At 31.6% G+C, this 144,179-nt stretch overlaps 4 protein-coding genes across 5 annotated transcripts in view; 2 read left to right on the top strand and 2 right to left on the bottom strand.

Moving 5' to 3' along the window:
- Positions 1-10,953, top strand: part of LOC108910905 (MATH and LRR domain-containing protein PFE0570w-like) — a 16,330-nt gene extending 5,377 nt beyond the window's left edge. Inside the window, exons 6-8 of the mRNA XM_018715654.1 lie at positions 5,579-5,945; positions 6,368-6,475; positions 10,663-10,953. Of these exons, the coding sequence (XP_018571170.1) occupies positions 5,579-5,945; positions 6,368-6,475; positions 10,663-10,924 (737 nt within the window). The 3' untranslated portion in view covers positions 10,925-10,953. The remainder of the gene's footprint in view (positions 1-5,578; positions 5,946-6,367; positions 6,476-10,662) is intronic.
- Positions 10,954-35,859: 24,906 nt separating this feature from the next.
- On the top strand, positions 35,860-76,465 carry LOC108910908 (transforming growth factor-beta-induced protein ig-h3). The gene is made up of 11 exons (XM_018715658.1): positions 35,860-35,981; positions 54,596-54,979; positions 65,574-65,759; positions 66,677-66,938; positions 69,551-69,681; positions 69,738-69,946; positions 70,005-70,142; positions 70,295-70,510; positions 70,566-70,876; positions 71,171-71,516; positions 76,045-76,465. Exons 1-11 carry the CDS (start codon positions 35,917-35,919, stop codon positions 76,290-76,292), a joined length of 2,496 nt encoding a protein of 831 aa, XP_018571174.1. The 5' UTR covers positions 35,860-35,916; the 3' UTR covers positions 76,293-76,465.
- Positions 76,466-77,652: 1,187 nt separating this feature from the next.
- LOC108910903 (sodium-coupled neutral amino acid transporter 5-like) lies at positions 77,653-88,057 on the bottom strand. The gene is made up of 6 exons (XM_018715651.1): positions 87,907-88,057; positions 87,614-87,847; positions 86,727-86,859; positions 80,924-81,198; positions 78,741-78,947; positions 77,653-78,155 (listed from the first exon to the last, which is right to left on the bottom strand). Exons 1-6 carry the CDS (start codon positions 88,055-88,057, stop codon positions 77,653-77,655), a joined length of 1,503 nt encoding a protein of 500 aa, XP_018571167.1.
- Positions 88,058-94,075: 6,018 nt separating this feature from the next.
- LOC108910904 (mitochondrial glutamate carrier 1-like) lies at positions 94,076-135,187 on the bottom strand. 2 transcript variants are annotated; one of them, XM_018715653.1, is made up of 8 exons: positions 135,014-135,187; positions 124,187-124,229; positions 113,314-113,448; positions 111,261-111,410; positions 104,807-104,940; positions 100,426-100,611; positions 100,144-100,300; positions 94,076-94,987 (listed from the first exon to the last, which is right to left on the bottom strand). In XM_018715653.1, the coding sequence occupies exons 2-8, from the start codon at positions 124,210-124,212 to the stop codon at positions 94,843-94,845; spliced, it is 933 nt and encodes a 310-aa protein (XP_018571169.1). In that variant the 5' UTR covers positions 124,213-124,229; positions 135,014-135,187; the 3' UTR covers positions 94,076-94,842. The 2 variants fall into 2 exon arrangements, with proteins under 2 accessions (XP_018571169.1, XP_018571168.1); XM_018715652.1 differs by having other exon boundaries at positions 135,058-135,187.
- Between the last annotated feature and the right edge of the window lie 8,992 nt (positions 135,188-144,179).

Genomic DNA, 144,179 nt, shown 5'->3' with positions numbered 1-144,179 from the left:
TAAAAATAAAAAACAATCCAATCGAGAAAGGTTCCGACTCGCATAAAAGGATTTCCCCGAGACTGCCGGGGAATTACGTCTTTAGCGGTTACTTTCTATTATGTAGTCTGACTCTATAATTCGAATTATATATGTTAAACCGAATTTTTAAATCATTGAATCATTCATTGATCATTGAAACGGGCATTCGTCGGGCCGGATTAGTAGATATTCGGCGTGAGTTTGGATTAAAGAGTCTATACCGGGGTCGGCAACCTTTTTTGGCTGCAGGTTAAAATCAACCACAGTGTGAATATTAAATGAATGAAGAAAATAATTACGATACACTTTTAAACTTTAATTATTATTATAAAAACCAATAAAATTCTAATTATTATAAAAATAAACATTTAGCAGTTACCTAAGTGAAATAATTATTATTATTTAAAAAAATATATTGCCAGGAACAAACAAAAAGCAAAAAGAGGTTATTTCAAGATTGACGTGCGCGCAAAAACAAAGCATCTATTTTCAATTTTTTTTATTCTCAAAATATTCGTTTCATGTTTATTTTATAATTTATTTTTATATATTATACTTTTTTAGGAAATAAAGTGGGTCACTTGAAATTATTAAATGGGTCACTCGGTGACCCGCAGGTCTAAGGTTGCCGACCCCTGGTCTATACTGTATAATTAATTTGAAAAGATTTGCTTAATGTACTTAATACGTACTTACTTCATTTTTGATTTTTAATCATTTTGTGAAAAAAAAAAAAATACAAAATATATGATAATGTACATTTCAATAAAACTACATTTCTGTAGTAACTGTAACAAATACACAGTTCTACAGGGTGGGCCACCAGTAACGCCTCGGTCGCTAGTGACCAAACGGCAAATGTTACAGAAACCTGTATAGGTGGGTATGTGTAGGTTGATTACGGCTACATTTTAAAAATATTTTGAAATATACAGGGTGTCCAGGAAAAGCGTACCATATCAAAGTTATGTTTTTTTAAATGGAACACCCTGTATTTTACTGCATTTTTGAAAGCACCGTAAAAAAATAGGTGAACTTTATTAAAGGTTCTGCATACCTAGGACTTACAGTTTGTGAGATATTTCAATTTTAGTGAAAATGCAGGCATAGCGTAGAAATTTAATATTAGCAATAAAAAAATAATTTTAAGGAAGCAGCTTTGGAGGGTCTATTTTAGATCCTTGAAGTTATAAATTGTTATATTTGTCGTCACTTAGTATTATACAGGGTGTTCAAAAAACTGCTGAATACTTCTCTCAACTTTAAACAGCAATAACTTGGTTATTTTAAATGGAACACCCAGTATATTTTTACTTTGAGAGTTAGGAAATTTAAAACTCTTTCAAACTGTATATAGGTTTCCTATACCTATCTCCAACGGTATTGGAGATATTTGTGCCGTTTCGTTTTTTATCGATTTTTTTTGTAAGATGTATCCACGTGTCTCTATCGAGGTCTTTACTGAATTGGTTTGGGTTCTTCTTGATGACGTCTCTGTAAATATAAGGAGAAAAATGTGAATGCAAATACATGGCACACCTGCACATTTTTCATATTCAGTGAGAAATTATATAAATCGATAATTAAGTAATAAATGAGTAGGTAAGAATGGTTCATGTCAGTGGCTACCACAGGTGTCCAAACCTCTCGTAATGGACTTCTTTGTTTCGGGCTGTATAAAAATATATCTTGTACACAGTGTTCCACCTACTACTTGCGATGATATGAAGGAAAGGATTAGATATGCATTTGCCACAATCACCCCAAATATTCTAAGGAATGTGAGAATATCATTTGAAGATAGAATAAGATGCTGTATTCAAGAGAATGGTTATCAATTCGAACATCTATTAAAATTTTTCTTTGTTTCTTCTAAAAGTAAAATTTTCTTTAATAAATATTTTTCATGTTCATAAATAATTCAGTTACTTACTACAAACATATTTATACAAAATTAATAACTTTTTATAATTATTCTGCTTATAAAATAATATTTTTTATTAGAAAACTTTTTTGAATATTTTCATGATAATGATAAAAGGAACTTTTACTTTTAGAAAAAACAAAGAAAAATTTTAATTGATGTTCGAATTGATAACCATTCTCCTGAATACAGCATCTTATTCTATCTTCAAATGATATTCTCACGCAAATGCATCTCTAATCCTTCCCTCCAATATCATCGCAAGTAATAGGTGGAACATTGTATACAAGATTTTTTATATAGCTCGCAACAAAGAAGTCCATTACGGTGAGGTCTGGACACCTACGTGGCCACTGACATGCACCATTCCTACTTATCCATTTATTACTAAATTTCCGATTTAAATAATTTCTCACTGAATATGAAAAATTTGCAGGTGCGCCATCTAATTGCATCCTCATTTTTCTCAATATATTTAAAGAGACGTCATCAAGAAGAACCCAAACCAATTCAGTAAAGACCTCGATAAAGACACGTGGATACATCTTAAAAAAAAAATCGATAAAAAACGAAACGGCACAAATATCTCCAATACCGTTAGAGATAGGTATAGGGAACCTATACACAGTTTGAAAGAGTTTTAAATTTCCCAACTCCCAAAGTAAAAATATACTGGGTGTTCCATTTAAAATAACCAAGTTATTGCTGTTTAAAGTTGAGAGAAGTATTCAGCAGTTTTTTGAACACCCTGTATAATACTAAGTGACGACAAATATAACAATTTATAACTTCAAGGATCTAAAATAGACCCTCCAAAGCTGCTTTCTTAAAATTATATTTTTATTGTTAATATTAAATTTCTATGCTAAGCCTGCATTTTCACTAAAATTGAAATATCTCACAAACAATAAGGCCTAGGTATGCAGAACCTTTAATAAAATTCACCTATTTTTTTACGGTGCTTTCAAAAATGCATTAAAATACAGTGTGTTCCATTTAAAAAAACATAACTTTGATATGGTACTTTTCCTGAGCACCCTGTATATTTCAAAATATTTTTAAAATGTAGCCGTAATCAACCTACACATACTCACCTAAACAGGTTTCTATAACAATTGCCGTTTGGTCACTAGCGACCGAGGCGTTACTGGTGGCCCACCCTGTATACGTACATATGAGAACTATTTTCTGGATAGGCGAGGGGCCACTGGAGGAATTTTGACGACCTACAACATTTTTAGGATGAACTACTTGAATATTGTACAGATCACTTTAATTTTATCATTTTTGATGTCTGTTTAGTAGGCATATGTATATAATTCACTCTTCTCTTTCAATTCGCTATTTCTTCCGGTTTGAAATTTTTTATTGTTGTAAATACACTCAAAATTATAGTATACTTTGATCTCTTCCAGTTAACGATTTGTAGATAAGTAAACATAAATATATTCATCAAGTCGATAAAGCGCTAACATTAACTATCAAACAGGTTAAAACTATACCCCCCCCCAAACATGTAGAAAGTTTAGTTCATTCTAAAAATATTTCGTCACTGCAATCCTTTGATTTAAGGGGTAACACCACTTTAAAATTAAAAATGTTTCTTTCAAATTTTTTTATTGGAAGGAAAAGTAAGAGGATAATAATATTCAGGAATGTTATTAACCATATCTTTAAGAGTCCAAAAAAAATGTTTATTCATAAATAGTACAAAATGGCGACGCTGGGATCATTCTCACGAAGCATATTGAATCGGAGGCACTCTGCGGCACGTAGTAACTGACATAAATTTTAATATGGGAAAAAACAAAAAAAATTTTCTTAATCCACATGAGTATGGTTAGAGAAATACGTAGGGGTTTTGAAAACATTAATTTTTGTGTGATTGGCGACCATTTGAAGTAAAGTTCATTTTTTGACAAAAAAAAGAAGGGCAATCGTTTGTCAATAAATAATGTTAAAATCAACTTATTGAAAATCCCATATGTACTTTTCTTCAAATGTTATTTTAAAGATATGGTCAAAATTTGCACTGAATAAAATGAAAATTGATGGAGTTATGCTGCATGCCGATTTAAAAAATCATATTTCGAAAAAGATGCCTTTAAAGTTTTGAGATGTACGCTATACTAATGTACTTTTGTTTGAAAATGCTTCTAATTGAACACAAACTCCTTCTAACAACATCTGTTAGTAGTATTATTAGAGAAGTTATAGAAATCAAAAGATAAGTCATTAGGCTGTACTCTTCTAACAGATATCTATGTGCCCCAGGTCGTTGTTTCGGAGCAGACCAACGCTTTCGAGAAAGAGCTCGGAATTAAAAAAAAAAATTAAATTGTACAGGCCTAAAATTTTTTCCCTTATTCTAGAATGTTCAAGGCATCTTTTAAATCAATAAAGAAAATAGATTTTCGGAAAATTATAGAGTGGTCTTACCCTTTAAGTGTACACTTCTTGATATTCCAGTATACTAGTTTTCTTGTGCACAGTTCTAAGCACACATACAATTTTAGTTTACATTTGCATTGGTATTTTCTTGTAGTTGAATCCAGTGTATTGCATATAAATCAGTAGCCAATACTGCTGACTAAAGTCTATATTGATAAAGTACTGTAACTTTAAAATATAGGATTGAATATTCAATATATTTTTATGATATAAAAAAATATAATTTAATGCTTACGTGGCTAACATTTTTTCATATCGGTCAATATATGAAACCATTTTAAACAGTTTATTTTCCGCTCTTTTGATTGCCGACGTCACATGATATTTTCAGTACAAAAAATGACCTTGAAATGACCTCGAAGGACACCAAGAAGGCCGAGATTGAGGTCACTACTAATTGCAATTTATCAACTGCGTCCTTCGGAGATATCCAGCCCTCAAATTTAAATAACCTTTGAATGACCTTCAGGATCAAACCCTGATTTAGGACCTGAGTTTTTGGATGTAAAATTTCCCGGTTTTTCGATTGCCGACGTCGAAAAAGGGGGTTTCCATTATAAAAAATTGAGGTGACCTTGAAATAACCTTCAAGGTCATCGTCAAGGAAGATCCAAGGTCACCATTGAATTTCTCATCAAAAGTTACTACTACAATGACCTTAACAATTTTCAAAAATAATTTACCTGGGAAATTATTCAGGTGTTTCCAGACGTTTTGGACATCCTTTATAAGAGTTTATATAGAAATGATCTCGGTGAAAAGACGAAATTATAACTGCAGAGTCTTCATAAATGATTACATGTCACGTGACGTGACCAGTATTTTGTTTTGAGCAGTAATTTTATTTCCTTTATATTTTGCAATTAAATTTTGATAAAATTAAAAATTATTATTACAAATAATACAATACAATAAGTTCAAGATTACATTAAAACGCAACATTCCGTTTCACCGACAACCAATCAGTGATCGCATTATCTCGATCATAGAAATAACTCTTTGTTACTGTTCCTTGTAAATGAGTCATTAATATTGCTGGCGCCAAGGTTTAGGGATTTTTCATTACCAGTCGTGCAATGTTGAGTTGCCTAAGTTCAAGGGTCTCGTGGCTTGTAAACATTTACGAAGGCTTTGTATTAAGCGCTCGTAATTAAAGTTATTTTTATTTTAATTTAATTTTAGCAAATATACCAATCCTTCAGTGTGACATGTCAGCACGAATCTACAGAAATAATTTTAAATTGTACAAGGAGCAGTTGCTTACAAAATTATTTACGCTGTACAATGAAAAGATTTTTGAAAATGCTATTCCCCAGGATACAGTTCTAGAGTGGAACGATCGAATGAGGGGTACTGCTGGATTTTGCTATTGTAAGAAAATAACTAGGAGGACGGGGACTGTTGAGAGAGCAGTCAGAATTGTGTTGTCCACCAAAGTTATAGACGCAGCTTATAGGCTGAGAGATACTTTGATTCATGAAATGTGCCATGCTGCTACTTGGCTAGTTAATTGTGTTTCAGATGGACATGGTCGTTACTGGAAATCATGGTAAACATTTCACTTAAAAGTTTTATAACAAAGGAAATTTTGTTATTATTTAGGAAAATATGTCGTGTTTAAGATAACCCCTGTGATAACCTTTGTCATGGGGGATATTGAAAATAATAAAAGGAATGATTAATTAAAAGACTAAATTCTCTCAGATGATTTTTTTGGTTATTTTCAAAAAGTTTTCAAATTATTAATATTTTTTTTATAATTCTCTAACATTGAAATAATTTTACATAAGCAAGATATAGGCAGTACAGTTATATCAATATTATCGTGGTGTAGTATTTAATAGCAATTATAAGTTTCGTCATGACAATATTTTATTTAAACTGATTTTATGATCTCTGGTACGAATACATTATGTTTGGGCTCGTATTACAATCAAGTTAAATATAAAATAACATTTTTAACATTTGTAGGGCATGCAAGGCTATGAAAACATTTCCTGAATTACCTCCAATAAAGACATGTCATGATTATGTAATAAATACCAAATATACATATAAGTGTACAGGTTGCGGATACAGGTAAGTGCAAAATATATGATTGGAAAAGTTTGTACAAAATTTAAGGAGGTGAAAGTAGAGCCAAAAATAGTTAAAAAAGTTCCTATAAACAATGGTCCGGAGCACCGTTACTGAGATATGGTCCTCCAAAGGGGCCTTATTCTTTGGATATTTTTTAAAATAACTTTCTTTCTGATTAAGATAGTGGAATGAAAATTGTAGGTAATAATCATACCATAAGGGTCTTTAACTATCATAAGTTTCATCGAAATTGGTTATAAATAAGGATAGTTTTCTAACTACCCTTAACAGAAATTTTTCAAATTTTTTTATTTTGAATTATCAAGCAAATAATACTATTTTAATTTTTTTGAATTCTGCGTAGTTTAGTCAGAAATAATTATTTTTTAAATCATGTATGGCTCAGAACAGTCACTTTTTTTAACATTTTCACATAGTAGGCATCTTTCATGGTGACAGTTTCGTTGTAATGATACTAATGATTGTCACTTTCACGTGCTATCGTTTAAATTCTTATGTTTCTTTATTTTCTTAGTTGTGATCTTTGTGCTTGACTTTGCATTTCATTTGATATTTTTACAACCATGAACCATCATGAGCAAACGCTCTTCTTACACTCGCAGTAGGATTACGTTAAAAAAATCCTATAATTACTTCGTCTAAATCATGCCTACGCCTCCTTGGACAGCCAAATTCACAATATCTTGTAGTTAGGGCTCCTGATTCCATCATTCTTGCATGAATTTTACCAAACAATCTTGCAGAAGGTTGCCTTCTATCAGGGAAACGTTGCCAATACTCTTTTTGAGCCGCCAGACTATTTCCATTACAGAAACCATAAATAAAATGCATATCGGCATATTAATAGTAAAAGCATGATGGTTCATGGTTGTAAAAAAATAGAATGAAATGCAAAGTCAAGCACAAAGATCACAACTAAGAAACGTAAGAATTTAAATGATAGCACGCGAAAGTGACAATCTTTAGTATCATTACAACGAAACTGTCACCATGGAAGATGCCTAGTATGTGAAAATGTTAAAAAAAGTGGCTGTTCTGAGTCATACATTATTTAAAAAATAATTATTTCCGACTAAACTATGCAGAATTCGAAAAAAAAGAAGACATTTTTTCTTCAAAAACGTCAAATTCATTAAAAAATAATATGCTTGATAATTCAAAAGAATAAAAAAAAATTTGAAAAATTTCTGTTAAGGGTAGTTAGAAAACTATCCTTATTTATAACCGATTTTAACTTATGATAGTTAAAGACCCTTATGGTATGATTATTACCTACAATTTTCATTCCATTATCTTAATTAGAAAGAAAGTTAATTTTAAAAAATATCCAAAGGATAAGTCTCCTTTGAAGGGCCATACCGCAGTTACGGTGCTCCGGAGGACCAATGTTTATGGAAACTTTTTTTACTATTTTTGGAGCTACTTTCACCTCCTTAAATTTTGTACCAACTTTTCCAAACATCCTGTATAATTTTATGTATTATTTTAAGTCGTTACTCATAAAAATTAAAGTGGTAATATTTTGTTAATGAAATGTGGGACCTGGGACTCATGCTGTTTCTAATGATTGATGATTTTTAGATTCACACAGAGAAAAAATTAGATTGAAGGTGTCTAATCCTGAGAAAGGATTGTGCATCAGGTTGTAACTTCTAATATTATAGTTACAGGATGGCTATCGTAGAAACTAATTTTTTTTTCAAAATTTTTATAGAGCACCACTGTTGTCAAATCTCATCTTCCTTGATTCTTATATTTGTTTTCTTATAATATCACACAAAAATTTAACAATGAAGACATACAAACACCCTACCGTCTCTAAATAAATAAGTTTTATTTTCAAAACTATTACTTCACCCAAAAAGTCAGACTATTCTCGTAAACAAAAAACTAAAATAAAAATAATTAAAAGAGGCAGTGACATATTGGGATGCTTTGTCAAATTAACATTGGTCATTTGTTTATACCTGCACAATGAGTTGTTGTCATATCACATCAGATGGATTGAATTTATGTATAGTAGTTCATGTAAAGTAAATCAATGCCAGAAATCACAGAAATTCACAAAGCACAGTACTTTAAAAAAATTATAAATAGTTTTTATTAAATACTTGAAATAATTTTATAAAATGTTTTAAATCTATTAGCAAATAGCAAAATAATTATTTTGAAACATAAGTCTTACTTATTGTAGTATATTTGTAAATATTTTGACCATGTAGGTCAAAGGAATAAATAATCTTTTGTGTGGCCCAAGTACCGATATTAGTTAATATCAGTGGTGGAGTGGTGGCTCCTGACTTCCATACAATGGAAGGCAGAAAATTTTAGATACAAAGTATTGAAAAAAAAAATAATATATAATTGATTAATTTTAAGTACAATTGAATAATATAAGAAAAATGCACTCAACATTACTTTTTATAGTGAAAGTCAATTCTTCTGCTTTTGTTTCAAATAAACTTTTCAATTATTTTTTCATTAAAGTTTGGTATTTTTCGTACCATTGATTTTTCAATAGCAATTGCTATAATCAATTTAAACTTTTTGCTTTTTACAATCTTTAAGGAAAACACACAAGAAACAAAATTTAATACCACATCTGAAAAAATTAAGTTTATTAAGAAAAAAAAAACAGAGAAAAACAGAGACCAAACTGCATAGTAAATATGCGGTACTCCCACTCCGTTTTTCAATCATGACCACTGCAGTAAACACTACCAATGTAGAGGTGAGCTATTAGGAGTTCACATATTCAATGTTTTGCAAACGAATTTTGCAAGTCGAGTTAAATTGTCTGCATATTACAAATTTAACACTTCCTTTTTAATGTGTTTCATACGACTAATCTATTTAATTATTTGACAAATGCATTGGTAATCTGAATAATACCTATAGATTAACTCTCACTTAAAGTTACACTTATATACTTGCAAATAACATGTTTTCTGATAAATATAAACAGGTGTTTTCTTATTTTTTTTTGTTTTTATTTTTCTTAAAGTTACAGTAATTATATAAAGTTTGTTTATTTTTTTAATTCCATTCATATTTTTTTTTACGAAACTAATCTATGTGGGTCTAGAAATCATCCTTTAAAAACGGTATACAGGGTCGGAAAGTCCCCATGGTTCATCGGCCGTTACGTGAGAGCGATAAAGTAAGTCATAGAAATCCGTGCGATAGAGAAAGATGCCTATAATGAAGGCGTCTAATAGTCACCTCCCATTTCGCCCTTCCACAAATAAGAAGTGGATCTTATTTGTGGAAGGGCGAAATGGGCGGTGATTATTAGACGCCTTCATTATAGCCATCTTTCTCTATCCCACGGATTTCTATGACTTTATCGCTCTCACGTAACGGCCGATGAACCATGGGGACTTTCCGATCCTATAGATCCCAGGCTTAATATCAAAATATGACCAATATAATTTTCAAGAGCCGTCACTGATTGCATTTTCAAACAATACATACGATTGTGTTATATTCTATCAATAAAATTGTACAATTTTCTGACCAAAAATAAGAACAAAAGTTCATGTGAATGAGATGGGCAAATACTTTCTTTTACGGTATAAGGTGGTAAAGATTTATTTAGTTATTCTCATTTCTTTTACATGATAGTAGATCATATTGCAGTTTTCCTTAAAATAAAACAAGCTATCATACAACGTAAAGCATATTTTAAAGTCACATCTTGCTGAACACCATCCATGTAATTGATAAAGAAAAATTCACGAGATCAAAAAGTTAAAAAAATTGAACAGAAAAAAATTCAGGGATACTAGTGGTCATGATTCCAAGAAAGTATCACACTGTAGCTTATTTCGAACAGTAATTTATGCATTACATCAATTCTTAAAAAAAATATTAAATGCACCAAATTGTATTGGATTATTTCAAAAAATGTGTTGAATAATTTAGATGAAAAAAAAGTATGCAATAAAACTTTATTAACTGTATCAAAAATGAAACATATACATACCTACCACCATATGAACTTTTCTTTAATATTTTCAGTTAGAGAATCATTTGTACAATTTTATTGATAAAATATTGTAACACCCTATACAAGAGAAAGTATTTTTTAATTTAATTTCTGTGTATGAAAATATGTTTTATAAAATGAAATTTCTTGATTAGCTGATTTACATGAATATTTTCAGTATTGGTCGGCACTCGAAATCTTTGGACATAGAAAGAAAAAGGTGCGGGTATTGCTTGGGAAAATTTGAAATTTTACTAAACAAAGTTAGTAAGAAAGGTGAAACCAAGTCAGTACCTGCCACACCAAAAAAGGAAGCAACAGGTTTTGCTTTATTTGTAAAAGAAAATTATGGTGTTTACAAGCAAACAAATCTTAAACATGGAGAGGTTATGAAATTACTGGGACAGAAATTTCAGGAGATGAAATTGAAAACAAATTAAAACTTTCTACTTTACTGTAGAATTGTAATTTTAAGCATATTTTATTATACTTATATTTTATTTTCTAAGAATTTGTTGACTTTGAATGTGTGTTACCTTATTTTTCCTTTATCTCACTAGCTTGCTTTTCTTATTTTTAAGTTTTTATAATATATAGGGTGTTTACAAGTTTGGTGGGGATTTTTAGCATTTTCAACAAGTAAAACAGGTGAAACTGCAAAATGGTGCTTAAAATTAATAATAATGTTAAAAATTTATTGAGAATCTTTGGAATCCTCTGGTAAGTACCATCAACTGGGGTGATGTTGGACAGCAGGGGTGAAGGTGGACAAACGGTAGTGTTAAAAAAAAATTCCTACCTGGTAGGTGGGGGGTGAATGTTTAACTGATTTGGCGGCAGAAATCGTGAAACATGTTCTGTTTCTCTTGGAACGCAGTGTGGGTATGAAGGACGCAGGTAAGTGAGTCTGTGATTTACGAAAGTGTTGTATGAAATTTGGACATTTTCATAAACTTGTTCTTATAACTACTGTATCTACGATGTGGCTGGCGGAATATCAACCTTTTTGTCTGAGGAGTTGCACTATTGTTTGAGTATTAGTCATGGAAATTTTCAATCATATTTTTGTAAAAATAGTGGAGTGGGGGAATCTTGTTTACACTGTTGTGTTATTCCAGGGTGAAGTTGGTCACCCAAAATATGCCCCGAAAATATCGAAAATCGCTTGACATAAAGCCAAATTGTAGTTACCCCACCAGAAATTTGGAAATGCCAGTAAAAGAAGTGAAAAATAAGATTTTAAGTGTCAGGGCTGCAGCTGAAAAGTGGAATGTTCCAAAATCAACACTTCACAACAACAAATAGTTTTAAATAAGTTTTTAAATAATGTTAAATATTTTTTGTTATATTGTTATAAGAAATTTAAATTTTGTTAATAATAGTTTTAATAAAGGTTTAATACACATTTTTCAAACTCTATAAATTTATTTTAGAGTAAAACTGAAAGATTTCCTTTTTAAAAAACAATTTTTATGTACAACTCGGGTAATAGACCGTTCCGTAGCTGGATTTCCATTGATTTAAAGCTATGTCCAACTTCACCCTTTTCTGCCAGGTGAAGTTGGACAACCCTTATCAAAAAATATATAAAAAACTAAAAACAAAATACAAATTTTAATTATACTACACAATAGAATACACCTTAGCCTAACTACATGATTTTTTTCAGAATTTTTGAATTATCAGACCCAGAAATAGAGTAAAATAATTGAAAAATTCGTCCAATATCACCCCCGTTGACGGTACGTAAAAAGAGATGAGTGTTCGTTTCTTTTTCATTTCTATTTATACAAAACGTTTGATTTTATTGAGAAAATTTTTAGTAACAAACGTTTAAGTGAAGTTCTTTATTTTGTTGGATTTTTATTTTTAACTGTGTTTCTTTTTGTGAAAGAAGAAAGTGAATTAATAATTACCAATATACAGTGCAATTTTTTGAAAACCTGACATAGGCCAACTTTTTTATTTGAAGTGATAGACTAGTACCTCCAAGTGCAAAGTTGTAGGAAATAACTAGACTATGAAAAATTTACTAATATTTTTCCCGGTGTTGCCAGATTTCTTCAGTAGCTACTAAAACAATACTTCTTTAAATGGCAACACTGTATTTTTTTTAACAAAATTTGATAAATTCTAAATAAAAAATGTATGTTTTATTTAGTCGGCAGGAATTAAGAAAAGCTAACATAGCAATAGTCAGAGCCGGACTAAGGGCTGTAGACCGGGACCTCAGAGATCGGGGGGCCTCGGCAAGATCTGGCAAAATGAATTTTAGCTTTCTTTTCCGAATCAAACAAAATCTTGTTTAGGTTTTGAAATTTAATATCATTTTTTAGAGCTTGTAGCCCTAGGTCTTATCATAGGTTAATCCGGCCCTGGCAATAGTAGGCCTTGGAAATTAAACAAAAATTGTGTTGTTTGAAAGGAGCCATTATTGTTGTGCTGTCATTGTGTTATTTGACAGCTGTTGTATCTGAATGTTTAGAAAAATAACGTTTTAATTCAGTTGCTAAAATGAATAAGTTATTTCATCCAAAAGAGGAAATTGAATTAATTTTTCTTCATGTTGGTGGCCACGCAATACATCCCGATAAGCCTTTGCCAAATCCGGAGCTTTTAGGAAATAACTTAGTAAAACTAGAAACAACTGGTAGTGTATGCCCAAGGATTTGCAAAAGGCTGAAAATCATATTAGCAATTGAATTAAAATGTTATTTTTATACACATTCAAATACAACAGCTTTAAATAATACAATGACAGCACAATAATGACGGCTTCTTCAAACAACACAATTTTTGTTTAATATCCAAGGCCTACTATTGCTTTGTTAGCTTATTTTACTTCCTGCCGACTGCAGATTATTTTCGTTGTTTTTGCTGATTGTTCTAAAACGTCTACTTCAATAAAAAAATGTGACATAACATTTTCTATTTAGAATTTGAAGATTTGTCACATTGTGTTGAAAAAAATACGGTGTTGCTATTTAAAAAACTGTTGTTTTAGTAGCTACCAAAGAAATCTGGCAACTCCGGAAAGCATTATTTGTAAATTTTTCTTAGTCATGTTATTCCCTACAACTTTGCTTTTAGAAGTACTAGTCTGTCACTTCAAACAAAAATGTTGGTCTATGGCAGATTTAAAAAAAATTACGTTGCATTTACTGAAATGGCTCATCAGGGACATTAACAATATGTCAGTGGACATGGTGATAAGTATGAAGACACTGATGAAAACTGCGACTTAGCTGCACATATTTACGTGCAGTGATTTTCAAATAGGTATGCATCAGCACTTGTAAACAGAGGCAGATCAATCGTTGGTGTCAGCAGTTCCAAAAAAGTTTTCATCATATCAATGTGGTAAGTTAATAAATATTCAAAAAAAATATATATTCTATTTGTAAAAAAATGTTTTTACCAATCAAGTTTTGCTTTCCATTTTTAATGTATAGGGCGTCCCAGAAATAAGTGACAAAATTTTAACCATCCATTTAAGTCATCTAAAGCAACTACCTATTTTTTTTTGTATACTTACGGGACATTCCATATAAAAAATAATATTTACAAAAAATTGTATTTCCAAATTATTAGTCACAAGTATTTCATACCATTTTCTTATTTTTCTTATTTTTTTTTTTGGAACTCATGTTGTATGAAGCTGTGCTTAGTACTCTTATAGTTATTAAAACTATTATAAAAAAATTGTGATGTCTTTATTATACAGGGTGTCTGCAAATTTCACTGACAACGTTTGACTGCATATTCACGACAATAAAATGGAGTGACTGAAAAAAATATATGTATATTTTACCTATATTAGTAACAGGAACTGGAGGAGATGGTTTATTGGAATTTGGTTTTGTAGTAGTTTCTAGAAAGTCTCATTTTTGACTTATTAAAAATCTTTTTTTTTAAGTTTCTAAGTTACAACGCCTTGTAACTTAGAAACTGGGCCACTTTACTACATATATTTATAGGACCTTTTTTTTAATTATCAGAATGCAGTTAAGGCCCACCCTGTATACCGATGTTTTTAATAGCATATTTTTGCATAATTTATCACGTTTTTTATGCAATTTTTTTTCATTTTCGTTTACTTATTTTTCTACCCGGTTTTAATTTAATTCATCATAATCTGCTAAAAAAATTCTATTTTGGACCGCCAGGAAATTGAGATCAAAGAACTTATTATTTATATTTTTGCAGTTAATATCAAAGTTACAAGGTTAATAGTTTATCACTTATTAATGTAATATTAAATAAAGTAATTAGGTATAATATTATAGATCTATAAAATAACTATACCTACTTCCTCAATAAGTAAAATTACAAATATTGAACAAACATGGCACATAATGATATACATATAATAATTATTCTTATTGGCCATTGTAGGTAATGTTAGTTTTTCTAGAACTTCTACTCTACTATCTTTTAGAATTAAATAAAAATAAATAAACTTCTTAAACACTTAAGAGCGTAGGCTAAATAGATTTCAGCACCTGCGTATATTCCGTGACGATTAGGTACCTACTGTTACAAAATATATAATAATATATAATAGCCTACTGTCACTGTCACTAAAGGCGGAAATACACATGCCTCTTGCTTGCACAATAGCATGCAAGTAGCTTGCAGCAGATAGCTCCTGGTGTGTGTATCTATTAAAAGGCATGCCTGTAGAAGGCGCGCAAGTAAATTGCACATCATTTGATTTTTTGGCATGCAATGTGAGGCGGGGGGTTTCGGGGGAGTTCAAGTGGCATGTCGGAACGTGTCTACTTGCTACCTACTGATATACCAATAAGCCATAATACTAACGAGGCATTCCATTTTACTTGCAAATGTGTCAGCAGTGTGCCATCCGCCGGCATATGCCATTTCTTAGCATGCAAGTTACTTACCTATTTTACTGGTATGTGTATTTCCGCCTTAACGTCATGGAAAAAGCACCTGTATGTATACATATAAGAGAACTATTAGGTCCTCTTGTGTATGCTTGTATAATACTTTTAATAGTTAACTTAATTTTAATAAATACTCGTTGTATCATGGATTATAGTGGAAAACTATAGTACGATCATATTCGATGCAAAGTAATAAATCATTGCCTGTCAAGGGAACCAATGAAGTACGCCTTTAAGGGTTTTACAAATTGAATAATTTCTTTATACATTATGAAGGGACGAGGGAATCCGTTCAGGTCTGGCACCCTTGTTGCTACAAAAATTCCTTTATTCTCATAAACTATTTATTTTAAATGTAATTTATTATAAATCCAATTTGTTAAAATTCCACAAATGTACTACATTTTACCTCTGTACGCGCCACTGTTGTTTACTTGTTTTTTGGAAGCGCTCTCTAATTGACGGCAAAGCTCGCCAGGTTAGTATTTGACGTATAACCGACCAGTTCGTACACTCGATGCACCTGGGCGAATATAGCTACTACCAGAACACAGTGCGTATGCAGCGGTATTTCAGATTTTACATTGAATTTCATTTTAAATTTGAAATGATTTATCTTACGCCTCCTAAAAATGATGACACGATTTTCCTTTGAAAAAAGGCCGACTATTTTTTGCTCTACTTTGCATCGTATACGATCCTACTATAGTTACTAAAGGTGTTTTATAAAAAAATTAAAAGATGCTCTAAATCCCATTATGACATTTTGCCGTATATTTTGAAAACTGCAGAATTCAGCAATTTGCAGCAGAAATATTGTTCTAAATCCTTTGGTGTTCCATTTTAATAAATGGTCCCTACAATTTTACAAAAATTTCAAGAAAAAAATACGAAATACACTTACGGCCAATATTATTGATTAATCTGATGTATAGAACAACCAATAATATAGAAGGCTTACGCGCGCGCGCCAATATCCTTGGCAGGAAAAATGACTTCGGATGGAGCGGGGTCGAGCGGGATTATCGCTTTTTACCCACTTCATCGCTGTAGGCCCGGACGCCTCGTAGAGGTAGGCCCTTTCCCCGTCATTCCGGGCCGCCAACGCGGCCGGATTCGATCGGTTCATGGGGCCTCCTCCTGTCTTGGCTTAAGTCACAGCATATAAAAATTATATGCTGTGGTTAAGTGCCGTGTATACCGCCATCTCTTGTTGACAAAAAACTAAATCGGGCGATAAATTAAGTAGGTACATACTTCTTATTTTTTACAAAAACTATTTTTTTTTGTTTTTACTATTTTTAAAAATTGCAAATTTATTAGCATAAATAATAAATACACAGCCGTAAAGATAGTAAGTAAAAATTAAATAAGTTAAATCAAACTCAAAACTTTTTTCTCTTTATCAAATAAACTCAAACAACCTTCTTCGATACCAGAAATGTAGGTATGCAAAAGATATCTAAAAAACACAAAGGTGATATATTAAAATTGTTAAACAATGTAATGATCCAAAATATTTTATATTCTATCATTAACTTTGACAAAAATGAACAAGAGAAAACGGCTACTACCAAAAGATCTTCTTGTTTCTAAATTTTACTTGGGATTGTTAATAGAATATGTTTTTTAAAAAGAAATGGGTATAATGTAACCTTACAATATTTCAGATCAAAAAGTTACGTAATATTTATTGGACAAGGAAAGTGCAGAAAAGCTTGCCACGTATTTATTTGAATTTATAGAGGGTGTCCCAAAATATGTGGGCAATTTCTCGGATTTATACAGGAGACGTTAAAATAACATGACAAGTTTCTATAAAAGCGCCCCCTCAACAGGCCCTCAAAGGACGCCCCTGAAAATCGATTTTTCTAATAACTTAAAATACTTTACGTAATTTCATTATTTTTTTAATACGATGGACAAGACATCAAACTCCTTAAAAATTGACCCATGAAAACAATTTAGCTTATTTGGTTTGCCAGGGACAGACTAGCTGTAGCACAATAATTGCAATTTTAAGACAAAGGTATAAAAATAATATTTTTAAAATTTTATTTTAAAATACTTTGTGAAATTAATTATTTTTTAATACGATGGACAAGAAAGGATCCAACAATTTTCAATTCGCAGAGCTATGGAATGCATAACATTATGAGTTTATGTTGAACTGCCACGAAATTAAAAATACTTTGTGTAATTTAATTATTTTTTAATACGATGGACAACCAAGGATCCAACAATTTTCAATATGCAGAACTAGCGAATGCATAACATTAGAAGTTACAAATGTAGCTTCCAGTTCTTGTGTTTAGTGTATGTCCTTGTTACTGGTTGTTTAATAAAAAGTCAATTTTGCAGTCAATAAGAAAAAAGTTCTCTTTTTTCAGATGCATATTTCTATATGCGGTTTAACCACCTTAACTTTGTTAATGTCTTTGCAAGCAAAATTATTTCCTGTAATATTGGCAGCTTTCTATGTTTATACTTTGCCATCTATCGTTGACATATTTATTAAATTTGTTGTAGTTCGTTTCGGCCTATATCTACCAACTGATACCCCTGATCTAACGTTTCTGTATACTCTCTGCTGCGCGAGATTGAGAACGCGTTATTATCATTATAGCAGGCGTAGGACGTAGAAATGAACTTGACTTGAAGCGAGGGGCCACACGACTATTATTTAGATAAACGAACAAAACAACAAGAACCGCGTCTTGACACTTTTTGAAACGTCTTCTGAGAGTTTGACACCCCTGGACCATTGTCCCATTGGTCCTGTGATAATCCGGTCCTGGTTCTAATTTCACGATTATAATAAATTCACATTTAACATCTGTTTACAGTAGCATGAATTTGAATTTAGCTTTCTCCAAACCTTTTTGAGTGCGTCACTGACTGTAATCAAATCAGTTACAGACTGAAAAACTATGGAAACTAAAAATTAAACTTTGAAAATACAGTTTTAAAAGATAGAGATACATTTCATTAAAAGATTTATTAAGAATTTCTCTAAATGTTTTATAGTATACAACTGATAAGACTCTCCTTACTGGTGTGGTGACTGGTGAATATCATCAATAATTTTGGAATAGTTCTAGAAAACCGCAGCTAAATAAAAAATAGGAAAGGAAAATCCTAGTGAATAGATTATTAATATGTATGAAATATTATTAAGAGAAAGTAGCATAAATATATTAAGTAGTGTATTCATTTCGATATCTTTCGGACGGTACTGAAATGATGAATCTAGAACGTATTACCTTATAAATTTGTAGCGCAATTTTTTAATTCAGCTTGTTTATAGACGACGGGCAAGAATATTCCCGAAGTCATGATAATTTTTAATGAGACACATCTCGATTCAACATTGGTAGATTTCCATACATGCATAATATTCGTGAATCATGGTAATGATTATAGAAAATTTCTTCTCGTACAGTTGTATTTTTTAACATAATATTATAGTATAGCATATCAGGTGTCCACGAAAGTAATTGCCAGTCAAATACCAGCAATACGAAATACGCCTTTCCTTCTGACGCCCATGTAATTTACCCACCTTATACTTTTCTATAACGTGATATATCTTTCATTAGCTGGAAATTAAAATCAGTCTTCTGACTAATTAGGATTTTTTAAAACATTTTTTGAATATACTTTTCTTCTGATATTGCAGAAAAACTTTATTTTTTTAATAATAATATCGACATTTCGACAATTTTTTGGATAATTGTTTTCTCATTTTTGATACGTTAAAAATTGATTTTAATTAAAAATTTAAATTGTGTTGGGGTCCAATCCATTTCATGGTACTTTGTAAAATATCCGTTTTAATATCAAATCATGGAACCTCAAATTAATACACTATGAGAAAATATGGGAAGTTCTAATTAATTTTAACCTCTATCCGCTTCCAAGAGGTAAAACCGATACTTACCGGACACCCATGTTCATGTAAGGCCTACACTCTAACAAATTTCCTGTGGACGCCCACACCAGGCTCGAAGCAACGATAGGTTGCTTGAAAATGACGATAAATCGGCCAACGCCATCGTATTTGATATTGATTATACATTAAAAAAATACTTGCTTTAAAATCCTAGCTGATCCTGTTTTGAAGATATCGATATTTTTCATTTTTCAACCATGCTGTAAAATTTTATTTAGCATAATTTAAATAAAAAGTCATTGATACATAAAAATATTTGTTATTTGTGTGGATATATATATATAACATATATATTATATGTACATATATATTTTTTGTTCAACTACTCTCTTGGAGATCAGATACCATTTCAACACCATCAATGAGAGATATTACGGCGCGTTTTTTTTAAAGTGGTTTCTCCTGTAGACCTAATCCACTACCTGAAACAAGAATAAGTTATCTTTTTTTATTTTATATGTGTTGAGAAGAAAATGTGACTACCGCTTTCTTTAATCGGCTCGAATACGTTTCGTTATCAATCGCGTTTATTTTGAATATTTCCCAATATTTGAGAAATTCTCTATGGGCCGATTCTCCAGCCTGTTCAGACCACAATCCTAAACCATGGCAATTCAAATGTATAAGGCCCTGTTTTAAATGATCGAGGATCACATGTATTTTTAAAGATTGAGAAACTCCGGTACTTTGAAAAGCTTTGCGAAGTTCAGTCACCTTTTCGTCTATATCATTAAGGTCCACAAAACAACAAGTTCAGTCACCTTTTCGTCTATATCATTAAGGTCCACTTGTTTTGTAAAAAAATAAGATTTTATTTTTCTACAAAACAAGTGAACCTTAATGATATAGACGAAAAGGTGACTGAACTTCGCAAAGGTTTTCAAAGTACCGGAGTTTCTCAATCTTTAAAAATACATGTGATCCTCGATCATTTAAAACAGGGCCTTATACATTTGAATTGCGATTGTTTAGGATTGTGGTCTGAACAGGCTGGAGAATCGGGCCATAAAGAATTTCTCAAATATTGGGAAAGATTCAAAATAAACGCGATTGATAACGAAACGTATCCGAGCCGATTAAAGAAAGCGGTAGTCACATTTTCTTCTCACACATATAAAATAAAAAAAGATAACTTATTCTTGTTTCAGCTAGTGGATTAGGTCTACAGGAGAAACCACTTTAAAAAAAAACGCGCCGTAATATCTATCTCATTGATGGTGTTGAAATGGTATCTGATCTCCAAGAGAGTAGTTGAACAAAAAATATATATGTACATATAATACAGGGTGTAACGTAAAGGTTGGGAATAAATTAAACGGTGGATTCTTTAGTATAAAAAATAAATTTTTGTCATATGAAGTTATGCTCTACGGGTTTTCTTTTTCAAGCTACAGGGCATTAAAAAATTTCAAAAGATTTAGTTTTTCTCCAATAACTTTCGAACATTAGAAGATAATGGAATGAAATTTTATCCATAGCTTAATTTGATAATCGCCTAGTAACAGGAAAAATATTGGCTTTGTAAGTTACTCAGTGGCGTGCGTACGTATTACACCGTAAGGTTTTTCGAAGAAAATTGTGGTACGCCACTGGTAAAAAATTTTTTTTAATATTTTTGTGTAATCTACATTTTATTTTAAACAAAATTACCCTCTTGTGTTTTATTCCTAGCTCTTGTCATTTTTCCGTAAATAAAACTTTTGCAAATACCATTTTTCCCGCTGCTAACATAGGAAAATGAAAATAACAAAAACATTATGATGTATGCTTTGACTCAGCTACCGAAAATGGTCAAACACGCATTAAAAAAGACTTGTTTGTTTTGAAAATGATATTAAAATATCACATTATTTTAACAATAATAAAAAAAACACTAGTGACTTGGAATTTAAAGAATTTATTGAGTAGGTAATAAGAAGTAATGAACAAGATTACAAAAGGTGCTGAAAATATTGCCCCCCCAACTTACAATACATTTTTCAATGCATTTTCTCATAAATTCTCTTACTCGTCCAAAAATACCAGGCATATCTCGAATTTGCTGACAGCCAATTTCAACTCTTTGACGAAGAATCTGTACATCAGAAATGGGAACGGAATAAACTATGTTTTTTAAGTGCCCCCTACACATAATAGTCTAATGGATTAAGTCCGGGAGAACGAGCAGGCCACGCTTTTGGCCCTCCACGACCTATCTATTTATTGGGGAACGTTTCATTGAGGGCGCCGTCATGCATAAACCACATGTTCTGGCGTGTTTCAATTGGAACTTCTTCTAATAAAGGTTGTAATCTGTTTGAAGGAAATCCAGATACGATAAACCGCCTAGTCTGTTTGGTAGTACTATGGGGCCAATAAAAAAAATCGCCAATTATTCCGGCCCAAATATTAATTGAAAATCGTTGCTGGTGCCGGGATTGTATTATTCCATGCGGATTTTCATCAGCCCACATATGACTATTGTGGAAATTAATTATACCATCCCTTGTAAATCCAGCTTCGTCGGTAAATAAAATGGATGGGTGGAATAACAAGTTCCGATTGCACTTATTTAAAAACCAGGTACAAAATCTAAGACGTGGTGCATAATCTTCGACAGAAAGCGCCTGAACTCTTTGCAGATTATCATGCAGGATTCGTTGGACAGTCATATGACTTACTCTCTCCATTCTTCCAATTCTTCTAGTACCTACTTGATTTACGATTCACCTCGATCATCTGAAGGATGTGGTACTTCAAGTTGTACTGTCCTTACATTTCGAGATCTTCCGCCGGAGGTGCAAGGTTTTAACGAGCCGGTTTCACGTAAGCGCACATGAATTCTCGAAAAAGTCTTCCTATTTGGAATACACCGAGCTGGAAAACGTTCAACATAAAGACGCACAGCTAACATAGTATTCCCCTTGGCAAGGCTGTAAATAAAATGCATATCTGCTAATTCTGGAAATGAGTATTCCATTTCTAACAGATCTAAACCAAAGTACAACCGCTTAAGGAAAGCTAGATGTCATGACTGACAATGATGTTTTGTCTGAAAACATCTGAAAACAAATTTTGGTGGCTTGGTCAAAGCATACTTATAATGTTTTTATTTTCATTTTCCTATGTTAGCAATAGGAAAAAATGGTATTTACAAAACGTTTATTTACGGAAAAGTGACAAGAGCTAGGAATAAAACGCAAGAGGGTAATTTTGTTTAAAATAAAATGTAGATTACACAAAAATATTAAAAAAATGTTTTTACCAGTGGCGTACCACAATTTTCTTCGAAAAACTTTACGGTGTAATACGTACGCACGCCACTGAGTAACTTACAAAGCCAATATTTTTCCTGTTACTAGGGGATTATCAAATTAAGCTATGGATAAAATTTCATTCCATTATCTTCTAATGTTCGAAAGTTATTGGAGAAAAACTAAATTTTTTGAATTTTTTTAGCGCCCTGTAGCTTGGAAAAGAAAACCCGTAGAGCATAAGTTCATATGACAAAAAAATATTTTTTAAACTAAAGAATCCACTGTTTAATTTATTCCCAACCTTTAAGTTACACCCTGTATATGTGTTATATATATATCCACACAAATAACAAATATTTTTATGTATCAATGACTTTTTATTTAAATTATGCTAAATAAAATTTTACAGCATGGTTGAAAAATGAAAAATATCGATATCTTCAAAACAGGATCAGCTAGGATTTTAAAGCAAGTATTTTTTTAATGTATAATCAATATCAAATACGATGGCGTTGGCCGATTTTATCGTCATTTTCAAGCAACCTATCGTTGCTTCAAGCCTGGTGTGCGCCCATTACATTACATTCTTGAATGTCTTTTATTTTTAATATAGGTATGTAGTTTCCAAGTAATTTTTTTTCCGGGGGTAACATAAAATGGATTATTGCAGCAGGCGGTCTAACAATTAAGCGGAAACAAAGAGTAATATTTGAATGGTGACTTCATCTTATGGGCTTACGAACACAATGGTGTATTCAAACATTGTGAAATAAGTTATTATTTGGTTTATGAAATATATTTTCATAGGATTTCATAGGAATTTCGGAACAAATGTAGATTAATAAACCACTTTTATGTCTTTTTAGTCTCACATCTGTGTACTTCTTATTCTCAAAATTTAAACATAAGAACATACGATTGATACAAAACACCTTATACAGGGTGTTACAAATTAGTAGGTCAACCCGTTCACTACATATTCTTTGTATTAAAATAATGGGACTTTTCTTATTTCACTTTTCAAGTCGCAGCCCCATTTTCAAAATACAGGGTGTCAAAATTAACATTTAAAAAATTGATAACTCCGATGATTGAAGATATTTATTTGAAATTTAGCACATAAATTGATCTTGAGTCGGCACATTTTTTGATGTAATTTTTGTTTGAAATATCAAAGCGCGAACGGAGGGGAGGGGGTTGCAGTACACATGGCTTCCCTATTTTTTTTGAGTACGCTTATGCTTTCTGAATTTTTTTTAGATAACGTCGACAAAATTGATGTCGCGTATCCAAAAAAGTTACAAATCTCGTAAACGGGGCCTCAAATAAAAATCTTCAAGAATGAAAAAAATAGTATAAAACGCCGCTTTATCTAAAAAAAATATACAATCCCCCTCCCCTCCGTTTGTGCTTTGATATTTTAAATCAATCAACACAAAAGTTGTGCCGGCTTAATATGAAAATATGTGCCAAATTTAAAATAAATATCTCTACTATCACCGGAGTTATCAATAAAAATCATTTTTTAATTTTGACACCTTGTATTTTGAAAATGGGTCTCCCAAATGAAAAGTGTCATAAGAAAAGTCCCATTATTTTAATCCAAAGAACATGTGGTTTGACCTACTAATATGTAACACCCTGTATAATAAAATAAATAAGTTCAACTTAGTTATGGATATAATTTCGGGGGTATTTATAGTTCTAGAAAATAATATTCTCGAAATAAGGAAGATATTAGGTATATGCGAAAATTTTATTATCATACAATTATTTTTGAAAAAAAATGTACCCAACTCTTAAATAGATACTGGCAGCGTCACATATTGGATATGTTATTACATATATTTAACATTTACCTACTAAGAATTGTTTTTAGAAAGTTTTAAGTATACTACACTACGTAAACAAAAGTAAATATTAAACTAATAACAAAGTATCCAATTAGGTGCATATGTCATATGGAAAAATTATGTTTGTGAAAATCAGTAGTAACTGTTATAGTACAGGGCCGTTTCGCGGTATTCTGGTGTCCAGTCAGCATAAAGTTTATGATTACCTACTTAATTTGCTATATAAAGATTGCTAATATTACTTTCACTTATATTTTCTCCGTTATTTTTTTAATTAAAAAAAGTATGTTCACACAGAAGTTGCAAATCTTTTTGGTTACAGGGTGTTAAAGTTTGACTGCCTTAATTTCAACAGACGATAGAATACATTAAAATAAACAAAAAAAAACTATTATGACATGGTCCTAATCTCAACCATTTCTGAGAAAAAAATTATCAAAATCTCCAACTTGATGTACAAAAATTCGATTAATTAAGGAATATTGACATACCTGCGTGCACAGATACCATAAAATACAATGTTTATCACTTATTTGTTCTTTATGCTTAATTCTGAAATATAATTAGCGTTGTAATAAATTTAAAATTCGATAAAATTTATATCGAGCAATGTGACAACGGCGCGGCGGATAACACTACTACTGTCTAGCAATAAACAATTCAGTTGGTATCTGGAATTGGACTGTGTATGAGTGTTTTTTGAGTACCACTATTTCCTTTTCTTGGTGTGTTTTCCAGCTAGTGCGCGAAAATTGGATTCGAAGGTGTCGTCCGTGCATCGAAAATGGTGGTGAACGTTTAGAGCATATGTTGTACTTTGCGTTTAAAAATTACTGAATTTTGCTTTTTGGTAAGTAGGTACCTAAATTATTTTTACTACGTATGATTATTTGGACATCGTGAATCTTTGGGTAGGTACTTTAATTACATATTTTTCAAATTCATAGTTTGATTAAAAGTTAAGTTCCTCTTTTAAGAGATTCATAATTACTAAAATTCGAGCTAAAATTTAAGCACAATACTATCTTCGAACTACAAAATCAATACATTTTATTTTATTTATTTAAAAATTGGAAAACGATTGTCTTGAAATTTACTAAATGTTTCACAATAATAGTTATCTACGTTTTTTCCGTAGGACAAATCTACCGCGTGCACATGTGGTATGCATCAGATGTCTAGCGTTAGGTTAAGCGCTGTTGTCACGTTGTGATGAAACTCCCCAATATTAATACTCGCTGTATTTTGAAAATTGTTAATTTTACGCCCCTGTAATATACAACTATTTTGTTCATTTATGATTATTCTCTCATGCTGAAGTAATGGCAATCAAACTTCTTACACCCTGTATAGTTGCACCTAAATTATAATAACTGAGCGTCGAATCTGCGGAGCTCACTATCCTAGTTTTCAATTGTTTATAGACGTTGTTTCGACCGCCCCATGTTTTTGTTATCCACTGGACGATTAGAAAGATGCATACAGGTTGTTTTGGGAAAAGTTACTACAAATTCAGGACCTGATATTGAATATAAAAAAATTTGATTTTTTTTCCAAGGATCATAGGCATATCGTCTTTTGTTTTTTAATTAGCTCAGATAAAGTTTTGAAGGTATTAAAAATATGTTAGTGAGTGTGTTTTTACTGGTTACTTTAATCTTTAAGATCCATAAGAAAAATCGCCTTATATTTATGTTCTATCAACTCTTGAATTAATGATACTTTTTAGAAAAATGTGGATATTGTGCTTAAATGCAGAGTGTTAGGAACAAGGTTAGAAAATATTCTGAACACATATTGGAAAATATAGGGTGTTCCGCCTAAGAGGAATAAATTCTGTATCTCTGCAACTGTAAAATTTATAAAAAATGGTTTTTATAAAAGTTGTCTGGAATCATGTGGGCCATGCAAATATTTTTAGCTTTACAGGGTGTTCCATTTCGCGCAGGTGGTACATAACTTTGTTATTTTAAATGGAACACCCTGTATATTGTTACATTTTTGAATTACTTGGTTAATATTAGATAAGGTTTATTAAATGTATGTACATGGTGGTTAAAACTTACCGTTTTCGAGATAATCAATTGTTTTTGAAAAAAATTACAATTTCAGCTCTCTAAATGAGGCTAGGTAGAGTCTAAATGGGAAGAGTTAGAAACGTACTATTTTCACATATCGTTTTGGCATAAATTATCTTGTCTCTATCTTGTCATTTGTGAGCAAAACGTGTAGGTTATTTAGACTCGGAAATACTGAGACCTACATTTAATAATTTTACGAGTTGAATTTTTTCATATTAATTATCATGGGTGAATGCAAAATTGAATGCCCTTTCGACTGATATAAGGTTGTCCATACCTACTTATCTTTAACAGTTTTCCAAAAAAATCAGGCTTGACGTTGTTACAAAGCTATTTTTTTGGACTTTATAGAAAAGCACCTGATTTTTCTGGAAAACGTTAGAAATAAGTATGGACCACCTTATATCAGTCGAAAGGGCATACAATTTTGCATTCACCCATAACAATTAATATGAGTCATTCATTTTAAAAAAAATGTTTTTCAACTCGTAAGATTATTAAATATAGGTCTCAGTATTTCCGAGTCTGAATAACGTACACGTTTTGCTCACAGATGACAAGATAGCGTAATTTATGTCAAAATGAACTGTGAAACTGCAGGTTTTCTAACTCTTACGGTTTAGACGTTATCTACCCTCATTTAGAGAGCTGAAATCGTGATTTTTTTCAAAAACAATTGATTATCCTGCAAACGGTAAGTTTTAAACACCAAGTACATTTAATAAACTCTACATAATATTAACCAAAAATGCAATAATATACAGAGTGTTCCATTTAAAATAACAAAGTTATGTAGCGCTCACACGAAATGGAACACCCTGTAAAGCTAAAAATATTTTCTTTGATTCGTGATTCCAGACAATTTTTATTAAAACCATTTTTTTTATAAATTTTACAGTTACAGAGTTACAGAAGAATCCCCCTTAGGTGGAACACTCTGTATATGGAAAGTCGTCCACATATGATTTTTACCGAGATTCGAAAGACATCACGAATTTTGAAATGATATGTGTATGGATTGTTTCCAAAAATGTAAAAGTCTCATACAACTTGTATTCTTACATTTTTTTCATATCTAATTATCGCTGCAAATTAATCTAACTAGGTACTTATTTATTTTACTAGAAATAAACACAAATAAATTAGATACCCGTAATTTATTTTTCTCTACTTGTCACTTTTTAATGGATTTTCCTACAAAAGATATACTGGTTTTCTTTATAATACTATACTTTTGTGTTCGTTCTTTTCTATTAACCTGTTTTCTTTCTGTAATACTTTTGTACAAAGTGTAACTAACGTTTCTTGAAGTCATAGTGGTTTTCCTTAGCAATTTTATTTTGAATTAATGATTCAACAAAAACGATAATTCATAGGACGAAACATAGTGATTCAGAGTTAAGGCAGGATATTTCTTTGTTAAGAAATTTATGGTACTGTATTTCAATGAAATTGTCATACCGGAAACTTAGATTCGAAAGATAAGTGAATTAATAAGCCATTTAAATAAATACGTCTTTATCAACAATAAAATAATTAGAAACTATACAATATGTTTGTATTAGTTATGTAAATATTAAAAGTTAAAAGTAGTAACATCTAATATGTAAAAACATAATGGTGTACAGTCTTCAATTCTATTTTGGCGCGTATAGATACTACTTTAGTATACCAAAGAATTGGAAAGTCATTGTTCAGCAAATATATATATACATATATATATAAGATGCTCCATTAAAAAAATTAATGCCGACATATTTTCTACACTTTTTGACATTCATTTATTTATTTGAGTTAGTTTAAAAGATAGTATGACAAAAGTATTTTTTCTAATTCTACCTGTCGAAATATAAATGAAAAACTCTGTAGGTGTTTTAAAATTTTGTCTAAAACAATTATGATGTCTTGGGATAGTATATCTACAGATACCCCTTTACGAGTTTTCTTACTAGTTTTATTCGCACGTTATTCTACAGAAGAGTGAATAATAAAGTTTTATCTTGACATTTACGAATTATTATCGGTAACAATAATAACAACATTTTTAATATGTTTATTCTTTAAAGTTCACTTTTAGAGTTTCTTTCTTCGTATAACATTGTTTATCTTTATTATTAATGCTATTTTCGATAAGATACAGCTTAAGCAATATATTTTTCAAAACAATTAAGTACTTCTTGATCTAGAAAACGCTCGGATGGGCCGTAGAACGAAATTATGTTACGAAATTGCTAATTGCCATTAAGGTCGCAAGACACTCTAATCACGTAAACACCGGAAAAATTATGTTTCATTGTTTTGCACACCAGTGAATTGAGCAATCCAGAAAAGTCAAACATTAGTACGGGAGTTCGGGGTAAAATAGCGGAGCTTAGGAAAAAAATACAAAGGTTAAAAAAATCAAAAATCTAATACTTTGGGACAACTGTACACAGGGTGTTTAAAAATATAGGGGGTAATGGGCATTAAAAAATAAGATAAATATTTTCTTATGAACTGGGAATTAATATCGTTATTTTTCTTTAAAGTTAACTTCTTAAAATGATTTTTTCCAGTATCTCCAAAAATAATTAATATATCCCGTTTGTGCAGAGACTTTGTTGTGCTGAAATGTTATAACTTTTTTGTGCTCAGGTTTTTGGCTTTATTCTACTTAAAAAATGTACTCTTACTAATTCTCTAAACCGCGTTGTTTTCGAGAAAATTGCAAAATCCAAAAGTAGATTGTCAATTCATTAGATAGAAGTTTTATTATTTGTTTTGTGCAAGTAGGCATGCTTAAAAGCAAGTCTTTGTTATTCAGTAAATGCAGAAAGTATAAAAACAAATATTTTGCCGTTTACCAGTAAACAAAAAATGCAACTGTTAAAGCAGATCCAAAATGATTTTCGTGAACAAAACTTACGGGAGAAATGCATTGTCATTATAAATGATTACAAGCCACATGATCGGTAATTTTGTTTTGAACAGCAATTTTATTTCCAATTAAATTTCGGTAAAATTAAAAATTATTAAAATAATAAGATCAATATTAGGTACATTAAAAAATAACATTTTATTCAAGCAATCAGCAATCGCATTATCTCGAGCGTAGACGTAAGGGTTTGTCATTGTTCATTGTAAACGAATCATTAATATTGGTGACACTAATATTTAGGGAATTTTCGTTGCCAGTACCAGCCTTGTGATGTTAGTTGCCTAAGCACGGGCGGTCACCTGGCTTGTAAACATTTATCAAGCCTCTGTATCTGGAAAACCCACTCCAAGTTTTGCATTTTTCCTTGAAAACGGAAATTAAAGATAAAAAGAAAATTGAACTAAGAATCACAAAATACTAATATAAATTATAACCTAAAATAATCTAAGTTTGCAGCTTAACAAACGCCCTGTATAACTTATTTAAATTATACTGTGTAAGGTCTCTTATCCAGTGCGTTCATGATGAAAGGAACAAATTCGTTTAAAATTCAGATAATTATTTTGTGGAAAAATGCTCGGACACGTCGATTAGTATTTTTAGTTGCGAATTTTTTGACATAAGAAAATTGTACAGGGTGTCTCAAGAAGAACATACGCAATCATTAATTTAATTTTAATGCAACAGCCTGTATATTATGTCATTTTTTGAATTGTACGGTAAATTCTGAACACTTTTTGTATAACGTACCATATCTCTTTTTTTGGACTCTTGATATTGAACACAAACGACGATAGACCCACATGCAGGGTGGTCCGAATTTTAAGCAGGAAACTTCGAGGGCAGATAGATCTCTTTAAAATAATATGTGCTTGCCTTATAAACATTGGTCTGGAACTGATTTTTTGTTTATATCACCGGAATATATTACCCGATCTCAATAAAATTTGGTACAAATAATCTGACAGTAGGCCTTACATTCCTTAAAATATGAGCTCTGAAGGTATAACCAGTGGTGTACAACTGGGCAGGGGTCATCTTTTTTATAAAAAACCTAGGCCACTGCATTTTTTGCAAGTTATTGTAACGGATTTATATTTTAATGCAAAAAATACGTAAAAAAGGTAACTTGAACTTTTTCCCTAAGATTCGCCGTTTTCAAGTTATTCATACCAATACAATCCCCTTGTGCAGACATTTCTATAACCATAATATTACAATTATTATATTTATGTTTATGCTTAAAAGTAAGTGGAATTTGTAAGCACATCAACAAAATTCTTTACACTCGTTTCCACACCACCTGTAAGGTAGAGTTCCTTACGCGTTTTAGTTGCCCCTGGAAGCCTAACCCATTATCTTTATAAATAAGAACAACTTAAATCAAAATAATAATAAATGTACATTTACCAAAGGCGAGGGGGTGGCGAATTTTCACAATCTGCATATTTGGTCACCAGAAAACCCTCATGAAATTCGGACAAGATCTTTTCAACACGAATTTTCTGTGAACGTGTGGCTCGGAATTATTCGCAATAAAGTTTGTGTACCTTTCTTCTTGCCAACTCGTCTAAATTCCCAGTCATTTCTAAACTTTCTAGAAAACCATATATTTGAATTATTAGAGGATGTTCCATGTATGTACGACAAAGTAGTTGGATACAATGGATGGTGCTCCTGCGCATTCTGGGAGAATAATATAAGAATGGCTTAATGAAAATTATATGGGGCGATGGATATAGGTAGAAGACCAAATGCCAATGTCAACCATAATGATGCAGAGGGTCCAGTATCTTGGCCAGCCAGATTGCCATATCTAAACCCCCTGGACTTTTATGTTTGGGGTTATCTGAAAAGTAAAGTTTATTCTACTCCAACAGATACAAGACCACAACTACTGCAACAAATAGAAGAACGGGTATAATGAATTAAAAGAAAACCACCACATGATATTAGCTTCAATTAATTCCATTCCAGAAATGTATGGATGTGGGTGGTTCGCATTTTGAACAATTGTTGTAAATATTTAACGTTAATTTTGCTTCTTGTTTAGTTGCTGTTGCTTGGTAAATATATATTTATTATTATTTTGATTTAAATTGTTCTTATTTGTAAAGAGTATTAGCCCTCCAGGGAAAACTGAAACACGCCAGGAACAGTACCTCACAGGTGGTGTAGAAAGGAGTGTAAATAATTTTGTTGATGTGCTTACAAATTGCACTCACTTTTAAGCAATATTCTTGTAATATTATGCTTAGAAGTATCCGCCACAAGAGGATTGTATTGGTACGAATAACTTGAGAACGATGAACCTTAGGGAAAAAATTGAAGTTATCCTTTTTACGTATTTTGTGCATTAGAATATAAATCAGTTACAATGACTTGTAAAAAATGCAGTGGCGTAGGTTTTTTTGTAAAGGGGTGACCCCTGTCCAGTTGTACACCACTAGTTGAACCTTTAAAGCTAATATTTTATGGAATGTAAGGCCTACTATCATAGATTATGTGTACTAAATTTTATTGAGATCGGTTAATAGATTCCGGAGATATAAACAAAAAATCATTTTTTTTAACAACTTCAACACCCTGTATCTCTAAAACGGGGCTATTCCAATAAGGCAAACACATTATTTTAAAGAGATCTGTCTGCCCTTGAAGTTTCCTCTATAAAATTCGAACCACACTGTATATAAAAATATCATGTTTTTTCATATTTTATTATCTCTAGAATGGTACATGTTTTTCTGAAACATCCCGTATGAATAATATAACATTAAAAAAAATATGAAGAAATTATTCTTCTTTACTCCGGTCTTCCCTGCCCTCAATTACGCATGAACTATGGACCTGACATTGCAATATTATTATTTCACCCACTTTGAGAGTAATAACGGTTCAATTTTTAAATCAGAATCATTTATTTGGAATTTGTTAATTAATTAATTAGTTATTTATTTTCACCGTACCTACCTACTTTTATAAAGGATATGTCATTGCAAAAAATAATTAACTTAATTTTATTCTATACAGACACAGCTGATTCTGCTATCTCTTCTCTAGATTGTATGATATTTGCAGATTTGTGCAGAATTCAGTGAATCATCGACTTTCCTCTCTCCGGTTCTTGATCTCATATTGAGATGAGACCGGTGTTGTTTCCATGGCCAGTACACGGTGAGGCAAAATGCAAGATGCAAGTTGGCAAGCTGATACAGTCGTTAGATAATAATAATTTAATATACGGAACATTCATAAATGATTTCAAGTCACATGACCAGTAATTTCGTTTGTAACAATAATTTTATTTCCTTATTCAGTGAAATAAAACAATAAGATCAAGATTACATTAAAACAGAACATTCTGTTTCACCGACTGAGATTAGTATATTTTTTACGAGATTCTATTCGCTTTGTTACTGCTTCGCTTAAAATTTCGAGTGCAATAGGTGTACGTACCAACAATGGTAATGCAAAATTTCGGACACTTAGAAAAGGTGCTGTAAAATATTATCTAAAATCGGCAAGGCTATTTTGACTATGAATCTATTATATTGATTTAACATAAAACACTATATGTAGATGCAGTTTCAGATTATTTCACTTAATAACCTTGAGTTAATTAATTATCCGAAACAGTCGGGAAAGATAATTTTTTCAGTTCTATTTTGACATGAAGTTGATCATTGCCTGACTGGTACTGTAATATCTATGTTTACCTGACTTCATTAATATAATGTTATTGATATGACTTGGCGGCAAAATAGATACAGACTTCGATGTTTTTTAACAGACCTGATTTTATTATTTTACGAAACGGTCAAGGAAATTCAATTTTCAAGGCTATTTTTATGTTGTATAAAAGTTGATTATTTCCTGACCGATAATAAGTTTACGTTACATAGTACAGTGTAATATTATTGATTTGACAGCATTCAAGATACAGATTTCGATGTTCACTAACTTAATAGACGTGATTTTATTTTATTTACCGCAAATGATCAAGAAAGTTAAATTTTAAAGGCTATTTTGTTGATTATTACCTGATTAGTACTGCAATATGTTTACCTGAATACATTAAACTGCTCAATAGTACTGTAGGTAATGTAATTTCAGCGTTTTTCATTTTTTTTAATTTCATTTTTTTTTAATAGATCTGATTTTATAATATAACAGTTACATTTTCAAGATTTTTTTGATGTTGTAAGTTGATTATTATGTGCCTAGACTAGATACATTTATAGTAGATTGTTATTATAACATGTTGCAGACTTTGATGTTCGTTAATTTAAAAGACCTTATTTATTTTTTTACCTTAAATGGCCTATAAAATAATGTTTTTGGCATTGTACATACTACTGTAAATGTTTACCAGACTGTACCTCAGTGCTATATAGTACTAATTTAACCAAAGAGTTAAGAAATGTTAATGTAAAGTTGATCATTACCTCATTCATTAATAGTCTAATTCGTTTACCTGTCTACATTACAATCCTGTATAGTACTGTATGTTTGACAAGACCGTTGATGAAGATTTTGATGCTCTTTACACGAAGTGGTAAAAAAATGGTTATTTTGACATTGAGTTGGTTCACTAGGTTCTGTAATACGTTCACAAGACTGCATTATAGTGCTATATAGAGTGTGTCTTATTTTATTGTTTTTTATGTAAATATTTTATTATATGTATATACAGTGTGTCCCGTTCATGTTTAAAAAAAAATTGTGGGCAAGTTCCTCATGGAAAAATAATAGGGGTAGTTCATGTAAAGGTTTTTTTTGACGCTCTGTTTTCGAGGTACAGTGTGTTGAAGTTGTTACTTTCCAAATGGTTTTCCTTAATTATCTAAAAATCGGCTAAAGATAAAAATATCAAAATTTGTACACGAGTAAACATCAACTGTGCGTTAAGAATAATGTGCAAACGGTTTATTTCTGTAAAGCAGTGTCGCCGATACAGGTAATTGGAGGGGTATAATCGAAAAAAAATATGTTAAAAGTTAAAATTTATTACATTTCTAAACAGTTCTGTAAACTCTAAAGCATACTACAAAAAAAGGTATACTTGTCGAAATTCAATAGCATGTACCATTTTCGAGAAAAATTAAGTTGCATAGAAGGAAGTGGGGGACAATTTCAGTATCTACTGCAGTATTTCGCGTTTGCACATTTATTTAATTGTCCAGCTGTTTTGTTCTATATGTCTTCGAGTCTGTTTCCTAATATTTTTCTGTTTTATCACTTTTTTTAATCATTCATGTCCATCGACAATTCAGTCCATTCAACAATCACTGTTTATTTTAGTAATTGTAGTGTAGTAGTTTACAAAATCTAAAATTAGTTAATAATAGATAATTAATAACCATAATCTGTTTATTTTGATTTACTTTTTTAAATGTTAGTTTACAACAATATGAAAATTAAAATAAATTTTAATTTGTTTTTAGTTAATAAAATGTTTTACAATTTAACTGTTTCATGTGATAGGTAAGAAATTAAAATTATAGTCTTAAATGCTAATACTGTTGGTAGCTAAATGTCTTCAACTCATTCAATGGTAAGGTCCTCTTTCAATTTAATATTTTGTTAATGTATGTATTTGTGCCGCTTTATGTGAGCAAAAAACATTACTTAACTTAATTTTTCTCGAAATTGGTACATGCTACCGGATTTCGACAAGTATACCTTTTTTTTATAGTATCCTTTAGAGTTTAGAAATGTAATAAATTTTGACTTTTAACATATTTTTTCTTCGATTGTACCCCTTCAATTACTTGCATCGGCGACACTGCTGTTCAGAAAGAAACCGTTTTTCTTAACGCACAGTTGATGTTTACTCGTGTACAAATTTTGACATTTTTATCTTTAACCGAATTAAAGATATTTAAGGAAAACCATTTGGAAAGTAACAACTTCAACACACTGTGTTTCGAAAACAGGTCTCGAAAAAAAAACTTTACTTGAACTACCCCTATCATTTTCCCATAAGAAACTTGCAAACAAGTTTTTTTAAACATGAACGGGACACGCTGTATATTAAAATAAATTACTAAAATCATATGTATCATTTGATAAGATTTTAGAATTTTGTTTAAATATATTTGAACTAGCTTAGTACCCTTAAAATATATATTTCTATGCTTTCTGTAGTACATAAATTTAGTAATTTTTGGTCTTTCTTGTAAAATTTGGGTAGATAATTTTGAAAATTAACATCCATTCTGAGCTATTTGATATACTAAAGGAGAAATATGTAGGTAAATTTGAGGCAGTGGGTTTTTGGATCCACCCTATAAACATCCAGAGGATAAACAAAGCAGACGGCGCTGACCTAACGGTTTTATCTTCAGCCGTGTTTAGAAGCAAGCCCCACCAGACCTGGTGTTTATATATTGAGGCAGCTCGAAGAATGGTAGAGTAGTTCAGCAAAAAAGTTGACAGCGAGTAACACAGTGATAATCGAGTGCACTGCGAAAAATCCGTACAACGATGCTTCTCAGAGCATTTCTACTGGGTGGTTTCCTAATTTTGGGAGCTCACTGCGACATATACAGGTAGGAGGCATCTTCCTTTATGGCAGTAGGATTACTGGAGAATTTTCTGGAAGGCCAAGGTTATGTGGTTGTTGAGTAGAATAGTACCGAAAAAATTAAATAATGATTTCAAATAAATTTTGAATTGAAAATATAAACCCTAAAAAAATATACTTTTAATTAATAAAATCATTACAAACCAATTTTAGTAAGAATAATTGATAAAATAGAATGTTTTTATTTGACAACATAAAAATTGATAGAAAATACACGTATAATAAATATATTTCTTGTATTGAAAAATGCATAATAATTTTTGTAGAATGTTACATTGTTGCCTTTTTATTTCAATTATTTATATGTCTAACATAAAAAATCTACCTTAGAATTTTTTTCATTAAAAATCTGACTACGAAGTCTTAATCAGCATAACTTAAAACCTTATCTCAAATTTCATTATGTTATTATAACGCATTACATTTTTTATACTGGTTGAAAGTTTTAAACATATTAAGTTTCTGTTTGAGTCAAAAAGAGGCGTATGAAATGGCTGAAGATGATGAAAATTAGTTACCGACGTTTCTAATTATAGTTAGTAAAAATGGAGTATGTGTATATGCATTTGACAATTTTTTGTTATCTTCAAACATTTCCGATGATTGTTAAATTAAAACATAAGCTTAATAAATTTAGAAATTTATGTCTGTATAAAATAATGTACCTACTACAAGTTGATGAAATTTGATAAATTGGCCTTTTAAGTGGTGTGATTAAGGCTCTACATAGCCAGATTTTTAATAAAAAAATTATGAAAGCGGTTCTCAAAGAAGAGGAAAACGTTATTAGTTACCAAGTGGATCTTTTGTAGTTGAACAAATAGCTCTATATAATGACTAGTTTCTAAAAGTGTTTATCTAGTTAAGGCATTCTTGTCAGATAATATAAAAATGTGTTCACGCAGTTAATAGAAAAATACTATTTTGATTATAAATTGTGCCAATAAAGAAGAAAACAACTTTTTATCATTATAAAACTTTTGTTTAAAAAATCCAAGATTTAATATTATTTATGGAAGTTTTTTTCTCGGAATCAAGTATACCTTTGAAAATATTTTGACCGTTTTCTAGACCACAGCTAACTATGATTTTAAGAAAAAAATGACGCCGTTTGATTCTACCCTTAAAGAAATAGCTGAAACATGGTTGTCCTTAAATTCATTCATTTTATTTAACATCTGAGGTACTAATTGTTCGAAAGTGGTACGAAAATAAGTAGCACCCTGTAAGTATAAATCAAATGAATACGAGATCAGTTTTTTCTCTTTCTGTACTTTCCGATAATATAGATTCCCACAGACAATGGGAAGTCAGTATAGTTAATTATACTATTCTCACACTATTTCCCACAAATTCGAATAACCAATCCCTATTTTGACATATTGTAATCAGAAATGAATAAGTTAAAAAGATTTAAATCTATAAAAAAGTAACAGATACATAACACTATTAAATTTAATCTTGCAGCTTTGTAAAGAAAGAAAATTAAACAGTCACCTTGATTCTAGATTAAGTGAAGTAGGTAATTACATTCCGCTGAACATTTATAAACAAATAAAAAGGTTAGTCATGGAACGGAACATTGTTTAACTTAGGTTCTACCGTTTAAGTTGTAGGTACTTTTTATGACCGAATTTTACACGTCCATGTTAGTAAACATTGTGTATAAAAGCAAACATTTTACAGTAGACACATATGTTTATATTCCTTGATAACTAGTGGGATAGTTGTTTTAATTAGGGCTACAGATGATACTCATTTGATAGATTAACAAATATTTTATTATATAACTATCCTGATTGAGTTGTGTACTTAAAAACAATTAATTGAAGACTTACACCTACTATAGGTCGGTGCAAGAACGGGATAAGTTACATACAAATTATTCAGTTCTTGCACCAGTTTTGTATACGGAAAAAACGTTCTATAGTCTGTTTAGAAATGAAAGAGAGTAATAAAAGCTTATTACGTATGCAAATCGTAAATAAATGTAGTACTGCTGTTTATATTTAATATTTGTATATTATGTATTATCGGTATAGGATGAGGTGTACTTTTAAAAAAACTTTGTGCGATCGGACTGTACTAAATTGTAGCAGGTAGCTAAAATTTAATCCCCGACAATCCGTCTTTGTCTATGCCGCTTCAATTTCTCGGTCCATTTCTCTTATAAGTAAACAATATAAAAACAGCATTTCAAAACATGAGGCTACTTTAAGCATCATAACCGGGTTAAGAGGGTTTTTAGTAATTCAAATACAATTATTCAATATTATCAAAATATTTATTTAAATTTAATGAATAGACTTTTATTCCACACAAAAATATATGTATTTTGAAAATTCAAATTATGGTGAGTAAATGTAGTGTTGTATAAATGTACAATAAAGAAAATAAAAAAGTAGGTATATTAAAATTCATCCTCTGAATATTCTGATGAATTATCTTCGTCTCCTAGATTGATAACGATAGGTTCCACAGTAACGTCAATTAAATTATCGAGTTCCTCCATTTTCTCCTCTTCTTTTTGTACATGATGTATACATCTTTGCCAGTTATCTGCAGTTACTCGTTCCAAGGAATTTTTTAACAAAATTTTCACGTCACTTAATTTAAACGTCGTATTATTTCGCGCTACATCTCCTTTTACCTGCGCCCAGACTAATTCGATTGGGTTAAGTTCACAGTGATAAGGTGGTAACCGTAGTACCGTTATTTGGCGATTTGTTGCCATTTCATCGATAACATATTTTTTCTGATCTTTATTAAGATTGACAAGTGTCAAAAGTTCCTGTTTCACCATATTTGTTTCAAAAGAAATGTTTTTTCCGGATAACCATTGAATTATATCAGCTTTCCTCCAAGCAGTCGTAGGCGTCCGCTCCGTCTGCCGTGAATGGTAACTGGCATTATCCATGATAATTACAGACCCCGGAGGAATAAGATCCAACATCTGTGTAAAATATTCTTCGAAAACATCTGCGTTCATGTCTTCGTGATAGTCACCTGTATTTTTAGATTCAAATAAAAGTAAACCGCCATCTACAAAACCACTGGCATGTGTCACTATTAATCTTCGCCCTTTACCTGAAGGTGCCTTGAACCCTGTTGAAAGTCCATCCAAAAATGCTTGTCGAAAACTTTTTACATTTTTATCTTGCCATACTTTTGTTACAGTATATCCCCCGTTGACCCAAGTTTCGTCTAGATAATAAATATTCCTCCCTTCGTCACGGAATTTTCTAATTGATCTTAAGTAGGATCTTCGCCAACAAATAATTTCATCTTTATCGATAAGAACTGACTTCCTGTTCTGCTTTTCCCAGCAAAAATTCAACTCGGCCCATAATTTATAAGAACATTATTTTGACTCAGATGTAACAATTAAATAAAAAATTTCCTTATTGGCGCCTATTCCTTTCTTGCATCAGAGTTTACAATTAAAGGCTTCAGTATATAGATCGCAGGTTTTCACGATGGCACAGAAGATCCTAACTACAAGGATATTCTGTGGCAATGGTCAGAGATCTAGTAATGAAACGCCCTGTGGGGTATTAAGCCTTCCGCACACATAACGTGGTTTGTCACGTTGGCAGTCATTTATTATATTTTTTTTTCAACAAGAAACTAGTTAATGTAAGGGTTTTTTTGTTGAACCACTTGCGAAGTCGCTGCGCTTTGTGTGGCGTTACTAGATCGCGTCAGATCGCGTTTCATGTGCCGAAGTCTTTAGAATTAATATTTGAATAAGTTTACGTTGATGATTAACATTTGTGATATGCACAAGGTGTCAGAAATTTGACTGCATTAATTTTAACAAACGATAGAATACATTAAAATAAACAAAAAACAGCTTATATGCCATGAGTCCCAAATTTAACCATTTCCGAGAAAAAAATTATTAAAATCTCCAACTTGATGTACAAAAATTAATTAAGGAATATTGACATAACTGCGTGCATAGAATATCATAAAATATAATGTTTGAACACATTTTTTGAACTTCTTTATGCTTAATTCTGAAAAATAATTAGCGTTGTAATATTTAAAATTCGATAAAATTTATAATGATCAATGTGACAACGGCGCGGCCGTTTATTAACACAATTCAGTTCGTATCTGGATTCGACCCTGTCGGAGTGTTTATTGCAAACCACTATTTCCTTTTCTTGAGGTGCATCGAAATTGGTGGTGGACATTTTGAGCACATGTAGTTTGTTTTGTACTTGTCCGTTTAAAAATTACTAAATTTTACTTTTTGGTAAGTAGGTAACCTAAATTATTTTTAATACGTATGATTATTTGGACGACGTGAATCTTTGGGTACTTTAATTATATATTTTTAAAATACATAATTTGATTAAAAGTTAAGTTCTTGTTTTAAGAGATTCATAGTTACTAAAATTCGAGATAAGATTTAAGCACAACACTACATTCGTAGTACAAAATCGATACGTTTTATTTATTTAAAAACTGGAAAACAATTGTCTTGAAATTTACTAAATGTTTCACAATAGTAGTTGTTTACATTTTTTCCATAGTACAAATTTGCCGCGTGCACACGTGGTATGCATCAGCAGGTTAAGCGCTGTTGTCACGTTGTGATGAAACTCCCCAATATTAATACTCGCTGTATTTTGAAAACTGTTAATCTTACGTCCCTGTAATATACAACTTATTTGTTCATTTATGATTACTCTATCTCATGCTGAAGTAATGTCAGTCAAACTTCTTACACCCTCATTGGATGATATTTTACATAATATGTAAAATATCATCCTGCTGCAGTCCTGCTCTCTTGTGTGTCAATGAGATGAGACAGATCAATGAATTCTTCGAATGAAATCAGGGTGTAAGAAGTGTGACTGCCATTACTTCAGCATGAGATAGAGTAATCATAAATGGTAATAAAATACCTAAAAATAAGGAAGCGAAAATTAATCTGAATAACCAGGGTCATTGTAAAACGGGTGAAATACTAGACTAAGTAAAATTTTGCTCCATTTTCTGTTTCATTTACTGAATAACGGAACTTCAAAATTTGGACCTTTTCTTATACAAAAAATGTTTTGCGCTTTATTTATTTCGAATTATTGTGTTAGTTATTTAGATAAAGCAAACAAACTTGAGCTGTCCTATTTTTTATTATACAAAAATTAAAAAATTTGGTCAGAGAGGTTGAATAGACACTTGAAAAAATGTTATTATTCCGGATCATGCCGACATTTTGTCTTAAAAGATAAAAACCGAACTACCGTCGTAAATTTTCATCTTTTTTCCTTACACGTTTGAATACATTTGAATTTTAATACATGCAAAATCCGTTTTTAAAAGATTTCAGTTTGAACACCCTCTCGGAAACTAAACATTTACCAACCTATGTTTATGGGACTTTTCGTCTTATTTTGGGCAGTTCTGTTACTCGACCAAATTCACTTGATCTGCTAGTATCAGTTGAGAACTGGCAACGTTACCAGACTAGTTAATTTTCTTCCTGAACTTACTGCCCTACTACTAATGACATTATGCCTTTGTCACTTCTATTGCGGACCCTCTTCTTGATCTGCGCATCTCGCGGGGAAGACGAGTTTGATCAGGCTATAGTTTGGAATACCCTGTATAAGTAGGAACTTCTTTTATTTGGGTTTTGTTTAAAATTAAACATAAGAAAATTAAGGTAAATTGACATTTGTAACCAATAATCCGGTACATGCTATAACTAGGAATTTTAAAATTATTACAAAGGGGCGGTTCTATATGCCTATTTTTTTTGCTTCCCAATAAGTACTCTAAAGTTAGTTTTTTAAAAATAAATTATAGTAATTGTCATAAAAATTCTGCCGTAAGGTTATAATATTATAATTTTATTATCTTAAGCAGTTTTTCTTTTTTTGAGAGATTTTTCTAAACTGTAAAAAATTGTTTTTCCAATATGATTATGAATATGATTAATGTAAATTCAATTAACATCATAGATAAAGATTTTGAACATTATGAAGACAGAGCAATTCGGTAGATCTGCACCTGAACTGGTGAGTGGTTGGCCCTGACAAGGGTCGGTAAGAAAAAAACATACCTGGGCAGCAAGTACTCGTCCATTGTCTTTTTTTATGCGAACGATAACCTTTTGAGTTTGCATATTCACATCTTGTATGAGTCTTAAAAATAATATTCGGAAGCTAAAGAGTGCAAAAAACTCTTTGTTAATAAGTTTGATTAATGAAATTAAATATGCCATAGCCATGACATAAAAATCATAATAAACTTGTCTAATGAGAAAGTGTTAAATATACAGTTTATTACAAATCCATCACAGTTAATGACAATGCTTTTGTAATTTTCAAAAATTCTAGTTCCCCTTTTGAATAATTAATATTTCTTTGTTGAATGCCTATCATATATCTAGGTAAAGCCTATGATTGATGTGCTATAAGCATGTCATCTTAATGTCTGTGACTAACAAACAACAACAAATGGAAATTTGCGGTTATACATTTACATAACAAAGAAATTTGAGCAAATTTTCTGTAGAACGTAATACCACAATGTCAAGGGAACGAACGGTAAGAGATGACTCATTATGTTTACCTCTAATAATTTATCAAGGAATTGTCTACAATGACTTACATGACGTTTGCATTGATCTATATTCATAACAAAGTTTCCATGAGTTATGTAATTTTATGTAAAGTAGTTTTCTATAAACTAACATAAAGAAGGAAACAATATATTAGTAGTAGGCAACGGTTTCTAGAAAGATAATGTGGTTTTAAGCTCAAACTACCAAGCAATTCACAAATAATCTTTTAAGTGCTACCTACATACAGGGTGATTTAATAAAGGATGCTCGCAATGAAAATTCTGGTACTGTAAATATCTGTACTGAAATACAGAAAATTAAAATAATTTATTTTATATTCAAATGCTAAGAAAACGTCTACTTACTAAAGAGCTTAGAAAAAAATAAGAGGCAGAGTAGACAAATACTTGGGTTGTGCCATATGTCTTCCAAGTGTTGAAAGTGAAAATTCTTGGGTTAGTGTGTTACAAACCCTCTACGAGAGTATTTGGAAAAATTGAAAATTGTCGTGTATCTAAATCCTAAAAAAGTTTGCAAACTGGTTTTCCTTTCTATTTTATCTTCTAATTTACTGTTACCCGGTATACAATAGGTACAGAACAATGTATAAATACATCAACATATCTCAATTAAATATGCAAGTTAGAATTTTATTCCGATGCAGTAATGTTCTTAACCAAGTCAAAATTTTGGATCGAAGACAGTTTGACCATAAAGATATGTAGAATAAATTCTGGATGAAATATTTATCATCATGGTCGGCAATCTAGTAATAACTTTAAGTAAATTGCTGTTTTAATATCATGGAAAAGCGGAGTACTTGATAATCGCATATGATATATGATTATATTTCTAAAAGGATCATACTAATACCAGGATCATTTCAAAACAAGAGGTTATAAAGAGAGTGCAGAAGCCACGAATGCATCTAATTATTATTATTAATTATAAGTTATTCCAACTTCCCCATTATGTGTTATTTCTATTCTATTCTATTTAAAATTCACGTCAATAACAAAAAGAATTGAAAATTAATATACGAGCAACTGTATTTTTAAAAATGCTATATATATTTTTTGGACGACTCACAATTAACAGAAATAGCAGTAAGTTAAATATTCTGTTTTCAACTCCTTAATTAAACGTATTATTTGTAAATGGTTCCAAAGAAAAATTGGTAAAATCAACCCCATATCTCCCCTAAAAACTGATAAAAAATAAAAAAGACTATCCGAAAATGTGAATATTGAATATGTTATCCACAAGAAAGATTTATAAAAATTCTAATAAACTAGTTGATACATCTTATCATTTCCGATATTTTTACAGTGAAAATTCTCAAGTTATTCACCCTGTATAAATATCTTCATGTAGGTATTACACAAGTTTGTCCCTTTCTACAAGGAAACAAGCTTTCAAGATTCTTTACCGTTTTCAGGTAAACATTACGACTTTACTTTAACGAAAGAAGTATTTCATCTCGACCATGGAATGTTATTTTTATTTTTCTACCCATATATAATTTTATTTGTTCATTTTAGTTCTTTTTAGTCGCTTCCTTAGTAACATACGTTGTTCAAAATTATAGCTTCACTTATAAGGCATTTGTCAAGTGAGATATTTTAGGTTTCTTATAATATTTCTAGGTATGTGCGTATAATAAATGTTCCCTAGAAATTAAATTGGTTGGTTAGAAGATTTAGTGTTTTAGTTAAGCAAATAATAAATTTCACATTTCTATTTTTGCCTCTATGAACAAAAGAGAGAAAAAATGCTGCTTTTGTATCGACTATGGCGAAGTAATATTTATGTCGTCGCAAAATGTAGTTGCTGTTCTAGAATAAATAGTTATTAGATTAGATTTTATTAGGTAGACCGAAAATTTCTCTCCTAAATTTAATTACGTGTCATATACAGGGATGGCCAGAAGTACGGAATAAAATTCATATATTTTGAATGAGATAATTTTTTTAAAACGCCGAAACACGTTAACTGATGTTGATTTTTTCCCATCTTTCGGTTATATAATAATTAATTTTTCTTCAACCCCCTAACCTCCAGCTACCCCTACTTTTTTTTTCAAATGGAAACATAAGGCATTAGGGGGCTCGTTGAAAAGCTTATAGAAAACCGAATCCAGCCATACCAAATAAACAAGTTTTATTTTTTCAATAGCAAGGTTTTTAGGGTTGTATAAAACACCTACTTAAAATATATCTAAATAACATTTAATTATCTTCAGTGTTATCCTCCATGAATTTACAAAGAATAAAATAAAGAATTTGAAACTGTACCTATCACAGCTAACCCAAAAATATATATTTTTATGTTGCGTTTTTTTGATACCACTTAGAGTTTGAAATGTTACTATTGTGTCAAAATTAAGTTATTTACTGAATTGCAAAGGTATTTCGTAAAGGCAACGCATCGAAATCTTGATATTGCTTGGATGTGGAGACAAAATAAGAAGTCAGGCTGAAGTGCGCGATTTATTTAATGCGAAATATCCCGAAAACCAAATCTCGCAAGGGACAGTTAGTAAAATATTTCACAAATTTGAGGAACACGGTACAGTACAGACTTTGCCCAAAACTGGACGGGCACGTGCTTTGAATGAAGAAAAGAAATTAGACATTGCATTAGAACTTGTTGAAAATCCTCATACTTCAACTGTTTCATTGGCCCGCAATCACGATGCTTCTCGAACTGCAATTCGAATGTTTCTGAAACAAGAGAAATACCACCCCTATAAGGTATGTCTTGTCCAAGAGCTTTTGGAAGACGATTATGATAGGCGATTACAATTTTGTGAGGAAATGATGAGACGGTGTGACGACAATAATGGTTTTCAACGAGACGTACTTTTTTCGGATGAAGCTACGTTTTATTTAAATGGAGTGGTTAACAGGCACAACTATCGCTTTTGGTCCCAGGAAAATCCACACTGGACATGCGAATCGCATACGCAGCATCCACAAAAAGTTAATGTATGGGCAGGTATCATCAACAACAGAATCTTGGGCCCATTCTTTTTTGAAGAAAATCTTACTGCCGCACGCTACCTGGATTTCCTAACATTTGACCTGATACCTGCTCTAGCTGTGATTTTCCCTCATGAAATTGATCCAGATATACCGAATGAAAGAATTTGGTTCCAACAAGATGGCGCTCCCCCACATTTTGGTATTGATGTTCGAAGATACTTAGATGAAATGTTTCCAAATCGCTGGATTGGTAGACGGGGTACAGTTGAATGGCCGCCAAGATCCCCCGACTTAACACCCCTGGATTATTTTCTTTGGGGATATTTGAAAGAAAGAGTCTACCAGGACAGACCGGATAATATTGAGAATTTAAAGAACAAGATTAGGGCGGAGATGCATAATTTACCAGCTGAAGTCATTCAGAATGCTGTGGACGGCTTTTACTATCGTCTTGGAGAATGCCAAATAGTGAATGAAGGACATTTTCAGCATTTGCGACATTAAGTTTATTTTTGTAAATTATTATAGTTGTTTCACTTTCTAAATGAAAAAAAACTTGCTATTGAAAAAATAAAACTTGTTTATTTGGTATGGCTGGATTCAGTTTTCTATAAGCTTTTATCTTTCCATTTGAAAAAAAAAGTAGGGGTAGCTGGGGGTTAGGGGGTTGAAGAAAAATTAATTATTATATAACCGAAAGATGGGAAAAAATCAAAATTAGTCAACGTGTTTTGGTGTTTTAAAAAAAAATTAACTCATTCAAAAGATATAAATTTTTTCCGTACTTCTGGCCATCCCTGTATTTGCTTTGACAGTCTGCACAATATTTTGCTATTATATTTACTGAACATGTATTGAAATATTTTCGGGTGTCCCAAATTTCCCGCAAGATTTGAATTTTCCGCCATTTGTGTGATAAAGTGTTGTCAACTAAAAAGACAGCGTGACAGCTAACACATCAGGGTTATTAAAAATGGAGAGCTCCACGAAAGAATAGCACGATTTCATTGTTGAGTAATATTTTTAAAATAATGAAGCTGGCAGATACAGTTCGCAGTTTTCGTTCAAAATATGGTCGGATTAGTGATTTAACTTCATCAACTGTGAAGTGATTAATTTAGAAATCCAGGGAAACTGGATCAGTTAGTGATCTTAAACACTCTGGCCGTCCTTCAACAAGTTGTTAGTCCAGGAACATCAATTCGGCATCGTGGTCAAGAATTGAACATTTTGAGAGCCCTTACGAAAGATTTGCATATTCATGTTTACAAAATTCAATTGACTTAAGAACTGACCATTCAGAGCGAAGAGAGTTCGTTGAATGGATTATGGAACAAAAAATGAATGCTGATTTTGTATTTCGTAATTGACAAAATTGTCCCATTCGAGGTTCAGAAAATCCACGGGATGCATCTACAACGTGTCACTGTTTGGTGCGGATTTGGATTAAAGGCATCATCGGACCATTGTTGTTCGTAAATGTAGCTGATCAGGCAATAACAGTTAATGATGCTCGCTATCGCGACATGATAATTCAGTTTTTTTGAGCTTAAATTGCAAGATATGAATGTAGAAATGTTGTTTCAACAAGATGGTGCCACATGGCATACAACCTGAGAAACAATTCAATTACTGCACGAGTCATTTTCTGGTCGAGTAATTTTCGATTTGGTGATCAGAACTGATGAACATTTCCTTTGGTGGAGTTTTTTTGAAGTCTAAGGTTTATGCCAATAAATCCACGATCTCCCTTGCCTTGAAGGAGGAAATTGAGGCTGTATCAACGAAATTCAGCCGCATTTATGCAAAACGATCATGGACAATTTCTACAAAAGAATGCAACCAGCAAAGTCGTAGAGGCCATTGACCCGATATGCTATTCCATATATAACCTAGTACTGTATACTTTATGAATTAATAAAATAATTGCAATTTGTAATTAAAAACTTGTGTTTTCTATCAAAATTACTTCTTACGTGAATTTTGGGACATTCTTTGAAACGTCGTGTTCCGGACAAAAAATATTTCTTTAAATAATTTTTTTCGTGTGAAAGAATAATTTGATAATCCGGAAGAAGTTCCATTTTTATCTCCAAGTACTTCTTTCTCTAGGAGATTCTGAAATACTCTAAATAATTCATTGTAGTCAGAAAAAAAAGAAGAAATCTAAAAATTACAAATTTTGGTTAACTTTGAATAAACAAAATTTTGGCTTATACTCGTATACTCTTAAATACAACATTTAATTGTTTTTCCTATGTATTTCTTTGAGATGAGAATAAAATTTACTAAAACTTGTCTTTACTATGTTGTCTTTATAATGATCTATATTTCAAAAATAGTCTTATTACAAATTTCTTCTAATTAATTGAAAAATGTCATCTTTAAGTAAATCTAAAAGCACAAGGTTTGTTTCCATTAGTTGATAGAAACTGGTTCTAAGGCATCCAAGGATTTGAAAGAATAATCTAGATTAGTTACAATATAATGAACTCTAACTGTTTTATTGAAAGCGTGTCAGCAAATAATGCTAAAAGAAAGGATATATAGATATTTGCATCTTTCGAAAACGTTCTTCGAGTTCATTAAATAACTGTTCTTAGCTAGGAAGTAACATTAATCTTTTTCATATGATTAGCTAAAGATATCTAACTAGGCCATTATGTGTAGAATAGGTAGGTACTTATGTTATTTAAAATACTGAGTAACTATATGAATCAGGGTGGTAATAGCATTAGGTTAAAGTGTATAGGCTTAGCTATCTAATTGTCTAAATGTTTCTAGACTTAATTGTGAGTAATTAATTTGTTCTTTAATTGAATAAGGTTTGTTTTTTTTATTAGAATTTTAAACTGTTTCATATTGGACGTTTCCAAGGTTACAGATATAATTCATCAGAAAAATGATTGCAAGGAATTATTCAAATTCAATTGTCCTTTTGAGTAATTAATGCAGTTTGTAAAAATAGAAGTATTGTTCGAATGATTCAGATCGTTTAATGGCACTGAGGTTGTACCTAATTATCTCCATGGAACACTTAATTTTCAATGGAAATTTTACTAGGTGGAACTAACTAAACGCCACGGTATGTTTAACACGTGTAGCTTGGGACAACCTTCACCCGAAATTTTCAGTTCGTCTACAATTTATTATACACATGGTGTCTCAGAAATAAGTGTAAAAATTTTATTCGTGCTTTTAATGCGTCATTAGCAACAACTTTCGTCTAATATTTTGTTGGTTTCTAAGACAATGTAATTTTTTGAAATTTTAATTTTTTTCCCTGCTATTGGAGCATATGTCGAAGCGCTTAGTTGAGTAAATAACAAACAAAAATAAACAAAAAATGAAAACTAACTAGGTTTAGTATTTGCAATGATAGTGAATCATTCCATAAAACAATCGCATACTTGATATATTTTCAATCCATAGGCAACTCGTAAGCGTTATTTGAAAAGGTCTAAAGTACCTTAAAAAAATGTGTTTTCGAAAAAAAAATGAATTAGTAAATGTTGTTGCTTTTGACGAGTTTAATAAGTGGTTAAAATTACAATATTTATTTCTGGGATACCCCGTATAGGTATACAAATAACGTTTAGACTTTTCAATTTAAATAAAAGTTATACTTTTATATTATTTTGCAATTTATTTCTGTTTCCTTTTAGAGAAAAAACTCAAGCAAATCCGTTAAAAACAAACATACTTATTTATCATTTTTGCAGTTTGGATTTTTTATGGTTTAAACTTTCCTATATTCATGAGTTTTTTATTTCTGTACAAGTATTATACTGCTGACTTATGCCCCACCCCCACTCTAATAAAACACATAATGATTTTTTTTTAAATTATTTTTCATATAGTTCAAAAGCAAACTACGTATCAGAAAAATCATTTTAATCATTTTTGAAAACCTATGTTAGAAAGAGATCTGATATCAAAACGAAAATTATCTCACGTAAAATGAGCGCTAATTTTTGGTATTATACTAATTTATAAAATTTCGGCTAGTTTACATTTTTAACAGTTTTTATTGCATTTTATTGTATTAAATTCAGTAACAATAAGCACAGGCGTCTTTTTTAATATGAAATATTTTGGACTAAATTAGAATTAGAACCACAATGTTATAGAACAAAATAACCTTTGTCTACTAAACTGTATTGATGCGTGACATAACGGACATAAAACTACAATCGTTGGATTAATCTGCACATATGCTGTCAAACGTAACTGTAGCACAATCAAATTGAAATAGATCTTTAGGGTACTGGAATGAATACAATAAGTACTTAGTGGTGTTATATATATAATATATAAGTAGTACTTTAGGGTTTACATAAGAACAAAAGTGCTTCCTCTCCGAGAAATAAAATAATAAAGTTTAAAAAAGCTGCTATTTTTAACATTTTTTCAGCTAACGGAAATTTGAAAAAGAAGTGACTGAAACAAGATCTAGTCTGATATTTTCCACCAAATATTTTCCAAGACATTTTTCATTAAAAATTGTTGAAAACTTCTGTTGAAAATGTGTCATTTTTATTTCGTACAGGGTACCTACAAGACCCTATTACATTTTTATTAAATTGATTTAAGTATTTGTCCATATATCTGCAACTGGTGTTGAGGGGACTTATTTTACCACTTATTAAGGAGGCAATATATCCAGGTAAGGTGTATACTCAAACATTAATTTGAATATCACCTTTAGTTTGAAAAATATAAAAAATTGTAAATTTTTTGTTAGACTTCATTACCCTGCAACCCGAAGTGAGATTATTTAAAAAAAAATCATATTCATTAAACCCATCTACATAATGGTTTGATAACCATGTTTGGTAGTATTTGATAATATTATTTTTTTATTAAATGATAATGTTTCATTTAATTTTTTATTTTTTTCTTGTATATTATTCTTATAGTGATCTCTCTATATCATTCCTGAACGCTCTGATTTTTGGCCGAATTTTTTCACACCAAAAACTGTACTTTTGAATAAAACGTCAAATATTTTATTCAAGAAACCTATTTACGATTTTTATTATATAAAATTTGAATACTCCTCTGTACTCAGTTCCTTCTTAAATGGATATAAATTAAATTGGTAGAAATCGAAAAAATACAAATTTTATCAGGGTGTTCATTTGAAATGCACATTTCAAAATTAGGTACACATCACCCAATATTCTACTAATCTGTATTCTCAGTTTTAAATAGGTTTGACAAAATTGTAATGTCGGGCTTTTTTGCTTAACATTTAAATATAAAATTAGGTATGTTTATTTTCTGAACGTTATTGGCATAAAATTCATAGAAAAAAAATACATTCGATTCTATAAGATTAATGGATATATTGTGACTATCCTTAGCTGATAAGAACAACAACAATTAAATAAATCTGACCTCTGGTTCATAATATTCTATCGCGGATCTGACCTCAAGATTATTATAAATAAATATTTTAATTAGAACAAACACTTCAATTTCAGACGTTTATCGTCTTTATTGTTGACATTTATTTTAATTACAACAACATTTTTATTAGAATTAGGAAACACTACGTGACCTAATAAATAAGGAGTTTTCCTTCATCTATCAATTGAAGGGATCCATGGCCTGCTGAGATTTTTTAGAAGCGATTTTTGTAAAATAACTATTAAGGATTTTTTAAATAACATTATTACTACGTAACAATAACCAGCTTCACCTAAAAGCGCCTGCATCTCATATTCAATCGATTTATAATGAGAATAAATCTAGGAGGTTTTGAAAGTGCCTGAAAATAAAAAAATTAACTGATTACTGATACTGCTGGTTATAACTGGTAAATAGAAGAGACTGTATGTGTAATTATTTTCATTATTTTAGGTAGAACCTTATATTTTCATAATTTTAGATCCAAAAGTAAACATTATTTGCCAATAATTGTAATCGCCAATTTGATAAATTTTCATCTTAAATGCCTTTGAGATATTACAACTGAAATAAAAACTATACCTATGTTGAAACTGAAATAAAATTTGTAATCTGTACAAAAAAAATATTTTACGTTACTGGTCTATGAAATTTGAAACATAGGGGTTTTAAGAGATGTTGATTACGACTTCATAACAAGGATTTTAATGGAAAATCCCTAGAGTAGTTTTCTCAAACATTGCGTGCTCGTGTACGTGGTTCATCAAATATTTACATCTAGTGGCCATAAAAAGTGTGAGTCAAAAAAAAAAATAGAGGGGTGTCTTGGTTCTTTGTGGGTCACAGTGTATGAACAATGAACTGTACAAGAAAAAACAGCTATATATAGTTAAAATAAATGTTCACTGTCCTAAATTTATACCAACAACTTTTAAAAAACAAAAAAAGTGAAAATGAGGTCACACTGCTTGCAGTAAGGATACTGTAAATACGTTCACATATAAACTTTATGTACGACAGCAGATTAATAATGTTTAACAGAATGGACAGGCGCCTTTCCTATTTTATTCTTTCATTGGAAAAATTATTATTTAAAGAAAAGCCAAAGAAATTTGCATGTTAGTGTGTATAAAATTTTTATTAAAATCTTAGCTGAGCGCTTTCGACTACATAGTCATCATCGGAGCTATTCCTAAAATATCAACAAGAGGCTGAAATGACGTTATATAAAGCAAAAAATTTTTACTTACGTTAAATTTTAGATACCAAAAAAATATTTAGGAAACGTTGAAAATCTTAATAAGTTCGACATAATAATATACAACATTATATATAACATCAATTACTGGTAAATAACAAGAGAAAGAAACAAAAATTGACTAACAATGTCGAACACGTGGAGTGAAATAAAGTGAAGTTAAATGTTAAATGAAATTGAAAATTGACATTCTACAATTCTAAGGATTACCAACTAAGTGAAAACAAAAATTTTTAAAGTTAAACTACCAATATACTAATAAAATTTCAGCTGTGAATTAATGAGATTCCCAAAGATACTTGAATAAAGGTTTAAAATTACAATTTAAATTGACTTGAGTATTAACACAGTTATTAGGATTTCTTTTAATTTCTCTTAGAATTTCTAAGTCTTCCAATAAATTAATTTTATGAAAATCAAAATTATTATGAATATTATGAAGAATTTTGCTATTGTTTAAAGGTGAAAATGAATGGTTAGTAAAATTAATATGATGCCCAAAAGCTGACTTTTAAGTTCTTTTTAAATGTTCATTAATACGAATATTTAATGATCTAATGGTTCTACCAACATAGGTGACGGGACAATCATTACAAGATAACAAATATATACCGCTATTTGACAATTTATCCATTTTGAAATATTATCCAAAATACTATCTAAATAAGATAAATATCTAAAATTGTAATTATTATCAATGTTAACATTTTGTGAACGAAAAGCTAAATTTCTATTTTTCTGAAATAAAATTCTATTAATAGTTCTCTGTACAATATCAGGAGAAAAATCATTATTAATACATAATTGTTGCAATATCTGCACTTCCTTATTGAAATTTAAATTTGATATTGGTATATTTAACAATCTATGAACGTAGCAGCGAATGACTGCCATTTTATGTTGAAAAGGATGATTGAAATGCCTTGAAATGAAATGATCAGTTTGAGTTGGTTTTCTATATATGGAAAATTATAAAGAGCAATTATGTTTGAAAATTTTTAAATCTAAGAAATTTAATTCATTATTATGTTCAATTTCTAATGTAAAACTAATAGAGGAATGAAATTTATTAAGATCAGTAAGAATATTATCAAGAATTAGCAAATTTAGAAATTAAAGAAAAAGGAGTATTTGTAAAACTAACTACCGGTCTAATAGGAAAATTGATTTTATGGATTTTTGGTAAACCGTATAATCTAGGGAGAGAAGGGTTAGATAATAATTTTTTTTTAAAATTAATGTCACCAAAGGAGGACTTGTGAACAGACAAAAATTTTTTCAAATCTAATATCAATTTATTTAATGGGTTTCTATCCAAAATTGTGAAGTTATTATCAATTAAAAAATGTTCTGTTTTACTAATATAATCGTTTCTATACATAATAATCAAACAATTACCCTTGTCAGCCTTGACAATAACAAGATTGTTCACTTTAACATTATTCAAAATCTTATTACCAATTGACTTTTGTTTATAATAATTAATCTTACAATTATTTTTATTTTGTTTAAATTTTAAGATATCTTTTTTGAGAGACACAAAACAACTATTCTTAATAACAATTTTAACATCATCATTAAGTCTTACACTTTCCAGAATAGAATCAACCTCGACTGTAAGTTCATCTAACAATTTATTATCCAAATTAGCTTTCAAACCAAACTTCAAGCCATTACCCAAAAAGTCCAATTCCTCCTTGGAAAACACACAATTAGTTAAATTTTTAAAACTATCATGAAATTTAAAACAATTTTTAGAAAAGGATCGCCCACCTACCTCGTTGGCACCCCCATCAGAACACTTATTTAATAAATTTGTAAGTTTGTTTTTAACTCTGTCAAATTTGTTTCTTTTAATAACTATTAAATCATCTCTATGTTGATTAATTGTATCTTGGAAAATCTCATATGGGACAGACTGTATAATACTATTAAATAAAATCTTAAGTTCAATATTAATAGAAGCTAGACGAGAGTGATGTAAACATAATTCTTTCTTCAATAATTTCCTTTCCATCTCCATTTTGAATGAAATTGGTACATTTTTTGAAGTTTTACAAGTTGCAAAAACTGGAATAATATTCTTTAAACATTGATGTATAAACCAAATATCAATGTTGATTAATTCCCTCTGTGTATTATTTTTTAAATTATTATTTGTTTTTTATGTGGAAAATTAATGTAAAATGTACGATTTGTATAATTTCTATTCTTTGACATTTTATTTAATTTATAAGACCATCACAGCTTGTGCAAGTATTTAAAAGGTTTAAATGTATGAATTTTGAACAAAACAAAAATTCGAAAGTAAGGTGAAAAACAAATGTGTTATATTTTTGTTTCAGTGATCTCTTCAATAACCATGATCCATTTTCGCACGCGTGGACATGGGCAAATCCACACTACCATTCCAAAAACTCCCTAGGATCCAAATCAACGAAGGATCGCGAGCCTCTGTCTCCGGACTATAAAGATCCCGTCACTTCGAGTTCAGATCAGAAACCTGTTCTCCAGCCGAAACCTAATAATCCTTCGACTACGACAAAAAGTCCCGTAAATCCTGTTATCCCCGGTGGAGTTATTGACGTAGACGCAAATGGAGGCTTTCCCACTTTGACAAGTTCCTTCGGACCTGAATTTGACTTTTCCTCGTCGTTTGGGCTGAATTCCAAACCTTTTGGGATCGGCGATCTTTTTGGGGGATTTGCAAGATCACAGTGGTGGAAAGGGTAAGTGCCTTATTTGTAGAAACAGGCGTAGTATTTGAAAGTTGAATAATATTGCAATATTAAAATTTTCTGTAGAGAGTAATATAGGTATACGCTTTTTCCTTGAGTGAAATCATTGTTAGGTTTCACTTACAACAAAAATAATAATAAAAATAATAATAAATCGTGTTATTACTATTATGGATGTGTAAACATACTGCTTGGTCAAACTTTAATGGTTGATTCTACACCACAATTGGACAAAAAATTGTTCTTGTAATTTGTCCCACGAGTGAAGCAATTTAATTCATTTGGCGTTTCTCATTATCTTCAAAGTATAACTTTTTTGTATGCAAGGACATAGTTTGGATGATGCCCTTAATAATTTTCACTTCAAATTTGATTTTCTTGAAGATATTGGATTACTACGATAGAACATTCAAAGCTTTATTATTATTATTATTTATCAGAAAATAATATAATTTGTCTTACTAAGGTAGCATAATAATTATCAATATATTGGTGGCAGAAATTTTGTTTTCCTAACTTTTTCGAAAATTACAGTAATTGATATTACGAGTAATTCCAGAATATGAGAAATAGTTTAAATAGTACTAGGTAGTTTAAGAAGTGCTTGATTAGAAATTCTACATGTGTCTTAAGTCCATGTTGTAACTTCAGAAGGTTATTTCTTCGATAATTTTAGATCATAAATAAAATTTAAAAAGTAGATAGGTACAGTTTGACATAACTTGATGTAACTTCATATAATTACTTAAAAGCAAAATTTTTCTGAACTGGTATACAAATCTGTCATTAGTGGCGAAAATACTAGACACTGTCCTAAAAACCCTAGAATTTCGACGTCACCGAATGTTGTCGAAATTATATTAGAGTAGATAAGTAGATATTTAATTTGTAATGTTATTTTTAAGGAAAAAGATTTACTTTTAAGAGTTACTACTTTTTTAAATTTAAAATGACTATAACTAGTGGTTGATTTAATCGAAATTAATTACGTTTCGTTTATCACAAAAAAATATTGAAACATTGTTTGTTGCAAAATATTTTTCACTACCATGTAATCATCAAAAGTCCAAAAAAATCGTAGAAATTTTTAATTATTTGAAAAATATCGAGAAGGCATAGTCATTTCTAGGTCAACGATTTTTTTTATTTAAAATTATATTTCGAACATAATATTCTATACGTTTTTTTTTGGGAAACGAATAATTTAAAAGATGTTTTATTTTTTCAACAAGCTTATGTGTTATAAACTTTTTATAACTAACATTACAAGTTATTTATCTAATTTTAAAAATATAGATATTCAATGCATTTAATTTTCTTTTACTACAGTTTTGGAGTATCTCACGATTCACTAGTCACTAGATGGATTTGTATATTAAATCAGTGAATTTTTGCCCTTAATAATACTATATGTTGGGATATATTTGAGTAAACATGATATTCTTTAAAATTCTATATCCTGTAATTCTAACAAAAGGCTTTGGAAAGAAGTACCCACAGAGAACGAATGTTTTTTACTTCAAAACTTTTCCAATATGCGCTTTTTTATTGATACTAAAAAAATAATCTTATAAGTTAGGTTTTTTACGTAGTACATACGAAAAAAAGTAAATCGTAAAAATGGTCCAATTAAAGTTATCTCCGGTCAAGTAAAATTCATTCGCTGCCTCTAGACTTTATACACTATCTTAATTAAGACTTTTTGGTTTAAACGACCCAATCAAAAAAATGGAACAGTTTTTGCAGGCATTTTTTATATACATTAAATATTATTTTCTCAAAATCACGTTCTCCTGCAACCCATTCAATAACTGTAATTTATCAGAGACACTCTGTATCTGTATCATCTCCCGTTGCGTACTAATTTACTAGTTCAGAGAACGGTTGCTACGGACGATGATTTAGCATCTTTTGTGACAAACCAATTTGCCGTTTCATTCATTTTTTAGTATTTTTACGCCCTGATACCCACATCATTAAGGTAACCTCTTTTTTAATATGCAAAAGTAGGTTGAGCCTGCACAACTTAATTGCTGAATAACTAACTGTCTAAATATAATATAGACAGGAGCTACTAATTTTATACCCGTATTTTCGTCTGCCTCCTAATTTTGCATAGTAATAATCTGTATAACATGCTTTCTAAATATTATACTTTTATTTACTAGACTTGCTACGTTCTTATAATTATAAACAAACACTATAATTCTCTAATTAAAGATATATTATTATACACTGCTTTGAACTCAGAAATAATACCTTAGAAGTAAGTATACAAAGTTTGTACTACTAATATAGCTCATTTTATACACTTTTTTAATAAACACTCTTTCGTCACGTTCTGGTTAACTAGTGTATGGAATAGGTACTTCCTACGGTAGATGATTTAGCATTTTTGCACAATCTATTTGTCAAATCCGTCCTTTTTGCACCTTTCATACTCCAAGACAAGGAAACTAATAAATTGATAAACACATACAAAAAAGTAGGTTGAGCCTGTATAATTTCATTGCTATAACCATGGTCCTCATATAATGATTACCTATATTTTTCTGTACAATATCCTGCTTTCAAAACCGTTGTTGTTTTCAAATGGCTATTGCCTCTTCACAAGGTCAAATCATTAAACAATCTACTACGGCAATAATCGATTTCGATTAAAAATCGTTGCATTGTTCTTTTAAATCTTAAAAGAAGAAATGATGATCTATGTTTAAACTGACTTAATCTTTTTCTGAGAGAATAAAAACTCCTTTATACATCTTTTAAGTTTCACCAAGAGCTAGAAAGGTAGTCTGTCAACTATACCAAACATTGAGAAAACTGGGCAATCCTTTTGTAATCACGAGTACAACTGTTAAAATCAGGTCATTATTTACAATGTACGTCCCTGCAAAATGTATAGCATTTCAAAATAACGGAAATTGTTTTATTTATTCACTTCCCTTCACAGTGAATATGAAGAATGTAGTTTTTATGTATAGGTGCAATATTAATTTCATTCCATTGTAAACCATAACAAAGAAATGAGTATTTCGAAATATAGGAAAAAATAAATATTTCAATTTACATTTTGCATTACTATTTGATTGTATCGACATAATGTTGGCAGAACTGAGGATTTGAGAAATCAGTAGTAATGAATGAAATTATAAGTATGTAGGTATCACAGTATATTGATTAGTATACTGTGGTAGGTATGTAGAGAAAGTACGAGCGGATTTATAGCAGAATTGGTAAAAAATGTAGAACGTGTTTGTAAGCAATAAATAATTACAGGTGGTTAATATGTGGTTCGAATTGAGCAATCGCTTTGGTCAGCAATCTAGATCACAATAGACAGGCAACGTTGGTTCCACGTTCTTCTAGAATCTCATTAATATTATAAATTAATTCAAGTGATTCATCCGCTTGGAAACATTTTGTTGTTATGATTTATTTATAGCAGTTTGCCGGTTGTTTATATGCTACAGTGGCGTAGAGTTTCAGGAAAATTTGAATTGTAGTTTATTATTTTTCTGGATGAATTATTGAATATAATTATTTTGAAATCAGTCAATATGAACAGATGAAGAAAGAAAAATAAGCTTAATAAGGCTATAACCAAAAAATTAGAAATGGACAATGGAAAATTACGGCCGCACACAAAATTTTCAAAAATAGACGGCTAAGGATACCGCAAAATAACTTTAATATATGTATGTAGGCTATGGTTATAGGGTTGTTTTTTTTTTGTTTTCAATAGGGATTTTGGTATTTTACCGAAGTCTTCATTGTCAAGACTTTGTACCTACATATTTTGTCTGTGTTTTGTTCTGATTATTTTTCGTTTGCTTTCTATCGGCTTCTGATATGCAGCTATATCTAATAACCCGTTGCCAAAAAAATTAATTTGATTTCAAATTATCTGTAACACAAGACTATTGTGCACTAGTGCAGGTTTTCTATAATATATTAGGTGTATATTTATGCATTCTATTGCTCTCGATTAAGAAATTTTCGATATATGTACACACACGACACTGCACAAACGGTTTATATTCTAGAAAGTACTAGTAATATTGTCAGGACAAAACCGTGTTAAGTTCAAACCGTAGAAACTTGACCTCATATTAATAACAACCTATAAATAATTGATTTTTATATATCTACAGCACTTTAACTCATTTGAAATTAGAAAGCCACTAATTCTCGCCAAGCTGTTTTTTTTTTGAGTCCGAAAATATCTCTTCGTACTTTCTTTTAAATTTTAACTAGTTTCACTAAAGTAGGAAAAACTACATATATTTATACTAGTGTAGCGGTACGCTACAATTACATTTAGTACCTGCCCCAATAAATATATTTTGCTTTCTGGGAATTTATGAGCCATATAAATTATACTTTGAATTATCCGAGATTATCCCAAATAAATGTATTTAGCAAATGAGATTAGAATAAGTAGGCTGTAAACATAAATTAGTTGTTGTTTATATATTGTACTTAAGCACAAACCGAGTAGGCAATGACCCGGATAAGTGTTAATTAGGATAGGGTAACAAAAGTAGGTACCTGGGGACAAGGTTAAAACCGAAAACATTTCGAGGCACGAACCAGAAGTCTTGAAGCCTAGTTCCTGCTCGGTTGTGTCTCGTGTTACCAGCGAAATTAGTAGAATAAAGTTTTCCATGCTACTTAGAGTTTTTCTCCTCACTTGAAGACCAAACCACTATACTAGATATGTTTAAAATCATATCGATCGTCAGTACCTATACCTTATGTGATACTTAACCGGGAAAATCTTTTATCTATCGAAATTGTTTCTAAGTGAGAGTTAAATCAAAAGAAATTGTCAGAAAAAAATCATATTCTATTCTTACATTATTCCCCAAATGCGACAATTTTGTCGATTAATGAAGCTATCAATATGAAAATGAGCATCATCGCTGAAGATGATTTTGTTCGAAAAATCAGCATCCATTTGTTGTTGTTCCATAATCCATTCAACGAACTCTATGCACTCTGCGTGGTCAGTAGGCTTCAGTTATTGAGTCAATTGAACTTTGTAAGCATGAAGATGCAAATCTTTCGTGAGAATACGCTGTAGGCAGTTTCTCGAAATATCCAATTCTTGACCACGGTTCCGAATTGATGTTGCTTGCCAACACTTTCATGAACTGCTTCGATTTTTTGTGTTGAACGACTAGTTGAAGGACGTCTAGAGTGTTTAAGATCAATAATTAACCCAGTCTCCCAGAATTTTTCGAATAATTTCTTGACAGTTGGTGAAGTTAAATTATTACTTTTCCGACCTTTTTGTGTGATAAAACTGTAGCTGTCAACCTTCATTATTTTAAAAATATTGCTTAACAATGAAAACGCGTTCTCCTGGCTGGCAACTGTCGCGCTGTCTTTTTTTTTTCGTTGGCAACACTTTACCGCACAAATAGCGCAAAATTCAAATCTTGCGTGAATTTTGGGACACCTGATATAATTAATACAAAAACAGAGATTGAAAGAAGTATTTTGTATTTTTGTTACCTCTTCTACAAAGATGAATACGCAAAAAACAGCTACTCTACAAATAGACCTTTTCGTTTCCAAATTTTACTTATGATTGTTTCCCATGTATGAAATCATTAAATATTAATATAATAAAATTTTATAAATATAAACATTAAACTTTTAGAAAAAAAGACAGTTTGAAACGATAGCGTCAAAAGCGCTGAATATGACTACATATGAATTGTTTTTTTTTAACAAAGCAATATTTGCCCGTTTTAATAATAAAAATATTATATACATTTGTGACGTTTGTAGAGGATCTACCTACATGTATTCCAGAGATTACCCATTATTTTCTGAATACTCTGGTATTCATTAAGCTTCTTAGCAAACAATAGGGTTTTACCGTATGACGAGTTGTACATTTTGGTGTACTGTTTGTCCTAACAATATAATCATTTTTCACACTTAGGAACTTCTTGTAAAAGTTCTTGTAAATAAAGATAATTGGCACAGTTTGCGGGTTCAACGAACTTGAGCGTGTACCTGCACGAAGAAAGTTAATATTGCACTAGTGAGTAGCTTCAAAGACGTTCCAAAATCTTTCTAATAATTTACATTAAAAAGTAGTCGTTTGTATTATTTTCAAGAAATTATTTTATATTGTTAAATTGGGCCAAAAATCAAATATTATGTATGTTGCTTCCGTGCAATAGTTTATATATTAAAGCTAGATTTTACAATTTACGGTTTCTGAAAAATAATTGAAGGTTTCTCAAAAGATTGTCCGGGTTAGAATTGTTTTTTTTAATATATACAGGGTGTATCTAAATAACACCGAAAAAATGAAGGGACGAGTCTCTGATGAAAATTCGAAACCCTGGTGGTTCGACATTCTAGTTTAGCCGATGTTGTTTATTATATTATACATAATTTTATCAGATATGTGCCTAGTAAATAAGTAAAAACAATGATTTAATTAAATAAAATAATATTTGCAGTCATCTAAAATATTTAATAGATATAGTCTCAATTTCTCAATTGTACTAATTTCTGTTAATATACAGGGTGTATCTAAATAACACCGAAAAAATGTAAGGGGTGATTCTCTGATGAAAATTAATAAGGGTCTCTGGTATAATATTTTTGGAAAAAACTCTCCCCTGAAGAGTTACGACCTTACAAAAATTTAACAAAAAAAATGGTTTTTCTATTTCATTTTTCATGTATATCAAGCTAAAGAAACCAAAGAGTAAGAAACAGTAACGATAAATGACATTGACATTTGTTTCTATGGATTCCATTGTAAAGAACAGGCCACTAGATCTTTCGGCAAAATACACTCGCGTTAAACAGCTCTTAAAAAATGCATTGCAATAAATTTATTTTTCTCATAAATCCTTAACTTTTCGAAATCACTTGTAGAGATCAAAAAGTTAGACATTTTTTATCAAAAAAAAAAAATTATAGGAAAAAATGTCGTAGGGGTAAATTATTTGAACCCCTTACAAAAATATTTCAGGGTTGAAAAAATTTCAAAGAGTGTAGTCTTTTTGACAGATATGGGAGACAAAAAAGAAAAACAATTTATTTTTTAAGTTTTGGAGGGGCGTAACTTTTCAGGGGAGAGTTTTTTCAAAAAATTTTATACCAAAGCCACTATTAATTTTTCATCAGAGAATCACACCTTTTTCGGTGTTATACACCCTGTATACATATAGACAGAAATTAGTACAATTGAGAAATTGAGACTATATCTATTAAATATTTTAGATTTAGAAATATTATTTTATTTAATTAAATTATTGTTTCGACGTATTTACTAGGTACATATCTGATAAAATTATGTATAAAATAATAAACAACAACGGCTAAACTAGAATGTTTCATTGCTTCCTAAAATAAACGCTTATTTGCAAACCACCAGGGTTTCGAAACTTTAATTCCATTCTTTTTAATAATTAAGAAATGACAGTAACAAGTATCTGACATTGAAAACTGTACAAACAAGGAAACATAAGATAATTCTTAACATTTTTATTAACTATTACATTAAACATTTCATTGCATTGTTTTTCAAATCTGTTATATAAAATAAAGCAATCTAAATCCATAAAAATAAACTCCCCGCAATATTTTATTATAAAGTTTATAATTTTTGTCATTAAATATTAAATTAATTTTTTAATTCCCCTAATAGGTGTACAAGTAATTTTTTTAAATACTGGGTGTTCCGACGTGAACGTACAAAAAATTATTAAGTTGTATATCCGGCTAAAATACGATTAAACTCGAATATATTTTTTTTCAATTGCTTCCGTTAATAATTATAAATATTATTTTATTTCATTTTTATTTTACACCTTCATATGATTATTACCGAATTTCGGCCTTCTTCAGACCTATAACAAAAATTGAAAATTTAAAAAATTACGATTTAGAGAAAACTGTACCAAGAAGTTGGAGGCATTATTTCGAAATGCGTCATTCTACAAACTAAAATACCTACCAAGACATGTGTTTTTTTTTCATATACAGGGTGTAACTTTGAATGGGGGTCATATTTATACAGAGGCTTCCTTTGATATTTAGGTACACGTATCAATAATTTATTTTTTCAAATTCCGTCGTAAAAACTTATTTTATTTCGTACCCCGCCGCTGGAGAAGCTAGTTTAACCTCAAATAACGGTGCGCTTTAGTCGCAGCGCATGCACAATTCTACACCAATCGCCGTGAGTAGATTCTGTAGAGTGGGGGTTTGCCACACAAACAGTACTTAATAGCTGTTTTACATTGACAATTTATTGATGAATAAATTGACGAAATTCTCCATGAATTAATTCACGAATTTATTGGTAAACAGTGTGGTTTTAGACTGCTACATACTGCAAGTTTTTGACGCTTGAATCAGTTCTACCAACGAATCAAAGAAGCAAATAAATTTCAAAAATGTCATCTTTCCACTCATAATTGTAGTGATACAACAGCGGTACCGTTTTGACACATATTATATAAATATTAGTGTTTGTAAGTAACAAATCAGAAAAAACAATGCAAAACTAGTACGACGCCACACAATTATTTACATATTCCAATAACATAACCTCATTACTGATCTGAGGCTGGAAATCTGTTGGATTGGTACTTCCGAACTTCACGAAGAACATGCTCTAATTCGTCAAGAACTTGATGAATAAAGTGATGAAGTTATTTGATAGCAGATTTGGTGCATTATACTTGTCCAATTTCTTGATGAAGCGACTTCATGAATTAATTCATCAATAAATTGTCAATGTAAAACAGCTATACCAAGTAATCTAACAAAAAACTCAAACAGTAATCAATAATGATAAATGAAATACACAAAAATAAAAATAGTCTGTTGATGGCTTCCAGAGATGAAAAAAATTCAAATTCAAAGTTAGATGGCGCCCTTCGCTTCCTCACCGTTGACCCGCACTATCTCCCTTCACATGCACTGCAGATTGCCTACAATTCATGTATTTGTAATACATGAATATTACAGTGGCGGCGTACACAAGAATTAAAGTGCATTTTAAAAAACTAATTATAGCTCGACTATTTATTGGCTTAAAAAAAAAAAGAATTTCAGATTCGTAATCAGGGGAACACGTACTATTACCCCTAAAAAACCGACCCCCTCTTAAAGTTACGCCCTGCATAAGAAATACGAAGGAGAATTGTCAACTAGACTTGACTAAATTATTATTACGTATCATCTGTAACTGGTTAAAATGTTATGATCAATTTTTGTTCAAGTTTTTACAATCTGAATTTAAGTTGATAAAAATAATCTTTTTTCAAATCATTTTTCCTTGTTCAAATTTTTTATGGCATCAAAATTAAAATGACGTAATTATTTTTGAAGTGGTGTAAATTTAAGGCTTTTGTTTTCTGGTTTATCGATATTGGTAATGTTATATTTATGACTATTTCCTCTTTTATGCATACAGTAGTTTTTTAATTTTTTTAGTAACCTCAAACGAATTTTTTATGTTAAAAATAAATGTAATTCATACACGAAACTATGTACCTAAGTGGCTTATCTTCTTTATGGATATTTGGTAAACCATATCATTTTGGGCGATCATTACTGTATTATGAAAAAATTCCAGGCATTTGGCAGACATCGATCTTTTAAGTATACACTTCTGTTTTGCAAAAATCTTGTGTTTTTTTAGAATAAATTTATTATTATTACTGAGAATGCTGATAGTTGGTATACCGAATTATTTACTCCATTTCTTTTTAAAGCTGCTTAATAAATTCTCTCTTAATTCGGAGATACTCTTTACATAAAAAAGGATTCACTAAACTCATAGTTTTCGGTAAATGGAAAAATAAAACAGAAAACAAAATAGATTTTTCAATATTTTAGGGAAATAAAAAGTTTCAGACACATTGTTTTATATCTAGAAAAAATAACCGAACAAATATAATTTTACCACTGTATTTAAACGATATATGAAGTGAAATTTATATACATAAATAACAAATAGTTTTGTTTTTGATGGAATGAAAAAGACTACAAAATTTTAATATAGTAGAGTAAATTTATCTCATTCAGAATAAATTCAGTTTAACGCAATTTCCACAATTCTAGAATACCATGACTTGTAATGGAGTACTAGTAAGTGTGGAGGTCACTTTTTGCATCTTTGACTCTCCTTCAGTTGAGGAAAACCACAATTAAAATATAATTACTTTCTGTCAGTGCATTTACATTTCTGCAATTATAAATTAATAATAAAATCGTGTCCCCTTTTTAAGTTACTACCTTGCAGTTTGTATAGTCGTACGTTTGTTGATAAAAGTAAATACTAATAAAGTTCCTTTGTTTCTTGAATCATTTTATACCAAAAACTTAATAAACCAACAGTCTCTAAAGCCCCTGATTTTCGAAATATAAATCTTGGAAATTTGATAGGTGCACATGTAAAAAAACAATGTAATTTCAAGTTACATTTTTTAAAATTTAAAATAAATAAAACTGTGTTTTATCAAGCATCTAAATCCGATGGATTTAGATCCTTGAACCACCTTTTACAATAATTATTAATTTTTCTTTTTCTTTTCAGAGACAATGTGTGTATTGAGAGGGAAGAAAGTACAGATGATGATGATGATGACGATCAGGAGGAAGAAGCAGATGACAAGAAAAATGAGACTGAACAAGTGGGGCGACAAATCCCTGATCTTTTTTCGACATCTATCAGGTTATCCAACTGTTTCGAGACTTCTAATAAATATGAGTGTGTCACAAAGTAAGTTTAAGTTTTAAGTATATATTCCAGTATTCCTATGAATCATATCTAAGGCAAAGTTTTATAAAATAAAAAAAAATCCAGAAGTGCTAAAGTTGGTATAAATAGTGTTGTCATTTAAAGGGTATCAAAAAACACTAAAAATAAAAATTTCTTGTATAGTTATTGGGTTGTATTTATATTTTATAAACGTAATTTTATCTAAACTGAAATGAACCACATTGAAAAAGTGAATTGTTCTGATTCCACTGAAACGCTGTAGCAAATCACAAAATACCTAATGTTTCGAACATTTAATCAGTTTTCCCTTTAAAAATTTGTATTTAAAGCTAATAACATTTTTGAAAAGTTAATTAGTGATGTGATACAGTGTTTTGAGAGAAATTAATTAAATAATTATCTACTTTCCAAAGGTATATAATGTCCTAGTATCCTTTATTTAATAGATCACTTTTTTTTGTTTTTTAATTACAGTTACTTGAGAGGACCATTGACCTAGAAACCATGTCATACTTTTATGACACCCGAAGCAGTCAATTAAAAAAAATATCTTAGATATAGTCTAATAATTTTATAGATCTATTTGTTTTTCTTTTAATACGGATTACTACAATTTAGAAGAAAAACGCCTTAACAAAAGACTTTTATAAATGATACACAATTGACACTTATTCAATTAATTACATGTAATTAATTTAATTAACAAAACAATGCCAGTCCTTCAAAAGCCTTCATAGTAAATTGCAGCATTAAAAGGCCTTTAAGAATTAATTCAGGATGTTGGTTAATTAAAGTCATTCTTTTGTTTTTTTTATCGGAGTTTTTCTAGAAGAATATTTCAATTATCGTATGGTTAGCATGATAAAATTATTTTAACAATGGAGTTGCATCACATGAAAAATAATTGTCTATTTCAGGATAAACAATCACGGCATCGTGAAGACTTTTACTGTTCGTTACAAGTGCTGTTACGGGTACAAACGAACTTCTGGCAAGGGCTGTGAAAAGCAGGGAGACCTCAAGCCGATCATGGACACTTTGACTGATATGAAAGCGGATGAATTCAAAAACTTGATCAAGTCGACTGGCCTTGAATCAAAGTTTACCGAAGGGAACTTTTCTTTGATCGTTCCCACGGACGATGCTTTGAACCTGTACAACGAGAAACTGAACGATATGGTAGGTTTGCGTTAAATATCTTTTGTATCTGTTTTTAAATGTTTATCTCACGAAATAGAAGTTTGCACAAAATAATATTTGCAAGGTAAATGTAGCAGATGACCTTGACCTCATCGTCAAAGGGTTAAGGTCTTTTTGATTGTGGTAGGGTGTAGATCCTAAGTATATATAACGGATACATAACTTCTGTCTTTTCTCTTATGAATAGTCGTAGTATGAGTCTTTAACTTTCAGTTCTACTAATCAGTTCAGTTATCCTTATTGATATATAACTTTGGTTCAATGCATTGGTTTTCACCGAAGAAGATCGTTTTGAGCACTTAGTTAGCATCTGTCAAGAAGTTGCTTGCTATATTTTTGAGCCTTATTCTTCACCCTTTTCTGTGTCTTAATCGTTTTGATCATGGTGCGACTTGTGGTTGATTTCATGTTCTCCTTAATTTTATAATATAATGCAGAGTAGATTATCATTAGTTGTAAATTTATATTAAAACTTCTTATAGATCTGAAATATTAAGCAAAACATGTTATAGTTTAGTTACTTTATAGAAAAAATCTTCTGTAGAATTTCCTTGCTTATTTTTCCACTGACGTCATTTTTACAAGAAAGGGGGGAAAGAAATTGAAGGGCTTGTAAATTATGTCTAGTTTCTTCGTTCGACACCAGCATATATCTCTTTAGTCCAGGCGGTATCTGTTTCGGGTTGGGTAAAACGCATATGATCGGAGATTTTTGCTTTAACGACTTCTAAATAACATCAGAAATGATAATTTTTCTCTGCAATTAAAAAAAACGTAGGCTTAATTGTTATTGCAAAAAAGTATAAAAAAATAGCAAATAAATTCATTTTTTCTTGGATTCTCGTCGAAAACTTAGCAACTATTCATTTTAGACAAAAATGGAAGAGGAAAAAAAGTTTTGTAATTAACTTTTGAACAAGAGTTAGTTACAATTCGAAAAAATAATTATTGTTATTGCAAAAATCGGAAAAATCATTTAAAAAATTGCAAAAAATACTAGTTTATTTGTCAATTTTTTTCAGACACTTGAATAATAACTAGGATCTTCATGCTTTTCCCAATTAAACTTCTTAGTGCATATAATCATCACACCAAATTTTATCCAATTCAGTTCGATAGTTTTTACATAATAATTGTTTAAATTTTTTTATTTTTTTAAATTAAAAAATTTTCAAAATCAAATTTCTAAAAATCTAAAGCTTTTGAATACTTGAAAATTTCACCACAAACAGAAGAGCTCTCAGGCTTTAAAATGCTTTTTGAAAAATTCAAATCGGACTATTAGGTGAGCCGTGGTGATTGTTTAAACATTTTCGCAATTTTCACGCTTAAAAACAATTGCAATAATTTAATGTTTTTTTCAAATTTTTTCTGATGTTATTTAGAAGCCGTTAAAGCAAAAATCTCCGATCATATGCGTTTTACCCAAGTATACCTTTTTTAAAACAGATACCGCCTGGACTACTAGTAAGATAAATTGTGAGGATATGTACTAAGTATACGGCATCTGTCATGTACATTTTTAAAGGTGGGACAAAGTACATTCTCAAACCCAGTTGATGTTGAGAAATAGTTGATATATTTACCATTATAAAATAAATCAAATAATAAAGGTTATAAAAATAAATGCCTTAAAATCATCGCCACCAAATAAATATAATTGAAAATATATTAATATTCATTTGAAATTGTATAAAAAAAAATAGGATACTGAATTTAGTTTACGGGTAGACGTTTCAGATATAAAAAGACATCAGAATCTATTCCTGCACATTTTTCGTACACGAATTGCATATTACCATTTCTCATCTGCCAGGAAAAAAGATTTTGATGCATCATCATTTGAAACCACAGACCACGTTTGATTTTTAGTTCAAAACTTTACAGAAATCGAGATCCAAGTATTATAACTTTTGGTCTATTTCAAATGGAGGCTATTAGGTATTAACTTAATAATAAAACAATGAATTCAGTTGTATTATTTACATATAATGGACATGCTGTTACTAAATGATGAATGTTTTAAATTGGATATACGAGTATTACTGAATTTGGTATATTTTAGAATTTTTGTAATTAACCAGAAACTTCCTCCAAACTTGTTAAAAGATATACACTACTCCAAATGTGGTTTCTAATTTGACATTCAAGTTATATGTCAGTTGATTCTATTTATTGTATTTATATGAAGAATAGATTATTCGTTGTGATGATCTTATCACTTTTACAATCTTTTTTGTTAGTATGGGTCAAATCTTGTAACTGAATTTGAAAGCAGTTATCCCCAACCGATTGAGTTGAAATATTGCATACACATATGTTTGGATGACAATGCATGGTGAGCTAAGTCACGTAATTCTAAATCCAATATGGCGGACTCCCAAAGATGGCGGACCATTTATTTTTTATGCACCCCCATGATATGGGTATCAAATAAAAGGGTTTGTTGAGAAGAATACGAAAATAAAATGTTGTCACTAAAATCTTGTTTTTATACATGAACTTATTTTGGTCCACTTTCAAACTCATCGCAACAGAATCAAAGCTCAAAGTAGGCAATAATAAATATAAACGTATGTAATCTTTTTCAGAACAACGTCGATCTATCACGTCGACGACGTGCAATCAAAAATGCACTTTCAAACAAAGATCTAGTCCTCAGTCACACCATCGAAGGCTTCATTGATTTACAAGACATCGGCAACGAAGAGATTCTAAGAAGGTATACCTTAATCAGCAGTAATATGTTTTGTTTTATTAAACTCAGAATATTTGCAGCGAGAACAACAATAGTTCCATTAGATTCAATATGTATCCCACCCAGTCTGACGAAAGGTTAGTGACAGCAAACTGCGCCAGGATTAAGACTCCTAATGTTTTGTCCAAATCTGGAATTGTTCACATGGCTGAAGGTGTTGTTATTCCTGCAACTGAAGACATCGAGAGTGTTATCCGCCAACATCCGAGACTGACCAGTTTTCGAAAAGGTGAGGACGAAAATAGTTAAATAAAAATCTGGCATTTAATATTTTTATTGTATTTCAGCACTGGAGTATACCGACATCTCAACCCACATCAAACCCGATGGTCATTACACCGTTTTTGCACCAACCGATGAAGCTTTCAACAAACTAGAAGAAGGCCAAAAACAAAAGATCTTGAATGGTGGAGGATGTGTAGACAGTAAGTTCATTTTGTAAATAATATACATTTCTAATATTTTAGCTGTTTTTTTTGTTTTTCTTTTATTTCATAGTGAGTCCAAAAATTTTACAGTAATATTAGATATTATATTATTGCAAATAGGTATTATTATTCTTTTGTTTTTTTTTCAGGTATTCTGAAATTTCACTTCACCCCCCACACAGTTTGTTCGTCAGCTATTATTGGCAATGCCACTACGCACAACGTAGAAGGTGACATTTTGAACTTAGAGCGCACTGCTGATGACGAGCTCATCTTTGAAGGAAAGGCTAAAATCAGTGAAGCTGACATCATGGGAACTAATGGCGTAATTCATTTGCTCGATGACATTATTATACCACCTTCAGGTATTGAATCAAATAAAACACTTTTAGACAATTATAACCATGTAAATTATTCCAGGATTGTACATTGGAAGCGTGTTGAGGAATCATAACTTCAGCAAATTCCAAGACATTATTGAAAAAGCCGGTATGAGAGAAGAAATAAATAGTTTAAATAACGCCACCGTGTTCGTCCCTGTCGATAAGGCATTTGAAACTCCTGAAGCTAAGAAATTATTGGAAGCAACACAGGACAGTCCTGATAAATTAAAGGAAATAGTTAGATACCATATTGTTCAAGGGCAGTTGCAATCCGGTGACATGAACAATAACCTCTTGTTGACTACCAACGACTACGGAAAAGAGTTGAGGGTCAATCTATATTCAACGGTATGTATATTTCAACCATTTCAATTTTGAATTAAAACAAAAGTAACTAATGTTTCTGCTTATAGCATCAAACAGATAAAGGTAAGGTATCTGTACCAAATAAAATTTGAGGCCGCCGTTACTTTCTATTGTTGAATATCAACTTTTCTTGATATATTGTCAAATCTCCAAATCGTCATAGGTATATTGAATTATTTTACATACAAGACGTGAACTTACGCCTGATTGACTTCGGCAGTACCTCAACATTTTCTAAATAGGGTAGGATAATGACGCAACTGCATTTCTTTCCAGTTACCATTGTTTACAAACGTCGTCAATCGAGCTACCGTTAACTGCGCCCGACTGATTGGATTCGACGATAAGGCCTGTGGTTCCGTCATCCATGAAGTGAACAAAGTGTTGGTGCCTCCCTCGCAGAACATCTTGGAGATAATCGAGACAACCGAGAAGTACTCCACGTTGCGCAGCATTCTTAAAGACACGGAAGTGGAAGCTATTCTGCAGCAGAGCAATCAGTCGCTGACTTTCTTGGCGCCTACGGACGAGACTTTCGCCGCCATGGATGAAAAGGATAGGAAAGTTCTGCTGGAAGACAAAGAAAAGGCCAATGTCGTTTTAAGGAACCACGTTCTAACAGGTATGTGACAATTTGATTTGGATAAAGATGGAACATTTCTATACCACTTATGAATAAATGAATACTTGAATATGAATTGTATTATATATAAACATAAATACGTTAATAAACAATATGAAGTTATTAATTACGACAGAAACTTATTAAACAAGAAGAATTATTTGTATTGTGGTATGAGTGTTTATAGAAATTCTTCCTTTGTCCATGTTTTTTACAATAAAGATTTTTCAGTGCAACTTTTAACATATAAGATATTAAATTGTTACAAACTTTTTTACGCGGTTTACGTTGATAATATAATTCACCGTTTTGGAGTCAGAATTCTTATACTTTTGAAATAAACGGTGTTATAGTTGTTACGATCTCAGTTGGAACCGCATAAAAACACTTTAATCATATATTCTATGGAATCCATACGCGTCCAGAAAAATTTTGGCCTGTGGTCTAGATATACTATATTCCGAGCTATATTCCTATTTAGTTGCCGATATTCTCTAATTTTTTGTAAATAATCTTCCTGAAGTTCAACTATACTTCGTGATTCCATAATTACCATACGATTGTCAAGTTTTTTATGTTTAAAACCGCATTGTAATAAAACATGTCGTAAAGTATCTAAAGATTTATAATTATAATCAGGATAATCGCTTAATTTATCTCTAACCATGTTTAAGGTAGGAACTTTATTTTCTTTATACATATTATAAATTGTGCGCCGAATTACATCTCTGGTAAAATCGTCAATATTCTTTAATTTTGTATTTTTCCGTTTCCTCTTTGTACCGTGATTAATAACGTCTCCTTGTTTAATTACGCGATAAATTGTCGTTTTTGCTATCTTAGTTAATTCGCTAATCCGTTTCCTAATTTCCATCCGTTCACTATTTTCTCTTTTCAAGCAATCATATATTTATTTCAAATAATACGTTGACTTTGTACGTGTAAATCTTTGTTTTTAAACTTCGAGTTTGTTTCGACGCTTTCGACAAAAACAAGCTCGACTATTTGGGGATTTTTCCGGGTTATTTCGTTATCTTCCGTTTCAAAGGGTTTCCAGAAAGCCATACTAAATTATTAGATAATTACATATAATATTTATTTTAATAACTATTACCCTTTACTGGTTACGATATGACCAAATGATAATACTAATTAATAATTAATAATATCTATAATAATTATAGAATACCATGCAAAAAATTATTTACGACCTGGTGGACTAATACAGGTTTCCTTTGACGACCAGCGAGCCGCCGTCGATTATACATCAGGCGGACTGGTCTACCAATACCGAACTCGCCCAATGGCTATTCGAGTATAAATTACGAGACAGATCATGGCTAAAGCATAAGAAGAAATTTCAAGACAAGTGCAGACGATCTTGTGCTTTAAGATACACAGGTTCCAATTGATATCGTAACAACTATACTTAGAATCCAGTAAATTCATTCGCAAGATATCAAAGCGTCACAAACTGTTTTTGAGTGATTTATGTAGATGTTAGTTAATTTTGAATACACATCCAAAAATATCACCGCAGAATGTCTGTTTAATACAGACTGACAGTCTGTTAAACGAAGACGTATTTTCGGTTCTTGTTGAATTTATCGATTTCGAAATTGGATGACAAAAAGGACCAGCGTTTGTAAAATTTTGTTTTAAAATGGAAAATCAGCTTCGGAGACTAACCGATCAAATGTTTTTATCTAGTTTAATACATTTCAAAATGGTTTCGAACCAGTCGATGATGATTCCTGGTATGGCAGACCTTCAACTTCAATAACCAATGAAAACATGGCGAAAATTCGTGATTTAGCGCTCTAACCGTCGATCTACAATTAGGAAAATGGCCAATGAACTGAAGTTTTTACACGGTTCAGTCAATTTTAACTGAAGATTTGAACATGCGTCGAGTATTCGCAAAACTTATTTCGAAATTATTGGCACACGAGCAGGAAGAACACCAGCTTCAAGTATTTAATTATATACGAGTGGGTTATTACAGATGATGATTCATGGATGTATGGGTATGATCCAGAAACAACCATCGCAGTGGAAGAGTCCAAGTTTGCGACAGAAAAAAAAACTCGTCAAAGTTGGTGGAATGTGAAAAAATACTATTAATTTCTTTCAATTCTACGGATATTGTGATATCGTGAATCCCTAGGAGACAGTTAATCAGGCGAGACAAGAAATGGATTTTCCACTACGATAACCCACCGGAATTTTGGCAAAATTTTAAATTCCTGTGCTTCCGCAACCTCCCTATTCTCCTGATCTTGATTTCTAGATTGAAAATTTCGCTGAAAGGGAAGCGATTTACATCTATTGAAGAGATCCAGGCAGGTACGGAGAAGGTTCTTAATATCATCAAGATCAAGAAAGAAAATTATCGAGAATGCATCCAAAAATGGAAACACAATTGGAGTCGGTGTGTTCAGTCAGGAAGATTCAATAGTATGTATTGCCATTTAGAAATTACAAGTGACGTCTCAAAACTTTCCAATCACACCTCGTTCTAGAGTAGTTTTTATTTATTAATTTGATTGGATAAATTGCTTCACTTATTTTTGGAAATTTATAAATTTTTTTGTTTGGAAATTGCAAATTGAGGTTTCCAATGTTATAGTGGATCGACACGTGGAAACAAGGTGATCCTAAAACCATATTTTCCTCTAAACCTCCAATTATGGTACAAACATTATTTTTCGTTGGATTATAGACGCTGACATATCAACTGAATTAGAAATTTCAACCACATTCGAGGAAATTCTATTTGAATCTTGAAATGTTATTCTTAATTAGAGCCTTCAATGTACGTTTCCGTTACTGAACCCCCATGTCTTGATGGAGGTAATTTCTGTAGTCATTCAGTTGCGACAACTTCAAATATGCAGCGATTTCTCTAGAAATATTTCTTATTTACTAATCACTTGATTGGCACATTTTCAATTAGCATATCTAATTTTTATACATATTAGTTGATGAGTGATCTGTAAAATATGGATAATTAAAATACAAGAAGGGATGTCGAGCAACTCGGATTCGACTCACCTGAGATTGTCTTCATCCTTCTGCACTTAATTTATTAGCGAAAGTTTTATATCCCAAAGCGGAATTAAAGACGCGCAAACGCGTGGCTCGATAGATTCGAAGGCGTCCTTGTGGAACCATGGAGCTCTCGACATGTATGGGGTAGGGAGCGAATGTAAAAAACAATGGAGGGGGTATTAAGTGGAAAATTAAAGGAAAAAACTTATAAAATAAAAAAAACTTAAGAAACCGTAATACTAATGTAAAATCAATTTTATTTTAAATTGATAGTCATATTTAGTAGTGCTTTTCGTCTCTTCTTTTCTAAAAGCCCCGTGAATGCCTGTTATTAGGTCTGTTCCAACGGGAGTCAGGAATTGGTTCCGAACCGTTCGAAATGTGCATCCAACTAATTCTTGCGATATATTCACTGAAGACACATTTAGAACTTCGCTGGACAAACATTTCAAACGGTTCGGAACCAATCCTTGACTCTTGTTGGGACAGACCTATTAAAATAATTTGAAAAAAAAAACGCATAATAAGAGAAAGTAATACGTTTTCATAGAGTAACGTAAATAACCTTGATTAATAAAAGTAGCCCACCAGTTTTGAAAATTTTCTTAATTTAATATTTTCTTTAATATTCAATGTACTTTTCAACGATCAACAGAAAATTGATCATAATATGGAAGTTTTTATCACAGCACAAGTCATTATAAGCTGTTTCATATTATCTTCCAAATTTTTGTGGAATAAGTTACGATACTGCATTTTCTGTAGCTTTCGATATTTCAACGGGGAAATATTCTCCATCAATTGAAAAACCCATTTCGCTTTCCACTTTCCATTCATACACTTCATTCGGTAATATTTTAACCCTATTTTTTTTCTTGATATTTAAGCATTATTATAAGCCAGAATAATATTTACGAAAATTTCTCAACACGGCAGGAATACACATATGGCGACCAGAACAAATTATTATTGATATTTGGTATGTTTGGTTTCTATGATTATGGCATATGACACTATGGCATACCAAAATCTCATCGACACATATTTCTACTATAAGCGTCAAATTAATTTATCGTATATTTTTGGAGCAGTATTCGAAAAAATATTGGTACAGTTGCCACGTCACTTTTATATTTTCAAATAGTTTCTTCTTCCTTGAATACAAAAGGGATATTCCGCAACCTACTCAAATTAATGTTTTATGCCTTATCAACTACGTGAATCAGACTAAACTAACTTACTTTACTTTATTACTAAATAATTTTTAATTATGAACAAACGAAAACACAAATTTTTGAAAATGCAGATTAAGAAATAATTTGGGATATAAATATATATCATATATTTAAACTGGTCTAATTTTTCACCATTTTTACGGTTAACGGTAATTTTGAAACGAACCTTCTTACAGTCAGAAACATTAAAGAAATTTAATTGTTTTTTCATCCTCAATTTATTCCTTGTCTTTAATTTTCAGAGGTGCTTTGCTGCGCTGGCGTAGGACCACAGTCCTGGGGCTTCAGCAGCTTCGTCTCTACTCTAGGCAGCAGCCACGTCGAAATCGGAAGATCCGGCAGTCAGATCCGCATCAACAAGGGGGTGGTGACAAGTTGTGATACTCTAGCTACGAATGGCGTCATCCACACTATCAACAAAGTATTACTCCCACGTCGGCAACCGGTGAGCCCCACTATCGGCGGAGGTTTCTTCCTCTTCGACATCTGAATGTAGTGAGATAGACGTGAGAGACGCTAGTGATATTTTTATATTATGACTGAAGAAAGTACTTTTTACGAAATCTTGCGTGTAGCTCTTTAAGATATATTATTATTATTATTTATTGATTTTATCTGTAGAAGGTTTTGTAACGTATGAATAAAAATATAATATTTACATATGCTCGGCGTTTTATTCAGCATTTTCCTTAAGAAAAATTTTCAGTATGAATTACGAAACACTACCTTTTGAATTCATCTGATTGATGTGCTTTGTTTCTGAGTTGGGTGGTGATGAAATTCGACGATATCTATCCCTGCGAGTTGGTTTTCTGCAAACATTATGCCTTAGGGTGCCTGGTTTTCTCTCGACAAGAATCTTTAGGAAGGCCAGAGTACTATTTTCTTCCATCTCCATGGGAAGATACCTAATGTTGGGATGTATTCCATTGATGTGGTTTAGGAATTATTCTATGTTGTTACATCCATGGGGCTAGATAATAAATGTATCGATAACATATCTGAATCAACACTTTGGCTTTAGAGTTGCTGACTCCAGAGCTATCTTCTAGAAGGCTTCCATGTAAATATTTGTTATAACCGGATGACAAGCCTGAACCTATAGTTGCTTCTTCAGTTTGTTTATAAAATTGGTCCTTAAAGCAGAAGAAGATCAATCTGGTGCACATCTTTGCTAAGTCTGTGATGAGCCTTTGATGAAATTCTTCCAAAGTTTGTTTAGTTCGCAGTTGTCAATAACGATGTTACGTTAAAACTCAGTTCCGGCGAAATAGAGAGAGAGAGATAGAGAAAGAGAAGATTTCTTTCTTTCTATAGAGAAGCACAAAAAATCCAGCAAAATTAAGATAATTTCAATCAAACCGAAGAGTTAGAGTTACATGGAATTTAGAAATAACTCATCCGTAAAAATCAAAGACCAGTACGCTTGTCAATGACAGTGGCGGCGTTAGAGTTGGGCGCGATTGGGTGAGAAAAACATGATAAACTTGTTTTAAAAAAGTTACATATGTGTCGGTTCGTATGCGAAACACCCTGTGTATTTAGGGTACACGGGTGACTTTGGATGATCTCCGTGGGTGAATTATTCAAAATGTACCTACTAATCGAAGGTTCATCTCAGAAGTAAAGCAAGAACAGATTCTACCTGCATTCGTCGTTCATTTCAGATGATCACTTTTGATCATTTACTATTTACATGTTCACTTTTTGTTGACGATGGGTGATTCATCTGCGATGATCATCCAAAGGGATCAGTGTAAAGGAGCCTTAATGCATGCTTTCTTTCTGCTAAAAAGTAAATGAGACATAGTATATATTTCACAATAATTTATTTATCCCATAAAAAACGATTATAAGTATAGTAATGCTGTAGATATATTATAAATACAAGGTTTCGTGTAGTTACTATACGACAAAGTTGCACTCTTAAAATTTAAATAAGTGGTAACAGTAGTAACAATGGAATAAACAATTATTATCAGCAGACACACACCTCTTACAAAATATTTGTTGAAAAGTTGTTTGGAGTTAGTCTGAGCTAATTTTAATGAAAGATTAATATCTTTTTTAAAGGGGTGTTCTCTGTATTCTTGCAAACTTTTTGAATTAGTATCCTTGTCATATACTATGTTTGTAAGAGGTTCCAAAGATTCCATGGTGAGTTCCTGTTCGTGATCAGTTTGTAAGGATAACATTTTTAAGTAAAATAGTGGTGGTAAAATGAATACAAGAGGTCCAATTAGGGTTCCACCTATGGTCGACATAACCAAATCAAAACTTGGAACAGCTTGGGCTATAACTACTGCTAATATTAGCAAAATGGTTCTTAGAGCACACCTTTTAGGGTTGAAATCTGAAAAAAATCGACCTACTTACTTTATTGATTTGAATGACATGTTCCTTAATTTGACTGCTAAACTTCCCTTGATCAAAAGGTTCAAAAAGACTATGGATCAATTATGATTTCTTACAATACTATAATAGCTTGAAGATGATCTGTGTATTCCGAGATAAATTAAAAAAAAATGTACCTTCATATAACAATTATAACCAAGAAAAATACATAAAAGAAAGCTGTGATATTCCTCAGATATAAATAAATACTTCTGAAAAACTTAATAATAACATTTTCTTAAAGTAGCACTTTCACTTAGATCTTTTTTTGAGTTTTAACCTTTCAAGAAGCATAATTTTTTCAATTGCCAGTACTTCTTCATGCTAGATAATCTTCATTTTACAAAAAATATGTTTACTGATTTACAAGATGCATAATACAAAAAAACCGTTGTCAAAATATCTTCAAGTTAGTATATTGTAAAGGAACTTTTTATATTAATTTTTGACGAGGGTTTAGAAATTTGACGTCGAATTAAGGAATAAGATTTGTTTGCACTAATGCACTAATCAATGGTTTAAAGATATAAAAAAAATCATATACCTCTGGAAATGCTGAGGCAGTCTTCCAAATGCTGATAAAGAGCATTGTTGCTAACTACTGATGTCAGATATAATTGAAGGGCTGTCAAACCTGCAGTGATTTCTAATGGGATTGTTGTTGGTAATGTCTCCAAAATACTTGATTCTGTATTGGTTCCATATTTTATGGAAGATAATATGGTGGTTATACCACACATGCATAAGCTTGCTGAAATACAGATGCAGTAAGAAAAAATTGATTACTAGGTACTAAAAATAGTTCATTTTTATATAACAATAAAATGGTAATTTATGGAAGACAAGAGGGAAGTACCATCACAAGCGATGACATCGCGCAATTATTATACATTGTCAATAATTACATTTTTCCCGTCTTGTATAAAATTCTGTTTTTTTTATATAGCACCTAAAAAACGAATTACGTACGAAATTATTATTAAGGACAGTTTAAAATTTTGATAGTATGGGTTATGGAATTTGCAAAAAGTTTATGCAGATATATCTGAAAACGAATTTGAATAAGAAAAATTTTCCTCAGATGTAAAAGAAGAGGCGTCAGAGGCAGTAGATGAGTTACTACTAAATTGTGGAAAATATACGAAAAATAATGGAAATGTTCTTTTACAAAATTAATAGCGTGGAAAGGTGTTTTTGGTACAATCAGAGTCAATGAAAGTGAAACCATCAACATTATAGATCTATTGTTAATAAAACCAGTTCCTAAATGCACTCTCAAAGATATTTCATTCGTGCATCAATAAAAAATATGGTAAAGGCTAAAACATTTTACATATAGTCAAAATTAACAACAATATGCGTTAACTAATGTAATAATGCAATCGATGCAATTGATTAATGTAATTGCAGTTGAAAATTCACCCATGTTTCCAAAAATTTCATCAATCTTTCAAAAAGATCCCCACAAATCATCGCAGACCTATTACGCAGCTCGGAGGACGCAGGTTGCGCTATACCTTCGCTACCATGGAGGAAGGCGTCAGCGATTTTCACCACACTTTCCAAAAATTCCCGCCAAACCGCTAAGATACCCTGATTGCCGCCAAAAGTCATCAACCGCATCAGATAACGACGATGCATAGTCATCATCGCACAGAAACCGCCAGCATCTCAGAATGGCGCCAAAATTGTTACCACACCTTCCAAAAATTACGAAAATTACGAAGCCCCAGAAACTTCAAATTTGCACCTCAAAACGACTTCAGAATCAGTACTAATCTAATCAAAATCATTTTCAGCACCAAAACCCTTTAGAGACGCTCTCAATTCACAAAGAGACGGTTTTTCAAAATGCACGCAAATGTTCCAGACGGACCACACTCCAGGCCGCCCAGCGGAACCAACGTCGACAGCGTTCGAACGTCAGCCCGAGGACGATGCTGTTTAATAAATAGTGATCAGAACCTGGCCAGTACTCAAAGTACGCTCACAATGTTCCTGTGCTTTATATATGCAAATAGTTGCTTTTATTTATTTACAGCTTTTACTCAATAAACCCCAAATTTTTAAAATACAAATTCGAGTTATATTTTTCTCACAATTACCAAAAGCAGCTCACGACACGAGCAGTACAAAAGGCAGTGATAAAATATATAAGAATATCATACTCGACCCTGGTCCTCAATAAAAGATAATGCAAAATAAAAAATATACAAGGTTAAGGTCAAAACTTTCCAAAACAAAACAAACTCATAACTTAAGCATATTGCAAGTGTCACGTGTGTCTTTAGGTAACAAAATAGAGCGTAGACTATTATTCCAAGGCCAAGCAATCTCGTCATCAATGGTGGAAGAGCGACACCATCGACGTCATCTCGCCCAAGCGTCTGTTTTGGTTGGCGGGAAGGGGAAGACTCCCGAACATCCTGGAAATCCCCTTGCAAGCAAGTAGGCGACTAACCTCCCGGTACCGTAGAGAACAATGGAGCCTCCAGGGTCCGTCGCTCAATTCGATTCCACAATGAGAGAGCATGACTCCCTCGACATGCTAAGGGATAATGATAGGCCAATTTTGATTGGCGACCAATCAAAATTCACGACAATATTACTTTATCGCCGTTAAAATACTACTTAGAGGGTACAAATAATATCTACTGCAGGAATATTTTACAATTACTTAATTTAGATAACAATTTTCTAAAGACTAGTATCCATCGATTTTCTTACCTGCAAAAGCGCCAATAACAGCTCTAGGCAGTTTCATTTTATCATTCATGTCCATTTGTATTGTTAAAATCGTCGGATGGATATCAAACTGAAATGCTATAATGCCATAACCCGTTAGCATGGATTTCCAGAGTGGAATTTCTTTTGGTATAATGTCTTCTAGGTTTTGATCTGTGCCAGTTGCAGTTCTGTTTGAGTTAGTACTAAATAATAAGCAACCAGTTACCAGAATAAATACACTTATAACCATGAAAACGGATAATGAACATACACATCTGAAAAGAGGCAGTGTAGCAATAAACGGGATGGGCTCTTGAAAACGAAACTCAGGAAAATTATATTTCCGAAAATATCGATTTTTTATCGAAGGGGGGCATCTTTTCACATACATTTCTTCTTGTATCAGACTCCCCCCTCTCTTTCCTTAGGGAAATAGCAGGGCAACCGAAAATCTTAATTGGGAAGGAGAGTTAAGTGACGCATCATTCGAAATGTATTCTAATTCTCTACACGACCGTGTTTTAGTTTAGGAGATTCAGGATTTTAATAAAAAAATCTACTTTTTACAAATTTATTTCCAAACTTTTGTTTCTCCATCAGTTGCGATAAAACTGTTAATCAATTTTTAAAACTATTACAAATGTTGAACCTACGTCGCCGTCGTACGTCGCATTTATATGGACCACAGCTAAAATTAGTCGCCTAGTGTCAACCCCTATATCAGAGTGACATACCCTTTTACTGTTCATAATAAATTGAAATAATAAATAATATTATCAGAACGGGCATTGAGTGAATTATTATTTTATTCTTGATTAACATTATGGTTTATTCGATTCCACAAAGTGTGGAAATAATTGCACATAATGGAAATAATCAGTGTGCTAATAGGACAGCAGAAATCTTTAAGGGCCCCATATTCTTTAAATAGTGTTTTCCGCAAAGACAAATAATTTCAAACATTTAATAACTGAATAATCTAAAGCTTATCAAATAATAGGAATGTTATGTCATACCACCTGAGTATTTTCAAAGACGCCGCAGTAAAACGTATAAACAGGTGCAAAAAACAATCAAACCATCAAGGTTTTAGGTACTGAAATCTACGAAAATACTAACTTTTTTATATACAGGGTGATTCTCATAACTTATCCAAAAAAATTTGGGAATAGATGCGGCATGAGAAATGGAGTCAATATTGTAAAAAAATTTTTTGTAAAATCCTTATAGTTTCTGAGAAAAAAATTATTGAAGTTATAGCACATTAAACCACTACATAGCTGGACAACTGTAGTCTCTAGCATCATTCGCCACGTGGCCTCATCGACTCCGAATACTGAATTCGGATTTTGCAATCGTCGTTGCGATATTTACCTGTTATCTGTGGTTTTTATAATACGTTTTTAGTAGTTGGTGTCAAAAATGGGTAGTTAGTGTCAAAAATGGTTTGCGTGTACTCGGAGTTGATGGATATCGTTTTAATTTATGGTGAAGCGTTTGTGTTATGGTGAAACAAGACATCATTTGTGTTAGTTCGTAGAAAGTGAGTAAGACGGACCCAAATGTGTTTACACGTGAGTGGATAAAATTTTGAACAATTGCTGTTGCAGCATCGGGTATGTCAAATGATTTTATTATTTAAAAACACAAATTAATTTTATTAATAATTAATAAAGGCAAAATCATTTGAATTTGCCGCTATAAAATAGGTGCGATAAAATTCTATTTACATATTTCTTTCCTTGCGAAAGATTTTGTCCGTTTTTATCACGCCGCCATACCGGTCGCATTGTGCGAGGTCAGGTTTTACAGTGGACCAGTTTCCAGTGCCGTGCAGAAGTGTATTTTTAAATCAATTTCGAACTGACCTTTTTGATTTTTTCTTTACAAAATTGTAGTTGTAAGAATCCCCTGTACATCCAGAATTTTTTTTTGGATAAGTTCTGAATCACCCTGTATAATTCCACATGTAAATATTCTTATAACATTTACTTGCTTAGTCCTACATATAAAATTGTTTACTTTTATTTATAAATACGTGAAAATAATTCTTAAAATGTGGAGTTAGAATGTACTACAAACGGCTTTTTTTAGTTATTATTTTATTTGAGTAAATTTAAATGGTAACAATGAATAAACAGAACATCAAGGATTTTATTTTTGTGCTTACTTTTGTTCTACACGTTTTACTTTTAAAGATTTCAGTACCTAAAAACGCCAGAAATTTCACTATTTCTCGGCCAGGAATATGGCCACCTTAATCAGTAACAGTTGGATAAACACGTTCACAGGAAGTACATTTTGGAGTTAGTGGCCAAGTTTGAGGAGACTGGATCTGTAGGTAATAAAAAACGACACCCCGAAAGAAATGAAACAGTAGATGTGGCAGTTCTTGGCCATATTACTATAAATTCCAGAACGAAACAAAATTCGCAAAATTTTGAAACGTCATAAATTTCAACCATACCAAATTCACCTTGCACAAGAACATCATGATCATGAAGATGACTTTGACCGCCGACTACAATTTTGTGAAATAATGAGTGATCGAGCTATTAACAATCTTGATTTTATTTTTAGTGTTTGCTTCTGTTAATGTCACCGCCAAATTGTTGTTATTGGTCCGATTCTAATCCAAGGATATTTCGGAAAAATTAAATGTATGGGCTGGAATTCTTGATGGTGGTATTATTGGTTCTTTTTTCTTACCAAGTAATCTCACCGGGGAGACCTGCTTGGATTGATTGAAGAACAACATTGATCCAGCGTTGACAAACATTATCGAGAATAATGAGAATTATCTCGAAGAGCAGTTGACATTCCAAAAGGATGGAGCCCGCCCACACTACGCCCTGCCTGTTCGGCAGTATCTTTATCGTAGGTTTGCGATAGTGGATTGGAAGAAGAGGCGTCATAGAATGAACTGTACGATCGTTGGATTTGCCTCCTTTGGACTTTTTCTTGTCGGATCACTTTAAGTCCAAAATTTATTTCACTCCACCTAGTTCCCTTCAAAATCTACTCCAATAAATTTTCAACGAATGCCGCCAAGTTAATCCAGAAATATTACAAAATATGCGTGAACGCTCTTTGCAGAACTTACATTACTGCATGGAGACTGGAGGTTATCAATTTAAACACTTAATTGACTGACTTGTAGTAATTTGCAAATCAATTTCTAAAAAGTAAGTTTTTTTATTAACAACCTGTATCTCCGAAACTAGTAGGTCAAATTCAAAAAGTAAAACACGGTTGTATAGAGAATTAACCCGTCTTGCCTCTTAAGATTTTTGGGGAGGTTACTCACTCCACGCCCCTCCGTAGGTGGGTAGAGTCTATAGCAAGAAATTTATGAGAAAAGATTTTTGATCTAAAGTGGGATCAAAAATCGATCTGTCTCGGCGTTTTACGGAAAAATAATTTTCCTGAGGGCTATTCGCTCTGTTTCGTTATCAAGAGCCCACCCTGAATTTAGTATTATCAAAGAAGAACAAGGAACCGATGGTTTTACGATATTTTTTAGTTGGCAACACCTGTTGTTGGAGATATTTCTATAATTTAATGTAAATAATCCCCCTATATGACATATTTCATTGACTTATAAAATCAATGTTTATAGATAAACATTGAATATTGGGTACTGTCACAGAAATATAAATGTGATTATTTCTGTTCCAGAAATTTAATTAACTCTCCTACAAAGTATAAACTGTATTATGCTTTGTGAACCCCACTTTTATCATTAGCATAGCTTATAAAACTAATGCTTACTATTATTAGACCAGGGTCGATAATTTTTGAAAAAAAAAAAATTATAGTAGGATGAAACCCATTGGAAAAGAAAGAGAATATAACAGAAATTAAAGGAAAAATAATTTACGGGCGATCTGAGGTCGGGAAGGTAAAGGGGGTGAGTTTTTAAGGATAAAAAACGGTTTATCTTGATTTCCGGAAAAACTACAAGTCTTATGGAAAAAAGTTAAATGGCGAAGTTGTAGGTAATAAAAAGATCTACAACTTTTGTATTTACACTTTTTTCACATAACCTCAAAATTTATGTGAAAAATTCAAATAACCAAGTTTTTGGTTTTTTATTTTTATCTTTTACAAACAAAATTTTTTTTTCACGAAATTTGGTGAAAACTTACCTATTTATGTCCCAAACACGCTGTAATTTTTTTGATTTGAAATATTTATTTTTTCACCTTATTTTTACTTAATATCGAAAAAGCACCCTAATTTTCAATCGAAAATTCTCACGTCAAAATATCTGCTTTTTTAAAAACGTCGGTGGGCTTTTTCTTCGTTGAAATCTCTACTTTCTGATGGTGTAAAAAAATATATACATTACTATGGTAAGTTTTCTCAGGAAATGCAAAGAAACGAAAGAAGATTCTACAACTTTCTCAAAATATTGTAGATGTCTTATTAAATATTAACTTTATTAACTTATTTGGTTGTTAATTATAATAGTATATTTCGACTTGTAATTTTTTTGTTTATCAATGTAACATGGAATCTTACGTTTTTCGAGTAATTAAAGTGTAAATTTTAATAAATAGCTCAAAATTGTACATAATGATTAGAAAAAAATTTTCGGATTCTAGTTCGTTTCTTTGCATTTCCTGAGAAAACTTACCATAGTAATGTATATTTTTTTTTACACCATCAGAAAGTAGAGATTTCAACGAAGAAAAAGCCCACCGACGTTTTTAAAAAAGCAGATATTTTGACGTGAGAATTTTCGATTGAAAATTAGGGTGCTTTTTCGATATTAAGTAAAAATAAGGTGAAAAAATAAATATTTCAAATCAAAAAAATTACAGCGTGTTTGGGACATAAATAGGTAAGTTTTCACCAAATTTCGTGAAAAAAAAATTTTTTTGTAAAAGATAAAAATAAAAAACCAAAAACTTGGTTATTTGAATTTTTCACATAAATTTTGAGGTTATGTGAAAAAAGTGTAAATACAAAAGTTGTAGATCTTTTTATTACCTGCAACTTTGCCATTTAACTTTTTTCCATAAGACTTGTAGTTTTTCCGGAAATCAAGATAATCCGTTTTTTACCCTTAAAAACTCACCCCCTTCCCCTTCCCGACCTCAGATCGCCCGTAAATTATTTTTCCTTTCATTTCTGTTATATTTTCTTCCTTTTCCAATGGGTTTCATCCTTCTATAATTTTTTTTCACTTTTTACCATTTTTGAAGGCTTAAGCACTGGTCTATATATTGTTGTAATGGAAAAATAATTTCTTCATCAAACAGCACCAGAGTAATATTTCGGATTTTTATTAATAATAAGTTAGAGTTTACGGTATCTGGCTATGCTCTTGGTGTCTAGTCTCCCTGCTCATGGTACTAAATATGCAGAAATGTATTTATTGTACATTAGTATACAGCGATATAACACCACATCTTTTTTATTTTAACTAAACCAAAAAAACAGCACCATTTTAACTAAACCAAATGTTTTTCACCCATTAACCCTCAATCACCCCTCAATTATCATCCTCAACTATAGCCCTCAATTATCACCCTCAATTATCTTCATATTTTGAAATCATTTTTGAGCGAAAGCGGTATTTCATTGTAAATTTAGAAATTATTTCTGTCACCTTGACATTTTCTTTTTCCGAACTTTAGTTAAATTATCATTTTAGATGATTCAGTTTCAAGGGCAGTTGGTTAAATTTGAGTGAAACTATAACATGTATTTGCACTTAACCCGCAGTTAACTTCTGATCAACGGTTAATAAACTTTCATTCAACCTTAATCCATGCATCTATAGCTGCGTACTTACTTCATATCTTTGGGGCTTCCAAGCCAAAGTATCGGACACAAAGCTGCACCCAGAATAATCATCCAGTAGCAATAGGGTATATCGAAATTATGGTCAGTTATTCGTAAACCGAGTAGTTCTAGGGTACGAGAAGCTGAAAATTTATATTATTCTAGAGCAGCGGTTCTTAACCTATGCTCCACGGACCCTTGGGGGCCCGCCATCTCCTCTCAAGAGGTCCGCGAAATTTTTAGAAACATGTAATCACTAATTCAGAAAATGCACTCTCTTATATCAGAGTGTAAGTTATTGTTTATCTTTCCAAAATTTACGTTTGCTGTGCAATTTGGAGTTAATATTTCAAACCCATTTAAATTGGGACTCGTAACTAGTAGGTCCGCAACAACAAAAAAATATTGAAAAGAGGTTCGCGGTAAACCAAAGGTTAAGAGCCGCTGTACTAGAGTAGGAAATAAAAGCTATAAAAATGATAAAGATGTAAATAAACATCTTTTTTTTAACGAAAATTAAAAGAGGCACACAATTTTCTAGCGTTTTATTGCCTTTTTTGTAAAAATATATGTCTAATTAAGTAGATATATTATTTTACATCACTTGAAGCGTTTTGATTTTTTTAGAGAAAAACAAAACAGTTAAGAAAATGTACTTTTAAAGTTATACATTTTTCAATATTAACTCATGTACTTTTACTTTAATGTGTAAACTAATTGAGATTGTTTTCAGATTTGTACAAAAGTAATTGTTTTTATGATAGTATTTTAGGTTTAAAGTAAAATAAAAATTAGGAAACATGAAAATGAAAAAAGATAAAATGATTTTTATATGTTTTTGGGAATATCATTCATTAGCATTATTTTCACTTGTATCTTAGTTTCTTTGCAACTTACCAACAATCAAATTTGGTATTCCTCCTCCAAAAATTGTTAAGTCCAGCAGAAATGTTACAATGTTAGACAAACATTTGCCATATGTTATTTGAGCCAACGCCAAATACGGATAACGATTCCTGTTACTCATCGCAGGGTCTATTTCTTCTGCTATAAGCCAACATTTCCCCAGTAAGATAGCTGTATAGATTTGCGAGGAACAAACTATTATTACGAGCAGAATACCATAATATCCTTAAATGTGAATGTTTATTCAGTTCGTAATAATTAATTTTAGGCAGTGTTTTATATACCACAGTCTATAATCGCTTTCGGTAAAGTTACTATTGGAAATACTCCGAAAACATCTACAATGCAAACAATAGCAAAACACAGCGAAAGTCCATTAGCTGCATTTGTTTCACTTGGATGATTCAATAACAAAGTCCTCTCGGTTATATGCATGATTTCTACTAAGGCTAAATTGGTTTAAGAGTGAAGCCTTGTTGCTGCTGTCATTTGTATTGTTTACGGAATACTGGATTTCAATTCTGGTGTTATATTACAGAATATATTAATATACATGTACATAGAGTCACAGTTAAAATCAATTTCTGGTTATTAAAAAGTTAAATATACAGTGACTCTAAAAATACGTTTTAGGATACCGTCTATTTTCTATTTTTCTATTTTTTTAATTTCTAATATTCAGTGTTACGCTTGCGAAGTCATTGCTCCATTATGTATGCCAGATAATATTGATATAGGTCTTGGAACCGCGCATCAGATGTGTCTTTTAAAAGCCATATTACACGAACCTATTAAATAATTGATTGATAAACAATAATATAGAACGTAAGTTTTGTTTCGAAGGAACATTATACTCAATTCGCATAAAAATCCTCTAGAGTCTTTCACGTACGTATTTTAAATTTTATTGCTTTATTTTTTATACATATTGTGCAAAACCATACTTATCGTATCAACTTCGACGTCACCTGTTACATGGGTGTTGTATAATAATGAAAACGTAATATCGACAGTTGGTAGAATGAAGCGCAAAAACAAGCGCTTATAGGTGGAGAATTCTGGGAGGAAGCCTAAATAGTTGAAGTGAGAACAGTGTGGAGATGGGTAGTAAGACGATCGGCGGGCAGTGTGGCAAAATAGTGAAAAATTAAAAGTGTTTAACCCGTATTCACTAACAGGTAATTATTCTCTAAGTACTTTGCTGTTAATTGTTCTATGTAATCTTATGATTGTGATGATTATAGACCTTTCATGATAATAATTCTGTATACGTTTAGCCTCCATTGCTTTATGTTCAAGGGCATATATTTTTCTAAGGTAAAATTGTTGCAATTATTATTAACGATTGCTCATTATTTATTACATGTTAATATATATATATTGTCGTGACTGCCCGGATATTGCAATAACAACTCATTTGTTTCACATTTAACTTGTTTTATCATGATTACGTTGTTCTTTGATTTCTTGTGCTCACTTTATGTCAAGACGCATATAAGGGCCTTCTTGAATTCACTAACATTTTCGTCCGTGAGGAACGAATCTGAAAAAAAAAGAATAATTAAATACAAAAAAAGAATTGCTAAAACAGATCTTCCGAAATCTCAACTATAGCTGGATTGCCTCTCGTATGGGACTCCAGTACCTTCCGGCCCTGCCGGCTAACTAACACCAAACCCCTTCAGTTTTACTTGGAAGTGTGTATGTCTAATTCGAGTGAGGTGACATTTAGTTACACATTAAATAAGTCAGGTCTTAATTATCATTAGCAAAGGATCTTTATGCCTTTTGTTAGCAGTTGTTTTGTATTTATATTTGGGTAGTTAGAGCAACGATCGTGGGTTTCTCTGCCATACTCTTTCCCCACAGGAGCTCTAGGTGAGCCTGGCACTCTCATTTTATGTTAAATGGTTGTTAATGTTTTTGTTGTTCTTTCTATTTGTCACATGTTTAATTTGAAGACTGTTGTACATAAATAATAAAGTTAGGTGTATTTACTCTGCTTTTGTTTTATAAAATTAAACCATACTTCCCCTCTTTAAAGTTAGTAGCCAGCGCCTTCCGGTCAATAAAGAATAGAGGTATACAACGTAGGTATTCCTTATGACGATCACATATTTTTGGCCACAATTACGTTTATATTTTTTTTCGATCGAACCCGGGGTTGTTATACTACAATATTAACATTTCACTAAATTTTTGAAGTCTAAATAAAGAGAAAAAGTGAAGAAGTAGGTATCCGGAACGTTTTGTCCAAGCCACTCTCTTCTCCCGTTGCTCACGAATTATGTTTGTGACATTGCCTTGTTCATTATAAATTCTCTTTCTTCTTTTATCTCCAAAAAGTGCATCTATGTGAAGCTTGGCTCATGGGGGACCAAGAAATGCAAGATATCTGAAGGCAAATCTTTAAATAATGTCTTACAGAAAAGTTAAATATGCGTTCCCGTTAGCCCTGTCGATAAACGATGTTTTTATTAAACTGCATATTATACAAGGTGATTTTTACAATTTCAATAAAAAATGGGATGTTTAATGGACCATAGTGCAAGAAAGAAGCCAAAAGAAAGTTCAAATATTATTTTAAAATATTTATCCACATCCACTGGAACTTGGACACCTGTAGTACATGATATAGGGTTGTACATGGACTTGGACAATCATCACATACAAAAAATTTAAACACAAAAAAGACAAGAATTTACAAGGTATAATTTTTATTATTGTTATTAATTCTTACTATTAAATATACAGGGTGTAAGAAGTTTGACTGCCATTACTTCAGCATGAGATAGAGTAATCATAAATGAACAAAAAAGTTGTATATTACAGGGGCGTAATAGTTTTCAAAATACAGCGAGTATTAATATTGGGGAGTTTCATTACATCGTGACAACAGCGTTTAACTTAACGCTACACGGCTGATGCTGCACGTTTAGTAAATTTCAAGACAATTGTTTTCCAGTTTTTAAATAAATAAAATAGTGTTGTGCTTAAATTTTAGCTCTAATTTTAGTAATTATGAATCTCTTAAAATAGGAACTTAACTATTAATCAAATTATGAATTTGAAAATATGTAGGTAATTAAAGTACACAAAGATTCACGTCATCCAAATAATCATACGTATTAAAAATAATTTAGGAACTTAACAAAAAGCAAAATTCAGTAATTTTTAAAAGCACAAGTACAAAACAAACTACAACATCTCCTTAAAATGTCTACCACCATTTTCTATGCACGCACCATACCTTCGAATCGCGCACTCGCTGGAAAACGCCTCAAGAAAAGGAAATAGTGGTACGTAAAAAACACTCAGACACGGCCCAATTTCAAATACCAACTGAATTGCGTATTGCTGGCCAGCTTAGTACCTCGTGTTATCCGCCGCGCCGTTGTCACATTGCTCGATATGAATTTGATCGAATTTTAAATTTATTACAACGCTAATTATTTTTTATAATTAAGCATAAAGAAGTTCAAAAAAGTAATAAACATTGTATTTTATGGTATTCTATGCACGCAGTTATGTCAATATTCCTTAATTAATCGAACGTTTGTGCACCAAGATTTTGATAATTTTTTTCTCGGAAATGGTTGAGTTTAGGACCCACGTCATATAAGGTTTTTTTGTTTATTTTAATGTATTCTATCGTCTGTTAAAATTAAGGCAGTCAAACTTCTAACACCCTGTAGTTAGTCAATGTTAATTAGTATTTCAATCGAGAGTAGTAGATATTTTATTACGTGATTTTACTGATTGTCCATCGACTTGTTAACACATTTGGGCTGATCTGATCTACTTTTGATGAATCAAGACAAATGTTCCTTCTTCTCACTGGTCTCACAGTCGTAAATTATTGGCAGCAGCTGTAGTATGTTCAAGTAAATCATCAATAGTTTTCGCTTCATTTTTTAAATGTCTCCATAAAAAAAATCGTGAAATTTTAAGTCAGGAGACCGCGGCGGCTAAGTTACAGATTCTCCTCGTCCAATCTACCATATTTCTTGAATTGTAATAGCGACTATACTGCAAGGTCCAATTTTTTGGTGGAACAGCGAAGTACAGGCATATTATTTCGAAGAAATTCGATATACTGAAAACCATCCAATCTACCAATTTTATCTAAACCAAGATCCAATTAAGCGATCGTCTACAATACCTACCAAAATATTCAAAGACAAACAGTGCTGGAAGCGACTCGTTGTGTTGCAAACATATTTCCACGTTCAAAAGATGTGTGTTTATTATTAGGTATAATATTGTGTTGTGTGTGAGTGTATTTACTATAACATTATTTAGGTATTCCATTTGGCATAAATACAGTATACAGCAGGTGTAAATCGGGGATTTTGAGCATTTTGTACCATTAACAAAATATAATGCGAAAAAAATATCTGTTGGTACTAATGAGCTTGGACACATGTTAGGACGGATACATTTGACTTTCCATACTGTTGATTGGACGCTTGTCGAATAATTTGCTTTACAGGGATTTTCGTTCGCAATATTTAAAATTTGTTCTTTAGTTGTTACAGTATGTCCACGATTCGGTCGTCAATTTTTACTTCGACGGCTTCATTGAACCACCGCACATAAGCTATTTTGAACATTTATAAGAGTGACGTAAACCATGAACCACGGTACCAGACCACTATGAAAACCACAGTTATACAGAATAAATATGCATTTAGCAAATCAAATCAGCGGAAGCTGGAGGGACGCTCACAAAATATTTAATGTACATTTTAATAAATACACTATAGTCGTTTCGTTTAACATTATGTTGCTTTTAAATATAACTTTTCATAACTTTTTTTCTCAAAATCTATACACAAATATTTTATTACAACTTTTTTGGTGACATCGATTACATGTCGCACATATCGCATTTTTTTAATCATTCTATACAGGGTGATTCACAACTTATCCAAAAAAATTTGGGAATAGATGCAGCATGAGAAATGGAATCAATATCGTAAAAAAAGTTTTGTAAAATCCTTATAGTTTCTGAGAAAAAAAATATTGAAGTTATAGTACATTCAACCACTACATAGCTGGACAACTGTAGTCTCTAGCGTCATTCGCCACGTGGCCTCAGCGACTCCGAATACTGAATTCGGATTTTGCAATCGTCGTTGCGATATTTACTTGCTGTCTGTGGTGTTTACAACAGGTTTTTAGTAGTTAGTGTCAAAAATGAGTAATTTGTGTCAAAAATGGTTTGCGTGTACTCGGAGTTGATGGATATCGTTTTAATTTATGGTGAAGCATTTGTGTTATGGTGAAACAAGACAACATTTGTGTTAGTTCGTAGAAACTGAGTACAACGGACCCAAATGTGTTTATATATTGATGGATAAAATATTGAACAATAATTGTTGTAACATCGGGTATGTAAAATGATCTTATTACTTAAAAACACAAATTAATTTTATTAATTAATAAAGGCAAAAGCAGTTGAATTTGCCGATATAAAATAGGTGCGATAAAATTCTATTTACATATTTCTTTCCTTGCGAAAGTTTTTGTTCGTTTTTATCACACCGCCATGCCGGTCGCATTGTGCGAGGTCAGGTTTTACAGTGGACCAGTTTCCAGTGCCGTGCAGAAGTGTATTTTTAAATCATTTTCGAACTGCCCTTTTTGATTTTTTCTTTATAAAATTGTATTTGTTAGGGTCCTCTGTACATCCAGAATTTTTTTTGTTAATAGTTATCGTATCTACAATCAGAATTATTTGTATAATAATATAACCCTTGTATAATTATTATGGCAAGGTCAAAGTAGAGAAAGAACGGCTCCACGCGTTTGTTAATAAAAGTGGAGAAACCGGCCATGTATTTCTAATAGGTATTAATCTGTTATTGTACCGTTCTGCCTAAAGATTCTTCTTGAACCCATTCCTTTTGTTAAAAAATCCTTTCATTGTAAACACAACTTCGTTGGAACTTGTTCAGTACTATAATGGATGAAATCGATTTTTGTGTAGTTATGTCTCTTGGTAATGTCAACCGGCAAGCAATCTTTTCAATTTTCAAGTGTTTGGGCAATTTATAAAACTACTCCTCTGCTTGGTACATGTCTACCATTTGTACGCGTGCCTCCGCACATATACCGTTACATTTTCATGTACGAAACAGTATGTAATTATATCATAATATTCTTCAGAAGTAAAAGTTGTCATTGTTACATTTTTGTGCATCACTTTCGTACTTGTTAGCCGAGCTGATTATTTAGCAAAGACACATACCTAGTTAACGAGTAATTTTATAATTATGATCTTTATGTGTTATACTAACTCAGTTGTAAAGTATTGAAAGATGTTATTTCCTTCTATATAATAAATCCAGATAATGATTATTTAAGTTTTTTAGATCTTTTATATAAAGTTTTCATTAAGAGTTCTCGAAAACGAAAATTGGATTTTTGTTTTAGAAATAAAAAACAAGATTAACAGAACTACATTTATTATTTGGAAACTTATGGGTTTCACTTATAACATTTTGTTCACATACATGTCTCAATTACAATTTTATTTATTTATTCATTATTTATTATTCCTATAAGGTGCATCATTAATGACAATTGACTAATTGTTTATAATTATTTACAAACCAGTATTAGAAATGGAAGAAAGCATTCTTAGGCATTTCATAAATAAAAAAGTGACAAGATTATTAATATCATTTGTCTTTTTGATTAATACTAAAATTTAAGATGTTCTACAAAAATTTCTAATTATAAATAAATGTTTCCAATAAAATATCACTAAAACATCACCAAATCTTATATTTATTGTCACTATTTTCAACTATTTGACTAACTTGTCAACCAGCGTTAATAAAAAAATAATATAGATTTATTGTTATTGCTACAAATCATGGTAAAAAATATAAAAATAAAAGCAGCTCGAGGAATACAGTGATTAGTATTTAATACTGAATTTCCTTTCTTCTACCATCTTCTTCACATACTCTTAATCCATCCATCTACACATTTATAACAAAATAAATAAAATGCGATATGATTCATAAATTTACCTATTTGGAAAGTTTCGCAGTTCTAAAAATAAAAGTTCTACAACGAACTGAAAAGTTAAAAAAATAAAATAAAATACCACTTGTAAAAATTAACAAATATAAATATGAAAATAGATCCAAAAAGGAGGTAAAATCATCATTATTACTTAAAATTGCTTTAGAGAAACTGAATTATTTTTAACCTCGTTTATAACCTAACAAATATTCGGCAACTCCTAGGTAGTACACAGTTTGGGCGATTCCAAAGAGTGGCGCGATTACGATCATTCGGCAAGCACCACCTTTGAAGAAAGCAGTTGGTCCTTCGTACCTCAAGATGTTTCTGAAATTAAATTGTTGATTCTTATTGTTATTAAAACGTAAAATTTCAATTTAAGCTAAATGTTACAACAGAGACCTGAAAGGGAGCAGATTTAAATATTACAGTTAGTGAACAGCAAAATGAATAAAGAAGGGATAATTAAAATAGGAATCCAGGAATAGGAAATCCAGGAATAGGAAATCCAGGAATAGGAAATTTGTGAGGAAAATCACAGTGGACTTAGTAATAATTTTGGAAGAACTAGGCAATACTTATTACAAAAAGGATATTGAGTGTAGCAGTTGTTATTTTGCTAATAATAACGGAGATAAGTGTGTTAAATTCATTTATCTTCCAAGAACTTAAATAGAGCCTCTGGACGATGAAGTTCTATTAAATTAACGCCTGGAAAGCTTGTTCATGAAGTGTACTTTGCATATAAAGAAATTATTGGGTACGACAGATCCTAATAATTTTCTCGATGACAGTGCCTATTTAAGTAGAGTTTCAAATGGGAGAAAAGAAAGAAGTTGCAGGGTATGGTTGTAAATTTAAATTGTTTTTAGAAGAATCTTCAGAATTTGTGATGTGGATACCTGCAAAAGTAATGTAAAGTGGGGAAATCCACAGGTTTCCAAGACATCCTCAGTTAAGGAAGAGTAGATTGGATGGTGTTGCGAACAGATGTTTCTAATCCTGCTTGCACAAGAATTTGCATTAAGCATTTTTATAAAAAATTTCGAATATATATGTAGAGCAAGGATCAGCTCCGAAGGAAATCAACAGGTATAAATTTTTGTCATGGTCTAGTATATTTATTAAACCAGAAAAGAACATATCTACGCTAGTAGTAAGTGACTGTATAAGACTATCAAAAATTACTGGGACAAGTACTTAATTCAAGCATTCTGTGACGGCCTAATGTTAAATTTGCGGAAATTATTACCTGGAGAAGAAAATGGCCGTATAGGAAATTAAATTTTAAACTGAGTTGCTTCTGTGAAATTTTTTTAACAGCATGGTAATCTTTTTACGAGGAAAATAAACCGAAAATCGTTTCAAAGAATCAATATAAATATTTTTGAATTTTTCAAAAATGTACCTTTTTGGCTTGCCACGTACTATGCTTGCAGTAAATAGCAAGTATGGGAACGTAAATGTAAACGAGTTATAGAAGAAGAGAAAAGAGAAGATTTTTAACGGGATTTTCGATATATCTCGAAAAGAAACAAAGCTATCGATACTTACAAAAAATCAGTCGATAGATCTTATTATAACGTACAACTCTTACTTAAAATTTTTCGACTGTAGTTAAGTATATTTTTTTAGTTATTTTAGAAAAACCGTTTTTTGTAACTTTGCGAGTTTTTTTGGCCATGTTCGCCAATTTGGATCCAGTTTAAAGAACAAGAAACTAAATTTAAAATTTAATTTCCTATACGGTCATATTTTTTTTCCAGGTAATAATTTCTGTAAGCATGTCTCTACAATGCTTGGGCCAACTGTTAAACTGAGTCAGAGTTGAGGTGATTGAAAATGTAAAAGAAAAATGTTGAATTTTGTCATAATGAAAAACAACTGACTTTGTGTTGTACTTATTATTTGTGCTAATTAGTTTATCTGTATTTACCTACGTATTAATCGTATTATGAAATATTACCAAAGTAAATAAATAATATGCACAAGTAGATATTAAAAAAAATTGTGTTTATCTTTGTTTCAATTTGGTGTAACATCTTCCTTTCCCTTCCCGATTCCTGATTCAACATGAATGTGTACAGATGTGGTGTACTAGAGTACCTCTGCAACGGGTATGCTTACATTTAAGGCTCCCCAAAAATCTTGAACCCTATTTTTTCAATATACACTGAACATTAAACCTAGATAAAAACAAAATTGACAAAAACACGCTACAAAAATTTGCAAAAGGGAGGTCGAGAATTATAACGATAGTTTTGTAGCTTAGAGAGCAAAAATATGTATATGGGTATTTTATTGTATCTGCTTCGTTACTATACAGGGTGGTCCGAATTTTATGCAGGAAACTTCGAGGGTAGATAGATCTCTTTAAAATAATATGTTTGCCTTATAAACATAGGTCTGGAACGGCACCGTTTTAGAGATACAGGGTGTTGAAGTTGTCAAAAAAATTGATTTTTTGTTTATATCTCCGGAATCTATTAACCGATCTCAATAAAATTTGGTACATATAATGTATGATAGTAGGCCTTATATTCCCTGAAATATGAGCTTTAAAGGTTCAACCAGTGGTGTACAAGTGGACAGGGGTCACCTCCATTTTTACAAAAAAACCTACGCCACTGCATTTTTTACATGCCATTGTAAATGATTTATATTTTAATGCAAAAAATACGTAAAAACGGTGACTTTAATTTTTTCCCTAAGACTCGCCGTTCTCAAGTTATTCATACCAATACAATCCCCTTGTGGCAGACACTTCTAACGATAATATTACATGAATATTTGTTTATGTTTAAAAGTAAGTGCAATTTGTAAGCACATCACCTAAATTATTTACACTCCTTTCTACACCACCTGTGAGGTAGTGTGCGATATAAAAAAATATATATTTTTTTAAAACCTCAACACCCTGTATCTCTAAAACGGAGCCGTTCCAGACCTATGTTTATAAGGCAAACACATATTATTTTAAAGAAATCTATCTACCCTCGAAGTTTCCTGCATAAAATTCGGACCACCCTGTATTATATTACTTTTAAAAGAATTAGGTAATTATTACAATGCTTATTGTGCTTATGAATGAACTTGATTAAATTCAAATTAAATTATTGTATTAAACACATGTTACTCCTTGTATTGTATACGATGACCACTTAGAACAACTTTTTGTCCATACTGGAAATAGGTAAACCATAAAGTTATAATTTTGTTGCATTCAAATCGAAACTATGACTCATTATCATAATTTACATATTCTAAATTGTAAAAATGTTACAACTGCAATGTTTAGAAACATACAGCGTGTTAAAAAAAGAGTGTAAAATATTTCAGGAGGTAATAGTATGAACCAAAATAAGCAGAAAAGTCTTAATAAACATGGGTCCGCAAAGTAACGGTTGCGGAGATATGGATCACTATTCGTTTTGCAAACATTTTATTTTATTAGGAATAAACCGACAAAGGAAGCTTTTAACAAACAAAAAACAAAGTTACAGAAGATGTTCAAAGTGCCCTCCGTCCATTTCCAAGCAGGCACGACATCTTCGTCTCAACGATATTCGAACTCTTTTGAAAACACCCTTCTTGATTTGGATTTCTTGACACTTTTGATTAATCCATAGCTGCAGCTCTTCCAGGCTATTTACAGGAGTACCATACACTAATGTCTTCAAATATCCCCAAACAAAGAAATCTAGAGGGTTCAAATCATGCGATCTTGGAGGTCATAAAACAGGTCCGGCCCTTCCTACACATCTATGTGGAAAAGTTTGGTGTAAATGCTTTCTAACGGCCATGGAAAAATGAGCTGGAGCACCATCATGCTGGAACCACATTTGTTGCCTCTGATTCAAAGGAATGTCTTCCAAAAACTCATACAGTGTGTTCTGCAGAAAGTTGAGGTAAGCAGCGCCTGTTAATCGGTTTGGTAAAACAACAGGACCTAGAAACCTGTCACCTACAATGCCCATCCAAATGTTTAATGAAAAACGTGCCTGATGTCCAGATTCTATTAGAGCATAAGGATTTTCGTCGGCCCAAATATGCGTATTGTGAAAATTAAACACTCCATTTCTTGTGAACCCGGCCCCATCAGTAAAAAGAATGTTTGCAAGAAAACGAGGGTCTTCAGCATCATGACGTAGAAACCAGCGGCAAAAAACCAAACGTGCTTGATGATCATTTATTGGATTTAAGGCCTGTACTCGTTGCACATGGTATGGATAAAGCAGTTGCTCGTGAAGGATTCTCCAAACAAGAGGACCACTAATTCCTACCTCGGCTGATATTCTCCGCACACTCGTACCTGGATTCTGCTCTACCAGTGCTAGAATTTATTCTTCTGCTCTAGGAGTGGATACCGACCTTGGTCTTCCGGATAAATGGCACTGTTTGCTCAAGGAATCGGTATCACGCAATCTTTGGTGAATTCTTCCAAACATGCGTTGTGAAGGAATCAGGCGATTTGGATAAGCGTCAACATAAAGACGTCGCGCTTCGGTGGCGTTCCCATTAGCACGACCATACATGAAATGCATGTCTGTTAATTCTGCGTTAGAGTAACCAGCCATAGCGAAAGAAAACTTGTGCACTGAGAACAACTGTCAAATACGTACTGTTTATTTCACTAAACATCAACCAACTATTATAAGAAAATACACAACGTTTTTGCATAATAAAAAAAGGGGCTAAAAAACATAAAACATTCCATATCTCCGCAACCGTTACTTTGCGGACCCATGTTTATTGATAATTTTCTGCTTATTTTGGTTCATACCTCCTTAAATATTTTACACTCTTTTTTTTAACACCCTGTATATCAAGCAGAAATTATTAAAATGAAATAATTCAAATAACTAAATATTGAGTTAGATGATGGATATTAAATTGTAACACCATTGGGCAGCTCAAGGTCAAAGTTTGTAGGCCACCTATTTCTTTAGTGATCGTGTCCTGAATCAGCCTCTCTTATTTATATCATGTACGATTTACTTTAGGACATTAAAACTTTGTTTTGGTTCCCATAAAATTCGGTTCCGAACGGTTTCAATCATGCAATATGCGTTCGTGTTTACTTTGACCGGTTCAGAATTTCGCATATGTTTGTTTTGGTTTTATTCGAACTTAATTCGGAACCATTCTGAATCATCCGAAGTAGTTCTAGCTCCCTAGCACGAATTGCTTAGACCTGTATTATTTGGCGCATGCGTATTTATTCTCATTTTCCCAAGCTCCGTTTGTCATTCATAATTTTTTCATTTCCTGTTTTTCGTTTAAGAAAAGTATCTTTTTATTGGGTTTTATGAGTATATTTTTGTAATGCATTCTGGTTTTCAATTTTGTAATGCGGACTGGTTTTCAAATAACTCCGGATAGTTCCGAATCGTTCAGAATTTTGTCTATTGCGTTTATAGTTCTGCGATGATTGTGGACTGTTCAGAAATAGAGAACCAAAAAAAAGCTTAAATATTACTTACACGAAAGCGTTCCCTATGCCGCTGTACGACCTCTCACCCTCGGCCTTTGTGAGTGCTTGTAATCGAGTCTTGACAACGTCGAACGGGTTTACGGCCAAGGCCGCAAAGGATCCCGCTACGCATCCTGACAGGAACGAACACCAGAACACCGCCTCTCCTAAAAATAGCGAGTAAATAACATAACAAGTGTAAATACGTAGAACCGGCGGCTGAAATTAAAAATAGATCGCAGTTAAAAAAGCGTAATCACTTGTTGAATGGCGGCATGCGTCACTGGCTTACCTGATCCGTCGGATTTTCTAGGTCCTAGTTCGTTCAGGTTGGCGAATAAGGGGAAGTATATCACTGAGAAGGAGACGTCCCTCAACATCGTTGCACCTGTTCCCTTGTACAAACCAAGGATACCGTGCTGTTTCAACAGTCCAATGGCTAACTCCGTCGCTGAGGTCCTTGCTACAGTTTTGTTTACTGTAATGTAAGAGTATACGTTTTGAGCAAATTTTTTTTGTCTACATTGTGGTGTATAATACATATAGATATATCTATCAGTTTGATGTTAATACCACCTGTTCAATATCTCTTTTTGTTATTGAATCATCCTTCTCGTCAAAATAAACAGAAGAAATGAAGAATAACATTATTTCACAAAACATTTTCTAAGGGATCTAAAACACAGTTTTTTATTAATTACTCCACTGAACCACAGACAATATAGAGTTAACCTTGGTAAAGTACAGTCACAGATTACCTACACTACTGATGATGGGCTTAATTGTCTCAGTTTTTTGGACTTTAATTTGGATAACGGAAAAGGTGCTCAAAAACTGCACTTACTGGTTCTTGAGTAATTTATCAAAAACTGTGTTTCAGTCCAACCTTTGATGGATTGTAGAATCCTTAGGAATCGCTTTAGGCAAAAATATTGTTCTAGCCTATTCTACGCTTCTGGTAGGCAAGTTTAAATAACCCCGCGTGCTGTTGTTGTGACCGCATGCTAGTTTCGCAGTTCAAAAAAGAAAGTTGGCTATTAAATGTCGAAGTGACAGTACGTTTAGTTAATTTTGTACGTTTAGGTCAATCAATAGAGGTTTTGTTTGTGACAAAAATACTAGTAGCAAGCGGACTGCGTCATCATATAAAAGAAAAGTCTGTCATATACCTATGCTTATACGGGGACCGCCTAGCCGGGTGTCTTGGCCGGCGCATTTCGATCTGCCGAGTCAAGCATCACGGACGTGGGCTGGAATTTGGATGGGTGACCTAAGGCAGGCTCGGGGACGTGGCTGTGGCAGCATCACGGACTCAAGCTGGAATTTGGATGGGTGACCTAAGGCAGGCTCGGGGACGTGGCTGTGGCAGACTACCGTCGTGTGGTCCCCGATAAATGGTAATGAGAGCAGAGCAAGAAATCTCTGTAACTCAAGACCATGCTATCATACATAAACTGTACGAGACTTTGCCACCAAGCCATCCGTGTAGTAAATAAGATGGTTTGAAGAAAAGTACTCGAGTAATGAAGGAGGGTGTACAAGGGGCCTAATAAGGCCTAAGTGCCGTGGTGGAAGACAATTCCACCACCCCTCCGACATACATACATACATACATACATACATACATACATACATACATACATACATACATACATACATACATACATACATACCTATGCTTATACGTTTGCTACTTCAATTTACCATTAATTAATTGTTTATAAACATTTTTATGCAAAAAAACGCAAAACGCTTTTTTTTAGTTTTTTACTTATAAAACCTATACTAACGAAGTAATCTGAATGCTAATGAGACAATTTGTAGAGAATCGAATAAAACTAGAGGTCGATCGATTCGATCTGATAATTAGAAACGGAAATATCGGAATATTTAGCGTTTTCTTTTTAAATTAATTACTCTGCCATTTTTTAAATTGTACAGCTGAACCTGTGCACAAAAGTAGTGAATTATATTTACTTTAAGTATGCACAAAACAGGCGCTGTCGGACTATTAGTTTTGGCACAATTGCAATTTGAATTTTCTGGTGCACTATTTTGCAAAATTTCTGGATGCGTTGGAGGTGGTCCGATTTTAATTTTTCAGCCAGATTTTAAAGGTAGAAGTATAATACTACAAAACGTATATTCTAATTTTCCTATAAAATGATGCGAAATAGGTGAAAAATTCCTCCAAATATGCCCAAAAACGGCCGAGCGCACGTACGCGGTCGAGTAGTGGGGGAAGATCGGCAGATGAAGGGCAGTGGATATATAGGTGTACAATTTTGAATATTGTTAGTTGCAGCATGGATTAATATTATTTTAAGTGGTGGTATACAGTATACAAGGACACCTAAATATGTATTCTTTGGAACAGAAAAGTACATTTTGTAAGAAAACTTTCAAATTCACGTTTGATGTCAAGATATCGCGTAAATGTAAAAAAATGGTGGAACAAAACAAGGTGTATCCACAGGTTTCACATCATTGTGATTCAATGTATTGGTATTATTTATTATGTATCGCCACTTATTATACAGGGTGGCCCAACGAAAACGTAACAGAGCCCATAGGGTGGCCCAACGAAAACGTAACAGAGCCCATAGCGGCTAGGAATTTTTTTTTTGGAAAAACGCAAAAATCCGTCGATTTTGTTTGCGTGGGGGACATCTTTTTGCATGAATTAGATGGTTCTAACTGCTACCCCCTGAGCGGGGTAAATATCCCCTTCAAATTTTTAAATGGGAAGGGTGGTCAAGTTGCATATCGTTCAAAAGCTCTTTCTCTACACAGTGTGCCACTTTTGAAAATCAGCCTATTTTTGTAAAAGATACAGGGTTTTGAAAGCAAAATATTATTAATGAAATTTTATTACAGTAAATGCTCAAAATGTTGGCCCCCCGCGTCCATGCAATTATAAAGATTTTGTTCAGAACGTTGTCATTCTGGAGCATTGCAGGAGTGACTAGACGACATTCATTAATGATACGTTGACGTAGATCTTCCAGAGAGTCCGGTTGGGTGGCATAGATTTTGGTTTACAGGTATCCCCACAAAAAGTAGTCCAATAGGCTTAAATCTGGGGATCTAGGAGGCCATTTAATGGCACCTCTCCTACCTATCCAACGATTCGGAAATGTATGGTTTAAGAATTCGCGCACATGGAGGGCATAGTGGGGGGGAGCCCCGTCTTGCTGGAACATCAGTTCATCTTCGAGGTAATCATTATTGTTTTCCACAATTACCGTTAAGGCTGGATCAATGGCTTCTTGTAGCAATTCCAAATACATATCACCAGTCAAATTACCATTTATAAAAAAAGGACGAACAAGGGAATCACCAAAGGTACTAGCCCAAACATTTAATTTTTCTGGGTGTTGATTATGTTGTTCGTGGAAGATTCTTGGATTGGAGTCTGCCCAGTAACGGCAATTATGGCGGTTGACGGTGCCATTTAGGAAAAAGCTGCACTCATCGGAAAAACAAATGTTGAAAAGAAAATTTGAATTATGCATCGCCCGTTCAGTCATGACCTCGCAAAATTGTACCCGGCGGTCAAAGTTATCTTCGTGAAGTTCATGGAGAAGGTGAATTTTGTAAGGATGGAACTTGTAATGTTTTAAAATTCGTTGTACACTACCCCGACTTACACCGCTTACAGAAGCCAATTGCCGTGTACTTAGCCTATGATCTAAAGCAACGTGTCCCAGAACTGCAACCGCCACAGCTTCATTACGCACAGGACGTTCATTGTTACGGAAATCAAACGTTTCCAGACACATGTTTATATAAACTTGCTTGTTAATGTATGACGTAGAATCTATTAAAGGTTGGTCACGCATTTTACCTACATCCTGTATATGTATTTTAGTACGCTGAATTTTCAATTTTGGTATTATAAAAATATAAGACTGTTGAAGTATTTGTTTTAATGTTTGTTTTTTTATTAAGTTTGTGATAATTCAAGGCGACCACGAACATTATATGTTTATCGGAAAATTATGTTTTTTGTAGGTATGTTTCTATGCCCTTTGACTTGAAATTTATGCGTGAAATTTCTTTTGTCTCCACAATATTGCGATTTTTGAAATATAGATCTGGGATGAAAACTCATTAATCTAATTTAATATCAGTCATTAATTAAAAAATACATACACTACTGACTGATTTTTCATTTCTGTATCACTTGTTGAAAACCATCCGTACTGGTTGATCAATTCAGTGCATTCCCTGTTGGCATCATACCTAAATACAATTTTACTGACGTTATATTGACCCCGTACAATACGTTTTAAGTTTTCCTGTATCAATTTCCGGTTTAAATTAAAATAGATTATGAAATACACAGACGTCTACAAAACTTAAATATATAAATATTTTTAGAAGTACAAACGTGTTTATGTCTTATGTGTTCGCCAGTTAAAACGCTTTCCTTATGATTTCAATTTATAAGATCACTACCACATGTTTTTTTCTACGAATCCTATATGGTTTAACATTTTTAATTTTTTCAATTTTATTTAAAACAACCACACGACTACTGTCGACTGTCATAATGCGGTCTTTAACATTATTATGTTTTAATTGTGCTTACCGTTAAACATAAATAACTAATGACATATTTTTTACCAAAAATAAAAAACTACGGAAAGGAAGAACGTATATTTACAAACCTAAAAGGGCCTGAGCTGCAACTCGTCCAGCGTCTTGCATTTGGATTTTCAAAAGCTCCATAGGAGTCGTTACGACTATTTGACAAAGACCTGCCAAACCACCAGCCAACATTTGTCGGAACATGGGAAGCGTCCTAAAATTCAAAACATTCTGTAGACTGTATGTTTTTCTGTATATGTAAAAACTTTTGACAGAGAATAATAGATTATCACTTAGATATTTTGGTTTATTTACGGTTCCTGCATACAGTCAAGATTGTCATGAAACCAGTATGTGGGTATGTTTTCCAATGAACTGCGTCCAACCTTTTCTTCCTCAGGTTAAATAAATTATTAGGCCGTTCGTTGTTTACTTTATCTTTCAGGGGAAGAACTACATGGTGGCAAACCAGGATAAAGTTAACAGATGTCCTTTATTTAGCACATGATATAGCCACATTGATATTTGCCTGATAGTTTGCATAATATTTTGGTTGTTTACTGATAGTGCATAATGGTTAGTCATGTAAGTTCCAAAGCAATGGTAATACTATATGAAAGTTCTAATAAAATAACAATGTTTGTGCCTGAGTAGAAATAAGTGATTCATTTAATAGTACTGAAGAAAAAAAATATATTTTCGAGTGCTACTTCTCCTGAGAAGAGAAAGTACTACAAATGATTTTTAATTTTCTTATAATGAGATAATTTTATGGTCTGTAAGAAGTTCTGATTTAACGCCCATCTAGTTCTTTCTATATCACTGGAAGATAGAGCAAACAGTGAATCACCTAATAACTTATATGACCTAAGGAAGAAAATGTTGGACGCAGTTAATACCGTCAATGAAGTGGATAACACAGAGTACCATGTCCTTTGTCTAGAACAGAGTAATGGAAAACCTTTTAAAGAAGATATTTGTCCACGAATTTAAAGGATTATTTAAAAAATTTAACGGCGAAGATTCCATGGCACTTTCCATTATGAAAAGTCAGTAAATAAACCGAAATTAAGTGTCGAAGTAAATATTATATGTATACTTATAATTAGAAAAACAGAGAATTTAAAAAAATGACACATATACAGAGTATTCTATTTAAAAGCACGCAAGTTTGATTTCTATCTCAGGTACGTAACGTATCCAATTGTTTTTTATGTACCTGTTTGATATCGCAAAAGAAAATTTACCAAGTATACCAAAGTATATGCTCACTTTTTCTAAACAGAGACGTAAAAACGACAAGGGGGTAAAATATTATGCGAATGACACCAACACAATTGGATTTTCTTGTATTAATAAATACTAATCTTAATAATTAATTAATTAATCATCTTAATTAATTTATTAATCTCCCAAAAAGTAATATCCTTTAAATTTTATAAAAATACGAGTTACTTCTTTATCGTGTCGTCTTATAACAAATATGTTGTTTTTGTTTTTATGAACAAACATACTTTTACTTTCTATTCAAATAAATTCATTATTAGTGTTAAAGGTTAGGTGGACTATAGTTTTTATTTTTTTTCTGTATTGTAAAACTATGCAGAAATTGTAGATGTATGCTGAAGTTTATCGTCATCGCCTATCGTAATCGTTCTCGAAATTCGTTAAGGCCGCACTTCACCGAGTCTGAGTCTAGCTAGGCTGGTGCAGCCTGGCGTATCCAGCCAAGTTTGAAACGTAGTGAAACAAATGAATATACACTCACACTGGCTAGGCACAAGCCTAGTTTGTACTAATTTACATTTTAAAGCGGGTTCAGCCCTGGATTTTTGTCTATTAGAACCACGTGACTGTCCATGTTGACTGTAGAGTCTTAGATATTATTTTCACAATGGAAAAAGACAACACAGAAATATTTATAGATACTGTTAAAATATTTCCATGCACCCAGTATCTTTTATTTTTAGGTTTTCTTTTTGTGCTTAAATAACGTAAGCAGCGGGTGATTGGTCTTCACTGCTACTCTGAATGATTGTATACTGAACATATTCAGAAGAAGAATTGTTTTAAGGAGTATAGGAACGTAGCCTACAATCGCGCTTGGAAAGAACAGCCTGATATCAATAGAAGCACTTGTTCCAGCCACCAGCCTGCAAGGACTAGCCTGGCTGCACCAGCCTCAGTGAAATGAGGCCCTTTAGACTTCATCAGTGATACCGAGGTACATAGTGGAAAATATGGTAAAAATTGTATCCGCAATGGAAGATCTAGATCTGTTTCTACACGCATAGAAGAGAAAATTGTGGAGAAGCTGGAAAAATCCCTGGATTGCCACTGCATGTATATTCTGGACTTTTGTATGGAGGGTTATATTAAAAGCTCGGTGTAGACAGAGAACAGTTGAGAAATTTACAAATCTTTTTTTTTTGTAATTTTTAATACCCTGTATGAAACGAATACGTGGGAACCTTTTTTTTTTTTTCATTTCAATGAGTTCATAGTTCAAAAGCGATCTACCGGAATTTATGATGTCAGATACATACCGTCAAGAAGGGCAATTTTCTTGTTCTTTCAGAAAAGATGCTACTATTTTCACGAAAATTTCATTAGCGTACAATTAAGTACAATTGAGACAAAGTCGATAATATTTCTGAATGTTCGGCTCTGAATTATCTCTTTTATCATCGTTTTATTGTAAATTTATTAGAGTAATACCTTGTAATATATTTGATTAGTGATTGAAGCGTTTCCGAAGATATGCTCATATGAACTTTTTTTCTAGTTTTTGGAGTACATTTTTTCACACTTTTTTAACACCCAGTGTTCAGTTCAATAAGACAATTATTGGCCCTAACATATACAGGGTGATTCGGTCATAAATTCATTAGTTTTGACCATGTATTAGGAAGGTCTAATAAAGACAGAAAACCGAAAAAAAATGTTTTCTAAACCTTTTTAAAAATCAGCAAATTACCCCTTAACTGGCGTTAATTCGGCGCTATGTAATATTGAGCGCGCCTCGCAAGCCGAGTACATAGCGATCGTACGTTGCGTTGTAGCGAAACAGCTGATTTCCTAGTCGTCCCTTCGTCCAGTTTTGCAATTCCTTTCCAAATCAAAGTGCAACGGATTTCAACTCTATTAAGATTTTATGGACAAATGAGTGAGTGTTTTTTAGTCGTATTTGTCATTTTAAATAAGTAGGTACCATACACCTCTAAAAAGTTATGTCACAAAAAAGGTAGATATACGTACTATAAACTGAATGATTACTTGAACATAATGTAATACTAAAAACTCATATTCAACTATAAAATAGTGAAACCGTTAAGAATATTAAAGTTAGTTTAGTGACCGAACAGTATAGGGTCAAGATTCACTCTCGATGTAGGTCAGCGGTCAGGAACGGTTCGAAAATGGGTATAAATAATGATTTTTTTCAGCTTAAATATGCATTTTTAAATTTTTTTACGTATTCGTATTCTATTCATTTTTCCCTATCTCCCCTTAAAATTAATGACATTATAACTGAATCACCCTGTATAGTTAGGGAAGAGTGGAAGAATGACGATCACTCAAAACATGATCGCTTGTAATTTAAAATTTACGAATTTATTATTATATTCCAATGATGAAGGACTTCGTTTTATTATTATTACACAGATTATGAAAACATAAATGGCTAACAAGAAATCCAGCCAGATATAACATAATCAGATTGTTTGACTGGAATTACCCCCTCTACGAGTAATTACAATCGGAAGCATTTTAAATCGTGATATTTGTGTGGGTAGGATTTGATTTAGTAAATAGGCTATAAACACCAATAAAATTTAATACTTATACATATAAAACATTTAAAAAATATTTTTGGAGGGTGGTTGATTAAATTCGGGCTAATTAATTATTTAATAAAAGGTAAAAATCTTCCGAATTCAAACATAAATACGTCAACTAATGACAGAGATACTGGAAATGAATATGAAGTAGGAATCCAGAAACTATACATCACTGGAACTGTGAAAATAAGATTGCTGTGTATAATTCCAAATGATAATTAGAATAAAAAAATTAGATGAAAACAAAAACGTATACGTAAACATTATTTTTGAACTTTTTTCCGTGACTATATTATAATATCTGAACGGTGCTACCCAAATAGTTTCGACCGGCATTGACCGAAAGCACTTTCTCGACGAAAACTTAAAAAAAATGAAAATACAAAATTACTAAATAAAACATACTCATAATCAACAAAATACTTGCCCCTGCTAAGTACAATTTAAACAAAAAACAATTTGGACGAGATATAATAAAAAGCTACATCTATGAATGGTACTCATTACGGCCAAACTGACAAAGAGCGACCTGCTATTTAGCAGGTACTATAAAAACAAAACTATGTCGCGACTAGACGAAACAAATTTTAAGCTAGCTGCTTTAGTAGTTGAATTCGTTTACCTTTTGTTCGCTGTGTGTATGTATTCGTGCTTTAAGTCAACGAATACTTCGATGATGTTCTTTACAACGTTCCTTCCTACACACTGAAGCGAATGAATTTGTTCGATACGCTAAACTTTGTATACATTTATACTTATTTTTATATGCTGTCAGACATACCTTCATATTTGTATGTTTGTGAATCATTTTTCATGGTAAATAAATTACAAGCAATAACTGGCAATAACAATCAAGTTTGGCATAATACCAATAAAAATTAACTATTTATTGTTTAAAGTATATTAGTTTCTAACAGTTACGAAACATATACCTATATGATTGCAGGTATGTAGTCACGGTCGGTGTCAGATGTGCCAAAAAAAGTTTATTTAAAAATATTACATGTATATTTTTCTGTTGTAGAGATCTTTAAAATCTGAGATAGGAGTAATAATTTTATTGTGGATTTGCTTTATCGCATACCTGTGTGATATGTTTAAAAAATTTATTATATGAGTAAATATTTTTAATACTAGAAATCTGACGGAATAAGCTATCAGGGATTAAATGTAAATCCAAGTTAAATTTTCATTTAATGTTATTTTTGATTGGTGATTAATGACAGCCGATAAGATAGAAACATAAAAAAAATATAAAATTATTTGAAACAAATAATTTGATTCATATGAGTATCACGACTAAAACAGAATCATTTGTTCCTTCATTTCAAATGAACAATGTTATGCTTTTGCTCTACAGTAAATGCTTCAGCCTTTGTAGTAGATGCTCTACCTACCCGCGTTTGATTAGGATTTAGACCAGTATCGCGATATTTAAGGTCATAACAAAGAAGAAATTTTTTTGCACTTAATCCAAAGTACGTAAGGTCGAAAATAGACCTAGTAAAAATATTGAGAAATTCTTCATGACAATGTGCACTATGGGGTTGTCTATTATTTGGCGTATGTCAGGTTACTACTATTAAAAAGGTATATTGTGAAGGTTTCGGAATGAGAATATGCTTACAATCTACTTAGTATTTCTTTCGAACCAGAAAAAATGCATTAAGAGGAAATTTAATCCACAAAGACATTCTTTTATGTTAACCGCTTCACTAACGGTTTTTTGATACTGTCTTTGTTTAGTCTCAATGATGCTTGCAACATTATTTTTATAGCCGGGAAGAAATACATGCTTCTTGAAAAACCTTCGTGTTTTGGATGTGGTCTTTCATTTTTTCATACTGCTACTGTAACTAATGCACATTTTCTTAATTAAAACGGAAAAGTTATCTCTTTTTTTTACATTTTCTCTCCAAACTTTTTTGATATTTTTTTTTGGCTATAATTTGAAAACACCACAGTTCTCACTTTAAGGTGTGTTAAATCCAACTGAAATCTGCTAATGAGGTACCTACTTACAGCACAGGAGCAAATGTATTTTTTTCATATTTGCTGTATTTTCTTCTACCAAAGCAAAAGTTTTCATTTTTAATTTAACGTAAATACTTGCATAGTTGCTGAAGGTTTTACTTCAAAAATATATTTAAACATTTGCTATCATTTATTTATGAGAAATAGAACAAAATATGTTTCAGATTATTCTTAACATAAAATTATATACCTCTAAGAAATAAGTTAATATAAAACTTTAATTATTAAGTTTTTTGTAGTTCTAACTGCAACAGTCATAAATAAGGCTGTCAGAGGGTGCCGCAATTCAATGGCGTGCCAAGCGGGTTAACCGAGACATGCGTGAGCCGCTGCCTTATAATGCTTTTCACGTTCATGTCACGTTAGTGTACTATTCATTTGTTATCGTGCGGATGTTGCATGTTGTATTGTAGACAACTTAATTTGTTGCTTTTTAATAAATAATGCGTACGCCTATGTTCCGCGGCTCAGTTCTGACAGACCTAGTCATAAATAGTCACCCAGCTCTATTATCAGTGATCATCCGCTAAGTTACTCCTATTAATAACATGGTTATTTATTTTTGACTATTCTGAAATCGTCACGTCGGAACAAAAACAAGTACCTTCACATATTAACTACTACTTAATATGTTCAAAAAGTTAAAACTGTTACCTACCTATCCTTTGTTTGTAAGTGATATCTGAAAAAGTCGTTAGCAGCTAATTTGATGGCCTTCTCGGGGGTAATTAACAATATATTGACTGCAGATCCTCTGTACATCCCAAAGAATCCTTCGGCTCTGTAAGTTTTTTTGAAAGCATCCAACCTGCAACATGTTTTTATTAAAAAATGTGCATATTTCTCAGTTTAAGCAATTAAATCAACATTTACATATTATAATAAAATATATTAATTAATTCGTTTTAGATTTTCGTTAAAAGTACCGACCGAGCGTTTATTTTCATTTCAGTCCTCAAAAAGTTCAGTTTAGTTCACTCTACTGTATACAATGGCGTCGCCAGCCAATGGGCTAGGGGGGGGGGGCAAGATAAGAGAGACGATAGGAGAAATATAAATTACAGGTAGAAATAGGTATAGTGAATTAATTTTGTTTAGAAATATTTTTAATAAAACCTTTTTAATACAAGAAAAACATTTAAAAAAATATTTTTATTCATTGGAATTGGAAATACAGGTTTGAAATGTGGTTGCAGATTTCTGTTTAACAATTTCTATAAAAGACAATGTTTTACCACACCAACACAAGATGGCCTTAGTGGATGCATGCTCCGTCCGCCCTATTGCTAAATCATATATCTTGGAGTTAGGGCTCCTGATTCCATAGCTCTTGCATGAATTTTCCGAAACAATCTTGCAGAGGGTTGCCTTTTATCAGGAAAACGTTGCCGATACTCTCTTTGAGCCGCCAGACTATTTCCATTACAGAAACCATAAATAAAATGCATATCGGCATTAGTAAAAGCATGATGGTTCATGGTTGTAAAAAATCGAATGAAATGCAAAGTTGAGCACAAAGATCACAACTAAGAAAATAAAGACACATAAGAATTTAAACTATAGCACGCGAAAGTGACAATCATTAGTATCATTACAATGAAACTGTCACTATGTAAAAATGTTTTAAAAAAGTTACTGTTCTGAGCCATACATTATTTAAAAAATAATTATTTCTGATTAAACTACGCAGAATTCGAAAAAAAAGTAGAAACATTTTTTGTTCAAAAAAGTCTAATTCATTAAAAAATAATATTATTTGCTTGATTATTCAAAGGGATAAAAAAAATCGAAAAATTTCTGTTAAGAGTAGTTACAAAACTATCATTATTTATAACCGATTTTGATGAAACTTATGGTATAATTATTACCTACAATTTTCATTCCGTTATCTTAATCAGAAAGAAAGTTATTTAAAAAAATATTCAAATTATAAGACCCCTTTGGATGGCCATATCTCAGTAACGGTGCTCCGGAGAACCAATATATACAGGAACTTTTTTTTACTATTTTTGGCTCTACTTTCACCCTCTTAAATTTTGTACCAACTTTTCCAAACACCCTACCCTGTATATTATTGAAAATATATAAATTTCTTAAACCCATGGGTAACCTATAAAATTAAAAACGTTTTTCATTCCCTCTATATAAAATTGGTGCGTAAATAGCTAAAATAGATAAAAATTATTTTTTTTTTAATTTAAAATTTCAGTTAAATTAAAATATGGAAATGCATTACTTTTTAACATAAAATTTTATATTTTTAAATTTTTTTGACAATAAATATTTATACTAATTTATTACAATTGTTTTTTTAAAAAATTAAGTAGTGTAATTTTCAAAATTGCAGTTAAAGTAAATAAAACAACATTTTATTAAAAATTTCCAATATAATATTTTCTTAGCTTAAGAAAATTTTTGTAATTTTGCTCCCCCCTGCCCCCCGTTGGCGACGCCCTTGAATACAATAATAAACAGTTATCATATTAGTTAACTATTTTATGAGTTTTTAAAATTATAGTTTGACCACAAAGCTTAGATACAGCAAAGTACAATTTTATTTTTCTCCTATGTATTACAAATAGTACTCTTGTTTTCAGTGGAGAAGCAAACATCTAGTTTTAATTAGAACTTTAAATATACCTAACATAATTTATATGGACCAGCTGTTGAATTCTTGGCCACTAATGAAGAGTAGCCTCATTTATACTTACATACTCTTATACATTTTCTCGCCATTGGGACCGATTTGCTGATTCTGAAGTCTGGTTTTAACAAGGTCCAAGGGGAAGACGCACGTAACTCCAATAATGCCCGCAATACCTCCATTTACAATCTTTGGCACCAATCTATAACATTTAATTGTTTAATTACTTATACACAAATATACTCTGTCCATTTAGGATAAGTGGACAGATCATATCAGTAAGTTTCTTGAAAACAAATATACGAGTACATGTTCTTTCTCGTTCTAACTTTAGACTCGAATTCAGCGGGTTAAGGTCAAAATGGTCCATGGCCCAGAGCATTTTTTATTGAGGCGATGTGTAATTTTTCTAATTAAAGGCAACAATTTACTGAACTGGTATAAAACTCTATCAATCAGTACCAGAGACAATGTCACAAAGATCTTCAGAATTTCGATGGCATTTTGGAAATTAGGTAAGTATCCCACATTTTTTATTTTTTTTCTTAAAAATGAAATTAAGAATTTTTAATACACTTATTTCCAAACTATTTCAAATTCTGGAGTTCTCAGTGATGTTCTCTGTCGGTATTTTCCTCACTGACTGACATACTGTGTAGGAATTTAGTTTTTGCCTGTAATTAATTACATTATTCACCCAAACATCAATTTACCTCAGTGGCTTTAGACAGTTGGTCGTTTAAGACTTTTTGGTCTAAAATAACCCAAGAAACAACCTTCTGAAGATATAACAGAATCTTACAAAACATATTTAAGTTAGTTATTAAGCTACTCAAGCAATTATTTCAGTTAATATCCACCCAATAGGTAAATAATACTCGAGGCACTTTGGCGAATTAAAGTAGTATAAGTCTAATCTAAAAAGGCATCGCAATATTGACTAACACGATCGATGAGGGTGGTGGTTAGTAGTTTCTATAGTGTGGAACAGCCAAAGGGAATAAATTCAGTATCTCAATTATTGTGCACATTTATAAAAAATCCCAAGACATGTCGATTGTGGATTCTGAAATTACATTTTGCAACGTAAAAATGTCATCTCCAAATTCAAATCTCTTCGAGTGGCAGATGCAACCTCTAAATTTTTAAATGAGAAGTAGGAGCTTGTGATACCTCATTTGAAAGGTGTTTTCATTGCCTATTCAAAAATGCTTAACGAAATGTTACAACAAACAAAAATATCAAAATAGCGTTTTGTTCTTGCATGCTAGCAAAAACAATTTGAATGTTCTTTTTCATCACTTTCAATTAAAAAGAAGATATAAAAACTTATCAAAATTATTCTTAGCTGGCATTACCAATTTTATTGAAAAAAAAATAATGGTTGAGGTTATGCCGGTCACGCCTCAGATATTGAAAAACGTTAGAAGACATTTTTATTTACGATTAGGATGCGGCCAAGACGTTCAAGGTACTAAATTTGAACATCTTCGTTGAAATGCAAGTTTTTTTAATTTTTGCAATAAATATTAAAACCATAGTATTTTTGAATAGAGAATGAAANAATATACGAGTACATGTTCTTTCTCTTTCTAACTTTAGATTCGAATTCAGTGGGTTAAGGTCAAAATGGTCCATGGCCCAGAGCATTTTTTATTGAGGCGATGTGTAATTTTTCTAATTAAAGGCAACAATTTACTGAACTGGTATAAAACTCTATCAATCAGTACCAGAGACAATGTCACAAAGATCTTCAGAATTTCGATGGCATTTTGGAAATTAGGTAAGTATCCCACATTTTTTATTTTTTTTCTTAAAAATGAAATTAAGAATTTTTAATACACTTATTTCCAAACTATTTCAAATTCTGGAGTTCTCAGTGATGTTCTCTGTCGGTATTTTCCTCACTGACTGACATACTGTGTAGGAATTTAGTTTTTGCCTGTAATTAATTACATTATTCACCCAAACATCAATTTACCTCAGTGGCTTTAGACAGTTGGTCGTTTAAGACTTTTTGGTCTAAAATAACCCAAGAAACAACCTTCTGAAGATATAACAGAATCTTACAAAACATATTTAAGTTAGTTATTAAGCTACTCAAGCAATTATTTCAGTTAATATCCACCCAATAGGTAAATAATACTCGAGGCACTTTGGCGAATTAAAGTAGTATAAGTCTAATCTAAAAAGGCATCGCAATATTGACTAACACGATCGATGAGGGTGGTGGTTAGTAGTTTCTATAGTGTGGAACAGCCAAAGGGAATAAATTCAGTATCTCAATTATTGTGCACATTTATAAAAAATCCCAAGACATGTCGATTGTGGATTCTGAAATTACATTTTGCAACGTAAAAATGTCATCTCCAAATTCAAATCTCTTCGAGTGGCAGATGCAACCTCTAAATTTTTAAATGAGAAGTAGGAGCTTGTGATACCTCATTTGAAAGGTGTTTTCATTGCCTATTCAAAAATGCTTAACGAAATGTTACAACAAACAAAAGTATCAAAACTGCGTTTTGTTCTTCCATGCTAGCAAAAACAATTTGAATGTTCTTTTTCATCACTTTCAACTAAAAAGAAGATATAAAAACTTATCAAAATTATTCTTAGCTGGCATTACCAATTTTATTGACAAAAAAATAATGGTTGAGGTTATGCCGGTCACGCCTCAGATATTGAAAAACGTTAGAAGACATTTTTATTTACGATTAGGATGCGGCCAAGACGCTCAAGGAACTAATTTTGAACATCTTCGTTGAAATGCAAGTTTTTTTTTAGTTTGCTGTAGCGAATTTCGTCAAACTGCTAATTTTTGCAATAAATATTAAAACCATAGTATTTTTGAATAGAGAATGAAAATACCTTAAATACCTTTCAAATGAGGTATTACAAGCCCTTACTTCCCATTTAAAAATTTAAGGGTTGTAACTGCCATTCGAAGGGGGTTGAATTTAGGGATGAAATTTTTACGTTGCAGGATGTCATTTTAGAATCCAAAATCGAAGTTTCTCGGGATTTTTTATAAACATGCACAATAATTGAGATATTGAATTTATTTCATTTGGCTGTTTTCCACACTGTATGTAACAACTGTAGAACGACGTCAAATTCGAGTAAATTATAAGAAAAAGCAAACATATTTAAAAACAGTGGTGTTTCCTTTAGTCTGACAACCATAACATAAACTAAGAACGTTGGCAGTGAACCAAACAGCTTGCAATAACGAAGTTTTCAATTCGAGAAATTTTTACTAGAACTCGTATTTTTAATGTTTGCATGCGTTGTAAAATAATTTTAGAAATTTTAACTGTTTTACGTATATAAATAGTATAAATATGTTTACAAAACACACGTGACTTATATTTATGTCTAAACAATGGAGTATGTATTTTTAGAAAGCTAAACCTGTATAATATTATTGATAGATCAATGAAATGCACACTAATCATAATTGTTAAAGACAAAATACTAAAATGTTGAATTGTATTAAACAGTTTACAGCTGTACAGTGTTTTTGGATGAAAATAAACCTATTTAGATCAAGTTAGAATTTTGTCCCCTTTTTTTTATAAATTCGTAGTTAAAAGTCTAAAAATCACGATAACATTTTTCGTACCGGAACAATGAAACATAGGTAAAAATCAGAATAAATTTTGCATTTATTTGGAAGAAAGATAGCGAGACAAATAAATTTAACCGTGCATTCTACGAAAAAATTTCAAATGGCATAAAAGTTGATCGAAAACGGTCGATCTATTATACATGTAATAAAAGATGATTAATGATTGCCTACATTTTCGAATTTCGTTGATATGTGATAGATGATCGGTGGACTGACATGATACGACTCTGTAAACATCAGAATACATAATTTTTGAGAATCACTTAACGTTTTTCACAACCGTAACCGTATTTTATCATGTTTTAACTTCAATAACGTAAAGAATTCACCTTAATGAAGTTATTTGTTCCAAAATGTTAAGGAGTTTATGTGACTGAAAACAGTTAAAATAGTCAATTCAACACAAAACTTGGATTTGCGTTTCTTAAACTTGACACTAGTCTGTAATAGTACATTATCAAAGTACAAAACCGTTATCAAAGATAAATGAAAGTTAAAGAATACATGTCAGAGGCAATACATGGCGTTTTACAAGCTCTGCGACAAACTTTGACAGATGATAGTTGGATTAATTTCAAATATTTTTTCTTATACGATTCGTTTTTGTTTAGAAATTACAAGCATTTAAAAAATATAATTTCATTTTTCAATCAAAGTAGCCTGATAATAAAAATAACAATAATTATTATTTGTGTTTAAAGTTTAGACATTAGTTAACCTTTATTAACCAAATTAACAAATCTTAAGACTATAAAAATTGTTCAAAATGTCCATCCTCGGTTCGAATGCAAGTCTCACATTGGCGAACTAAAGGATGAGGTTTGGATTATTTTTTATCTACTTTGATTGAAATATGAAATTAAATTTTTTATAAACAAAAACGAATCGGACCTATGTCCATCGGACCCAAGAAAAAATGTTTGAAATTAACTCTGTTACCATCTGACAGTCATAGAGCTTGTAGAACACCCTGTATGACAAACAAGTTTTTAAACATACAATGTTCTACAATTTTTTCCTTATTTTGAATGTATGTCAGTTGTCTTATACCCTGAAGAAAACGTATATAAATAAGTACAGTGAAGATATATATATATAGTGTTTGTAACTTGCTTAGATTTTCTAAAATGCTGGACAAAAAATTGCGCCCCTCTTAAGACGCGCATTTGAACATATTAGGTTTGTTTTAGCAGTAAATTTCTGACAGTTTGTAAACTATTTTTATTAAGGGCGCGGTTGTGGATTATTTGTCAACGGTTGTGGATTTTGAGCTGCAAGAACGGTTGTTTAGTTACATTTTACACAGAAATGGCAACAGAGAGAAAATATAAAACCTCAATATACCGGATGATTCAGTTTGATATTAGCGGCCCCGTATCTCTTTTGTTTTAACAAATAGCTATAACAAACCCTATATATTTTTAAATTGCCGCTCAAACTTTATCAAATGACATTATTAGATCGTCTCCATGGTAACATATGTCAAAATTGCTATAGTCAANCAAATTCAGATTTTTATCAACAAATTGTAACCTATTAAATCATTTCATACCGAAATGATACCTACCAGCAACAATTTTTTTGAAAAACTATTATTAAATTACCGTGAACTGGGGCTACTTTGATAATTGCGGGGCAAATTTGATAACATATGTCCGAACTTTTAAATTCTTAAATTACTGCGCAAGCACAAATTTCTTGGCGCGTTTGAACACATGATATGTTTTTCAAATGTCACACGTTTACGAGAGTGTCAGCCTTTTGTAGCGTTTTGCCGCGGTTCTCGTACTATAAGGTAAGAAAGTTTACTTTTAACGTTTATGTAGGTATTTTACGAAACCTCAGAAATTTTTGGTACACAGCTAAAGGGTTTTATTTTGGATCAATTTTCATTATTTTATATGAAATCTTGTTAAATATCATTTTTAAATTTATTTTAAAATCATAATCAGACCTTTCAGCTTTTCAAATGCTTCGTGGGGTAACTTTGATCGCCTGATATGGCAACTTTGACTTTTTTTGATTTCGATCGATTCTGGAAGTTATTTTTTTCTGCGTTCGGCTACATAAGGAAGTCTATAGTTTCATTAGAAATATTGCTAGAAAAACAACAAAAAAGATGAACCCTGCTTTCAGTAGCTTTATTCAGAAAAATGATAGCCAGCTGCGGAAACAACTGAATTTTGACGTTTCTAAATAACGGTTTGTCAAAATAATTGACATTTTGTACCTACTTATTCTATCTATACTTATTATAACATGGATACTTACAGTAATTAAGAAATACTAGATATGATTTTAATTTATGGAGAGCACCGAAAGAACACTAAAGCTGCCAGGTATTTATACCAACATCGTTTTCCTCAGAGACAACTTGCATCAGATAAAATTTTCGGAAAGTTAGACAGAAATTTGGCGGCAGATGAACGTTTTCAAAAGAAAAGAAGAGTTTTTAAACTCAGAAAGGCAAGAGATGAAGAACATTCGATTATGTTAAATGGCCTGCTAGATCTCCGGATCTCACTCCTATAGATTTCTTTCTTTGGCCTTACCTAAATGATATTGACGACCTTAAAAGCAGAATAATAGTAGAATGTCGGAGATTAAATGAAGAAACACTAGAATGTGTTTGTAGAGAGTGATAAACAGAGCTATTCTGTGTTTGGAAGCAAATGGAGCTCATTTTGAACATTTGAAATAAGTATTGTTTTAAATTGTTATATTATTATCGTATTAAAAATAAAATATGTTACTTTAAAAAACACAGTAGCTTGTTTCCGTAGCTGGCTACCATTTTTCAGAATAAAGGTACGAAAAGTAGGGTTCATCTTTTTTGCTGTTTTTCTAGTAATATTTCTATTGAAACTATAGACTTCCTTACATAGCTGTCCGCAGAAAAAAAATATCTTCCAGAATCGATAAAAAAATATATAGTGTGCCATTTGAACAAAAACAATTGACATATGTTACCATGGAGACGATCTAATAATGTCATTTGATAGAGTTTGAGCGGCGATTTAAAAATATATAGGGTTTGTTATAGCTATTTGTTAAAATAAAAGAGATACAGGGCCGCGAATACCAAACTGAATCACCCGGTATAATACCTCAAATCTGTTGGAGTAGGGGTTTTTTATATATTTTTTTTGTAATTCCATAATGACAGTGGTTGTTCTTGAATGTTAAAGAAGTAGAGGGCAAAATAAAATTATTTTAATTTACGATATTGTCAAAGGAGCTTCGATTTTAATCCTAATAATATATAGGCTATTACAAATTCGCTTTTCACTACAGAGATATTGGAAACGGTAAGAGATACGAAGTAGTTTAAATGGGGGCAAAGTTGCATAATCTGGGGACAAACATTATGCCCCTAAAAATCAAGGTTTGAAAACTTGATTAGTTTTTGAAAGATTTAAAAAAACTGAAATTTTGGAAATCCGTTTTTGTTTCATTTCAGCCTTGTTTGAGGTGATATTGAAAAAAGAAGAACACTTTCGTCTCTCCAGGATCATCTTCAACTTCATTATTACGATCCTGGAAATTTTATTACATTTTTGCAAACCTTCATGACCCCCAATACTGTACTGTCTCAGTCCGAACCATATTCAAACGTTTTGTCTTGAAAAAATCATCTTCAATGTATTCGTTCTAAATTTATCTAAATTTTTTCATGTCTCGGATTGGCAGTCCACAGATACATCTTCAACCAGTATGATCGTTAATAAACAGTTTGGTGACAGTTTGAAAATCGTGCTCGAATACCAAATCTAGTGAGAATTTGAGATTTGTTCTGCAGAAACGGTAATTTTATAATGCGCATGCTCCGGACAAAAAGAAACAGAGACAGTTGCACGAACAAACCTATTACCTTCTCACACAAACGCTATCTTGTCTTTTCACACTTGCCGAAACCGGGAAGCCTATTAAAAAATGAATTAGTACTGACCATAGAGCAGATTTATGTTCAATACATTTGTGTGCGTAAAGCCCAAGTCTTATATACCTACATACCATACCATACCTACATACCTTTACATATCACATTCCTCGTTACTCGAGATGTAGGTGTATGTGTCATTCCAACAGTGAAAAAATATGCAATGCGCGCATATCTCATGAGAGAAACATTCGTTGACAAAATTGGCATCAGGAATATTATGTATACGCTTGAAAATTTTCAGTATCATCCAAACAACGTAAACGATGTCATTCGAGGAGTGAAAACAAACCACGTTCGACAGAAAGTCCGGCGTGTGTCTGTTTCTGCTCAAATAAAATGCGGTATATTGTCACGAAATTTTAAATTTATTAATAGAATTCACGTTCAACCCGAGACATAGACGTCGTTACTTGTCGTGACGACTGTATCCTCCTCTTTTTTTTTTTTTGGTATATTTATTTGTTGACTCAACTTATATTATTGCCTATTTTTTTTTATAAATCGACAGAAGGTCGTTGTTAGGAAATAATTTTATTCGCATTTTGCAATTTTGCAAGCAAGATAAGAATTACACAATACAATATATGAGCAGTAATTAGATAATAGGAACAATATTCTTAACATTAAGTCGAAAACTTTTATAACAAATTTAGTATCTAAATAAGATTTCTATAATCTATCGTCTAGAATACATTTTTTCTGAGAAAAATGTATCGTTAAATTTGTTTTGTTGTCGTTTTAACCTTTATGATTTCTACTAGGATTTACAAGAAAAAAATAAGTTTAATTAAGTAACAATTATATTGATTTGTGTTAAAAAGTTTCCACTGTATGTGAGTGCCCATATTGCTTATTAAACTGTAAAACTAAATATACTATGATTTGGCTTTGTAATATACCGATAATTTCCAATAACACAAGTATGAACTCGTATATCAAAACAACATCTGTGACAAATATTGTTTCAGGTAAAACATATGATTGTGTATTATGTTAAATATTGATTACAACTTTGATATCTTTAATGCATTAGTAAATAATTTTATGCAATTATAGAATTATATCTATTGATTTTACATATTATTATTTTTTTGCTTTGCTCGAAGAGAATTATAGATCATTCTGAACATATATCAAATAAATAATCACAGTTCCATCATCTTAATAAATTTCTTATTATTCCATGTAATTTAATGCTTATATCTATATAACATACACGTATTTTACCGGCATTCTGTTATATTTTCTTTGAACATTACAGGCGGCAAACATAAAGATGTAATTTTCTTGAGAGTTACATACAGTGTGTCCCACTTAAGCATTAGCCACCCATGTATAATTGTTATTTGTTGATCGATTTGTTTCAACTTTTTTTTGTTTGATAGATACCAGTAAAAGGAGTAGAATGTATAATTTCGGTATTTTCGTGATCTAAGCCATAGCCAACTGAGACCCGTTTTATAGGAAGAAAAAAAGAGAAGTAATATTAGCGATTTTTTTTCGACAAAAACGGCAACGGATCCTTATTCAGGACTATCTAAAACCCTACTATACCAATTTTTGTTGTGCTAGAATGCAGGGTGTTGCAGAAAATTAAAGCTTAATTTTTTAAACCAACTGAAGATTTTATTTACGAAACACATGCATTATGTGAGAAGATCTTTGTAAACGTATTACAAACGCATGCCGTAACATTACTAGGCAACAGTTACGAGAAGTAACAATTAATAGTCGTCGACGTATTGAAAAGTGTTACTTCATAATAATAAGTTTCGTTTATTACTAATTTGAATAATACTGATACACAATATTCAAATAATGCATGTGTTTCGTAAATAAATCTTCAGTTGATTTAAAAAATTAAGGTTTAATTTTCTGCAACACCCTGTATTCTATCATCACAAAAATTGGTATACTAGGGTTTTAGATAGTCCTGAATAAGAATCCGTTGCAATTTTTGTCGAAAAAAAAAAAAAAATCGCTAATATTCTCGTTTTTTCCTCCTATAAAACGCGTCTCAGTTGGCCATGGCCTAGAAAATACCGAAATTATACATTCTATTCCTTTTTCTGAGATCTATCAAACAAAAAAATTGAAACAAATCGGTCAATAAATAACAATTTTACATGGGTGGCTAATGCTTAAGTGGGACACACTGTATACTATTTAAAATTTTATTTTATTACAGACGTATTATTATCGCTAGTGTTTACACTTGCTGTTTTCGCAATTATTCAATTATCGTAATTTAAACTAAACAAAACGACAAAAGTTACAGCAATCAAAAAGTACCTAAATATAGAATTTTTATATTGTGATAAAACATAGGTACTCGTAATACTGTTGTCGAATAAAATGCAGAACCTTGTATGTCAAACTCTTATATTTCATAATGTTATAAAAATTACAGTGTGCAAGACGTGCTATAGTGTTAAAATTAAAAAAAAAAACGCCTGTACCTGCTACCAATTAAAAGTTAGATGTTATTACTTTCAGATATGAGGCCAAATGATATCTTAATAGATAATTCCTTTTTATTATTTATTTAATAATTACTAGGTTTAGTTTTGTTTCGATGAATCTACACCAGTGGCGGCTGTTAACTTTCATACTAGGGAGGGCGGAAATAGTTAGGTACAAAGTATTGAAAAAAATTGAATCAAATATAATTGGGTATGTACTTTTACTTTAAGTAGGTATTATTAAAATATCGGGAAAATATGCGCAACATTATTTTTTATAGTGATAGTCAATTCCTCTACTTTTGTCTGACATACACTTTTCAATTACATTTTCATTAAAGTTTGGTATTTCTCGCACTCCAGTGATTTTTCAATAGATAGCAAACGCTATTAATCAGTCTTTACAATTTAATTTAAACTTTTATAATCTTTTAAAAAACATGCAAGAGGCATTAGGGGTGAGCTACGAGGGACCTACGTGTTCAGTGTTTTTCAAACGAATTTTGCAAGTCGTTTCATAAGGCTAATCTATTTAATTACGTAGACATTGTAAACTAAATTTTTAATTATTTTTTTTTACTCCTAGTGGAGACAGCGCCCCAGAGCCCTCCCGCACCAGCCGCCACTGATCTACACCACAATTGACTGTAATTTATAAAGAAACTGATCTGTTTATATTTAACTAGAAGACAAAGTCGTCAAGGTAATTTATTTTTTGAATGATTTAAGAGTCCCTAATAACAAATATGTGGCACGCAAACAAAGTTTAATTATTTACGATAGGAATAAAATCAGTTTTTATAAAAGGATTTATAAAAGAGCGACTAAGTATATGTTCAATGTTTTTCTTGAAATAAAGAAATAAATTAGTAAAATAAAAAGTTGCGATTCTGAAATATTTACTTACGAGAATTGCGTCTGCTTTTCAGCCATGGGTTCTGTATTTTTCTCTGAAAAGAAAATACCGTTATTAATTTTTGAGTAAAAGTTAAAAATCTCTGGTAAAGTTAGAAAATAACTATAAATTAAATAATTGCCAATCAATATATTTTTAGTATAGGATAAGATAAAATTTATTGTGTCAATTGTTTTATAGCCAATAAAAAAAATAATTTAAGAAAAAATTACTGTTTTATTAAAAATATAAAAAGATAATATTTTTAGTTCAATTTCGTATGCTTGTGAACGAATTTGTGCTTTATTTCGTATTTTAAATTGTAAAATAAAAAAATATTACATAAGATGTTTCAGGTCAAGAGAAATATCCGGATAAACTTCATTTTCCAGATACAGAGAGTAGAAATTTGAATAAAGTACATATTCTAAAATATCTCTGAACACTTTGGCGTAGAGTTATAATTCTTGGGCTAATGATTTATCCAACTGAAAGCAAAAAATCATATACATATAAATACGTGACGAAGATACATGTATCTTCTGTTTGATGCGAAAAATGGATTATCTTCGAATTATTATTATTATTTCCACATGCATTACCGTTACAGTCCGTACAATACTTGTTGAGACAGAATTCCCAGAAGATCCCTGGGTAACTTTCTTGCAATTAACCGCATTCGACACCCGAAGTAGACATTGGCGGCGTGGCGTTTACTGTATGTCTTTCTACCTCCGGTGTCGAATGTGGTTAATTCCAAGAAAGTGACGCAGGGGTCTTCTTGGAATTCTATCTGAACAAAATATAGTACGGACTGTACCTACATCAATAAATTTAACCTAACACTAGAACTTCGCGTTTCGTAAAAGAAATTATAATACAATGTAAGTATGCATATGATCCGAAAAAATCATTGTTGCAGAAATTTTATAGGAGACGTTATATCTCCAGGAAGTTGTATTTCAAGAAAGAACTTGTACGAATGTTTTTTGCGTGAGAATGAATTATTTTAGAATTATTGCAGTGCATTGTAACTAAGTCAAAGTAATAACTCGAAAATGGTTAATTTCTGATGTACCTTTTCTTAAGCCTGTATCAGACAATGCAATTTTGTTGCAGGGATTTGGTTGCCGCGATAGAATCCATGAAATTTTTCTTATTAGACTATGCAATTTTGTCCCGGCTACTGAATTGCATGAATTAGAACATGCTCTATTCCGTGCAACAAAATTGCAGGGATTCTAGTTACTTTTATGAAGATTTGTTTATTGCCAACCTAGCTGTTGTTGGCTGTTGATCATGGTTGTTGTTAGTAACACCGTTGAAGCCACTGTTAAAGCTATACAGCAATTTACTTTTAAATTTTCATCCATTGCAATGTTTTGCTTGAATAAGAAATAATTGTTTATAAGATACATACAAGAAATTTTACATGTTAAACAATGCATAGTTGGTAACTCTACTGGAAACTAAACAAATTGCAGCAATTTTGTCCCATTGTGTGATAATAAACATGCAATTTTATCCTCGCAACAAAATCCCCGCAATTTTGTCGCTGCAACTAAATTGCATTGTCTGATATAGGCTTTAGAACTACTGCTAGTAGTTACAAGCAGCTATAAAATTTTCAAAATATCCAGTGACGTCGAATTCCTAGGGTTCTTATTGTTAGTGATAGTGACTGTACTACTGATGTATGTATGTAATAATTCAACTTCAACATATACCTCTCATTGCATTTATCATCTACGCAATGTTTTCGAGATATTTTAGGAAAATATTTTTGTTTCAATACCTTAAGTCATCATCTCCTACTTCGTGTAACTTTTTTATTATTTCAACTATGTTTGACCCATTAATATTGAAACAATATATAAAAAATGTAAAATAGGTTATATGCCGCGCAAAATTGTAAATAGGCGTAGGCTTATGAATCGATGCCAGCACATAGATAATAATAATAAAGTAGGTACATTAAACCAGAGCTTAAATACAAAAAATACATTGTAGTGAGCCGTACACCTGTGCTGTTCTGTTATATCAAGATGGATAGGTCTGTGCTAAGTTGCCCACGCAATGGTAAAGTGAATGATAAAAAAATTAATACATTTTATTTCTGTCTATGGCAATTAGCAGGTACAAAATGGAAAAATTAATGTTGGAAAAGTATTGAAGAAAATAGCTAAAAATGTAATATATACTCCACGGTCGAAATTATAGAGAGTGATTCATCGCTAGCTTTTGGACTAGTAAGGGGGATGAAGCGTTCCAGGAACGAAAATCCATTGGCGCGTCTGCGTAAAAGGCAACAAGATATAAAAAATAATGAAAAAAGATAATAAAACATAACATCTAATATTTTTTACGGTTTGCTATAACAGGCACTTTGATCCAGTTTAATTATTACAGCATTTTAAAACGTCCCAATTGTGTTTTTTTTTATTTGTAAATTTATTATAGCCATGGAATTAGACCCCTCGTCTACGCTTATGCTATGACGTTTCTCAGGACGGGTTAAATCAAGTCCGTTTACACCCACTAAAAAGGCATTTCCCTATTCCCTACCAAGTGCAAAAGACAGAGATAGAATATAGATCGACGTTCAGTGTAACTCAGTCTATAGACGATTATAGATTCTATCGATGTGCGTAGCGAGCGGCACTAAGATAAATAATATTGAACCGTATAAAAATCATTTTATATTTTATACGCATTATGATAATAGTGTTTTTATATTATGACTTAGTCACTTTTTATAATTTCGACCGCGGAGTATAGTATGTTATATCTATGTTGTAAACAACCAACAACCTTCATAAACTTACAATCAACAGAGTACAAAACAGAACAGCGCAGTTTTCGGTGTGCGGTTAAGAAGAAATACTATATTAGTAGTAGTACTACTAGTAGAAATAATATAGTATAAGAATACTATAATAGCAATTTTATTATTACTGTTAAAATATCATATACCAAACTTAAGCAAAATTATTTAGCTGTTGCACTACCTTAAAAACAAGACAGTCTCTTCTTATGGTGAATAGATACATTATTTTCATTAAAGGTAAGTAGGTAGCTTATCGCACTAGGTAATTTATCTAACAAGAAATGCATAGCGAAGCATGTGAGGGCTGATAAAAAGTCGATCGGCATTAGCGTGGTCGATTCGCGAGCGAATTTGTTTTCTATACAAAGCTGATAATTACTTATTAGTATACAAAATGTTATTTATCTGAAGTAAAAAAAAGATTTTGCTGGTATTGTCATAAAACTCGTTATCCTGAGACCTAACAACGACGATAAAAACTTTTGCTAGAGTAAAAATCGTACTCTAGCTACAGTAATAAGGTAGTCTTGCAACAATAAAAATCCATAAAAAACTATTTAGCACCTAATATGCTCCTTTAGCAAACTATTTTTTATTATGATAGCATCCTAACATTTCTGAAGCCCGTTTAAAGCAGATATTTTACTAGGGTTAATCAATTTTTACTTTTGACTAAATAATATTTCCTACAGTGCAGCTTTTGGTATGCGGATAGCTTTATATTAAGAAGCTAATTATAGACAAAAGAAAATGAGAGTTGTCTTGTAACAACGTAACGAATCAGATTAACCAATCCCAATTTCGACAGATTTTATCAGAAGTATCTTTTTATCAGAGAGGCACTAGAAATTGAAAAATAGAGCACTGGAAATTTTTTCTAAATAGTTAATGTTCCTTTCGGCGGTTAAATATATTTTGTACTTCCCCTCCCAGCATAGTAAAAAAAAATTATTGAATTTTATCTCATTTCTGAATATCTGACGATTTATTTTAAGGAGCCTTTCTTTGATTTGACATAATGCTTCAGTAATTACCAAGAAAAACATTTCTAGAAATAAATGGATTTACTAACTCCAGTTATATTTAGATTTTGAATTTTCTTTTGTCTGATTTTATGTTTTTGTTTCCGATTCAATAAAAATGCATAAGAGCAGGCTAATTTTTAGTTTTCATTGTTCAATATTTAGGATTTCCTAAAATTATGAATAAAATGTTTAGAGAATTATTCCGTTTATAAAAAGTTATCAACATTTTTATTTGCGTTTTTTTACAAAATTAAACTTCTTAATATCAAAGATCATGAAAAAGTCAATAAAGGGGACCTCTTGTTAAAAGGCGATAACATTAACACTTGCCAAATAAAAACATATTTAATGATTCGCAGCAATATTTTACAGATAACTTTTTCTAATCAGATTCTAGTAAATTATGTAAATTATTACCATTATTATTAATTTCACAATTTTTATAAATTGACATACAAAATAAAGATAAGACTCGGCAAATTGTATTGCTTACAATTGTATAAAATATACATTTTTCATATTTTCAAATCATCTTTTATACCTACTGCAAAATAGGTAAGTTTTCATTGTTTTAAGGGTTGCTCTAAAATATTAAAAGCGTTTTTTTTTTCGGGAACAGTTGTCATCAACTTGGAAGATAATATAATAATTTATAATACTAAGCTATTTAATATTTTGAAAAATCGCAAATAAATAAGTTCTTTTAAGATTTCAGATTCAGTTTTTACCAATAACAAAAATTGAAAAAAATTGAAAGTACCTATAACACAAAAAAAAATAAATTATGTAAACCCAATTTCGCAAAAATGTCTCAGGAATTTGTAACTTTATTATTTTTACTCTGCGTCTCCTTTTTAAATAAGCTAATATGGCTTATTACTAAGTAAATAATAGAAAATTGAGAATAATTTACAAAATAAACCTGTTATGAATAGTTTCAAGGTAATCAAATGTTTTTTTATTCGAATTATAATTTAGACGAGGTTAAATACCTACCACAGAAGTTTGACTGTCAGTCAAGCCAATAATTTTAACTTGAATATGAATTTCTAACTATGTACTTCAAAGAATATTAATTTCATTAATAATGAGAGAAATATCTAGCTCTATAATTAATTTATCTATTATATTAAGGAAAACGTGAGTTAGGTATTAATATAACACAGGGGAGGAGGATTCACAGATGGACATTAGGGGAAGTGGCGTTTATACAGGGCGGTCCGAATGTTATGCAGAAAACTTCGATGACAGATAGATTTCATTAAAATAATAGGAGTTTACCTTATAAACATAGGTCTGGAACGGCCTCTTTTTAGAGATACAGGGTGTTGAAGTTGTTAAAAAAAATTGATTTTTTTATTTGTATCTTCGGAATCTGTCAACCGATCTCAATAAAATTTGGTATAGATAATGTATGATAGTAGGCCTTGCATTTCTTAAAATATGAGCTCTAAAGATTCAACCAGTGGTGTATAACTGGACAGGGGTCACCCCCTTTTTATAAAAAAATCTACGCCACTGTATTTTTTACATGTTATTGTAACGGATTTATATTCTAATGCACTAAATACGTAAAAAAAGTGACTTGAATTTTTTCCCTAAGGTTCACTATTTTCAAGTTATTCATACCAATGTGGCAGACACTTCAAACCTCAGACCATAATAAATATTAGGTATAAAAATATTTATGTTTATGCTTAAAGTAAGCGCAATTTGTAAGCACATCAACAAAATTCTTTCCACATCACCTGTGAAGTAGTGGTCCTGGTGTGTTTTAGTTTCCCCTGGAGGCCTTATCTTTACAAATAAGAACAATTTAAATCAAAATAATAAAAACTACAACAACTAAACAAGAAACAAAATTAACGTTACGTATTTTCAGCAATTGTTTAAAATGCGAACCACCCACATCGATACATTTATGACATCTTCTATTAATGGAACTAATTGAAGCTAATGTCATGTAGTGTTCTTTTTTAATTCATTGCACCCGTCTTCTATTCGCTGCAGTAAATGAGGTCTAGTATCTATTGGAGTAGAGTAAACTTTTCAGATAGGTCACCCCAAATATAGTCCAGGGGGTCTTGATCTGGCGATCTGGCTGGCCAAGACACTGGACACTCTGCACCATTATGGTTGACATTGGCATTTGGTCTTCTACCTATCCATCACCCGATATAATTTTCATTAAGCCATTCTTGTATTATTCTCCTAAAATGCGCAGGAGCACCATCCATTTGTACCCAGCTATTTTGTCGTATATTTAATGGAACATCCTCTAATAATTCAAATAGATGGTTTTCTAGAAAATTTAGAAATTACTGGGAATTTAGATGGGGTGGCAAGAAGAAAGGTCCACAAACTTTATTGCGAATTATTCCGAGCCATACTTTCACAAAAAATTCCTGTTGAAAAGATCTTGTCCGAATTTCATGAGGATTTTCTTGTGACCAAGTATCCAGATTGTGAAAATTCACTACCCCTCGCCTTGCGAACGTAGCCTTATCGGTCCAAAGTATTTTTAGTAAGAATTCAAACAACCCGGAAGTAAATTTTGCACAGGTTGTAAATGGTACGGATTTCTGCCATCCGTACGTAGAACTTTTCGAATTTTCGATTTACTCACCCCAAGTTGCCGAGACGTTCTTCGTGTACTTAGTCGAGGATCGTCGTCAAATGCTTTTAAAATTTCATTTCTGTGCCTTTAATTGCTTCGTCGTGATTTTCCAAATATTGTTTTAAGCCAAAAAGATGAAAGCGATGAGTGTAAAGAATTTTGTTGATGTGTTTACAAATTGCACTTACATTTAAGCATAAACAAATATTCTTGTATTGGTATGAATAACTTGAGGACGGTGAACTTTAGGGAAAAAATTACCATTTAAAAAATGCAGTGGCGTAGTTTTTTTTTTATAAAAAAGAGGGTGACCCTGTCCAGTTGTACACCACTGGTTGAATCTTTAGAGCTCATATTTTAGGGAATACAAGGCCTACTATCATTCATTATCTGTACTAAATTTTATTGAAATCGGTGAATCGATTCCGGAGATATATACAAAAAATCATTTTTTTTAACAACTTCAACACCCTGTATCTCTAAAACGAGGCCATTCCAGACCTATGTTTATAAAGCAAACACCTACTATTTTAAAGAGATCTATCTGCCCTCGAAGTTACCTGCATAAAATTCGGACCACTCTGTATAGTTGATGTCTAAAAAAAAAAAATCAGGAAACCCAAGACATCAAATTTTTAATCTTCATTCATTTATTTTAATAAAAAAGTTATGCAGTTAAAAAAGACGTAAATTTTTTTATATTTATTATTTTATTCTGTTTGATTGTCCCCATCACCTTGGATACGATCCTGCTTCTATAACAGTGAATACAATTTTTCATTTTCTCAAATATGTATAATTATTTCAAATATAGGTCGGTATTTATTCTTTCATTGTTGAACTTGTTTTGTTGATTTATATTTTTTCATGTATCCTCATAAAGCCACTATTTTACCATCTCTAGTGCTTTGTAAATATGCAAAAGAGCAAGGGTAACATTTTGTACATAAAAAATCTGTAACATTTGTTGTTAGATAGTATTTGATTTATGTTTCTTCATGTAAAATGTCATTAATCCAGCTCAGTACGGAATTGGGTGCCAACTTATCGTCATAACATACGTAGGCGCTTGTAGTGATCAATAAATCATTTAAATTACAATAAATCAATAAATTTAAAAATTCCTAAGGTACTTTGCACACAATTTTGCATACTCATACATGCACTTTTATTGCCTGTTAATAACAAGTTATAAATAACTCTCAAAGCTATTTTCAAGCACTTTCATGCAATTTAAAATAAGCACAAGGTCTTTTAAAAAAACATATGTCCTATTATTAGCTCTCACAAGTCTTTACTATTTTTTAAAGGTACTGAGCTAATTCAAATTCAAAAAATTCAAAAAATATATCAAATTAAGTCATATAATGTTTTTGACACTGGAAATCTAGGTATACGAAAGATATTCAACTTCACAGACAATTGCTAACTGATATTGCGGGAAACGACTACTCTATGGGCCATATGCCCCATTACACCAATCTAATATTCAATAAACAATTAGTAAAAAATAATTATCCAAAACAAAATCTAAAAATGATATGTCTAAATATAATAGGTCGTATCGGAAATAAAAAAAAGCATTTTGCAGCTCTAAGATTCTAGTTATTAAATTTTCAAATTTTTAAAATAAATTTAAATTTTAATAACAATATCGGATTTAATTAATTAGGGCAATCTAATCGATTTGTAGATTTATTTTTACAATTTGTGATATTGTAATTTTATATCCTGATACAATTAACAGGGGCGGCCTTAACCATTGCTAGGCTCCGGGAGGCAGATTTTGCTAGGCCCCGGGCGGCAGATCTTTACGAGTCCCCGGGCGGCAGATCTTTGCGGGGCCCTTGTTGTTTGTGAAATGTACGTAAATGGAATGTAAGAGTAGATATTTCTGATGATTTAAGTGAAATGCAAGTTATAAATTTTGGTTTTCAAATATTAAGCGATTTTTAAAAGTTAACAAATACACAGACGACAAATTTTTCATAATGATAAAATTAAAAGATTCAAACATATTTTTACAGGATTTTATGTAACTTGCCTTGTTAGTATGGGTCAAATCTTGCAACTGAATTTTAAACCAGTTATCCCCAACCGATTGAGCTGAAATTTTGCATACACGTTTAGTTTGGATTTGGTTAGCTGAGTGACGTCATTCTAAATCCAATATGCCGGACTCCCAAAGATGGGGGACCAGTTATTTTTTATGCACCCCTATGATATGGGTATCAAATGTAACGTTTTGCCGAGAAGAATACGAAAATAAAATGACGACACTAAAAGCTTGTTTTTAAAAAATATATATACATGAACTTATTCAATGATGTTTTACAGTCAAATTATAAAAAATATTATTATCCTCTGATAATTAATTGATATGATATTGATGTCGATCATTAAATAAATCTAAATGAGAAATATTATTTAGGCACCTGTTACTACTTATTAAGTATTAATATATTTACTATGAATCAACAAACTTTATTTTATAGTCATATACCTATATAACTAATAGCTAAGGATAAAATAAAGTTTAACCTTTTTTTACGCGGGTTGTTGAGCGAGCCCCGGGCTATTGCCTTGCTCGCCACCCCCTAAGGCCGTCTCTGACCGTCTGTTAATGTTTAAATAGTTTTGGAATTAAATGATTATTAATATATTTTTTCAGTGAACCTACCAACAAACTGTAGGAAGTGTCTTATTATACAAAATATTATTTACGTCTAAAATACTTCCTGGTATAATATGCATCCAGTTTCTATTTGCTTTTCGTAGGTAATGTTGTTTAGGTAGGTACACATTAGTGCACTTTCTTCTTTCCTTTTTGCTACTTACTAAAACATAAACCGAAAATAACTGGTTTAAAATTCAATAAGTATATATTTTTTTATAAATAAATCTGTTTCAATAATTCTAATAGACTGTATGACTGAATTTCATTATAAATACTAATACAAATAACATTAACAACTTAACTGATCTTATAAACATCTTCAAATATTGATTGGAAAATAGAAATTATATCTGTTGAAAAACATATATTTATCTTCACTATTGATCTTTCTGGACGGATAGATGAATGGAAAACAGTATCATTAATTTTCATTATCTTTTATTTCCTTTTACCATGTTTCAGAAGCTATCACATAACAATAATATCTACTATTCTATAGGGTTATTATCCACAGATGTAACCTGACTGGGCAGATTGTTAATAGGTAGGTCAACGACAAAACGATTATTTTTTATTTTTATAATCGTGTTCTTGGCATGGTCCAAAAGTTAGAAACAATAAATTTGATAACAGATTTGTAAAAGTAAGTAACGATATACGAGAACTTCGAAAAGATTCTACAAGTAGATATTTTTCAAGGAAGAATAATTTATTAACATTTGATATAAGTAATATAAAAATGTATTTATTGATTAAGTTAAATGTAATATTAAGATTCATGGAGGTACATATGTTAAACTTGTTTTACCCCTTTATCAATTTTAAAGTTTATGTTCAAAAGTGGAAAGAAGGTACAATATTTGTAGTAAATCTTTAATAAAACTCTCAAGAATTAAATAGAGAAAATTATGTTATAAATTTTGAGGGGTTTTTCGAATATAAGCAATAAAAAAAATGGCAATTTTTATTTTGTTTATTTTTTACGTATGAGTAAATACATAGTGCTGAAACAGGCTTTGACTTTTACGATTTACAAAATAAGAAGGGACTACAGTTTGAAATATGTATTAGTTTTAAGTACCTATATGTAAAAAGTTACTATTTAAAAGAATTCAAATCACGTTAGATTGTACCCCTATAGGTAGGTACTTAATAAAAATACCTATACAAAATATTTTATTAACTTACAATAGTTTTGTTTTTGAGTTTTAAAAGGTAGGTTGTGATAAATAAACCAAATATCTCTGTGTTCACTTTTGTTTAATTGACGTAAAAATTGAATATCACAGGAAATTGTATATTAGATTAAATTGCATATCTGTAGGTACCTAATCTAAACATATGTTTTTTTTTTTAATTTGCAGTCACTAATTTAATATGGATTTATTTTTTAAATTATTGAGGTCTAAATAAACATTTTATTTATGTTAACAAAACAATTACGAAGTATTACAATAGCTGTTGTATGATTAAATGACCAAATGTTATAGCTAGAGTAGCAGGCAGCAAGGTCATAAATTTTATATACAATAGTTATTAATTAATTTAAATTAATATAAAGTACACACATAACTGAAGTCGTGTAATTAAATATTAGTATTTCAGCAAAAACTAGAAGCATGTTAATTCATTATATATAATATATTTACTACTATATAGACACTAACACAAAAGGAAATTATTGATTACCTACCTTTGAAAATATCAAATAGTATAAATTTCACCACAAGAACTCACCTAGCTTTAAATTGACTTAGATACGGTTGCAGATACGATGATATTTACACTTTAGAGATATTTAGTGTGGATTATTATTTATTATTCAAACTTAATCTTTCGTGCTACAATAGGTTGACACATCCACAAATCCCTACTAATATTGAAAAACTGAGTTGAAATCGCTTAAAAAACGTGTTTACAGCTGACGATTTAACAGGTAACAGAATACTTTCAGTAGCAAATGTTAATTAATAATTTAGGACGCTAGATGGAAGCAGTAGAAATAAGTTGGTATTATTAATTAAACATAGTACCGTTAGATGTAGCACCATATTTAAATGTGTTGAAATAGTTTGTGGTACGGAGGACATCTATGTACCTAATTGTCTTAGCTCACAACTAAAATAATCAACATTAGGTTCAAAATTTGCATTTCGTATCTACCTATTTAAGTAGTAGGTATTTACATATTGATGTTTTTTTGTATATTTCATATTTTTCAAATATACAGAAATACTAATTGTAAATTGAGAATTTGAAATATTTTTACAAAAACAAGATGGATGTGTTCATACTAAGAGAGAATCTTTGAAATAATATGTCAACTAAATATAGATAATAGATATACAGGGTGAGTCAGAAAGAATGGGTCAACAATAAACTGGAGATACTAGACACCAAAATATTATGTTTGAGCTCATCATGCATTATACGAATGTCGCTGGTTTAAGAAATACAGGGTGTTCAAAGTTTAAATTTTATTCTGATATTTCTCAATAATTCAGAAAGTTTTGATAGCATGACTCTGAAAATTGGTAGTGTTGGGTTTTTTGGTGTGAGAATTACGAATTTGAAGCTTATTTTGACGTTGCTCCTAGAGGGCGCTTGTTTCAACGTATTATTTATATAAATCAGAACAAATTTTTTGTATCTGTTGAGCTATGCTTAAAAAAGCTAAAAATCTAAAAGAACGTTAAATTCTACTTAAAAGATGTAGGTACTCTTGTTTAAGTCGCCTAACTTTATCGGTTTCTGAGTTATTTGTATTGAAAAGTTTCAAAGTATTTTGTGGTGATCTTTTATTCTCAAAAGATGAAAATAACAATAACAATAATTATTGATAATAGTAATAATAACAAACCGTAAATCAAATGCTGGAAGTGTCCACCACCTACCTCAACACATTTTATTATACACTCTTAAATGTCTCTGGATATTAAACAAAATGTCCCTATTTAAATGCATTCGCGGTTACTTGTATTTTCTGCCGCAACTCCTCAACAGAATTAATTTCTTCACGATACACCACATCCTTCAAGTTTGACCACACTGAGGAGTCCAGAGGGTTTAAGTCTGGACTTCTTGGTGGCCAACTAAATTCATTCCTACGGCCAATTCACCAATGAGGAAAATGTTCATTTAAATACTGGCGTACTGGCAAGGCAAAATGTGGTGGTGCTCCGTCGTGCATAAACCACATACTCTCTTTTAAAGCGAGTGGTACATCATCTTGAAGCTCGTTTAAATTATGTTGAAGAAAATTTAAATAATGAGGTCCAGTTAGATTGGGTGGCAATTCAAAAGGTCCTATGAAAAAAAAAGCAGAAATTAAATTACACCAAATATTCACCTTGAACTCATGCTGAAAATGTCTTTCTTTTACAGCATGCGGAATCTCACAAATGATTGTTCTTCCAATTGAAAACTCCTCGTCTAGTAAATGTCGCCTCATCAGTAAATAAAATCTTATTGAGGAAATCTGGGTTTTCCGTTTGCATATTTTGTATAAACTGAGCAAATTGTAGGCGAACTGGTAAATCTTCAGGCAATAACTGCTGAACCGGAGTATAATGACATGGATGGAGCATTTCTTTTTTCAAAATTCTACAAACGGACGATTGGCTTACCCCCGTTGCCGCACTTAACCGACGAGTACGAGTAGTAAAATTTTCTCTTTTTCATCGACTGTGACAGATTTTGGAGTACCATGGTTACTTTTTGGTCGAAAAGATCCAGATCCGCCTAAGCGATTGTAAAGATTTCTGAATAGTTTATAATTAGGTAATCTATTTGGGTACAATTGCACATATCTTCGGGCTGCCGCATGTTCATTAAAATTAGCCTGAGCAAAAACACAAATCATATCATGCACCTCACTGTTGGAAAAATTATTATGTCACGGCATTTTTTGATCACTAGCTAATAATTTGGCACGAATAATAAATCACACGCACGCAAGATACGTTAATATTTATTGACATGAAAATTTGAAATTTTACACAAGCCTACTTAGAAAATAAATAGCAATATTAGCGCCTGAAAACAAATTACCACAAAATTCATTGAAACCTTTAAATGCAAATAATTCAGAAACCGATTAAGTTAGGCGACCTAAACAAGAGTATATTTTTTATGTAGAATTTAACGTACTTTTAGATTTTTAGCTTTTTTAAAGCATAGCTCAATAGATAAAAAAAATATGTTCTGATTTACCTAAATAATATGGTGAAACTAGCGCCCTCTAGGAGCAACGTCAAAATAATCTTCAAATTCGTAATTCTCACACCAAAAATCCCAACACTACCAAGTTTCACAATCATGTTATCAAAACTTACTCAGTTATTGAGAAATTTCAGAATAAAATTGAAATTTTGAACACCCTGTAATTCTTAAATCAGCGACATTCGTATAAGGCATGATGAGCTCAAACATAATATTTTGATGTCTAGTATCTCCAGTTAAGTGTTGACCTATTCTTTTTTACTCACCCTGTATATGTACATATTTCTATTCAATAGAGGACTAAAAAGAATAAACAAAGAAAATAAACTGTTATTTTCAGAATTTTCATTAACAAAATAAAAATAAAAACTAATTAACTAATTTAAAAACTGAACCATATTTATATACTTACCTACTTATATTTTTCTTAAATCAATATTAATTTCACTAATTAGTAACTACATACAGAGTCAACATTTGCCCACGGTTGAAACCAAGTAGAATGAAAAACGTAAAAACATTTTTATTTTACTAATAAAAGTCAATGTCGACAAAGTATTTTGCTAGTTTTTAAAATAGGACGACTTGTGGATAATTTTAGGTTTGAGTGAACAGGAAAAAAAAAATGTAAAAATGATGTAAGTGTAAATTGTTATTGTCTTTAACAAAACAGAACATGTTATGGAAAATTGTTTAGAATAAAAGGTTATGTGATAAATTCAATTTCGGTCTATTTTGACTGTTTCAAAATAAAAAAATTAAATCATTGGGTAAAATAAAAATTAGTTAAAACATTCAAAGAAGCTTGTATGTGACAATAATTATTCAACTGTGCAACATAAGGTAATCTCCATTATCGTGAGAAGATAATTTTAAAAAATCAGAAATTCCAAAAATATTATCTAAAAGATTGAACCGACTGTGGGTTTAAAATATCCCCCGAGCGGGAAAAAAAATTGCTGAGCATAATAAAAAAAACAGATGTGGTTTTTACCATTCCACCCATCGAGTTATTATTTTTTATTTTAAAATAATTGAAATATACACATAAATTGAAATTCTGACGTAAATACCCTTTAATTCTAACAATTTTCCTAAATAAAATTTTTTCGCCTCGATAAAAATAAGATGTAGGTAATAAAAAAAATAAATGAAATGCCCTCTAATAATTAATTTTTCATGCATTTTAATATGTTTATAGACGGTTTAGGTTTATCAATTTATTTTTTTTATTTCATAACAATCAATGTATAGGCCTACACTGATTATTCAAATTGAAATTTTGACGTAGGTTAACTTTCAATGCTAAATAACTTTTCTTAACATTTTTTGTTATATTAAAAATGGCGACAGTTTCTTGTTCTTCTTTTCCAGTGGTTGGTTCTGATAAGTTCCATGGCACCGTGGCCTTATTAGGCTTATTGTGCGTTCCACTAATTAGTCCTATTCGGCAAGTAGTTTTGTCCTTTTATCAAAGTCCAAAAGCTTCCTTGCTGACACTTCTCTCAACTCCTTGGGTTCCAAATAGGGTGTCCCCAGGAGCGTCTTTCTACTACGTGCAAATCCCGGGCAGTCGCCTAGGATATGCAGAGAAGTTTCATCCGCCGAGTCATATCCTCGGCGGACCGGACTGTCTACAGGCTTTAGCTTATGTAGATTATGCGAAATGAGTGACCCGTTATGAGTTCCGTCACTCTTCTGAGCCGAATTTTATTCACGCTCTGTAATTCATTTGCTTTTTCCGCCAAAGGATATACCATGAAGTACTGGCTAAGTCCTGGCCTTGAAGTCCAATATTTCTTACGATCTATCTCAGTCCATTTGCCCAGAGCCCTTCTGACCACACTGGCAGATGTACCGCAGAAGGGCTCTGGATCCCTTCCTAGCAAGTTCATCAGCTTTCTCGTTCCTACAAATGCTCTTGTGTCCTGACACCCCACACAGTCTCATGGTATTATTGGTGGAGAATTCAATCAGCATTTGTAAACAATCACACACAAGTTTTGAACTTATCTTGTGTGTATCTAAAGCTTTAATTGTAGCTTGACTATCAGAGAATATATTATACTCGTATATGAGTTTGTGTTTATAACCTCTACGTATATTCTCTGCTAAGCACGCCACTATCGCGAAAATTTCTGCTTGGAATACAGTAGGGTAGGGAACCTCCCCAGACTATAGCTGGATCTGAGTCCATATATTCCTACACTCGTTCCTCTATCCATTTTGGAGCCGTCCGTAAACCATACCTAGGCTCCATCTTTCCATGGTATCAGACTTTTCTTCCCATTTGCTTTGATCCTCTATTCGAGTCTCAAATGGCTTCTGGAAGTGAAACCTTGGAACCATCTTGTTAGATACCATTCCAAGAGTTGATTCCGACATATGTGTCCATATTGCTGGAATAGGGACTGCCCCTCCAGTCATTATTGTTCCTGAGTCGGTATGCTACTACCATGCTTTTGTTTCCACCACTATATGCAGCGGTGGTAGATTTGGCATGACTTCTAGCGCAGCTGTCGGGGTCGATGTCATCGCCCCCGTTATACCCAAACAATCCAGTTTCTGGATTCTGTTTAGTTTTTCCCTCGCTGTGGTCTGTTGTGTTTACTCTCAAATAATTTTCCCGTTTCTTCATTTCCTGAACATCATGTACATACAACAAACTTAATATTTTCCATAGAAACCACAATTTAAAAATAAACAAATTTTTATCAAGACGGCGGTTTTCGGTAAAATGAAAGATAATGTTTTCCCTCTTGTTTATTGACATATGTATAATAACTGTTTTACATTGACAATTTATTCATGAATAAATTGACGAAGTTCTTCATGAATTAATTTACGAATTTATTGGTAAACAGTATGGTTTTACACTGCTACAGACTTTGTCAAGTTTTTTGACGTAAGAATCAGTTCTACCAATGAATCAAAGAAGCAAATAAATTTCAAAAATCTTTCCACTCATAATTGTAGTGATACAACAGCGTACCATTCTGACACATCACTACATATTATAAAACAAAGTCCTCCGCCGCGTCTGTCTGTCTGTCTGTCTGTTCGCGATAAACTCAAAAACTACTGCACCGATTATCATGCTGTTTTCACCAACGGATAGAGTGGTTCTCGAGGAAGGTTTTAGTACCTATATAATTTGTTAAGTTTTTGTATACATTAACGATATTTGTTGGAGGTGTCGGAAAAAAATAAGCCGTCTGGGAGCTTTCAACGAAAACGCTGCCTAAACCCTTTGAGATATAACAAAATAATGTATGGTGGAATTGTATATCTTATATAGGTACTTCTGAACTTCACGAAGAAATTGACGAAAATTAGAACATGCTCTAATTCGTCAAAAACTTGATGAATAAATTCATGAAGTTATTTGACAGCAGATTTGGTGCATTACATTTGTCCAATTTCTTGATGAAGCGACTTCATGAATTAATTGATCAATAAATTGTCAATGTAAAACAGCTATTAGTCATAAAACGGTTTGGAAAAGATTAAATTTCAATAGGTAGCGGTCAAGAAATAATAATGTAACAGACATTATATCTGCCCAAGATAATCTTGTCTGTGATAATCTGCTTAATATTTCTTATATGAAAATCTATATATAGTATTTTTGGAAAGAAAATAATTTTTATATGGATAACATAACTGAAAAATAAATTATAACTGCTGTCAAAATAATTACCAAGTCAAGTAAGTGTAAAAGGGGATATAGATTCCTGGCAACCCTTTTGGGTGGGCTGAAATTTTACATGCAGTTATACATGCTATATTAGTTATCTATTTTTAAAATATAATTTAGAATAGAATATTAAATCTTTACTTACTAATAATATCCATGTCTTCTTATTTAAGAAATAAATATAGATTGGCTTCTTTGAAAATGTTTACAGCAAAATTTTCTTGAAGTTCTTGTGCTTGGTTTGAATGACTTAGATTTTATTTTCCTTTTTATAATTTTATTTTTCCACATTAAAATAGAATTGTCTATTATAATAACTACCTAACTTTCCCTGTGAGTATCTGTGAGTACTTCACTTAGTCTACTTTTATATCTAGGAAGATGTTAAAATCTTGGTAAGATTTTGCAGTAAAATTGACACATGTCAAAGCTTCAAGATTCATTTTGACAGTAGGTATACTACGGATGAAATCTAGAGAAAGAGAGAGCCAAGACGACGTATAATGAGATGAAACTAGTCTCACGTCACATGATTTAGTGCATTTGGAAGCTTAGCATACGCTATTTGTCATATCTGCGTAATTTTTATATCTCGTATACGAGTAGTCCGCTATATTCCATGTCCTTTTGTATTATAATTGTATTATGTTGCTTTCATTTCTCTTGTGTTTTTTTGTTGTTAATTTTTGTGATTAATTTTTTTTGAGAATTGTATTTTAAATTGTATTTATCTTATATAGTGAAAGGTTTAAGCAAGACTAAAAGTTTATGTGACCTATATACTATTTAGGAAGTTCCGAGTACTACCGTAAAAGGAAAGTGGTATATTAACTTCCATAGATAATTACCATTAACATCTTATTAATGACAGATTGGATGAAAACTTATTTTTATATTTTTAGATTTCCTAAATACATATGATGAACAAATAGGTAGGCTGTTCTTAGAAGGAATACATAAATAATTACATATTTTTTTTGCTTGCCTAAAAATAGACCACGCAAATATTTACTTAACGTTAAGAAATGTGCAGTTATTAATTGTTAAAGTTTTTCCGTCGTCTTCCTAAATACTAAGGATTTGGAAATTTTACGTTAATTTTTAGATAACTTGTACTATGATTTCTTCAGTTAGATATTGTAGGAAGGAATAAAAACAGTAAATTCATAGTCATATTTCTTTTTATTTATACTTATATATTTACAAAATTTTCCGTCCTTTTCAAATCAACGTGGCACGTTGTATACTAGATCACGTAACTCGCAAGAGCACAATAACCTGCTACCCCCACGACGGGTTAACCCAAGAGCACAATAACCTGCTAACCCTACGACGGGTTAACCCAAGAGCACAATAACTTGCTACCCCCACGACGGGATAACCCTAGAGCACCATAACTCGCGAGCGTTGAGTCCGCGACAGGTTAATCTCTGAGCTATCTAAGCCACGATCTGTTACAAACCCAGCTACTTATAGTAAGACCTGTTAACAACGCAGGCATCAAGACGATAACTCTTAGAGACTCAGCCACTTAAGGCAAGATTTCTTAGAGACCCAGCCACTTAAGGCAAGAGCGGTTGTATTGCTCTTGGGTTAACCTGTCGTGGGGGTAGCATGTTATTGTGCTCTTGGGTTAACCTGTCGTGGGGTTAGCAGGTTATTGTGCACTTAGGTCAACCCGTAGTGGGGGTAGCGCTTGCAGGTTATTGTTCTTATGAATTATATTGTCGCAGGTTACAGCATACTTATGGTGGTTCATGCCGACATGCGACAGTTCAAATGTAACTCGTAAATTTTGCACTTTTAGGTTAGGAAATTTGAGATCCCTTGTGTGCTTGAATAATTTTTAGGTTGAATTCGGATTCGGCGACCCAAAAAACCTAGGAATGTATATCATTCGCTAGCCGAAGAACATTTTTCAACTTTGATACTGCTGCTATAAAATAGCTATAGTCTGTTTGGAAATGAAAGAGAGTAATAAAACCCCGAGATAAGAACCGGCCATGGGCGTGGTAATATTTCGTTTCAGGTAATTATCGGGTAACACTAATGCTAACAAAAATGACAGGGATTGGAAAATCGACTATCTACAGACTTTTAAAGGAAACAAAAAATGAACAAGATACTGTAAATCCCCCAAAATCATCTACAGGGAGGTCAAAAGTCGTTATAGATGATTTCTTCAAAAATGTCATTCGCAGAAAAGTACACTCATTTTATTTTAAAAAAGAAATACCAACGCTAAACAAAATTTTAAGTGAACTTTCAGAGGACAACGATTTGCCAAAAATCAGTAGAAGCAAATTATGGGCCGTCTTACGAGAGTTGAATTTTTGCTGGGAAAAGCAGAACAGGAAGTCAGTTCTTATCGATAAAGATGAAATTATTTGTTGGCGAAGATCCTACTTAAGATCAATTAGAAAATTCCGTGACGAAGGGAGGAATATTTATTATCTAGACGAAACTTGGGTCAACGAGGGATATACTGTAACAAAAGTATGGCAAGATAAAAATGTAAAAAGTTTTCGACAAGCATTTTTGGATGGACTTTCAACAGGGTTCAAGGCACCTTCAGGTAAAGGGCGAAGATTAATAGTGACACATATAGGTAGTGCCAGTGGTTTTGTAGATGGCGGTTTACTTTTATTTGAATCTAAAAATACAGGTGACTATCACGAAGACATGAACGCAGATGTTTTCGAAGAGTATTTTACACAGATGTTGGATCTTATTCCTCCGGGGTCTGTAATTGTCATGGATAATGCCAGTTACCATTCACGGCAGACCGAGCGGACGCCTACGACTGCTTGGAGGAAAGCCGATATAATTCAATGGTTATCCGGAAAAAACATTTCTTTTGAAACAAATATGGTGAAAAAGGAACTTTTGACACTTGTCAATCTTAATAAAGATCAGAAAAAATATGTTATCGATGAAATGG

This window comes from Anoplophora glabripennis, unplaced genomic scaffold (assembly GCF_000390285.2).
Source record: "Anoplophora glabripennis isolate ALB-LARVAE unplaced genomic scaffold, Agla_2.0 scaffold635, whole genome shotgun sequence".
Classification (NCBI taxonomy): Eukaryota; Metazoa; Arthropoda; class Insecta; order Coleoptera; family Cerambycidae; genus Anoplophora; species Anoplophora glabripennis.
Note: the sequence above shows the minus strand (reverse complement) of the source record. Positions and strands in the feature narration are given on the sequence as shown.

What these genes read in the sequence shown, in the direction of transcription:
- LOC108910908 (XM_018715658.1), top strand. Translation starts at nt 35,917, where the DNA reads ATGCTTCTCAGAGCATTTCTACTGGGTGGTTTCCTAATTTTGGGAGCT. An exon ending in ACTGACCAGTTTTCGAAAAG is followed by an intron (nt 69,947 to 70,004) that starts GTGAGGACGAAA and finishes ATTGTATTTCAG; the next exon opens with CACTGGAGTATACCGACATC. An exon ending in AAGGAACCACGTTCTAACAG is followed by an intron (nt 71,517 to 76,044) that starts GTATGTGACAAT and finishes TTTAATTTTCAG; the next exon opens with AGGTGCTTTGCTGCGCTGGC.
- LOC108910903 (XM_018715651.1), bottom strand. Translation starts at nt 88,057, where the DNA reads ATGCATATAACCGAGAGGACTTTGTTATTGAATCATCCAAGTGAAACA. An exon ending in AATACCAAATTTGATTGTTG is followed by an intron (nt 86,860 to 87,613) that starts GTAAGTTGCAAA and finishes ATAAATTTTCAG; the next exon opens with CTTCTCGTACCCTAGAACTA. An exon ending in CTGCCTCAGCATTTCCAGAG is followed by an intron (nt 78,156 to 78,740) that starts GTATATGATTTT and finishes GATTTTTTTCAG; the next exon opens with ATTTCAACCCTAAAAGGTGT.
- LOC108910904 (XM_018715653.1), bottom strand. Translation starts at nt 124,212, where the DNA reads ATGGCTGAAAAGCAGACGCAATTCTC. An exon ending in GAAAAGCAGACGCAATTCTC is followed by an intron (nt 113,449 to 124,186) that starts GTAAGTAAATAT and finishes TAAATGTTATAG; the next exon opens with ATTGGTGCCAAAGATTGTAA. An exon ending in GGCATAGGGAACGCTTTCGT is followed by an intron (nt 94,988 to 100,143) that starts GTAAGTAATATT and finishes ATTTAATTTCAG; the next exon opens with AAACATCTTGAGGTACGAAG.